This window comes from Artibeus jamaicensis, unplaced genomic scaffold, assembly GCF_021234435.1.
Source record: "Artibeus jamaicensis isolate MK-2021 breed Jamaican fruit bat unplaced genomic scaffold, CSHL_Jam_final contig_511, whole genome shotgun sequence".
Lineage (NCBI taxonomy): Eukaryota > Metazoa > Chordata > Mammalia > Chiroptera > Phyllostomidae > Artibeus > Artibeus jamaicensis.
Window position 1 is genome coordinate 3,264,859 of NW_026521866.1, and position 122,834 is coordinate 3,387,692.

At 40.6% G+C, this 122,834-nt stretch overlaps 1 protein-coding gene and 2 pseudogenes across 2 annotated transcripts; 2 read left to right on the forward strand and 1 right to left on the reverse strand.

Annotated features, from left to right (window-relative positions):
* The first annotated feature begins 16,147 nt into the window (after positions 1–16,147).
* On the forward strand, positions 16,148–94,278 carry IMPA2 (inositol monophosphatase 2). 2 transcript variants are annotated; one of them, XM_037134480.2, is made up of 8 exons: positions 16,148–16,470; positions 45,432–45,565; positions 53,042–53,146; positions 55,418–55,463; positions 57,425–57,533; positions 91,401–91,509; positions 92,254–92,405; positions 93,724–94,278. In XM_037134480.2, exons 1-8 carry the CDS (start codon positions 16,375–16,377, stop codon positions 93,837–93,839), a joined length of 867 nt encoding a protein of 288 aa, XP_036990375.1. In that variant the 5' UTR covers positions 16,148–16,374; the 3' UTR covers positions 93,840–94,278. The 2 variants fall into 2 exon arrangements, with proteins under 2 accessions (XP_036990375.1, XP_036990376.1); XM_037134481.2 differs by lacking the exon at positions 16,148–16,470 and adding an exon at positions 25,490–25,511.
* On the forward strand, positions 21,885–25,391 carry LOC128627982 (GTP-binding protein 10-like; annotated as a pseudogene).
* Positions 43,450–43,872, reverse strand: LOC119041266 (ubiquitin-conjugating enzyme E2 D3-like; annotated as a pseudogene).
* Positions 94,279–122,834: the final 28,556 nt, after the last annotated feature.

A 122,834-nucleotide genomic window follows, 5' to 3' on the forward strand; every position in this document is an offset into this window, starting at 1 on the left:
CCACAGGCCTCTACCATAGAAGTTCACACCACAAAGTCAGGGAGCCAAAACAGAACAATTTAAGAAGCAGAAGCAAACAAGAAGAGTCTCACAAGTAATGAGAAAACAAAGAAACAACCACCAATCAAAAAGAAAGGAGGAATCCTCAGAAAGAGTGCTAAGTGAAATAGAGGCAAATCAACTATCATATAGTGAGGTTAAAGAAATGGTTATAAGGAAGCTCATTGAGCTCAGTGAGAATTACAAAAAAATTCTGGAGGGAAACTACTCCATAGGAATATACTCCAACTATATCAGCATTAAAAAGGACATAGAAACAATCAACAAGGGCCAAGAGAAAATAAATAATATGATTTTTGAATTGAAGAACACAGTAGAAGGAATCAAAAGCAGGCTAGATGAAGAATCCATCAAGAAGACATAAATATTGTAAACATATATACACCCAACATAGGAACACCCAAATATATAAGAAAATTCTCAGAGGACTTCAAGAAAGATATAGACACCAAAACAGTTATAGTAGGAGATTTTAACATTCACTGTCAAAAATAGACAGATATTCCAAATAAATATCAACAGGATATTGCAGTATTGAACAGTGCGCTAGATCAAATGTACTTAACTGATATATATAGAACCTTTCATCGAAAAGAAGCAAAATACACATTTTTTTTCAAATGCATGTGGAACACTTTCAAAGATAGACCACATGATGGGACACAAAAAAGCCTCAACAAATTCAAGAAAGTTAAAATCATATCAAGCATTTTCTCAGAACACAAGGGCTTGAAACTAGAAACCATCCTCAAGAAAAAAAAATCAAAAATAATCAAACTCATGGAGACTGAATAGCATGCTATTAAACAACAAATAGGTTAATGACAACATGAAAAAGAAAATAGAAACTATCAACAAGGGCCAAGAGGAAATGAAGAATACAATTTCTGAACTGAAGAACACAGTAGAAGGAATCACAAGCAAGATCAATGAAGCAGAAGATCATGACCAGTGAGCTGGAGGACCAAGTACAAAAAAACACCCAGAAAGAGCAAGAAAAGAAAAAGAGGCTCAGAAATAATGAGAAGGAATTAATAGAAATGCAAGTCAATATAAGACACAATAATATTCATATAATAGAGATACCAGAAGGAGAAGGAGAGCAAGGGATAGAAAACTTCTTTGAAAAAGTAATGATGGAAAACTTCCCTAATTTGATGAGAGAAAAAGTCACACAAATCCAGGAAACACAAGAGAGTCCCAAAAGAGGCTCCCAAAAGAGAGTCCCAATCAAGAGAAACCCAAAGAGGCCGACTTCAAGACTGATCATAATAAAAATGGCAAAATTCCAAGACAAACAGAGAATCTTAATGGCAGCAAAGGAGAAACAGGAAGTAACATACAAGGGAGCCCTGATAAGATTAGCAGCTGACTTCTCAATGGAAACACTCCAAACCAGAAGAGAATGGCAAGAAATATTCCAAGTAATGAGAACCAAGGATACTGCAACCAAAGATACTTTACTCAGCAAGACTCTCAATCAAGATAGAAGGCCAAATAAGGAGCTTTCAAAAAAAAAAAGAAGTCTAAAAGAATACACCTCCACCAAACCAGCTCTGCAAGACATGCTAAAGAGACTGCTTGAAGAAAAAGAAGGAAAAGAGAGAGAGAGAGGAACACAGGTACAGAAATGGCAATGAATAAGTACCTATCAATAATAACCTTAAACATAAATGGATTAAATGCTCCAATTAAAAGACATAGAATAGCTGAATGGATAAGAAAGCATGACCCACACATATGCTGTCTACAAGAGACCCACCTCAGGACAAAAGACCTGAAAGTGAAGGGCTGGAAACTAATTTTCCAAGCAAATGGGGTAGAAAAAAGCCAGATAGCAATACTCATATCAGACAAAATAGACTTAAAAAAAAAGAGTCATAAAGAGACACTCAGAAGGTCACTTCATAATACTCAAGGGAAGAATCCACCAAGAAAACATAAACATCATAAATATAGATGCACCCAACATAGCAGCACCCAAATACATAAAGAAAATCTGAGAGAATTTCAGGAAAGATATTGACAGCAAATAAATTATAGTAGGGGATTTTAACATCCCACTTTCAAAAATGGACAGATCTTCCAAACAAAATATCAATGAAGATATTGTGGCATTGAACAAAGCCCTAGATGAAATGGACTTAACTGATATACATAGAGCCCTTCATCCCAAAGAAGCTAAATACACATTCTTTTCAAATGCACATGGAACATTTTCAAAGATAGACTACATGATAGGACACAAACACAAAAAAAATCCTCAACAAATTCAAGACAATTGAAATTATACTAAGCATTTTCTCTGACCACAAGGGACTAAACCTAGCAACCAACCCCATGGGAAAAAGAAACCCAAACACTCAAAATCGTGGAGATTGAATAGCATGCTATTAAATAATGAATGGGTCAAGAATGAAATTAGACAAGAAATCAAAAAGTTTCTGGAAACAAATGAAAATGAACTCACGACAACCCAAAACTTATGGGGCACAGCAAAGGCAGTCCTGAGAGGGAAGTTCATAGTGATATAAGCCTACCTAAAAAAAGATAGAAACATTTCAAACAGGCAAACTAACCCTATGACTACAAGAACTTGAGGAACAACAACAAAGACAGCACAGAGCTAGTAGAAGGAAGGAAATAACCAAGATCAGAGCAGTATTAAATGAAATAGAGATGAAAAGCACAATTCTAAGGATCAATGAATCCAGGAGCTGGTTCTTTGAAAAAGATAACCAAAATTGACAAGCCTTTAAGCAGTCTCATAAAGAAAAAAAGAAAGATCACCCAAATAAACACAATCAGACATGAAAGAGGAGAAATTACAACTGATACCACAGAAATACAAAGGATTGTAAGAAATTACTATGAAGAACTGTATGCCAAGAAATTTGAAAACCTAGGTGAAATGGACAAATTTCTAGAAAAATATAATCTTTCAAAACTCAATGAAGAAGAAGCAGAAAGCCTGAACAAACCAATAACAGCAGGTGAAATTGAAGCAGTAATCAAAAAACTCCTGACACACAAAAGCCCTGGATCACTTGGTTTCACAGGAGAATTCTACAAAGCATTTAAGGAAGAGCTAACCCCTATCATTCACAGACTATTCCAAAAAATCCAAAATGATGAAAGACTCCCAAACTCTTTTTATGACTCTTTTTAACAGTCATAAAACTCTTTTTAAACTCTTTTTAAGACTCCCAACATCATCCTGATCCCAAAACCAGATAAAGACACAACAAAGAAAGAAAACTTCAGGCCAATGTTGCTAATGACCATAAAATTCTCAACAAAATATTGACAAACCACATTCAATAATACATTAAAAAGATCATACACCTTTACCAAGTGAGAGTCATCCCAGAAATGCAAGGATGGTTCGATATTCTCAAATCAGGAAATGTAATACATCACATAAACAAAAGCAAAGACAAATATCACATGATAATATCAATATCTGCAGAAAATGCACAGCACCCATTTAGGATAAAAGCACTCAGCAAAGTGGGAATAGAAGGAGCATTCCTCAACATGATAAAGGCCATATATGAGAGACCTACAGCCAACATCATACTCAATGGGCAAAAACTAAAATCTTTTCTACTAAGATCAGGAGCAAGACAAGGTTGTCCACTTTCACCACTTCTATTCAATATAATATTGGAAGTCCTAGCCACAGCAATCAGACAAGAAAAGGAAATAAAAGGCATCCAAATTGGGAAGGAGGAAACAAGACTTTCATTGTTTGCAGATGAGATAATAGTGTACGTAGAAAATCCTATAGACTCCACCCTAAAACTGCTCAACCTAACAAATGAGTTTGGCAAAACAGTAGGATACGCAGTCAATATCCAGAAATCAAAGACATTTTTGTATACCAACAATGAAACTGCAGAAGCAGAAATCAAGTAAAAAAAATCCCATTCTATATAGCAAAAAGAAAAAATAAAATATCTAGGAACAAACCTAACCAAAGATGTAAACGACCTATGTGCAGAAAACTACACAGCACTGAAGAAATCAAGGAAGACACAAACAAATAGAAACATACACCATGTTCATGGATTGAAAGAATTAACATCATCAAAATATCCATATGACCCAAAGCAGTTTACAGATTCAATGTAATACCTATTAAAGTAACAAGGGCATATTTCAAAGATATAGAACAAACACTTCAAAAATTTATATGGAACCATTAATGACCCCGAATAGCTGCTGCAATTTTGAGAAAGAAGGACAAAGTAGGAGGGATCACAACATCTGATACCAAACTGTATCACAAGGCCACTGTAATCAAAACAGCCTGGTACTGGCATAAAAACAGGCACATGGACCAGTGGAACAAAACAGAGAGCCCAGAAATAAACCCAAGTCTCTATGGTCAATTAATATTCAACAAAAGGGGCAGCAACGTAAAATGGAATAAAAATAGTCTCTTCAACAAATGGTGTTAGGAGAACTGGACAGCTACGTGCAAAAAAAAAAAATGAAACTTGAGCACCAACTTACGCCATACACCAAAATAAATTCAAGGTGGATAAAAGACTTAAATATAAGCCATGACACCATTAAAGTCCTAGAGGAGAACATTGGCAGGAAAATCTCAGATATTTCATGCAGCAACATTTTTACTGATATGTCCCCTAGAGCAAGGGACATAAAGAAAAAAAAATAAACAAATGGGATCTCATCAAAATAAAAAGCTTCTGCACAGCTAAAGAAAACAGTATTAAAATAAAAAGAGAACCAACCATATATGAAAACATATTTACCAATGATACCTCAGACAAGGGTTTAATCTCCAAAATATATAAAGAATTCAAGCCCTGGCTGGTGTGGCTCAGTGGATTGAGTGCTGGCCTATGAACCAAAGAATTCACATGACTCCACTCTAAGAAGAAAAGCAACCCAATTAAAAAATGGGCAAAGGACTTGAACAGATACTTCTTCAAGGAGGACATACAGAGGATCCAGAGACACATGAAAAGATGCTCAATATCGCTAGCTATCAGAGAGATGCAAATTAAAACCACAGTGAGATACCACTTCATGCCAGTCAGAATGGCCATCATTAACAAAGCAACAAACAACAATTGTTGGAGAGGTTGTGGAGAAAAGGGGACCTTCGTGCACTATTGGTGGGATTGCAGACTGGAGCAACCACTATGGAAAACAGTATGGAGTTTTCTCGGAAAACTAAAAATGAATCTGCCTTTTGACCCAGCAATTCCACTGCTAGGATTATATTCTAAGAACCTTGAAACACCAATCCAAAAGAACCTATGTACCCCAATGTTCATAGCACAATTTACAATAGCCAAGTGCTGGAAGCAACCTAGGTGCCCATCAGTAAATGAGTGGATCGAAAAACATTTACACAATGGAATTCTGTGCAGCAGAAAGAAGAAGAAAGTTCTTACTTTCAGAAAGAAAGAAGGAGTTCTTACCCTGTGCGACAGCATGGATGGAACTGGAAAGCATTATGATGAGTGAAATAAGCCAAGCAGTGAAAGACAAATATCATATGATCTCACCTTTAACAGGAACCTCAACAACAAAACAAACAAGCAAAATATAACCAAAGACACTGAAATAAAGAACAGGTTGACAGTGTCCAGAGGGGAGGGGGGAGGGAATTTCAGGGGAAAAGGGGAAGGGTTTACAGGAACAAGTATAAAAGACACATGGAGAAAAACTAGGGGGGGGTGGAAATGGGGGGTGGGAGCACTGGGGGGGGCTGGGATGAAAATGAAAGATAGAAACTGTACTTGAACAACAATTAAAATAAAATTGAAAAAAAAGAACCCCCCCCCCAGCAAAAAAAGACATTAGATTTTTAGTGTTAGAAGGCAGGGAAGGTATGGACCATTTCCACTGTTGCCGTGTTTTAAGTACTGAGCAAATCTCCCTCTGCCTGCCTCAGCCTTTTTGATAGAGAACACCAAACAACTGACAAGGAAGAAAAGTTCTCTAGAGTGTGGGTTATTAGTAATGTGAGAGGGCTATGGGAGCCTCACCATAAGCAGGCAAAGTCATGTCAATGAGATCACAATTAAAGGACCTGGAAGGATTAGTGAGTTCCAACCAACACTATTGTTCCTTCATCCATTTCCCCTTCGTCCTGACATAAGCACACCCACCAAGAGTCCCATTAGCCATAGGACAAGAGATAGATGACACTTTTTAAAAATCTGATACTGTTCTATATTCTTGTCTTATATGCCTCCTTCATCTACATTTTGTGTAGCAGACCATTTAACCAAAATAATTTGATAAATAACTAGGTGATCCAAAAAAATAATAATTTCCTGTAAACATTAAGTTCTTGCTGAACAAGTGCATCATCTACTATTATTACTTTCAGCTATATTTAAGTATAATTGACAAATAAAATTATAAGGCATTTAAAGTGTACAATGCGATAATTTGACACAATTGTACATTGTGAAATGATCCCCCTCTGAGTTAATTAATATCCATCACCTCACATACCCACTTTTATTTTTGGTAAGACCATTTTAGTTTTATAGAGGAGAACATTGGTGGGAAAATCTCAGCTATTCCATGCAACAATATTTTCACCAATATGTCCTCCAGAGCAAGGAGCATACAGGAAAGAATAAACAAATGGGACTTTATCAAAAAAGCTTCTGCGTGGCTAAAGAAAACATCAGCAAAATGAAATGGGAACTAACTGTATGGGAAAACATATTTGCCAATGGTACCTCAGACAAGGGTTTGAGCTCCAAAATGTATAAAGAACTTACATGACTCCACTTCAGGAAGACAAATAACCCAATTAAAAAAAATGGGCTAAGGACCTGAACAGACATTTCTCCAAGGAAGACACACAAAGGACCCAGAGATATATGAAGGGATGCTCAGCATTACTAGCCATCAGACAGATGCAACCACAATGAGATACCATTTCACACCAGTCAGAATGACCATCATTAACAGATCAATAAACAACGAGTGCTGGCAAGGTTGTGGAGAAAAGGGAACCCTAGTGCACTGTTGGTGGAAATGCACACTGCTGCAGCCACTGTCGAAAACAGTATGGAATGTCCTCAGAAAACTAAAAATGAATCTGCCTTTTGACCTGGCAATTTCACTGCAGAGATTATACCCTAAGAACCCTAAAACACTAATTCAAAAGAACCTATGCACCCCAATGTTGATAGCAGCACAGTTTACAATAGCCAAGTGCTTGGAAGCAAGGTAGGTGCCCATCAGTAAGTGAGTGGATCAAAAAACTGTGGTATAGCCCTGGCGGGTATGGCTCAGTGGGTGGAGTGCTAGCCTGTGAACCAAAGAGTGGCTGGTTCGATTCCCAGTCAGGGCACATGCCTGGGTTGCTGGCCAGTTCCAAGTGGGGGGAGCACAAGAGGCAGCCACACATGGATGTTCAAAAAAAAAGAAAAAAGTAAATACTGTGGTACATTTATACAATGGAATACAATGCAGCAGAAAGAAAAAAGGAGCTCCTACCCTTTGCGACAGCATGAATGGCTCTGGAGAACAGATGGATCTGGAGAATAGATGCTAAGTGAAATAAGCTAGGTGGTAAAAGACAAATACCATATCATCTCACCTATAAGTGGAACCTGATCAACAAAACAAACAAGCAAACAAAATATAACCAGAGATGTTGAAATAAAGAACAAACTGACAGTGACCAGAGGGGAGGGGCAAGGGGATAACAGGCACGGAAAGAGAAAGGGTCATAAAGGAACATGTATAAAGGACCCATGGAAAGAACCAAAGGGGGATAGGATCAAGGGTAGGCGGTGGAGATGGGTAGGGAGGCAGGGTGGGGAAAATGGAGGCAACTGTTCTTGAACAATAAAAAAAAAAGACTTCATACCATCTTAATACATGAATGTTCCACATTTAGCATTTATTTTGTGGATGGAGTGACTTTAGTTATTTTGAAAGTATCCTTTGTTGCGTTTTGTTCTTTTCCTTTGAAAGCTTGCATGACTCTATTTCCTAGAAGTTTAAAATCTTTACCAAAATACATCAGACATTGATATCTCTTCATCAGTTTTTCCAGGAAAATGGCTGCTTGCTAAAATACAATACCTTCCAGCCTGCTACCTTCATGTACATTATATGTATCTTTTTGTTAAGTTCTTCTGAATTCTATAAATGCGTCTCTATCCTCCATTTTGCTGATTCAGTTTTGTGTTCTATCACATCTTTTTTGTTGTTGTTTCTTCAAAAAAATAGTTGTGGCTAGTGTTTTAATTTTAAACAGGGTGTTTTTATTTAATAAAGAAACAATTTTCTAATTTAGGAATAAAGAACATTTAAGTTTACTACTTTCTTGGCAAATTTCACTTTATACAAAACAATGTTACCAACTAGAGGCACCATGTTACACATTAAATCCTCAGAAATTATTCATCTTATATCTGAAAGTTTGTACCCTTTAATCAACCTCTCCTTATTTTTCCCACCCCTCAGTCCCCGGCAACCACTTTTCTATTCTCTGTTTGTATGAGTTTAACAGGGTTATTAATTCTACATAGAAGTGATACCATGCAGTATTTGTCTTTGTCTGGCTTATTTCACTTTAGCATTGTGCCTTCCAGGTTCATCTCTGTCGTCAGAAACAAAGGATTTCCTTCTGTTTCAAGGCTGAATTTTATATGTGTGTGTGGATGTGTCACATAGCTGATATGTTCTTTATCCATTCATCTGTCCACAGAAACTTCGGTTGTTTCCATACCTTTTTTATTGAATAACGCTGCGTTATTTTAAAATGTTCTCACTTGAATTCTTTTTTATTCATTTTAAGGAAATTAGTCTAATTTACATTCTTGTCAGTGTCTTTCACAAATCTTTTAATTTTACAAATTAGTTGAAAATGCATGTTTTTCAATTACCTGTTCATGTTTGCATAATTTCTTTACACAATGGGGTGAGAGCGGTGTTACTTTTAGGTATGTTTAAGCAATCGTGGCACAAATACAAGTAGTCCACCAAAGCCAAGCATAAGGAGATATAGACTCTTTGACTCAGCTAGACTTTATGCCTAAAATTTCTGATCATCCTGCTGGCAGAATTTTAGAATCCTTCCGCGTGCTCACATTGTAAAATAAGGAATGTATTCTCTGTGGCCCAGCCTAAATCTGGAACCTACCACAAACACTTAGATCTATCCCTTAGGGGAGTTGGAGAGCGACTGTACTGACAGCCTGTGGAATAAACAGGTGCCGCAGGCACTGCAGTCCCCCTGAGGCCAGGTGCCCCAGGTTTGCTCTAACATTGCCCTTTCTCTGTGTGGGAGCACACAGTGCCTAGTCATACTCTGAACCCTAATGATACTGACTCAAAATGCAGCTTCTGGTTTTTTTCTTCTAAGATTTAAGGAGCAACAGATGGTACTCTTTTTCTGTTTTTGCACTGTTTTTAGAAATCTTCACCTTAATATAAAACTCTTCAGAATCCTGGGAAATATGCTGTCATCTTAAGTAAAAAGTCTTATGAACACGAAGTCAGTAAAACTGTGAAATTGAACACAGAACTTGAGTACTTTGAAGGTTCAGGTATGTCATTTGTTAGGAATGTTAGAAAGCAGTGCAAGTAGCCAAACAAAGGTAAATTATTAAATTCTGGAATGCAGATGACATGAGAACAGTGCAGATGCTATAAACATGAAGTCAGATTGACCTTGTAGAATATAACTTTATTAACAACTTTGAAAGAACTGGCCTATACGAGAATAAAAGAGGCATCTCTATATACTTCGTTTTCTGACTCAAGTCTCAGCGATAGCCCCCACCACCACCATCGCCCCCAAGAAAAATACTCTTTGAAGGGAAAGTTGCATGGCGCAATTAATGGTTCAGTATCCTTAAGGATGTTTTTGTGCACTGGAAAGATTATTCAAAGCCGACTTTTGTCCTAAAAATTAATATTTTATTATTAAAATTTTAGTTCATATTCTATTTAGCAAATTTTAACAATCACTATTAAAGTGATTTTTTATTATGATTATTTGCAAATTTTGTCAAGAGAATTTAATCCTACTACATTGCATTTATATATTTAATACATAAATATTCACAGGTAATTTCTTAACAGAGAGATATTGACAATATAAGAGGGTTTTTTTTTAGTATTACTTTACCTAATTTTATAACCTACTATGGCTAAAAGATGCTCATCCACCCAGAAAACAATGCTCAACCCAGTTCAACAAAGGCGACGTTTCTGCTGCACGCCTTTGCACATAATAGAATTCTGGATCCTTTTCTTATTCTTCTTGTTGCTGGGACTGCAGAACTCACCAATGAACAGGGCCACCAACTGAAATAATTGATAATATCTAACTCTGCATCTCTCTCCTCTTGTTTTGCTAATCACCAAGAAACAATAGACAATGAAGAAATAAACACCTCATATGTGAGTGAATGAATGAATGAATGAATGAATGAATAACAAACAAATGATATGTATAAGGATAAATCTACACCAAAATATGAAATTTATGTTCACTTCGTTTTCCCCTTAAATTAGATTCTTCTCTTGGCAGAAGAGACTCAAATGTTAGTGCTGATTATTTCCTGTTGGTGACACAGATAAGTAGAAAATTTGTTAATTCAACATATGAATTTTCTGTAGTTGCCAGCTTTCTTCTTCGGCTACATATTCCTAAAAGGTATATGATGCCTGTGCTCACTTACTCTCTTTTTTTCTGTATGTGCACACCTATACTGAACAGTTGTTTTTTTCCATTTCTAAGTTCAAATCAGATTTTTTAAAATTTAATATTAAATGTTGCCTTAATGAAAATATGACTGAATTTGATAATTGTCAGGAATTCCATTTTAATAAATTTAATCTACCTTCAAAAAGCATATGAACTTTTTAAAGTGCTCCATACAACATTGCTGGTTTAGAAAGCCCGCATGTTTGTTTATTTCTTTAACTCTAAGCATTGGAACTAGATGCAGGCTTCTGTAAAAGAGGGAGTATAAACGTATGAAAGCAGGAGAAGGATATATGAAAAATGAAGATACGTCGGGAGAAGAAAGAGGCCTGGCAGGACTGAGCACATTCATGCATTTCCCCACTTCTGCTGCAGTTACCAAAACAACCTGATAAAGAGAATACATGTGTCAACACCTCAAAAAAACAGTTTTTATGATGAAGACATAAAGCTTTGAAATGAATTTCCTTGGCTCATTGTTGATCATTGTTCCATATACCTCAAAATGTCAAGTGTTTTGAAAATTGAAACAAGTGTAGCAGACTCTCATTGTGTCCTCCTCTCAAATATTAGTATAACTTTGTAGCATTTTTTATGTACCAACATACAGTGCCTCTTTAGGTTAAAAAAGAAAACTTTGCAAATGGATCATAAGCTTTGAATAGAAAAGGCAGAGAAGCATTTCCTTGAGAACCATCCAGTTTCAAAATATAGGCAGATAGAAGAATCTGCTAGTATGTTCCCACTTCCATTTATTTTCAACCTCCTAAACCTTCCCCATTCTGAGATCTGAGGGTAAATTACCTAAGGGCGTGGAGCCATGTATTACAGGCAGAACTTGAAATAAAGCATTGCCCCTTTGGTTAGTGCTGACACAATACACATTTTGAAAAATATATGAAGCAAAGCCCATGTCCCTCTAATTCCCAGTGGCGGAGGCAGGGGAGGGTTGGCCGAGAAAGAGCACCTCAAATGAAGAGTTAAAGCTTAAGGCCAGGCACCCTGCTCTCTCCTGAAGAAGGGTGGAGCTGAAAACAGTGGGAGAAGATGATGTTTCCTGGGAAACTTTTAGGGAGGCTAGGCCCCTTCCCCTGAAACCTAGGAATCATGCATGGTCCTGATATACTTCTGCATGACACCAGCTTGGGGGAGGGAGCACCAGCTAGTGGAAAATGTCCATGATGAGAGGACCAGGCTGGAAGTCCTCCATGGGGAGCCTCCCAAAACCACAATGCTGCTCAAAGGGCTCATTCAGGAACGAAATGACCTTGGGGTTTGAGGAAGAAACTAGCATGGGGCTCAGTCAAAACCCAACCAGGATAACCGGGGCTACTTAGGTGTGGGATAGCCAAAGGGAGGAATGATTGCAGCAGCCTGGACCTGGCAGGTCTTATCTCCTACACCTGCCAGTGTAGGACAGAGCAAGGTCCAAGGGGCAATGTCCTCTCTCAAGGCCAGTCCCTTTTGCATGGACCCACCTGGGAAAAAGGGGACAGCTCAAAGCTGAATTGATTGAATTTTAATCTTGAAATGTCTGAAAAGTCATTGCTATGTCTGAGTTGTATTGGAAATAAATAGACTCAGTTTTCTGCTGTCATGTGGGAGGGGAGGCTAGAAGAGAATTTGGTTACGGGGAAATAAAGAGTTACATGTACCTCATGTAACACCATCTTTGTATCATTAATTTCATAAACATCATCAGAAAGAATTTCAGATGTATGAAATTGGAAATATTGAAAAATATTAAGTATTTTAGGAAGTCTGGGCACCTTCCTGGTGGGACTTATTTATTATAAATAATTTGTTTAATTATTTTACAGGACTGAGGCCTTGCAGGTTAGAGTTTAATAGAATGAAGGTGGTGCCAATTATTGAAGTGTAACTTCATTGTCTCCAGGACCTATCAGTGACTGTAGGTCAAGGTAGAAGTGAGTGGAAGGTATAGCAAAGAAGAAACAGGAGTCTTGTAAATGCTTTGCAAAGTTCTAAAAGCCAGCACACTGTGTGAATTCTAGGGGTGAATCACATTCAGCAGGCAGGGTAATGACCACACATTAACCTTTTCCTCAATGAGAAATAATGACTTGGGAGGTTTTTCCAGAGTAGGAAAAAACGTCTTCCGTTTTACAGTGGAAATAAGTGAGGAGAAATGACCCTGCAGAGAATTTCACAGATAATTCTACTAGCGCAGAACTTTTTCCCAAGGACTCATAGAATTGTTCTTTTTTGTGCACAGAGTGTTGGGTGACACTGAAACACAGAGCACTTGCTGCTAATTACCTGTCTGACATAATTTAGTGAGAAGTTGTGGTGCTGACTGACTTTATTGCATAAGTAACCCTGAGTACCTGTCAGGTTGTGGGCAGAAGGGTTCCCTCTACTATTCTGTTCTGGAGAGCCATGAGCTATATACTCCCTACTGCCTTTTACAAGATCTCTTGACTGAGAAGAGCTCCTGATAACCCTAAATACAGTGATGCATGAAGCAAACCTCTTTGGTTCCCAGCTATATCAGTTTGTTAGAGTTGTCATGAATAAGTACTACAGACTGGGTGCTTAAACAACAGAATTTTATTTTCTTGCAGTTCTGGAGGCTAGAAGTCCAAGATCAAGGTGTCCTCAGGTTTGGTGTCTCCTGAGGCCTTTCTTTAGGTCTTGCAGATGACCTCCTCCCTCTTTCTGTGTCTGTGTCCAATTCTGTCTTTTTATAAGGACATCAGTCATGTAGGATTAGGGCTCACCCATATGACCTCATTTTAATTTAAGTATCTCCTTGAAGCCCCTATCTTCAAATATGGTCACATAAGGGGGTTGGATTCAACGTATGAATTTTGGGAAAGACAATTTAGCCCCTGACACCAACTTTCGATATATGAGGTTAAGAAGGGTCAGATATTATCCTAGGCCTGTTTCTAGCCATTTAGATGGAGTGGGAGTGAAAATCTGCTCAGGAAATGTCCAAATCAGCACATCTTGGCCCTAGAGGATAATATCAGATTTCAAAGTAACTGGGAAGCCAGAAAAGTAGGTAGAAGGAAAGAAAAACTTCATTTGACATTTTGTTTATTTAGACTTTGCTTTGTTCCAGAAAGGACACGGCAGGGGGGAGGGGCTTTCAGATTAATAAAAACGTAAAGGGCCAGACAAGGAGACAAAAGCCCCTGTGCAGGCACCTTGCATACCTCTTCCTGTGACCACAGTGCCCACTAAGGTTGCACTCTTGGAGTAGGAATGTGAAAGAGGCAGTTAGGCAAGTCTTTCAAGACAGGGAAAGGTACTCTGGGGGCATACCGAAGTTAATGTGATTTCCCACATTGTAGAAGCAACGTACAGACTGGTGGTGAAGAATATTTTATGTTGCCAGGGAGAATCATCACTAAAGCATGAGAAACCTGAATAATCCACTAGAAAAAAAAGCTCATTTTAGTATTCAATGATTAACAAATATTTATTAGGCCCCTATTATGTACCAAACCATTTGCCGATCACTGGAGGCTACATTAGTGAGCAAACTTTTAGTATTGGCAAACACACAAGCGCCAACCACATGTATATTAACCCATAGAACACTTACCCCTCAAAATTCTCATAGTTGAGGAAACTGAGGCAAAGGGATTATCTGTAACTTGCTCAAGTCCACATAGCAAGGAAGAACTGGAGCCAGTGTTTTAATTTAGGAAAATCTGGCCAGCTGCAAACTGGTAAAAACCACATAATTCTGCCTTAAGATATTTGGAAGTTAGGCAAGGAAGCTATGAAGGCTTTCTCTCTAGAAATTTAGGTAGGCTGAGATCTGTAATAAGAGTTTACCTAAAGCTATAACTAAACTTTTGGATTGGTCCAGATAGAAAGTAGGAGGAGGAGGGGCAGGGTGTTCAGAAAGGGAATCTGAAAAGAGGCCAAAGAGAAATTTCATCACTTCTAAGTTTGCTTAGAAGGCCAGCTTTCTATCATGAAAAAGATGAACAAAAAAGATAGTGTAGAGTGTGGCCTGTAGTGGGAGCTGAGCCAATTCTAGTTCTAGTTTTCTGACTTGTGGGACTAGGAGACTCGGCAAGTCAAATAGAGACTAAAGCTCTCAACCCAGCTCTCGCTTCCTAATTCCTTCTTATTGTTGTTTTTTAAAATTTTTATTTGTCTCATACCATACACCTAGAGTTTACAATCAGTGTTGTGAAAACTAATCTAACATAAAGTGCTCACAGACAAAAGTTAAAAACACTTAATCCTGTCATTAGGTTAATTGGATAAAATATGTCCCGTAAAGGTTCTTGTACAAAGTTCTATTGTTCTCCAAGGCTCTGAGCAATCCAGAATAATTTTATGTGGGTCAGCATCTTTCATAAAGGACTAGCAGGCAAAACAGCTTATGAAATTAAACTCCTGGAAACCGCGGAGTCTCTCTCTTGGAAAATGCCTTTTGTTTATTTATGTTTAGGTGGTGCCAGGATTCAGCAGCATTAAAGGCTCGAAAGGTCATTCCTCGCTATAGAGAGGAGCTAGTCACAAGCTAGGGCTCCACATCGGAGTTGTGAGGTCAGACAGTTATAAAATCCAGGGACTGTCATCGTAGTGTTTGGTTTTTAGCTGGGGTGAAAGCTTCTTGTTTACATTCAAGCATTACGGAACACAGGAGCTTTGTGTTCTCTGCCCCGAGGACTAGCGCCCGCGGCTGACCGAGCAGGCTGAAAACAGCACTGGACTTCCAGTGGCCTTCCGCTCGGACACCGATTCGTTAGGAGTTGAAGAAAGTTCCTGTAAGATCTGACTGCCCCTCGGGCCACCTGTGCGCCCGCCGTCAGAGTGGGTCTTGAGGGTAGGAAGGGTCCCCAGCACATCTGTGCTGGGCTGAGTCTTGGCCTCGGCCACACATGCCCACCCAAACTGCTGCCTGTCCCGGGACCCGGCCCCCGCCAGGCCTGAAGGTTCTGCCCCAGGCCCACGGTCTCCCTTCTTCCGTTTGGCAAGAGCAGACCAGAGCGCGACTGTAAGCTCTGCGGACAGCGCAGAGAAGAGACTGGCTGGAGAGAGCTGGGCAGAGCGGGGAGGCGCCGAAGGCTAGACGCACTGCGAGGAGGGGCAGGACTCCGGGGAAACGCGAAGCTGCTCCGCGCTCCGGCGAGGGCCGGGCTCCGTGAAGAGGGGCGGGTTTCGGCGGAGAGGGGCGGGGCTCGGGGGGCTTCGGTGAGGCATTGAGCTGAGAACGGTGAGAGGCAGGGCTGAGACGGGGAGGAAGACGCGCCGCGGGATGGGGCGTGGCTGGGCGCCGAGTCGCCGAACTCTCCGAGAAAGGCGGGGCTTGGCGATGGGAGGGGCGGGGAGACGTGCGGAGTCGGGCCGAGCGTCGGACCGGAGGAGGGAGGGGCTCAGCGGCTGGGACTGAGTTAGGGGTGGGCTTGGGGCGCGCGGCTCAGCTTCCTCCGCCCCCGCGCGTTGCTCGCCCTTCCCGCAGCACAGCTGTGGGACAGGCGGAGGCAAGAGTGGCGGGAGTAAGACTGAGGGCGGAACCTGGTTTCGGAGCGGCGGGGGCCGGTGAGGCACCGGAGTGGCTCCGGCTGGAGGTCGCGGGGCCTGGCGAGGCAGTGATGAAGCCAAGCCGCGAGGACCAGGCGACGCCCGCTGAGGGCCCCTGGGAAGAGTGCTTCGAATTGGCAGTGCAACTGGCGCTGCGGGCTGGACAGGTGAGCGGTGCGGCCCTCCTCCTCCTGCCTGACAGAGTCCGGATGAGCGTGGCTCCTCTGGCCGGGCTGGCACTCTTTACGCATAACACCAACTCCTCACTTAAGAAAGTCTGAGAAGTAGTAAAGTCGGGCCAGAGGGGCTACTCGGGAGCTCTGGAGAGCAGGGCCCTGGACCACGTGCGGCCTCGAGCTGGCGGGCTTGGGGAGGGGGGCGGTCCTAGAGTGGGAAGCCGGACCCGCGCGACTGGGCGGTGTGCGGTGGGTGTTCTGTGACTGCGGACCGAAGCATAATACAGTGAAAGAAGTCTTTGTGTTCTTTTCCTACATAGACCTTCCCTTTACCTTCTCTACCCCAGGAGCCGGAGGTGAGCACCTCTTTCTTCCGTGGTGGTGGCAGTCACCCAATAAAGCATACTGGACGCGGCCCGCCTCTCTCCTTTGGCAGTTGAATGGCTAACTGTAGGTGACTTGACCTTTTGCTTAAAATAGAGCAGGTTAGAATATATTGACTATGCAAATCAGTCCAGGGCTTTAAACTTTTCTTCCTGGTTTGAATGCCACAGATGTTGATTTTTGAAGACCTTTGAATTGATCCAGGGGCCAGGACATGGGTGTGGTTTGCTCCAGGTTTAAACCCCAGCTTCATGGAGACCTGAGAGGCTTGCTGTTTGTCTTTCCTCAAGCATCCTAAATGCAAACTTACTCGGACCCACAAACTCAAAGTGGTTCCACTCAGTGATTGGAGGAACTTCTTCAAAACTGACCTACAGGATTAATATCAAGTAGCAGAGCTTAAACCTACGACTAGAGTTTGGAAAATGCAGCCCCTCTTCTCACTTACATTTTTGCGTGTTTTGTTCTACATATTTTCCCCAGTAGCTTCAGTAGCCTGGCACATTAGGGACACATTCCATATTGTGGGATTCATTGCTGTGTGTTGGTTCTCCCAGGACTGTCAGGGAATTAGACTGAGTGGGAAGATGGCTTACTCCTGCTTTGCTTATTAAGGTACATGATTGTGTTGTGGTGATCTGGAGGATGAAGATGAACAGGAGAAGGAGCTGTGAGAGGAGATTGACATTATATCCAAACACCATTTTCTTTATCAGGTCTACCAGTATGAAAATGCTCTGTAAGTTTGCCCACAGTGTAAAAAGCAGTCTGTTTTGAATCCTAAATTTGAAGTAGTCATAGTCATGTGCACAGTGGATAATGCTTTATCTTAGTATGAATCCTCTCTTCCTCTTTAATAGTTAATTTTCAACAATGAGCAAACTTGGATTTTAAATACCCAAGACTCTGTAAGGACAACAGGACTTAAAAGAGTATTGTGAAGCTGTCCTTTGGCTTCACCTTTTCCTCCTGTGCAGAAAGGAAACCCCCCAAACCGTAGAATAATGAAGCTCCTGGGAACATTCTTCCTGGAAAGCAGACCCACTGTGTGTGTGGGGGGGGGGGGCTGGTGAGGAGGGGTGTGTATTCACTCTCTTCTACCTCCCTTCAAGCCCCCTTCCTTCCTTTCCAGAGTGACCATAACCAGGATATTGAGTAACTTTAAGTTCCATCATAAAACTTTTCTTTCCATAATCAATAAAAAAATAAATTAAAAAAAACACAAATTTTTCTTCCTTGAGATTTTGAGAAGCCAGCTTAGGAGTCAGGCACTGTTATGTAAATCCTGGTGAGTTGTTAGGGGTTTCTATGGTTTTTCAAATTTAGATCTTTGAAGATGCGGGGTGGGGCAGGGGACGGATTTAAACATTTTAGCAAATGATTATGTAGAGCTTGCAATATGACAAGCACCATTCTAAAATTCTTATAAATTTTAACTTACTTAGAAGGCAACTTGTGTTTGTAACTTGCCAACAACAAAAAAGTTTTTTTTTTTTTTAAGAGTAGGGAAAGGGTGAAATAAAGATTCTGCCATTAGGCATCTGATCAGGGAGCCTAGGACTCCGGACTCCCTCTTGAGCATTATGCTGATGTTTCCTGCCTGCCCAGCAGTAAGGAGGATGGCCAGAATGGTCTGTTTTTGCTGGAACAAATAAGCCACTCACGGTCATTACAACCTGTGTAAAGAGGGACAAATTATCTCCATAATGTTCTTAAATTAATGGGGTGCTGGTTGGAGAAAATCTGGCCTATAACCAGATAGGCCAGCGAGGATGAAATGGTAGCCAGTGGTGATCTTTTTCAAGTCCTTCTTAACTAAGGCACTGTTTGGCACATTTTTCATGGCCTTGTGCTCCAGCATGTCCACCCCTTCACCAGTACCCAATGTTCTGCTATTTTATTGAGTTTGCTACCCTCAGCTGCTCCTGAGAGGGTTCTAAATTCTGAATTCCCAAATCTGGGTTCTCTTTGCTGAAAGGTGGGAGCAGAGGGAGGGAACCAAGTGATAAATGTCACTGCCCTTGATCTTTCAGACATTGGTTCGGTTGGGGCAGCCCTAGACAATTAGCTCCCCATTGTTCTGTCCTGAGAGGTCTTAACAAAAACAACCCAAGTGGCCTCCTTCGCCCAGAGTGCTGCACTTGCATGGTGGCCTTCCCCTTTTCCTCCCTTCCTCCTTGCCTCTCCACCAGGCATTCCTGTAGTGCTTTTAAAACTCATCCCTTGCCCTCTAGGCCTAACCACCCACACCAGTGCAGGAGACCTCCCTGGCTACTGGGCTTTGGTGTGTGTGTTGGGAGGGGGGGCAGTCAGCCCCACCTATGACCACCACCAAATACAAATAGCATGGTTCACTGAGATAGGTGTCTGGGGGGGGGGGGTTGGGACAGGTGAATAAACATATCATGGAAAACTGCTTTTTTAGTTGTCCTGTTCATTCACCTTTTGTTGGGCATGAAGCTTAAACCAGTTAGTGACCTCTTCACAACAAAAAAAATACAAAATTTAAAATTAGATATAAAATTTAGAATAAGAAAAATCAACAGTAAAATTTTTAAGCTGCTAACAATATAACAGAATACATACAAATGATTCTTTAACTGCTTCTAAATCTTCTGTAATACTATTTCACATATTTTGGCTTTATACTCTGCATCTTCAGATGACAATGATTTTGTAATATTATCTCTGGAGACAACAGAAAGATAAATTTAGGCTTTCCTATAACATGGATAATCACAATTGATCAGTGATGTTTAGAAAAGTTTAGACTTCAAACTTGTTACTGGTGAAGTCTTATAAATTGTTAGAATTGCCATCAAATTTGAGAGTCCTGTCAATTTTCTTTTATATATTAGTTGCAAAATGTGGGGAAATTTTCCACAGACTAGCATCTGGCTCCATACAGTTGAAGCCTTGTTTCTTTCCATGATCCTTTGTGCTGACTGCCCCTGCCCATGCTCACACAATCCTCTGGTCCTGTTCTTTATGTCACCGTGCCAGGTGAGTTGATGTGATGGATGATAGAAACACTTCTGAAAGCCATTCCTACACAGGATGACTAATAATAACTTAATACAGACAGATATGACTACAAACTCCACAGATATATCCCATCAAACCCAAAATAAATGCATGTCCACTCAACTTCCCTTTAGCCAAAAAGGCCAATATCTCACTCCAATGCCACCTGACATGAAATGTGATAGAGGGGAGGTCATAGTGGAAAGAGCAGTTAGATCTGCAATTAGAGGAGCTGATTTCTACAAACTTAAAAAAGATATTTATGTGTGACCATGTCAACACATGTTGCTGTGGTCCCTAGCAGAACCTTGTGAGTAAAAGACCTCAAAGCCTCAGTGTTGTTAGCTTTACAGTAAATTGATCTCTGTTTACTGGTAACAAAATCTCAGAACGAAGCAGAAAACAAAAATCCAGTCCTTTATCCTTAGGGCTCCATACATCGCCTGTCTAGTTGGCCTTACATATGCTTGCAGGTTATGCTTCCCAAGGCATAGTCTTGAGAAGTAGGGTCTGTTGTCCCAACAGCCCGTGAGTAAACCAGCCTTTTGTTCAACAGTGTCAGACTATTTTCTGTTTTCAAAACACACATGATATTTTCCTGCCCTTTTTGTTACCTTTGTTTATTGAAAACCACACTCTTCCTCCAGGGCCAGACCCCTGTGCCCCTTCCTTCATGGACCTTCCCATATGACCTTACTTATCTGTCCAGCACCTTTCCCCATCCTGCTGACACTGTCCTCTCTGGTCTGGTTGTTGTGCTTTTCTCACCGTGGGCTGTGAACATGCAGCAGTTTTATCTGGCTCCCCAAGAGCAAAGTGCACATTGGTGGGTTCTGACAAAGTATTGTTTTGACTTGCGATTTTAATTTTTGTCAGTTATTGACACAGGGAATTTAATAGGTAAAATACTGCTAAAAGGACTGTCATGAAAAATAGCAATGCCCTGGCCCATGTCATTCTTCTATATTTTCCCAGAGATCATTGTTTTCAATTTTCTGTGTGACCAGCCATTTTCTAAATAATAGAATTCTACTGCTTGTTTTAGACACTATATTATGTTGTGTGGCTGTGTTACTGGTTTGGTTCCATTGGTATCTATATCACATTCTGATGACCATACAGTTGTAATGCAAGATTGAATCAGGCAGTACAGCGAATATTACATATTCTTTTCTTTCTTATACAACCTGTGTTTTTCTTACAGTAAAAAAAAAAAAAAAAGCTTTTTTTTTTTCTAATTTGCTTAGTTTTTTGACAGTCATCTTCCAACTTCCCAACAGAATTTTTCATGCTCTCATCATGGTCAAACTCATCAGTTAGTTGCTGTAGAGAAGTGGTCCTCACACTTTAAGTCTGGAATTAATTAGCATTTCCACCAAATTCCCCGCTGATACTAATACTGCTGGTCTAAAGAACAACCCTTTGTCCATCCAGATCAAACTACTCTATGTTTTCAAAGCACTTTGATAACCACTGCTATATAGCACAGTATTTTGTTATGTGAATACATGACAGTTTATTCATTCAGCTCTCAAGGAAACATTGGATAATGTCCAGTTTGGAGTTATTATGAATAATGTTGCTATGGACATTCTTGCATGTTTTGGTTATGTATGTATGTTGTGTTTTGGTTATTTACGTATGCGTTTCTGCTGGGGATATACTAATAATAGGAGTGAAATTGTGTCATCAGATATGAAACTCTGCCAGGTTTTTTAAACTGGATGTATCAAGTGTGTACACCTTTCGTTGAAGTGGCCCATCACAGTCATGGTGCATAGCAGTTGCCTGTGGTTCAGAAAGGTCAGTGACCCTCACCTGATGCCCAAGGGCCAGGTGTCCCTAGACCCACCTGTGAACTCTGGTACTGCTTCTCTTCCTCTACTTTTTCTTTCTGGGGGCCTGATTTTTTTTCTACCATAGTCTGATCTCTTTTCCTCCAGGAGTTGGTCTCTGAGAGGTGAGAAGGTTGTGTCTGTCTTCCTGGTATGGTTAGGATGGTTCTTGGGGACAGGGTTTGAGATACTTCTGGGGACTTAGGTGCACATGGAATGAAGAGCTAGGGGCCTGCTGTTTAGACATGCAATACAGAATATGTGGAGTTAGAAAAACTTAACTGATAATGTAAGACTCCACCAGGGCAGGATGTGGTGGAATGGGTTATCATCATTTAGGGGGAGAAAATAAAAAAGATAGTGATATCTGGGTTGTAGCCCATAACAAAATGACTTTAAAACAACTCACAGACAAATATCCTCAAAAACAGTTTGTGGCTGGAGAAGGAGCAAATAGGAAAAGACTGGAATTCCTATAGCTGTGTGTATGTCAGTAACTGATGAAAATGGTAAACTTATTGGAGAAGTCAATGAGGAGAAAGACAGTTTTGGTAGCTGAAGGAGGTTTTGGTGGTACTTAAAGATTTCTTAGCATTTAAAGGCCAGAAATAAGTAATTCACCTTAATCTAAAACTTATAGCTGATCCAAGCCTATTGGGATTCCCAAGTGGTGGAAAATCTTCTTTGCTAAATCAGACTTCTCATGCAAAACCTGTGGTTGTAGATTATGCATTTTAAAAGCCTAAACTTGAAAGTTTATGTATAAAGGTTTCAAACAGGTTGATATTTCTGGATTTTAGCTTTCTACCCAAACTGAATGCAGAAGTGCCTTTGAAACTACAATACTTCTTACAAAAGAGTTGGAGTTGTATAAAGAGGAACTTCAAACAAAACCTGCACTCCTGGCAGTTAAAAAAGTGGACCTGACAGTTTCCCAAGATAAATTACATGTACTGATGAACCAACTTAGGAATCGTAAAGATTTTCTGCATTTATTTGAAAAAAACAAAACAACAATGATTCCAGAGTGGACTGTGGAGTTTCAACATATCACCTCCACCTCTGCAATTACCAGAGAAGGAATTGACAAAGAACTGTATAAGGATATCTCTGGGTGAACACACCAACTGGGAAAATGATGCTCATTATAAGAAATACTTGCTTAATTTACAGATTTCCAGTATGGTATCTTATAGTGAGCCACCATGAAAGAATGCTGTTATTAGTTCCAGAATGGATATAATTTAAACCTACTAAAAATGATATGGAAATTGTGTTAATTTGAAAGCTTTTCCACAGACACATATTTTTTTTTAATGTTAATAACTTTATGATATATAAGGTCTGTCTAGAAAAAGTCCAGCCATTGTTAATATGACGAGAATGGTCTGCACAACATTGATGTAACCTGACAGCCAAGGAGAGTGGACTGGAATGTGCATGTGTGAACAATAACTTCACTATACTATGCCATTGAATATGCATGTGTACTGTGTGGCTGTCACATTCAAAATGACTGAGCTAGTAGAGCAATGAATCCGCATCAAATTTTGCAGTAAGCTTGAACATTCCTTTGTGGAAACCGTTTAAATGATTCAGAAATCCACAGCTACAGGCAACTGGTGATTGGCAGCTTCATGACAACATGCCCACTCATGCATCACATCTTGTGCAGAGTTTTTTTACGAAACATCAAATCATTCAGGTGACTCAGCTCCCCCAGAGCCCAGATTTGGCAGCCTGCAACTTCTGGCTTTTCCAAAACTAAAAAGGTTGCCCTATCACCTTTGAAAAAGGAAGAGATATCAGACCATCAGTGAGATTCAGGAAAATGTGATGGGGCAACTAATGGCACTTGGGAGAACTGTGTAAGGTTCCAAGGTGCTTATTTTAAAGGGGACTGAGGTGTCATCATCCTATGTACAATGTTTCTTGTACTTGTATCTTCTTCAGTCAATGTCTCTTTTTCATAGTACCTGGCTAGATACTTTCTGGACAGACATTTACTATTCCCATTTGAAAACCATCTTTTTTAATATTTAAAAAACATTTTATTAATCATGCTATTACAGTTCCATTTTTTTCTCCCCTTTATCCCCCTCCACCCTGCACCCTACCTCCCAACATCCCCCCTCCACTCAGTTCATATCAATGGGTTGCACATATAAGTTCTTTGGCTTCTCCATCTCCTATACTATTCTTAACCTCCTCCTGTTTATTTTCTACCTACTGTGTGTGTTACTTATTCTCTGTATCTTTTTCCCCTCATTCTGCCACTCGCCCTCCCCACTGATAACCCTCCATGTGATCTCCATTTCTGTGATTCTGTTCCTGTTCTAGTTGTTTGCTTTGTTTTTGTATTTTAGGTTTAGTTGTTGATAGTTGTGAGTTTATTGTCATTTTACTGTTCATATTTTTGATCATCTTCTTTTTCTTAGATAAGTCCATTTAACATTTCATATAATAAGTATTTGGTAATGAACTCCTTTAACTTGACCTTATCTGGGAAGCATTTTATCTGCCTTTCCATTCTCAATGATAGCTTTGTTGAATAGAGTAATCTTGGATATAGGTCCTTGCCTTTCATGACTTGGAATACTCCTTTCCAGCCCTTTCTTGCCTGCAGGGTTTCTTTTGAGAAATCAACTGATAGTCTTATGGGAATTCCTTTGTAGGTAACTGTCTCCTTTTCTCTTGGTGCTTTTAAGATTTTCTCCTTATCTTTGATCTTGGATAATGTAATTATGATGTGCCTTGGTGTGTGCTTCCTTGGGTCCAACTTTTTTGGAACTCTTTGAGCTTCCTGGACTTCCTGGAAGTCTATTTCCTTTGCCAGATTGGGGGAGTTCTTCATTATTTTATCAAATAAGTTTTCAATTTCTTGCTGTTCTTCTTCTGGCACCCCTATGATTCAGATGTTGGAATGTTTAAAGTCATCCTAGAGGTTCCTAAGCCTCTCCTCATTTTTCTGAATTCTTTTTTCTTCATTTTGTTCTAGTTGAATGTTTATTTCTTCCTTCTGGTCCAAACCGTTGATTTGAGTCCTGATTTCCTTCCCATCACTGTTGGTTCCCTTTGTTTCACTTTTCATAGCTTTTACTTTTTCTTCTGTTTTGTGACTATACTCAGCCATTTCTGTGAGCATCCTGATTACCAGTATTTTGAACTGTGCATCTGGTAGGTTGGCTATCTCTTCATTGCTTAGTTCTTGCTTGGAGCTTTGATCTTGAGAACCATATCTTTTCAAGTTGTTTTGTAGTTAAGTGTATTGACAGTAAAAAAGCAACTGTGAGCTAAAAATGACAGTTTATAATTTTATGGCCAGTCCACCTATAATCAAATCCTCTGCTATTCCTGTAAAAAATAAAATAAAATGGAGATACCAAGTTACACTTCCCCTAGCAGTGAGGGTTCCTGTTGCTCCACACCTTAGACAACACTTGGTATTGTCTGTCTTTTCATTTCAACAATTCTGATGGATTTGAGGTAGTATGTTATTATGGTTTTAATTTGTATGTCCCATATGATGAACTTTAAATGTCTTTCTTGTGTGTTTATTGGCCTCCTGGATATCCTATTTTTAAAAATGGTGGTACTAGAATGCTGACTAGAAATTTATGTATTTACTCAACAAATATTTACAGAGTAACTGTAGAAAGAACTTTAGCCTTTAGTTTGAGTGTGATGTGAGGTTTTGGGCAGAGTCCTGTGTGGGGCCCTACAGCATGGTAGGACCAGAATCGGATATCTGAAAGGAAACTGTTAAAATAGTCCAGGTGAGAAATGAGGGTAAGTTTGATTGGGTAGTAAAGAAGGTGACAAAAACATGTACTGTATTTTTCAGACCATAAAATGCAACTAGGTTTTAGAGGAGGAAAATAGGGGGGAAAATTCTGAAGCAAAAAATGTGGTAAAATATTTAATAACATAAATAACATAATATTTCACCAGTGTAAATGTAAACAGAACTCAACAGCAGCATCGACAGCCATTATTCCTCCCAAATTTGAGGAAAAACAAGTGTGTCTTATAGTCTGAAAAATACAGTATTTTAAAGGCTGAATTCAAGTTTTGCTGTTGGAATTAGAGTGTGAGAAAAAGAAGAGGCAAGGATGCCTTCCAAGGGTTCTGGCTTGAAAAACTGGTTGAATTAATTTTCTCATTCCTGAGATGGTGAAACTGCAGGAGGAACAGATTTGGAGGTGGAAGTCTGGTGTTGTGTTTTGATCAAGTTAAATTTGAATTGCCCATGGATTATTCTAAGTGGTGTTGCGTTTGGAACCAGAGTTCTAAGGAGAGATTAAGGGTGGAGACTCCAGTTTGAGAGCCATTGACCTGTGATGATTTTAAGGCCAGATCCACGACAGGGAAAAAGCAGGATTGTTTACCCCTGGTCTCTGCTGCAGGATAATCCCAGGTAAAGCCTCTGGTTTTTCCTCTAGGAGAGTCCCAAATGTCAGTATGTACAGGTCTTGGGTTGGCCATTTTTTCACAAAAGACTTATCTACTCTCCTAGCTGGGCTGAATACACCTCCCACTGGGGGTGTGTGATTTCACTATTTCCTCACCTTCAGGCCACTGCCTCATCATGGCCCCCCACACTGTGCTCCATGACTCAAGTCCAGGCCTCCAGTTTTCACCTAGCTCCACAGGGTAGGGGTCAGCCTGCACTGATAGTTGTAAAACTTCCACCAACATTTAAACCTCAGCCAAGGACTTCCGCCAAGATGGAGGCATGGGTGGAAACGCTGTGCCTTCTCTCACAACCAAGTTTAGAGACAACTAAATATTAGCAACAGAAAACACATCCAGAACACAGAAAATTGAACTTTTTGGAAGTCTGATAACAACAAATTCTTCAGCCTGATCGGTAAGGGGTGAAACCAGCAGCTGGCGGAGCAGGGTTGCACAGAAAAACTCGGTCAGACGGACACAGGCGTGCGGAACCTAGGAGCAGGGTTGGACCTAGTAAGCTACTCAGCGAGCGACCGCAGGGAAACAGTGAGGGAGCAGGGCTGCGGGTTGACTGTGGTCACGCTTTCCTGCACAGATAGACAAGCAAGGGAGTGGGCGGTGAGACTACGGGACTGAGCAGGCCCCACGGTGAGCGGCAGCACAGGACGCCGCCATTTCCCCTCTCTGACCCCGCCTCCACATAACAGAGTCATAACCCAGCAACCCGAGTGGCCCCACCCTGGTGAACCACCTAAGGCTCTGCTCCTCACGCAGCTGCGAGAAACAGCAGAGGAGGTCGCCATTTCCGCTCTGACCACGCCCCCACATATAGTGTCACAACCCAGCGCCCTGAGTCCAAGGCTCCGCTACTCATACTTAACGGGCGAGAACAGACCAAAAAATGGCTCAAGAAGATCTCAAAGCCCCAGAGCCTATAAATCTAAGCGATAAAGAAATAGCAAAACTCTCAGACGCACAGTTTAAAACACTGGTGATCAGGATCCTCACAGAACTGGTTGATTTTAGTCACAAATTAGAGGAACATATGAAGGCTAAACTAATTGAAATGAAGGGAAATGCACAGGAAACCAATAGTGATGAAAAGGAAACTGGAACTCAAATCAAGGGAGCAGAACAGAAGGAAGGAAAAAATGACCAAACAAAAAAATATGAAGAAACAAGAATTCAAAAAAACGAGGAGAGTCTTAGGAACCTCCAGGACATCTTTAAACGCTCCAACATCTGAATTATAGGGGTACCAGAAGGGAGAAAGGAACAGCCACCAGTGGAAAACTTATTTGAACAAATAATAAAGAAGAATTTCCCCATTCTGGCAAAGGAAATAGACTTCCAGGAAATCCAGGAAGCTCAGAGAGTCCCAAAGAAGTTGGACACAAGAAGAAACACACCAAGGCACATCATCATTACATTAGCCAAGATTAAAATGAAGGAGAGAATCCTAGAAGCAGCAAGAGCTAAGGGGACAGTCACCTACAAAGGAGTTCCCATCAGACTGTCAGCTGATTTCTCAAAAGAGACCTTACAGGCAAGAAGGGGCTGGAAAGAAGTATTCCAAGTCATGAAATCTAAAGACCTACAACCAAGATTACTCTATCCAGCAAAACTTTCATTTAGAATGGAAGGACAGATAAAGTGCTTCTCAGATAAGATCAAATTCAAGGAGTTCATCATCACCAAGCCCTTATTATATGAAATGTTAAAGGGACTTATCTAAGAAAAAGAAGTTAAAAAAACATGAACAGTGAAAGGACAGCAAACTCACAGTTATTAACAACCACACCTAAAAGAAAAGCAAAGTAAAAGGACAGCTAGATCAGGAGCAGAAACATAGAAATGAAGATCTCAAGGAGGGTTAGCAATAGGGGAGTGGGAGGAGGAGAAGGGGAGAGAAGGTACAGAAAATAAGTAGCATAGACAGTAGATAGAAAATTGATGGGGGGGCAAGAATAGTATGGGAAATATAGAATCTAAAGAACTTGAGACACATGGTCATAAACTAAAGGGGGGTAATGGTGGGGAAAGGGGGGTAGGATGAAGGGGGGAATAGAACAACTATAATGGCATAATCAATAAAAAAAATTAAAAAAAAACCCTCAGCCAAGACAATTGCTGTGGTAAAACAACTGACAGGTGCAGAGTAGCAGCTGTCCCTTTTTGGGTCCAAGTGCCCAGGGACCACTACTCCCTGACCCAGTGTGCAAGGCTAGCCATCATTTTCCTTATCCATAGTTGTGAGAAAAGTGGCATGTTTCTTATGCCCATTTTGCTAGCAAAAGGTTTAGAAAAATGAGAAGGAGCACTTTTTTCCAGAGATGTTTGGATCTGCAGCCCTTGCATTCACTGATTCACCCGAGTCAGTGAATTCCACCCCTGCATCTCACTAAAGGGATAGAAGGAAAGGCTGGTGTCACCCCATGTGGAAGTAAATTGGCCTCTGTGGATATTTACTGAGACATTTACTTGCTAGCCCCAATGAAGCAGTTAGTGGTAGAGAGTTCTATCTTTGGGGTTGGGGTGAGAGGAGCCAGTGGATTCCAGAGAGGGAGTAAAGGAGGGTGCTTATCATACTGGGGCTTATCATCTGTCCCCAGCACGAGAAGTGGGGGTTTGGATGGTGGAGCTCAGATCTAAAGAACCTGAGGTTTAGGGGAGGAAAAAGGGAGTTTTGAGTCCAGGCTCCTTCCTGTCTCTCGGCTCCATGGGACATAACCTAAGGGTGGCCTGGCTCACATCTTTCTCCCAGGGGATGAGGGAAGAATTCAGTTCATAGGTAGTGTGTATCCATGTAGCTAAGCCAGTCTCAGAATCATGTGTCCACTGTCCCAGCTCCAAACCCCAGGGGCCATGCAGTGCCTTGGCCACCTGCATGTTGTATTTAGCATAGAGCAGAGTGGACATTGCAGCTTGTCTCACAGGCTGCCCCAGGACAGAGGCCTAAGTCTGGATGACTGTGGTGGGGGTGACCCCAGGGGGAGACTGGAGACAGCTTTCCGGAAGAAATATACCTGAATTGTACCTTTAAAAGAAAAGGCAGGAGTCATCTCTAGCAGTTGGGTGAGGGGCTTGGGGAGGTTGGAGGGGAAAAAGAGAAGGGGGTGGAGGCAAAGAAAAAAAATCAGCACTGCAAGGGGTGAAAGTGAAGGCAGAACCCAGGAAATGCACCATGGCTGAACCATAAGGTGGAAGAGGAGAGTCATCCACTGGGTGGGAGAAGTTTGGGGGATATGAGAAAGCCCTCAGTGAAGAGCAGAGTTGCGGTTAGGTGTTACACTCAAGACTGACCAAGGTGAATCTTGATAATTAATTAATTGCATGCTGGGTGGACTTGGTGATGAATTATAAGTTGGTGGTGTAGCACTAAAAATTTCTGGGTCCCTTGCTTGGAAAACTGGGTGGATTTCATTGCTTTAGAGGAAACTGCACCTGAGAGGGATTTGGCAACTATCAGTCATGATAAGCACACCCCGGGAGAGTAGATTCCATTTAGTCATGGAAAATTTAAAGTATCTGTATTAGAATTCCTTTTCCTGCATTTACTTGGCAACTTTCCTAATTTATTAGTGCCTCACTTTCCTCATCTTTAACAGAAAAAGAATAGTTACAATTACCTCAGTGTTATTGTGAGGCTTAAATAACTGGGTATGCATGAACTGCTTAGAACTGGGGTAGAGTTAGCCCTCAGCAAGTGTGAGCACAAAAATTGTGGTGATGGAGCAGGTGGAATCTAGATAACACAGCTCCTGAGGATGGGGCCCAGCTTCAGTTCTTATGAAAAATGTTCTGAGAAAGAAGCACCAAATGACAGTGGTGTCAGAGGCCCTGGCCAAGAGGGTTAGATGACAGTGAGAACACAGCTAAGATGTAGTTGAAGAGCATCCCCTGGATTTGGCATGGGAGGTGGCTGGGTGCCCATCAGGGCTGGTTCCGAGGAGTGCTAGGGTGCAAGAGAAGACAATGGGCTAGAGCATGATGGGAGTTTAGAAAGTAGAGAAGGCAAGTTTAAGGCCGTGAAACTGAAGAGGAAGGCAATTATATTGAAGAGCCTTGAGACTCACTGGCATGTGAACCCAGGAGAATCTAGTGTCCTTGACCCATCTCTGCTTTAACCAGCCTTCCTACTTTCCTGTGGTTAAGGTTCTGCAGTCATTTTTGATGTATTAACAAATGTGAACTGCTGACCACTGTGCCATGTGTTAGCCCCATTATTACCTGGGTATCTGATTTACTTTAAAGGTTTTATTGATTGTTACATGTGTTAGTAAGGATTCTCCAGAGAAACAACCATTTGGAGATTAGCACGTCCAATCTGCTATGTCAGTTAGCAGCCTGGAGATCCAGGGAGAGCCATTGTCCCAGTTGCAGGGCTGTAGGCAGCAACATTTGATGTTGCATATGAAGTCCTAATTCAGTCTGCTGGACAATCCTCTTACTCAGAGAGTCTGTCTTGTTCTTCTCTTCAGACCTTCAGCTGATTGGGTGAAGCCCACCCACATCATGAACAGTCTGTTTTACTACAGATTAAAATGTTATTTTCATCTAAAACACCCAAAATGTTTGATGAAATATCTGAGTACCCCATGGCACAGTCTCGTTGACTCTTAAAATTAGCCATCAGGTCACATTCATTTGTGTTCAAGTAAGTCTAGAGCCTGAATATGACAATATCATCAGGACCATATCTGTGGTCCTTTTCCTGTGATACTTTCCTGATATGTAAAAGAAACTTTTCACCCTTTCTCTTTTTGCCTGTTGGAAACCCCACTTCTGGCAGATCTTTAGGCATATTTCCCATGGGTTTTGGGGCACACACAGATTGCTCTGTAGTAATGGGTGACAATTGTATGGCAGACTTGGGCACAGTAATACAGAACAAACCTGGTGTACAAACAAGAAACAGTCATTTGGACATGTCTGTGGACGATGCCTCTGATGCTGGATGGAGCTGATTTAGTCCTTATTTTTAGATATGAAATTCAGACTTTAGTGACTAAAGGCCATACTTGATATATTAAACATTAACAGAATGTTATTTGGAGGGAGAGAACCAGGTCAGGAGGTCTGTGAAATGCATGCATAGTTAGTGAGTAGCTGAAAAAACATTAATTAAGATACACCATACACTAACTTGTTGCTGGCAGAGTGAGAATGTTTAAAATCTAAGACTGAGAGAAAATAGCCTTGGGAAAGGGCTTTCCACAGGTAACTCACATGGTAGCACCACAGGCCATTCCCCTGTGGATGCAACTGTGGCTAAAGGGCAGGGCTGTTTGAGTCTAATACCAGTTGTTTGAAAAACGCAGCATTCTATCACTGCCTTTCCTTTCAATGTAGGAAAATTTATAAATTAATTTTTTCTTAACCTACTATTTTAGCATCTCATTTGAGATTTGTACATTGTGCATATGGTAAGGTTTGTTGGGTTTTTTTGTCACAAATCGTTAAAGTTTGTCAAATAGATGTTCTTACAAATAACTATTTAGAATTGTGAAGGTCTGTGTATTAATATATATAAAAATTATTTTGTGCACCAAGTCCATTATATACAATTCCTCATTTAATTCTTATGACAACTCAATGTCTTAGATACTACTGTTATTACAGATGTGGAAACTAAGGCTCTGAGAAGCTCAGTGATTCCCCCAAGGTCTCCCAAGTGGAGCTTGAATCGGGTGTGTTTGACGCTACACTGTAGATTTATCTTCTGTACTCACTATTGATGTTATGAAATTGGTGGAAACAAGAATTACATGCTAGACAGTGAAGTTTTTCACATGCACTTTCTTTATGAAGAACTGTTTCCAAGTTTTAAAACGTTTATTATTATTATTTTTATTATTATTTTTAAACTCAACAGTACAGCTCTAGAGCCTTAGCCACTCTACCTTTTAAAAAATTTTTATTCAAGCCCTGGCTGGTGTAGCTCAGTGGATTGAGCACGGGCCTACGAACCACAGGATCATGGTTCAATTCCCAGTCAGGGCACATGCCTGGGTTGCAGGCCGGTTCCCTGTAGGCCAGTTCTCAGCAGGGGACGCATGAAAGGCAACCATACACTGATGTTTCTCTCCTTCTCTCCTTCCCCCCTTCCCTTCTAAACATAAATAAAAATAAATAAAATCTTTTAAAAATTTTATTCAATTTACTTTATTTTATTTTTTCTTGGATAGTTTCTTTTTAAAATTTATTTATTTTAATATATTTTTATTTTATTGATTATGCCATTATATTTGTTCTATTTCCCCCTTCATTTTCCTCCACCCTGCACACCCCTCCCCCACCATTCCCCCCCTTTAGTTCATGAACACGTGTCTCAAGTTCTTTAGATTCTATATTTCCCATACTATTCTTGCCCTCCCCCTATCTATTTTCTACCTACTGTCTATGCTACTTATTTTCTGTACCTTCTCCCCCCTTCTCCTTCTCCCACTCCCCTGTTGCTACCCCTCCACGTGATCTTCATTTCTATGGTTCACTCCTGATCTAGCTGTACTCTTAATTTGCTTTTGTTTTAGGTGTGGTTCTTAATAACTGTGAGTTTGCTGTCCTTTCACTGTTCATCTTTTTTATCTCCTTTTTCTTAGGTAAGTCCCTTTAACATTTCATATAATAAGGGCTTGGTGATGATGAACTCCTTGAATTTGATCTTATCTGAGAAGCACTTTATCTGTCCTTTCATACTAAATGAAAGCTTTGCTGGATAGATCGATCTTGGATGTAGGTCTTTGGATTTCATGACTTGGAATACTTCTTCCCAGCCCCTTCTTGCCTGGAAGGTCTCTTTTGAGAAATCTGCGGACAGTCTGATAGGAACTCCTTTGTAGGTGACTGTCCCCTTATCTCTTGCTGCTTCTAGGAGTCTCTCCTTCATTTTAATCTTGGCTAATGTAATGATGATGTGCCTTGGTGTGTTTCTTCTTGGGTCCAACTTCTTTGGGACTCTCTGAGCTTCCTGGATTTCCTGGAAGTCTATTTCCTTTGCCAGAATGGGGAAATTCTCCCTTATTATTTGTTCAAAGAAGTTTTCCATTTGTGGCTGTTTGTCTTCCCCTTCTGGTACCCCTATAATTCGGATGTTGGACCGTTTAAAGATGTCCTGGAGGTTCCTAAGACTCTCCTCATTTTTTTGAATTCTTGTTTCTTCATATTTTTTTGTTTGGTCATTTTTTCCTTCCTTCTGTTCTGCTCCCTTGATTTGAGTTCCAGTTTCCTTTTCATCACTATTGGTTTCCTGTGCATTTCCCTTCATTTCAATTAGTTTAGCCTTCATATGTTCCTCTAATTTGTGACTAAAATCAACCAGTTCTGTGAGCATCCTGATCACCAGTGTTTTGAACTGTGCATCTGAAAGTTTGGCTATTTCTTTGTTGCTTAGATTTATCAGCTCTGGGGCTCTGAGTTGTTTTTGAGCCACGTTTTGATCTATTTGTGCCTGTTACATATGAGGAGAGGCACCTCAGGTGTTCACCAGGGCGGGGCCACCCAGGTGGCTGGTTTGTGATGCTGTATGTGGGGGCGGGGTCAGAGAGGGAGCAATGGTGGTCCTCTCTGCTCCCCCAGTCCGCCTCACTGCTTGCCCCGCCTGTTTATCTGAGTGCAAATGTGGGAGCCCGCCACCCTGCTCCGGGGCCTGTGCAGTCTGTCTCAATGCACATCTCCTCACTGGTTTATGTACGTGCAAATGCATGGCTGGCTGTCGCTGTGCCTTCCCTGTGTCTGCCCATAGCTAGCCCGCACCTGGGATCCGCGCCCTTGGCTGCCTGTGTACCACCCAGGTTGGGGGATCTTTTTTTTTTTGCCAGACCTGCTCCACTGCTGGCTTCGCCCCTCTCACCAGTTTAGCTGAGCGGTTTGTTGTTTTTGGACTCCGTATTGTCCAATTTTCTGTGGTTTGGTTGCATTTATTGTTGTTAAAACTGTTATTGTTAGATTTGGTTGTTCGCGGAAGTAGTGTTTCCACCTACGCCTCCATCTTGGCAGAAGTCCTATTCAGTTTACTTTAAAAAAAATCAGTTCACCAATTTCTCCCACCCTTCTTTTACTCCCTGCCTTTTACAACCACCAATCTGTTCTCTATCTATGAGTTTGAAAATGTATATGTGTATATATGCTGTGCAAAATAATTTCCTTTGCTGTGTAGTAAAAAACTGTAAGGTATATATATGACATGTAATATACCTTAGTTTATATATTATATGTTATATATTTATATATTACATAATATATATAACATGCATATAACATTATATATGTATATAATGTATATTATATTGTATGTTATATATTATCTTACAGTTTTTTACTCATTCATTCATCGAGGGACACTTAGGTTGCTTCCATATCTTGGTTATTGTATATAATGCTACAATAAAAATAGGGTACAGATATCTTTTTGAATTAGAATTTTTGTTTTCTTAAGTGGAATTGCTGGATCATTTAAATTTTTAAAGAACCTCCATACTATTTTTCATGGTGGTTTTAGCAGTTTACATTTTCACCAATGGTGCACAAGTTTTCTTTTCTCCACATCTTCACTAACACTTCTTGTGGTTTTGATGATTAGCCATTCTAACAGGTTTAAGGTAAAATACCTCACTGTGATTTTTGATTTGCATTTCTCTGATGATTAGTGATGTTAAACACCTTTTCATATACCTTTTGGCAATCCACGTGTCTTTGGAAAATGTCTATTCAGATCTGCCCATTTATTAATTGGATTGTTTCTTTGCTATTGAGTTGTGTGAGTTCTTTATATATTTTGGATATTAGTCTCTTAAGTAGATATAGGATTTGCAATTATTTTCTTCCATTTAATAGACTGGCTTTTCATTTTGTTGATGGTTTCCTTTGCTGTGCAGAAGCTTTTTAGTTTGATGTAGTCCCACTTGTTGATTTTTTTGTTCTTGTTAAAGCTTTTACCTTTAGTGTCATAGTGAAAAAATCATCACCAAGACCTATGTCAAGGAGAGCTTACCACCTATGTTTTCTTCTAGGAGTTTTGTGGTTTCAGGTCTTAAGTTCAAGTATTTCATCTATTTTGAGTTAATTTTTGTGTATGGTGTAAGATAGTGATCTAGTTTAATTCTTTTGCATGTTATCCAGTTTTCCGAACACCATTTATTGCAGAGATTATCCTTCCCCATTGTATATTCTTAGCTCCTTCATTGTAAATTAATTGACCATGATGTATAGGTTTATTTCTGGGCTCTTCTGTTCCATTGATCTATGCATCTGTTTTGCAGCCAATAGCATATATTTTAATTCCAATAGCTTTGTAATATAGTTTTAAATCGGGGTATGTTACGTCCAGCTTTGCTCTTCTTTCTCAAGATTGCTTTGGCTATTCAGGGTTTCTCATGGTTCCATACAATTTCAGGATTGTTTTTTTCTATTTCTGTGAACAATGGCATTGGAATTTTGATAGGATTTGGATTGGACCTGTAGGTTGTTTGGGGTAGTTTTTCTTTTAGATTAGCTTACTGCCATTGAATGATTGTGACTGAAAGGAAGCTAATTTTTATAATGATCTCATATTTGGAAATCCACTAGATAAGTTTGGTAAAGTCTCATTACAATGCATATTGCCCTAGTGGGCCTGGGGCCAAGATGGGGAGAGTAGAATCTATTTGGTGTTGCAGGGAAAGGTGGTCTAGTGCTACTATGAAGAAAAGCAGATCTCCTATTCACAGGAAGCTTAGTCTAGTGGAAGAGACAGGCCCATGCCTGACAGTGATGAAACACCAATGTCTGTGTAGTGACTGAGATGTGTATTTAGTGTTGTGGAACCACTGACCCAAAAGAAGGGGCATACCCATGGTTGATGAGTGGAGGGCTACACAGACAGCTTCCTGAGGAGATGGGCTTGAATGGAATCCTCAAAGACAAATGAGTAGCAGGTTTCTAGGCACAAAGAATATTATGTCCAAAGACATAAATGTACAAGAACACCAGAGAGTGCTTGAGTAAGGCAAGGGGGACAAGGCCAGGGTGCCATGGGGCCAAGTGTTGCCAGGGCTGGTTGTGGAAGACCTTACACCGGACACAGGCTCGCCATCCTCTTGATAAGCCCAACAAGCTACAGAGAATGTCAGGAGAAAGATCTGCTTTCCAGAGAAGCCACTGTGCACAGGGTGGACAGCACTTCTGAGGAGCGCCAAAGGGTGTTTGGAGGCAGTTTTTGCAATACAGGCAAGTGATGGTAGGCAATGTGAGAAGAGCATTACTTGAGGGAAATAATTCAGAAATGCGATCTAAATATATGGGAGTGTAACTGGATGAGTTGGTGGTGAACCAGGGCCTGAAGGAACACAGCAGATGAAAGAGAGCTGGCCACAGCACTGTGCTACAAGTTGCCAGTGCAGTGTGGCCTGCCTTGTGCCTACAGGATGCAGGAATATTTAAGCCTTGTGACCTTCCTTGTGATACATACCACAATGCAATGATCATAGCACAACAATAATACTAATAAAAGCAGAAAAGAAATATATAGAAAGAGAACATGATACAACATGCTCCTTCTGAATCCATAAATCTGCCCTTCTTTGTATGATTTGTAACTAGGGGCTTGGTTCTTCTGGAAAGTTTGCCCAGATGTTATCAGACATTCCCCAAACTGTTCACATATGCCCCTGAGCATGCATCTCCTCAACATAGTAGACTTGTATGCATTTTGGATATAGAAGACCAAGTGCATAAATACCAGTGAGGTTAAATTTGATTTCACAAGAGCACTTGCTGAAAAGTCTTCCAGGCTTTAATGACCATATGTGCTCAGTGTGCAGCAGCCAAGAAATCTTTCTTCATTCATCAAACAGATGTTCACAGGGACCCCCCCGTGTGGCAGCCTCTGTATAGCAAAACAGCCTGTGGGAGGTGGATAGAGATAGACAGACTAGGGGTTTTAAGCTGGCATGGATTGACAAGGAATCCCAAGGGGCCAGTTATATGGTTTGCATAAATGTCCTAGGAGCAACCTTGAAGTGTGAATGTCCTGCTTTGCCCAAAGAAATTGGAGACTTCTCAGAGAGGAGGTAACACTTGAACTGAGTCACAAAGGAAGAGAACAACACATGGGCCAGAGAAAGACTGGTAGTTCCATCAGAAGGAGGCTTTAGGTTAAATAATGCAATTTAGCTTAAGCGTAACAGAAATGCAATGAGAAGGAGGGACAGAGGAATATGAGAAGGCAAAGCTTAGGTGAGACCTGTATTTATGAGGTTGATGATTTGGCTTTCCTCACAGAAACCAATGACAGAAGCAAGGCAGATTTCCTTCTCTTTTCCATGGCAGTACAGTTAGAGGTCTGGGGAACAAGGCTTCTGCTTCACAAAATCACTCAGGACCCAGGCTTCTTCTTGCTCATTGCTCTAAGGGGATATTTTTTTTTCCCATGTGACCAAAGCTGACTTATCAACACCACACTCACCTCACACCTGGTGCCAAAGGGTAAAACAACAAGAGGAAGTGGAGTGCAACTGATGCCCTTTTAAGAATGTGACTCAGAATTATACATACATCCATTCACATCCTCTTGCACAGAACGTAGTCACACCTATCAGCACAAGAGGCAGAGAGGTACAGACTGTTGAGGTGGTTCTGCGCCTTCCTAAACTTGGGGCTTATGTTGCTAAAAGGAAGAAGGGGAGACTGGCTATTTGAGGTCAAATTGCCTGCTATAAGGCCAACTTTGAAAAGCCATTGCATGCCACTTTCACTGAGTTTTTGACTTGATTCTTGGAGTAACAGGGAGCCTTGAAGTGCTTTATGCTGGGAAGAGCCATAATTGAGATCAGAGTTTTAGCAAACTCTTCTGGCTATGGTGTGGAGAATGGACTTGAGTGCTATAAAGCAGATTTGGACTGGCTCCAAGAGGTAGGACTAGCAGGTGGAGGCTAGAGGATGGCAGACTTCAAGCACAGTAGGACTTTTTAACAGGACAACCAAAAAAATCACAATGAAAGGAAACAAAAAGACCAAGCTGGTTAGTATTCACACAAACACAAGAGGTCCAGTTGGATAACAGGGTACAAATCTATTCAAGCAGTCTGATGTGTATTTTATTCTTGATTCAAAGAATTGTGTACACCTGTTCTGTGCCAGGTATAATTCTAGATGCTAGGGGTATGGCAGGGAACAAAAGAGAATGAACTCTGCTCTCCCTGAGCTCATGTGCCAGTGGGGAGAATCATTTCATCAACCATGAAACAAGATGATTTCAGATAGCAAAGAATTCCAGACAGAAAAACCAGAAAACACAGAGTCACTGGGACAGAAACAAATTTGGTTGTGATGGGTCAGAAAACCAGAGTGGCAAAAGGAGAACAAGCATGCAGGTGGCCTTTAGGAGGTGAGATTGGCAGGTGGTGAGGACCTCGTGTGGGATCTGGGGCTTTGTTCTAAGATCGATAGGAAGCCATTGGATAGTTCTAGCATTAAAATGATATAAGCTGATATATGTTTAAAAATCTTCAATCCAGGGACCTCTAGCCAAGATGGAGGGATCGGTAGATACACTGTGCCTCCTCGCACAACAAAAAGAAGTACAACAACAAATTTAAAAACAAAAACCAACCAGAACTGACAGAAAATCAAACTGTATGGAAGTTCAACAACCAAGAAGTTGAAGAAACATTCATTCATCCAGACCAGTAGGAGGGGCTGAGACAGGCAGCTGGGCAGAGAGGATTCACAGTAAGGCAGCTGCTGGTGGACCAGGGCGGGCAAGGCTGCAGCTGGTGAATGTGGCAAGGCAGCAGATTGTGGTCTGGGCAGTCCCACATTTTCATGCAGATAAACTGGGAGGAACAACTAGGGAGCAAGACAGACCATGCAACCCAGGGTTCCAGTGCAGGGAAATAAAGCCTCAAACCTCTGATTGAAAACACCTGTGGGGGTTGAGGTGGCAGTGGGAGAAACTCCCAGCCTCACAGGAGAGTTCATTGGAGAGAGCAACAGGGTCCTAGAATGTACACAAACCACCCACATGGGAATCAGCACCAGAAGGGCCCGATTTGATTGTGGGTAGCTGGGGAGATGACTGAAAACTGGCAGAGAGCAGAGCAAGCGGCATTTTTCCCTCTTGGACCCTCCCCCATTTATAGCATCACAATGCAGCAATGTGGGTTGCCACGCCCTGGTGAACACCTAAGGCTCCCCCCCCTTACTGTGTAACAGGTGTGTGGAGACAAAAAAAAATGGCCCAAATGAAAGAACATATCAATGCTCCTGAGAAAATACAACTAAGCGACGAAGAGATAGCCAACCTATCAGATGCACAGTTCAAAACACTAGTAATCAGGATGCTCACAGAATTGGTTGCATAAGGTCACAAATTAGATGAAATAATGAAGGCTGTGCTACGTGAAATAAAGGAAAATGTACAGGGAACCAACAGTGAAGGGAAGGAAACCAGGTCTCAGATCAATAGTGTGAACCAGAAGGAAGAAAGAAACATTCAACCAGAACAGAATGAAGAAATAAGAATTCAAAAAATGAGGAGAGGCTTAGGAACCTCCAGGACATCTTTAAACATTTAAACATGCAAATCATAGGGTTACCAGAGGGAGAGAGGATGAGCAAGACATTGAAAACTTATTTGAACAAATAATAAAGGAGAACTTCCCCAATCTAACAAAGGAAATAGACTTCTAGGAAGTCCAGGAAGCTCAGAGAGTCCGAAAGAAGTTGTACCCAAGAAGGAACATACCAAGGCACATCATAATTATACTACCCAAGATTAAAGATAAGGAGAGAATCTTAAAAGCAGCAAAAGATAAGGAGACAGTTATCTACAAAGGAGTGCCCATAAGACTGTCAGCTGATTTCTCAAAAGAGACCTTACAGGCAAGAAGGGGCTGGAAAGAAGTATTCCAAGTCATGAAAGGCAAGGACCTACATCCAAGATTACTCTATCCAGCCAAGCTTTCATTTATAATAGAAGGGCAGATAAAGTCCTTCTCAGATGAGGTCAAGTTAAAAGAGTTCATCATCACTCAGCCCTTATTCTATGAAATGTCAAAGGGACTTAACTAAGAAAAAGAAGATAAAAAATAAGAACAGTAAAATGACAACAAACTCACAGCTATTAGCAACTGAACCTAAAACAAAAGCAAACTAAGCAAACAACTAGAACAGGAACAGAATCACAGAAATGGAGATCACATGAAGGGTTATCAGTGGGGGAGTAGAAGAAGGAGCAGGGGAAAGGTATAGAGAATAAGTAGCATAAATGATAGGTACAAAATAGACAGGGGGAGGTTAAGAATAGTATAGGAAATGTAGAAGCCAAAGAACTTATATGCGTGACCCATGGACATGAACTAAAGGGAGCGAATGTGGGTGGGAGGTGGTGGGCAAGGCAGAGGGGAATAACGGGGGGGAAATGGGACAACTGTAATAGCATAATCAATAAAATATATTTAAAAAATAAAAATATTCTCAATCCAGCTTCTACATAGAAATCACCAGATGGAGGCTTGGAATCATGATCTTGATTGTATAAATCAGGGTATAGGGATACACGTGGGATAGGCTAAGTGAAAATGAAGCTTTTGTCCTCTCAGGGTGGAGGCCCCAGGACTCATGTGCAGTCCCACAACATCCCAGCCTTCTTAGTACCCTCCTCATTCAGAGCCTGCTTCAGTCCCTGCTACTCAAGTGTGGCCCCAGCATCAGTGTTGCTACAGAACTTTTCAGAAATGCAAATCTCAGACCTCAAAACCCATACCTAGTTTCAGCCACAAACTTCATTTCAAAAAGGTCCCAGGTGATTCATGTGCATTAATATTCGATAAGCTCTGATGGCATGTCCTCTGTCTAGAGGGTATCTCTCTCTATTTCTAACTATATATATATATACATATCTATACACACAAATCATACAACCTCACAAGCACATATAAATCACACATGTACCACATATATGCATTCCACATATCACATATTCCCCAACATACTACATAAACCCCCACATATACACCATACATCCCCACACATACACACATATAAACCACATAGCACATACACTCCCTGCCTCACCTGCCCCATGTCACTGAACTGCCATACAAGATACAGGCTTACTGCCAAGTGATCTATGGATGGGAATTCTGGACTAGCCAAAAATTTAGAGATTCCTAGAAGACAGGGCAGGTTCTATATGAACTAGATTTGAAGAGTTTGGTATTTATAAACAAGGAACCAATGGAGCTTTAATTGGTGGTATATAAATCTATGTGCAAATTGGTGTTTTAAGAAGATGAACCTGACAGCAGTGAACAGGATGTTGCAAATAGAAGAAATGGGAAGGCCTGGCACAGAAATATGAATGGGACTGTCTTTGGTTAATACGTGACTGCTGTGTGCTTTGTCTTTTTTTCCCCCACACCAAAACAGTACTTTATTTTATAAATTTAAACCCATGTTATTACTCCCATGTTATGGTTTTTTAGCTATCAAGTGTACAAGATAAAGAAAAAATTTAGTTAGATGGGTTTCGCATCTGGAAAATAAATTTCCTAAACTCCATATACCTGTTCCAAATTGCTGGGCCCCAAGTCTATCTGTGAACTCCAGGGTTGCCGGTCTCATGTGCAACACACTAAAGCTACACTAACCGCATAGTTTCTTAATGTTGTACACATCAAGTCAATCAATGTGTCAACCTGTAACAGTGTGGGCACTTTTAACTGAACATGGCAAAATATTCAGTCTTTTGAGCTTCACAACATCATTTGATATTAAACAATGAAGCAAATCTCAATAATATATACAAAAAGAGTTTTGTATTTACAAAAGATTATTTCCCATACTGGTTAATCCAGATAGCTAACTCATCAGTTTATGCAACTTTATTGAAGAAAAATAAATCAATATTTAGCAGAGCTATTAGTTGATTACTCATTGACAACCTGAGTCTTTTATTCAGTGCTCTACTAAATACTATATTGGAAGATAGATTAACTAATACCTCCAAGTCTCCTAATAAATGAAAGTCACAAAATGTTTGAGGCCCTATTTTGGAATACAAAGGGTGTTTGACTTCCAATTTCCATTCTCTGTGGAACAAGAACAGGTTATTTTTCATTGACATTCACAAAATACATCACATTTTATGTTCTGTTGATGCTATGAATTCAATACCAGTCTTCAGGCACATCAGTTACAAGCATAAAGTACATCACGTAACCTCAGATCTCAACAGTGGCAGGCTTAAACAAGAACGAATGCTGCTACTATCAGCTGATTTCTCAGAAGAAACTGCAGACAAAGTAGGGACTGGAAAGAAGTATGCAAAGTCATGAAAGGCAAGGACCTACATCCAAGATTACTCTTTTCAGCAAAGTGATCATTTAGAATGGAAGGGCACAGGAAGTGCTTCCCAGATAAAGTCAAATTAAAGGAGTTAATCATCACCAAGCCCTTATTATATGAAATGTTAAAGGGACTTACCTAAGAAAAAGAAAATCAAAAATATGAACAGTAATATGACAACAAACTCACAACTATCAACAACTGAACCTAAAAAAACAAGAACAAACTAAGCAAACAACTAGAACAGGAACAGATTCACAGAAATATAGATCACATGGAAGGTTATCAGCAGGGAGGAGAGGAGAGAATGGGGGGAAAGGTACAGGGAATAAGAAGCATAAATGGTAGGTACAAAATGGACAGGAGGTTATGAATAGTATGGGAAATGGAGAAGCCAAAGAACTTAAATGTATGACCCATAGACAAGCTAAGGTGGGGCAATGAAGGTGGGGAGGGTGGAGGGGAGTAAAGGGGAGAAAAAAATGGTACAACTGTAATAGCGTAATCAATAAAATATATATTTTTTAAAAAGAGTGAATGCTGCTAGAACAATGCTGCTTCCTTTGATGTGACAACTGAGCATCTATCTCCCTCCCACTTGGGTGAAATCTTCAGTGTGTTAGGGCAGCGAGGAATGGTTTTGGCCTCATAACCAAGTTACAGTGAAGACACTGGCCACATTATATACATGCTCCATTTTTTAAAAATTCTGAATCTTGAGCAACTGTCTTTTTATAACTACAGTTTCTAAAAGCAGTTATTGTCCAAAGCTGGAAGAACCTAAATCTTCTCAGATGAACATGTGAATTAATGGAGGGAGGTAAACAAATAATAAAATTTAAAAAGATGAGGTCTGATAGGGGAGCGGCCAGATAAGAAAATCAAAAAAGGAACAGCAGTTTAAAGTTTATTCCAGCTATAATGCAGGTTATTCTGACTGAAAGGTTCATTCCCGAGTTGTTCTGTTGTACTTATCTGTTTTATAGATCTGTGTGGTCTCTGGCACTAGGGGGTCATCTAGGTTTGGATCACATGGCAGTGAACAAGAGGATAAAAAAAACTTTAGAAATAGTTAAACCAGGAGACCTTAGACTATTGAGACAAACACTGCCATTACTGGTAATACTTGGATGATAAATTCTTGTAAATGCATCCTTAGGGGGTTTCAAGGGGTAGTCTTTAGGAAAATGAATTGTCAAAAAGAATATACTGCTTTGATGTGGATTGTCATTAGGTCCCATAATTGTGGCTTGCCAATGATACACTAAAAAAAAGAAAACTTACTGTCCCCAACTGGACCTGCAGAACATTGTGCTGGAGGGTCATGGGCCAAATCACTAAGTTCCTTATTAATCTGTTTCAGCATCATAGTCAGAGCTTTGTGTCTGGCTCCTTTCTATCTCAGCATGTACTCAAACATCTGGCCAAAATTCTTGATTATCCTGGCAGCAGGGAAGGTAGTCTCTTCGTTGCACACTGGTTGTGCCAACACAGCCACACACATGACATAGCCACAAGATGTCTGCCTGTGCAAAATACATTATACTCCAAATTTTTTATGATTCATATCTGTTACCTTTGCAACTAAGATAGAAAAAAACACACAAAACCTGTCTAGGCTCAGTATTTGGGCTAGTAGTAAGTAGGACAGGAGACTACTGTGAGAAATAAAAGAGGAGGAAGTACTCAATGTCTAGAAGGTTCTCTTACTTAACCTTTAAAATTCCATATGAGCATCTCCTGCTATCTGCAAACTTCTGGCTGAATCTCTGCCTGCCCTCCGCTTCAGCTTCATTAGTACATGACGCAGGCTGGACAAGAAAAAGTTACTCAGGAAATGCTTATCTAAAGTAGGAGAATAAGTGTTATAATGGGCAAAAGATGTCAAGTCTGGGAAGCTGAGTGAGGTGCTTTGGAAAGAAATGGAAGATACTGGGGTAGTGTCCAATTTTGGAGGAGAGATCTAATGTCATCTTTAGGTGTTCTAACTTTGTCATCATGGTAAGAAGTGACAGAAATTACAAGAAGGGCCTGAGCTGGAATAGGTAGTTGAGATTTTACAAACTAAAATGGACCTCTTTGAAGCATCCTATGACTGATTAACCACTCTACCTGCCCTCCTGTTCTGTCCTGTTTGGTTTTCAGGCATTCCTGGAACCAGATTAGGCTAGGCAGGAGGTAGTAGAGGTCAAATGCCCTCCATTCCTGGGCCCTATATTTAGCCACAGTAGGTTTAAACATGATGTGCTGGTAGCCAGCACATCTGCAGAACTTGCCTGTGATCTTAGCCCTGAGGGCTCAGGGAGGCCACTGGCACCAAAGCTAGTTTCTGTGCGAGTACTCTTGGATGGTCAATAATGCCCTTACCCAGAGTAGCAGGGAGATCGTGTCTTCATGTTCTTCAAGTACATTTTAACTTTCCCAGGCTTCTCAATCTGGACATTTTTAATCTGGATGCAAGAGCATATTCCATTTCACATGATTCACAAAGTGAATTAGGGAAAATAAGTTTTTACACTGAAATCTCATAAATTCAAATTAAGGGGACCCTATGCCTCAAAGGTATGTTACAGCATCTTACCTTGGATGAAGTTTCATGCTCTTCACAAATATTGTTTTTCTTTTTCTTTAAAGAAAAATTGTTTCACAGGTAGATCAAATAATTTCAACAAATGGGTCTGTCATTCTTATAAAAAGAATATCAGGTAATTAAGGCTCACTAGAGACCCAAACAGGAAGGCTTAAGTGTAAGATTAAGCCCTGAGGGCCTGTCAGTGATGGTAGAAGTGAGTGGTCTACAGGCCCACACCCACTACCTCTCCCTAGTGTGCTCCAGTCAGAGCTGGCCCCACAGGAGGGGAGATTTCCTTTGTCTGGGACAGGAGGATGCTTGTCAGTTTAACCTACCCTCCTGGACTTTTATTCCAGATCATCAGAAAAGCCCTTTCTGAGGAAAAACATGTCTCAACAAAAACATCAGCTGCAGATCTTGTGACAGAAACAGATCACCTTGTGGAAGATTTAATTATTTCTGAGCTGCAGAAGAAGTTTCCTTCACACAGGTAGGTCTATTCCTTGGGGAAAACAATGCAGGCACATGGTGCCACATTCATAAAGAAAACCAGGGTCTAACTTGGGGAGGCTATGCTGTTCTTCGGTGGGGACAGACCTCAACATGGAAGCCTCACTGTATGCCCCCTGATATTTTAATTGCATGGTAAACAAACTGGCCCTCACTTTCATTCTTTTTACTACTATCTTGATAACCCTCATGTCACTGCATTACCTTACAAATACTGGAAAGGCTTCACTTTCCACAACACATGCTCAGGGAAGAGCTCTGCTCCTCTCTGCCACTTAGCATATTTCTGGAGGAAGCTGGAGCAGTAATGTTCCCTGGCAGCTCATGTCTGCTGGGTGGTGCCACACAGATATTCTGAGGATGTGACCCTGAATGGTACTGTCAGCTGTGTGGGCCTGGGCCCACCTCCTGATGGTATGCCCCTGTTGGTGTGCAGTGATGCAGTCTCCTCACCAGGCCACAGCAAGCTACAGGGAAAGCTGCCCTTCACCTCTAGGTCTTTATGAGGACCCCACCCTCTTCTCTAGATAAGTTCTTAACTTTTTTTAAGTCACTGTGTGGAGAATCCAGTGCAAATTATAAATATTTTCCTCAGAAAAACTCAAATATTTACACAGCATTTGGCATCTAGTTCCAGGGAAGCCATAGGCCCCAGAAGACTCTCCTTGACCTCTGAGGGGCTTCTCGGGTCTCTCCATCACCCCTGGAGTGCCACAGACCGACTTTGGAAACCACTGCCTTGGGTGCAAGGGGTCTCTTTCCTTTCTTGTGGAGAATTGCTAAAACTAGAATACCAAGTATTAGATTTCTGGATATAGATCACTACAGTGGTCAGATTCCACATTTTGATGTATATATGCAGCAGAAATATCTAAGGCCCTCTCCCTCAGCAGCCATCTAGCAGAGGGTAGGCACAATAGACTTTTTTCCCCCTCTGAATGATTAATTGAAGGAAAGGACAAGGTCATGTTCAACTTAGTTCCTTTTTCTCCTACTGTTTCCTTTTAACTGGTTATCTCTCCCTTCACAATTCTCTCTGCCAATGGATTGTATTTTTTTGTTGTTGTTGATAGCCTTTGTGTTTGAGTGTCTGTTATTTCATATTTCCTTATGCTGTGCGAAGTCAGAATCTCTGACATCCATTATAATTTTTTTCTTGATCTTACAGATATAGAGAAAGGGAGAGAGAGAAATAGGGAGGAACATCGATTTGATGTTCCATTTATTTATGTATTCATTGGTTGCTTTTTGTATATGCCCTGATCAGAGATCAAATTCACAACCTGATGTATTGGGACGACACTCTAACCAATTGAACTACCCAGCCAGGGCTGTTACAGTTTTTATAAGCTCTAAAATGTTTACAATCTCTTGACTTTTTAAAGTTTAAATTAAATGGCAGTGTCAAAAGAATCATGTAGTTTGCTTTAATTCTTTGAGAGAAAAAAGCTATGGCAACCAGCCCACTGTTTCTGGTTAAGGAACTATTTTGGTTCTTGAGATTTCAGTGGGATTGGCCCAGTTGCCTATGACAGAAATGAGGCCTGGGTCACCACTGGGTTACCGGTGGGTCCTGGTAAAGAGCTTGAGGTTGCTGCAGACTAAATATAAAGGCATTATCGGGGCTCTAGAAGTTTTCGATTAGATTATAGTACTTGACAAACCAAATTCTGAAATTACATGCCCTATTGTATGTGTTGGCAGCAGTTGCTAGTGGTTTGGATTCACCATTGTGTCAAGATGGGGCATGGATTTCATTTTTACAAGGTAAATTTAAATATTGCTGTGTGTTACAGAATAAAGGTCAGTGTATTATATGGGTGAATGCAACTTCTCCTACCTCTACTTGGCAGCCTCACAGTCACCAGGGGACCACTGGGCTTCAAAGCCCCTTTGGAAAACCATCTACCCAGAGCAGAATACCTCACCTAGGGTGTTCAGCAGGCTCATTAGGAGCATCTCCAACTAGCTCATGCCAAGCCTCCATTTCTGAAAAGCCCTGGGGGTTGCAAATACACACACCTGACCAGAAATCAGTGATTTAGGGAAATGGTTCCCAAACTGCAGTCCACAAAGTCATACCACCCAGGCATGAGAGCAGAGATGTGCTAGCCTGTGGTCAAGCCCCTGTTCTTCTCTGCTCTGAGGGCAGTGCTGGGACAAGGCTGAAGGCTGGATGTTGCTGTTCCTAATCTCTGCTTAGTTTGCCTAGAAAATTCAAATTAGATGGAGTAATTTTTCAACATATGTATGGTTGAGTTTGGTTTTTTCCAATTACTAAGATTTAAAAGGAAAGTACCAGAAATGTTGGCATTTAATTATGTTTTAGATCATAGACAAATTTATGATAAGAAAAATTGTGTTCATGTCATAAAATAATATAGTACATTGTCATTTTTCTGCATTCACATTATTTCAATATATCTTTTAAACAATATGTTAGCAGAAGTTCGCCTATCAACTTTTCTTAGGAAGGACTTTCATTTTGAGTTTATGTCCTTCCTCATTTTTAGTCTTTTATGAAAGAATGTTAAAGATAGATTCCAACTGTTTTGTTTTAACTATCTGATGTAGGCTCCCTGGTTTATTATTTTATTTTACTCATTCATGCAATCCAAACTCTGGGTTTCTGATCTGACCAACAGGCATAGACTAAATCAAACATTATTAAGGTTTAAACTTGCTTCTGCCCCAATTTGGCAATCACCCTGCTTCCCAGGGTCTTAAACTCCTCACCTGGAAATGAGGGACCCAATAAGGTTAGTCCTGCACCAGTGCTGACATATGGTGGTAATGCCAGCAAGCAAACCCAGTAGGTAGGTCAAAGTTGAGAGTTCCACAATCTCCATCCAGACCTGCCCATGTTGGATGATCAAACTTATTTTCAGTTGATTTTAATTTAAATCTAAGTTTTGCAACTTTGAAAATATGCAATAGCATCACTGAACTATATGTATATATGCCGTTCTTTGTCCCTTTTGCCTGGATTGACACAGGCAAAGGACAGCAGCTTGAGCTGCTTGGTATCTACAACTGCCTGCTCTGTCCTGGTCTGAGCCCCCCCTTGGTGGGATGGGGCCTGTCCATCATGGTGACACCTGTACCCTGCAGTATGCTCAGCACAGTTCTGGACTTGGAGAAATGTGTTCGCAGCCATTGCCAGCTAGACACTTGCTTTTCTTCATGTCCCCACTGTGTTTTGCACTGGGTACAGATGTCCAGGGAAGCATAGCTGCTGAGGTGCTGGGAGTGGGAAGGGCTACAGCCTGAGAAGATGGGGCTGAAGAACATTGACTCTCTAGCGGCCTGACCTTGTCACAGAGGAAATAACCAGGAAGAAAAGCCCCAGATGCACTTGGTCATCAGTCACAAGTATTTAAATTATACAGCAAAATGTGTCATTCTAATTTGTTACCAAACTTCAAATCATATCCCATTTGTTATTCTTAAACATTAGCTAGACTAATGAAGTGGCCCTTGAGCTCCTCAAATTTAGTCACATGCATTGTTCCTTTCTATTTGTGTTGCTGATTTTATATAGATGTCCCAGTGCTCTTCTTAAGGTCTCACTTTTTCTTTTCTCACTTCCATTTGTCCAAGGTGATGTCCCCACCCCCTCTGTGGGGAGCTGAAGAGTGTTCTCTTCTATTCCGTGGTATTAACTTCCCACACAAGGACTGTTTGGTTTAAGTGAATAAAACCCCTACATCCCTCCCCACATACCAATGAGGTATTTTTAGTGCCTCAAGAGTGGACACAGTCTACACCCTTGTTAGCTTCCAGGAGGCCCAGCCCCAGAATGCCACCCATAGGCACAGAGCAGGTAGGGAGGTGACTGGCACACCTTCCATCTCCTTTCACTCAGCCATCTAGGTAAAGAGGAGAACTCTTGGGCATGAATAAACAACTGCTAAAAAAGTTCAGGGCTCAGTAAGGGCACTTTGAGTTACTGCTGCCAGAAATGCTGTGCTAGGGCAAAAGCTGTGTTAACAGGAGCATTATGGATGCTGCTGCAAAGAAGCTGCCTGGTGAACCCCAGAGATGGCATTCCACACATTGTCCTAATAAACTACCAGATCCTTTGGCCTGTGTGTCTGAGGAGCCTTGTTGGTGTGCTGGGTGCATGGCCTTTGTGTGCTGCCAACCGTGATCAGTCTCACAAGAGGTTCTTCCTTCCTCCTCCCAGGAGACCCCAGCAGTTTCTCCTCTACCTTTTATAAGTACCAGCTTCCCACTAAAATCACATTTAATTTCAAAAAAGAAAAAAACTCCACATTCCTCCTTACTTTTCTGGGAACTGATCTTTGCATGTAAATCATTTCCATTCCCATCTTGACCTTAGTAATGTCTTCTTACTGCTTTATTGAACTTATGACCAATTTCAGCTTTGGTACTTGGTCCAAGTATTTTTAGGGTGTGGACCCTTTTCTTTAAGAATGTATTCATAAGCCATTTCAGGAAAAACATTTTGCTACAAAAAGAAGACATTCAAAATAGATTCAATTCCTTAAGACTTTGGACAAGGAAACTGGCAGAGCTAATACCATGTTTAATCATCAGCTAAGTGGAGTGATTCTTTGTACACATCACCTATGTATGCTTCTGCTGTGGCCAGGAATTCTGGCATCACTGCCTGGCCACACCCTGCCCAGCATGCCTCCTCTGACTTCTTCATGTCTTTCACCATGATATTTCTTTCATTTGTACTTGCCTGCTTAGATATGAGCCAAAGGATCCAACAGCCCATGGAGGGAGGTAATGGTAAGGAAGCACTTCCCAGCTAGAGGAGGGGACACTGAGCAGACAGAAGCAGGGAACCAGCACCCACTGTCTCCAATCACACTCTGGATTGTAAGCTTCTGGGGGCAGATGGTGCTTGCCCAAGCTTTCCTGCACAGCTGCCATTTTTCAGGGCATGAATTTCTCAGGTGTCTCAGTCAGTCAAAGACACCTTTTCTTTAAGAATGTATTCATAAGCCATTTCAGGAAAAACATTTTGCTACAAAAAGAAGACATTCAAAATAGATTCAATTCCTTAAGACTCACAACTGAGTTGGGGTTGCTCCCCAACCTCAGTGCTTTGGTTGTTTCTACATGGGTTTCTCTTTGAGACCACGGGGAAGAGAAGGTGGAAGCACCAATCTGAGGATGATATGTATACACTCATCATATACCCTGATGCATTTCCACATAATTTATCTATTAGGCGAGAGGGCTAGATGATTGTGTGTGCGTATAGAGCATGAATTTCACAAATCTTTGAAATGGAAGTGGTAGTTCCAGAGTTGTTGGGGAGCAGCAAATGAACAGTGCATACAACAGCACTGTAATTGACTGAGAAGTGATATTAGAATGCAAGGTACTTGTTCTCATTATAGAGCACGACAGACAGGACAACCCTCAGGACCCACAGAACTTCTGTGAAGACAGAAATGTTCTATCTTCCTTGTCCATTGTAATAGCCTCAAGCACATGTAACTAGTGAACATTTGAAATGTAACTAGAGAGACTAAGGAGCAGACTTTTTAATTCTATTTATTTTAAATTTTTTTAATTTAAACTTTGCCACAGGTAGCTAGTAGCTATTGGATTGGCTAGGGCAGTTGCAGAGGTTTCCATTTTAGTCTTTTTATTAACAATATGATGTCAGTCTCATCTGCAAGTCCATTGATGACAAATCTTAGGACTCATGGTTCCTCTGGGAAAAGTGATTTCCAGGCTAGGAGGGAAGTGTCCTGCCCAGCCCTCTGACCTCTTAGCCTCCAACATCAGGGGCTAAGCAGCTGCCTGATGACCATGACCGACAGTAACACCAAATGCCAGCAGTAGGACATGAAGCATTTTTCTCACTCAGTGTTCCCATCTTAGTAAAAACATGGACATTTCACAAGATGCTAATGAAAGACCTCTCAGCAGGGCCTCATATTCACACATAAAACAAAGGTTTGCTTGACACCTGCCACAGACCAGGCCCTGGTGACATGACAGTGCAGGGCAGGTGCCCCACCCTTGGTGAACCTGGCTCTGTGACAATTAGGAACACTGAACATTGTTGCATGCCAAGCACTGTCTTATTTGATTTAGATGGAATATGCTCTTTCCTCCTGAGAACAGTTCCGGGGGCATAAGCAGTAGCCAGCTTTGTGGGACCCCAGCTTGTGGATGGCAGCTGTGATGCAGTTACCAGTGCCTGAATAACCCTCGCCACACTGAGCCGAACCCGTGCGGATGGTTGGAGGAGGGAGAAGGACAGGAGGAGACCTGGAGAAATTATAAGGAAATGTCTTTACTGTGTCAGCTTTGTCTTTGATGGGACCAGAAGCAATTTGAAGCCCTTTGTCTTGAGTTCTTGGTGCATTTTCTCAGGCTGAGCTCCTGCCCACCACAGGTTCATTGCAAGACCTCTGGGTCTTTAGTGGTACCTTTGCTGCTGCAGATATGACTAAGGACAGCCAGGAGCGCTCTTCTGTGCAGGCTGATTTGAGATGTTGGTTGTTTTATCCAGGTTCCTAATAGGAAGTAGATGACCCACTCCAGTGAGTTGTGGTTTCAGGAAGCTTGAACCACAGAGGACTAATTACAAAGGAGGGGCAAGGGATGGGGCCTGCTGTACCTGGTTCGGGATGGTGCATGGGCCCGAGGCTGGGATGCACCTGTGGGGACTGCCAGGAATGGTCAGTAAGGGACCTAAAAATGGAGGGATAGGGCAATAATCATAACCTCATCCTCCCGCTTCTCCTCTCCCTTGAGTTCCTAAGGGGCAGGAGTACCCTGTGGGGCAGCCTACCCCAAGCCCCTGGGCTAGAGGCCAGAGTGGAGAGGGCCTCTGTGGAGAATTGTCAGCTTCCATTGAGCCCATATGGTGAAGGCTGGTGGGCACGGATAACGTTGTCACCTTTTCTGCAGTTCAGGAGAGGCTGGCTGGGTAAAGGCCTGGGAAGTATCAGCTCTAGGTTGCAATTAACACCTCAGAACCAGCAAGACTGTCTTGCCCAGGCACTACTACTATAGTACTGCTGGTGGGAGAACTGGAGCTTGGGCCCTGCTCTGCGGCTGGTGTTCCTCATGCTCTTCCTTGCCGTGTGTCTTTTGGCCTTCTCTTCTCCAGACTAAAGTTAAAACAGAGTTAGCATTGCTTTATAAGATCTGCTTCCCAGGGTTTTTCATTCTTGTATTTCTTTATTACCTAGCCCACTCACACCTCCCTGATGCTTCTCCAAAACTCCTACATCAAGGTGTCACTTTGTGTTTTCTAAATCTTGCTGAGTCAGAAGACCAGCAGACAGATGAAAACACAGATAAGTCTATTATAGACTGCCTCTGCTTGACCTGGAGAAATTATAAGGAAATGTCTTTACTGTGTCAGCTTTGTCTTTGATGGGACCAGAAGCAATTTGAAGCCCTTTGTCTTGAGTTCTTGGTGCATTTTCTCAGGCTGAGCTCCTGCCCACCACAGGTTCATTGCAGAAGAGGCTGCAGCTGCAGGGGCCAAGTGCATCCTCACCCCCAGCCCCACCTGGATTGTTGACCCCATTGATGGCACTTGCAACTTTGTGCACAGGTGAGCATGAGCATGGGTCACCCCATTCTAGTGCCTGAGCTGTCCTCTTCTCTAAGTCTTTGTCTTTTCTAAAGTAGTATTTTTGGAGACAGGAGTATATAAGCAAACCTCTAATAGGCTTATAGTTTCATTACAAAGGTGATCAAGTCTTGATATTTTTAAAATATATGAAACTCTCAGAACATGTAGGAAATCTTCATTTGTTTAAAAGCCATTATCTTTGTGTTGGGTTGAGTTAAGAAGGATCTGTGGAGAAGCAAGCAAGTTTAGAAAGAAACATGTAGAGCCCAGCAGCTGCCAGAGTATGAGGTGTAGACAGGGCCATGTGGGGGTGACATTCCAGAGCCACCTTCAGAATGGGAGCAAAACTCATGTCACCATGAGATAGGACAAGGAACCCATCAGAAGCTGGTTAGGGCTAATCTGACTGGATTGATGCACCCAAAAAGCAGACGGTTTTAGAGAAGTCAGCGGGGCCACTGGAGGTAGGGGAAAGAAAGTGAGCTGTAGAGCTGGGGAGGTGATGGGGACGTGGTTCTGGAAGCTCTGACCAATGGGGCAGGTGTTGGAACTATACCTACTTGTCCAGGACTAAGGGCATTGAAAGCAATATCATCTCCACTCCACAGAGGCCGGTTCTCCTGTGGGAACATGCATAAAACCCCAGGACTGCTAGCACAGGTTCCTGACCCATCCACAGGTCCCTATTCACTAGGTTGGGACAGCCCATGGATTTGTATTACTGGACCATACTTTGAGAGCCTCTGCCATAGATGACAAGGAAATGCTCCATTTTTCTCACTTAAAGTGATGACAGCCAGATGATGGGGTCCTCACTCTTATTATCCTCTTACATGTTGCTGCAAACAGTATGTTTGTATATATAAGTATGTAAACTAATTCTGATATAGCATGTTAATCATCACCCTTTTTCTAAATGTGGTTTATCTTAAGAATTCAGTCAGTCATGCCCACACAGGTGACCCTTTTGAGGCAATTGAACAGTGCCATCTGGTGACAGCAATAATGTCACCAGGCTGTAATTTAACTAAAGCTTGACACTACTTGGGGAGTTTATGTGGAGTCACAGGTCTCCCCTCTTAGCTGTGTTTGCCCAGTGGAGCAGCTGTTATTTCTGCCTCACCTGCTATTCTAGTATGCTGGTAATGAAGACAGAGCCAGCCAAGCCCTTTGGTGTGGTGTAGGCCACACGTCCACATACCCTAGGGCCAAGGGGAACATGGAGCCAGAGAGACAACTTAGAGAAGAGCATCAGTTGGAGAACAAGCTGTGTTGCTGACCCTTACAGTTACAGAATACCATCAAGGTGATTCTCATGGCCTGAAGACATCTGGAAGCCTTTGGCCACTACAGCTCAGATAGGACCTGTGTGTTCTTATGTCCAGCAGAGGCAGTGTTAGGACTAAAGCCAGTGGGAGAGAGCTCCTCTGAGTGCTCTATATGCACTCAGTGAGCCAGCCACCAATGTTGACAGTGTCACACAGCTGCCACCTCAGCAGTCAGGGCTCAGATCTGTGTGTGACTAGTTTCATAGTTTTTCTGTAGGTTAGAAATACCCAGCCTTTCCTTGCTCCTACTTGTTGTTAAGCTCTGATGATCTTCACATAAAGGAAAGATTATTTCAAAAACACAGAATAGCAACAACAAAATCAGAAAATAAACCACAGGCAAAACTGTGACATCACAGCCAGCCTTCAACCACTGTGGCTCATGCCTGCTGTTGGTTACTTGGGCACTCACATGAGTGACGGGGTGATAAGGGTTGTTGTCTCCCAGACCCATCCTCTGGGAGGGTGGAGGCTGTGGCCTGGGGCCTGTGATGTCACCTCCTGCAGGGGTAGGAGGCACTTCACTCCACTTGGGACATGAGTCTGGCCTTTTTGGAGGTTTCAGCTGTCCCTTTAGTTCTCTGAGAACCAGAAAGCTGATTATTATTGTATGGTCCCTCTCAATTTGGTACTTGGTCATTGTTGAATTCCATCAATTTTGCATGACTTTCAGAATATCACTTTCTTTCAAGGTCACCTGTCTTACAACATGGTCAGCTAAGCCTGTTTGTTTTGGAGACAGTCAGTGAAAATTGTGGGAAGTAGTTTTTAAAAAAACAAACCCATCCATACCATAGAAAGTTCCTTTTGTGCCATGAGTGATGGTACTACACAGCCACACAGAGGCTCCTAAGTGTGTGCAAGAGGTTTGCAAGAGGCCATTTATGTTTTAGAGTGCAAACCATTCTGTTTTCCTTTGCAGATTTCCAACCGTGGCAGTAAGCATTGGATTTGCTGTGAACCAAGAGGTACATGGTGGGTGGGGCCCTTGATCCCTGGGGCCCCAGTTCAGGTTTCATTTAGTCATCTTCCTTTTTGGTTCTGACCTCTACACTCCTGTTTTGCTCTCTTTGTCATGTGCCTGAATCATGACTAGTAAGTCCAAGCATGTGTTTTTCAAATCTGAGAAAGTAAACAAATGCAAACCGGTTTGGGGGTGTGCAGGCTTGGGTCTCTGTAGCTGGCCTTTGTTTCTACCCTGCTTTTTTTTCTGAAATGGCCGTGGAAGGGGAAGTTCTGAGCAAATTGTCCAAGTCAGTCTCCAACTGACCCCTGGGGCGTGTGATTTAGTTACACACAAAAAGAACTCCTATTTTTGGAGGGCATTTTTAATCCCAATATTCTATTAATTCTTCTTTATCTTCCTCTAGCTATTAGTGTGAGAACGTGGCTGTTTCAGGGTTCCCATAGGCCCTCGGAACTAAGCAAGATCAGAGGGCCTGCAACAAAGGCGTGGGATCGAGGCTTAAACTTTATTAGTTGGTTTAAGCAATAACACTTAGAAAAGCCCTAATTTCTTTGTAGTTACTACACTTATATTTAAATGAGACTGGGGGCTCAGTGTTTTTCAGAAGAATCCTTCCTTTACAGCACCATTTTTTCATCTTAATCCTCACTGTTACCGTAGATTCCCTAGCATGGAAACTTAGAGAAGTTTATACCCGTGTAGAAGTACTTAAGATTTTTAATATTGAAATTTAGGTAAGGAATTACTTACTCACTTGTTTCTCTATTAAATGTCATTGGACCAAGTGGCCGATTGAGCATTCGCCTCAGAGGCTGATGCTCATCACCACAGTGTCAATAACTGAGGGAGAGGACCCAGTGCTGTGGCCTGGCAAGGTCACCCACTGGCAGAGCCACACCCTCTGATGGGTCTGATGTGTGTGACTGCACTGGTGGTCTGGGCCTGTAGCGAATGGCCCTGGTCAAAGGGAGCATCCCACCGTTCCCTTAAGGCCTCAGGGCCACCTGTTGGCCCCAGGGGCACAGGGCCCCCACGGTAGGCTCCCTGAATCCAGCCCAATTCTAGGACTGACCGGCATTTGGGAAGCCCTTTAAAGCCAGGGTAGTGGAAGGGGGAGGATGGTTAAGTATTGCTGGAAGGCTATAGGCCCTTGGTAAGTGCTGGCTGAAACATCCTTCCCAGCAGTAAACCCAGTTCCTTCCCACAGTCGTCAAACTCAGCTAGGGCCAGCAGAGACTTTCCTGAGGCTTTTGGTCTGGGTCGCTCTTTATTTTCCAAAGAGATGAATACTTAGCACACTTGCTCTTATTAACTCTGAATAGTGAGAAGTCAGTGGAGGAAAGGAACAACAGTACATAGGGTCGGGTAGCATTTTTTTCATACCTCTTTTTTTTTTTTTTTTTTTTTTACCATCACTAACTGTGGCCCATGGCCTCATCGCTGACTTATGGCAGTGCTGCTGCTGGTTAGCACGTGCTTGCTCAGGGCAGAGCCCCCTTGGTGAGTCACAGCTCTCTTCCTGGGACTGCCCTTGGGTTCTGTGATTCTGCTGGCATTCTTTGTTCTTCACACATCAGCAATTTTGAGAGGTTCTTGTGGAGTTTGTTTAGAGGCACAAGTAACCTCACTCTACCCACCCCCCCAGAAAAAAGAAGCCTTTCTAAAGAGTCAAGCTTTTTCAGTAACTTTTAGTTACTAATGTTTGTTTATGATATGATGTTTTAATGTTTTTTTTTAGTTTTAGTATATTTTTAAATATAGTAATTTTTAAGAAATCTTGTTTTTATGCCATTTTGAATCTAGATGCTGATTTTTTTAAATTCCCTTTTGTATTTTCTATCATATTATCATTGCATTAGTTAGAACACTTAGAAAGAACACCTTCACCTTTGAATTACTGTGTTATTTTCTGTGTTCATTAAATGAATGGCACTTGTTTTCTGTACTGCTCCTGCCCCGCAGCTCGAATTTGGAGTGATTTACCACTGCACAGAGGAACGACTGTACACGGGTCGGAGAGGCCGGGGTGCCTTCTGCAATGGCCAGAGACTGCAGGTCTCCGGGGAGACAGGTGGGGCTTCACGCATCTTGTCACAGTTCACTTCAGATTAAGAAATGTCAGTGGAAAATGCCAAAAATCACCATTCTGTGTGACGGTGAAATCTCCTGCTGAGAGTTAAGTCTCTTTTTAGGGACACCATGTCCCTGAATTAACTGGAAATTGAGCCAGTTCTGTATCTTAATGTTTTTGTGAATGTGGCCAGAAGCTTTAAATAGTCTCATTCTATTTTGTACTCACATCTTTCTTCTTCAATACTAAAATAAATTCAGTCATTAGTTATGATTTGGTCTCTAGCAATCCAGTAAATGCCACAGGCAGAGTCAGAAGCATTCTGTGGCCTCAACGTGTTCAGATGAATCTCAGTAATCATGTCACCTGGATGATGTCACCCAGGTACAGTCTGTGGTTCCCTGGATGTGGACTAAGTATAGCTGGCTTCAGTTTCTGTGAGAATCCATATACACAAGTAATGTTTTCACTCACCACCAATGTTCCATTGTCATTGTTATTCCTAAAGCAGAACCTCAGGGGCATCCAGTAGTTCTTATAAAGGGACTGTGTTATACTTAATCTGCATATAACTGTATCAATAACAATATGCTGGTTTAGGTGGTTTACTCTTTTTGTTCCCTCTCACTGATTAAACTGGTGATATTTTAGCATTTTGTAGGATACTGTCAGGGACAGAAAATTACAAGACAAATAAAGAGAAGAGCCCAAGACTAGGAGCAGGTGGATTAGAAGACTTTTTTAAAAAATATTTTTTAATTTTATTGATTATGCCTTTACATTTGTTCTATTCCCCCCCTCCGTTCCCCTCCACCCTGCACACCCCTTCCCCACCATTCCCCCCTTTAGTTTATGACCACCTGTTTCAAGTTCTTTAGATTCTATATTTCCCATACTATTCTTACCCTCCCCCTATCTATTTTCTATCTACCGTCTACGCTACGTATTTTCTGTAGCTTCTCCCCGCTTCTCCTTCTCCCACTCCCCTGTTGCTAACCCTCCATGTGATCTTCATTTCTATGGTTCTGCTCCTGATCTAGCTGTCCTCTTAGTTTGCTTTTGTTTTAGGTGTGGTTGTTGATAACTGTGAGTTTACTGTCCTTTCACTGTTCATCTTTTTTATCTTCTTTTTCTTAGGTGAGTCCCTTTAACATTTCATATAATAAGGGCTTGGTGATGATGAACTCCTTGAATTTGATCTTATCTGAGAAGCACTTTATCTGTCCTTCCATTCTAAATGAAAACTTTGCTGGATAGAGCAATCTTGGATGTAGGTCCTTGGCTTTCATGACTTGGAATACTTCTTTCCAGCCCCTTCTTGCCTGGAAGGTCTCTTTTGAGAAATCTGCTGACATTCTGATGGGAACTCCTTTGTGGGTGACTGTCCCCTTATCTCTTGCTGCTTCTAGGACTCTCTCCTTCATTTTAATCTTGGCTAATGTAATGCTGATGTGCCTTGGTGTGTTCCTCCTTGGGTCAACTTCTTTGGGACTCTCTGAGCTTCCTGGATTTCCTGGAAGTCTATTTCCTTTGCCAGAATGGGGAAGTTCTCTTTTATTATTTGTTCAAATAAGGTTTCCACTTGTAACTGTTCCTCTTCCCCTTCTGGTACCCCTATAATTCAGATGTTGGAACGTTTAAAGATGTCCTGGAGGTTCCTAAGCCTCTCCTCACTTTTTTGAATTCTTGTTTCTTCATCCTATTCTGTTTGGTCATTTTTTTTCCTCTTTCTGATCCACTCCTTTGATTTGAGTCCCAGTTTCCTTTTCATCACTATTGGTTTCCTGTGCATTACCATTCATTTCAATTAGTTTAGCCTTCATATGTTCCTCTAATTTGTGACTAAAATCAACCAGTTCTGTGAGGATCCTGATCAGTGTTTTGAACTGTGCATCTGAAAGTTTGGCTATTTCTTCATCGTGTAGATTTATCGGCTCTGGGGCTCTAAGTTGTTCTTGAGCCATGTTTTGATCTGTTATGTATGAGGAGAGGCACCTTGGGCATTCACCAGGGTGGGGCTACCCAGGTCGCTGGTTTGTGATGCTGTATGTGGGGGCAGAGTCAGAGAGGGAGCAATGGCGGTCCTCTCCGCTTGTCCAGTCTGCCTCACCGTTCGCCCCTGCCTGCTTATCCGAGCACAAATGTGCAAGCCGCTGCCCTGCGCTGGCCGCTGGGGCCTTTGCTATCTGTCTCAATGCTCGTCTCTTCACTGGTTTATCTGCGTGCAAATGCTCGACGGACTGCAGACAGCCAGCCACGCCTCTTCCCTGGGTTCCGCCTGTAGCTAGCCCGCACCTGGAATCTGTGCCCTCGGCTGCCTGTGGACCACCTGGGTAGAGGGATCTTTTTTGCTAGACCCGCTCCGCTGCTGGCTTCGCCCCTCTCACCGGTTTAGCTGAGCAGTTCGTTGTTTCCGGACTCCGTATTCGATTTTCTGTGTGGTTTGGTTGCATTTATTGTTGTTAAAACTTTGTCGTTTTTAGATTTGGTTGTGCGAGGACGCAAAGTGTTCCCACCTACGCCTCCATCTTGGCAGAAGTCCTGGATTAGAAGACTTTAAAAGATCTACAATATTTATGTTTGGACATTCCTACTAACTTCTCACTTGTGTGTTTCTTCAGTGGGACATCATAGGTCTCCTCTCCCCTCAGTTGTCTCATTTACCCATCATGGAGTCAGTTTGTGGTGTCAACACTTCTCTGAGCTCCTCTGCCTTTCTTACTGCCTCACTCTACCCATTTTCAGCTTCTCTTTTAAACATTTCTTTCCTTCCCTGGCTAGTGTGGCTCAGTGGATGGAGTGCCAGCTTGCACACCAAAGGATCACCGGTTCAGTTCCCAGTCAGGGCACGTGCCTGGGTTGCATGCCAAGTCCCCAGTAGGGGGCACTCAAGAGGCAGGTACATATCAATGTTTCCCTCTTCTTTCCCCCTCTCTTCCCCTTTCTCTAAAAAAAAAAATAAATAAGATATAAAAAAAATTATTTCATAGTGCCCCTTTTCCATTGTCTATTCGTTCTTCCTTTACTTCCTCCTTGAATGATACCTATGTGCCTAGATGGCCTCAGAGGCAATGAGAGGTGTGCTCTGCCCTTCAGCTGCTCCTCATGTGTTAAGGAAGTAAGGCTCTCCAGCTGTGATCCACAATAATCTGGTGAAAGCAGCAGCATCCATGAGTCCTGCACTGTTACTTTCTTATATTTGGGTTTCTATAATACCAAAGGCATTGATCTAGGTGCAACAGGAAGTATTTGCTTATTTGCAATGGCACAAACTCCTCCTTGCAGTGTTATTACCCCATGATCTATTAGGGAGGTGACCTGTCACTGTATGAGGGTCAGGGCAGAGCTGTCTTGGGGAGTCTGAGGAGGCTCCCAAGGAGGCCCATGAGGGTCATGGGCTACCCAGGGTGAGAAGGGGAGACAGTCACGATAGGCTTCAGACAGAGGTGGGAGAAGCAGGACGTACTTACTAACCAGTTACCACTTGAGTCCCAGCCCTGCCCCATTCCTCCCTCTCCCAAAAATGTTTTGTTTGGCTGTGTAGAAAGTGGGATTAGTTACAGCCACACATGCCAAGAGGCAACCACTCAAGCTGAATTGTGTAACTCGGTAGTGAGAAAGCATATTATTAAATATGCTTATGTGAATTTTGCTCTATCTTTAGTCCGACAGTAACACTGAACTCTGTTCACACACACTCGGCTCTCTAGTCAGCTGCCTGCATTGCTCAGTAGTGCATGAGAACTTCATGTCCTTGCTGGGGCTCTCAGACCTCTCGTCCTGCCCTGCTGCACCCCACCCATGTGGGCACTGTATTTGGCCCATCATTGGCCCTTTTGTCCCAGAGTGTTAATTGCTCACTGTTATAAACCCTCCTCAGCTACACACATGTTTCAAAACTCTTTTGTGATTTAAAAAAAAATTTTATCCTTACCAAAGACATTTTTTTATTGCTTTTTAAATAGGGAGAAACATTGATGTGAGAGGAAAAACAGCAATTGGTGACCTTTTCATACATGCCGCAATCGGGGATCAAACCTGGTATGTGCCCTGACTGAGAATTAAGCCCACAAGCTCTTGGTCTGTGGAACAACACTCCAACCAACTGAGCCACAATGGCCAGGGCTGTGATTTTTTTTTTTTTAATTCTGACTTACAAAGTCCAGTGAGTGTTTCAACCTGGTCATTTTCTATTTTAATAGGTGACTAGGTTTCTATGGGAAGTGATGGAGTATACTGTTTATCAGCACAGTCTTTAGGCATTGTGCAGACCTCATTTCAGATCCTGATTCTACCACTTGCTAATGCTGTGTCAGTTAACCTATCCAAACCTCAGTCCTCATATATAAAGTGATATGATGGTAATTATCATCATAATGAAAACTTTGAGGGTTAGATAAAATTATATATAGAAAGCACTTGGGAAACTCCCTGGCACATGGTCCCCCCAAAATCAGAGTCATTATCTTCTTTTAATCATTTTTTATTTTTCAATCACAGTAGGCACATAATATTATAGTAGTTTCAGTTGTACATACCAATGATTGGACATTATATAACTTACCCAATAAAGCTTGTACCCATCTGACACCATACATAGTTACTCAAATAGTAACAACTATATTCACTATGCTGTATTCTACAGCTCCATGACTATTCTGTAACTACCTATTTGTACTTCTTTTTTTAAATTTTATTTTATTTTAATTGTTATTCAAGTACAGTTTTCTGTCTTACATCCCAGCCCACCCCCTCAGCCCTTCCCACCTCCCTCCCATTTTCTTGCCCCCTAGTTTTTGACCATGTATCCTTTATACTTGTTCCTGTAAACCCTTGCCCTTTTCCCCTGAAATTCCCTCCCCTCTCCCTTCTGGTCATCGTCAGCCTGTTCTCTGTTTCAGTGTCTTTGGTTATATTCTGCATGTTTGTTTTGTTGTTGTGGTTCCTGTTAAAGGTGAGATCATATGGTATTTGTCTTTCCCTGCCTGGCTTATTTCACTCAGCATAATGCTTTCCAGTTCCATCCATGCTGTTGCACAGGGTAAGAGCTCCTTCTTTCTTTCTGCTGCACAGAATTCCATTGTGTAAATGTACCATAGTTTTTGGATCCCTTCATTTACTGATGGGCACCTAGGTTGCTTCCAGCACTTGGCTATTGTAAATTGTGCTGCTATGAACATTGTGGTGCATAGGTTCTTTTGGATTGGTGTTTTAGGATTCTTAGGATATAATCCTAGCAGTGGAATTGCTGGGTCAAAAGACAGGTCAATTTTTATTTTTCCAAGAAAATTCCATACTGTTTTCCATAGTGGTTGTACCTTATTTGTAATTCTTAATCCCTTTGCCTATTTCACCCATTTACCCAACCCCCCCCCCATCTGGCAACCATCAAAATATTCTCTATTAGTCTGTTTCTGTTCTGCTTGTTCACTTCTTTTGTTTTTTTTTTAGACTCAGTGGTTGATAGATGTGTGTTTATTGCCATTTTATTGTTCATATTTTTTATCTTTTCCCCCTTTTTCTTAAAGAAGACCCTTTAACATTTCTTGTAATACAGGTTCAGAGGTGAAGAACTCCTCTAACATTTTCTTGTCTGGAAAGCTCTTTATCTGTCCTTCTTTTCTAAATGACAGCTTTACTGTATAATCTTGGTTGCAGGTCCTTGCTTTTTATCACTTTGAATATTTCTTGCCAAACTGTTGTGGCCTGCAAAGTTTCTGTTGAGAAATCAACTGGTCTTTTGTAAGCTTCCTTGTAGGTAACTGACTGCTTTTCTCTTGCTTCCTTTAAAATTTTCTTTTTGTCTTTTAACCTTTGGCATTTAATTATGATGTGTCTTGGTATGGGCTTCTTTTGGTTCATCTTATTTGAAACTCTCTGCACTTCCTGGGCTTGTATGTCTATTTCATTTACCAGATTACAGAAGTTTTCTGTCATAATTTTTTTACGTAAGTTTTCATTTCTTTCTCTCTTCTACTTCTAGCAGAAGACTGGAATTATGCTAATGCTAATTAGCATTATGCTAATGTTGGTAGACATGAAGTTGTCCCAGTGCCTCCGTACACTATCTTCATTTTGGGGGGGGGGTTCTTTGTTCTGTTATGATTGGGTGTTTTTTGCTTCTTTGTATTCTAAATTGCTGATTTGATTTTTGGCTTCATCTACTGTACTATTGATTCCCTGTAAATTATTCTTCATTTCAATTATTGTATCCTTTATTTCTGGCTGGTACTTTTTGATGATAATGTGGTTCTCACTAAATTCATGAAAAATCATTATAACCAGAGTTTTGAACTCTGCATCTAATAAATTGTCTTTATTTAGTTTAGTTTTTTTTCTGGAGTTTTGTTCTGTTCTTTCGTTTGGGATATGTTTTTTTATCTCCTCATTTTGGCAGCCTCCCTATGTTTTTTTCTATGTATTAGTTAAGCTTCTATGTCTCCCAGGCTTGGTAGAGTGGCCTTATGTAGTAGGTGTCCTGTAGGGTCCAGTGGCACAGGCTCCCCAATCACTCATGCTGGGTACTACAGGTATGCCCCACCCTTGCCCCATGTCCTGCCCCTTGTACACCCTTCTGTTATATTTGAGCCTTGGTTGCTTTTGACATGTCAATTAAAGGGGTGTACCCCCAGGCCTATCAACGATTGGACTGGCTGCAACCACCAACCACCATGGAGGATCAGTTGTTCTAGGGCCTGCCCCACAGAGCAGGACTTAACTTCTGGTGCCCGCTGAATCCGGCACCAGAGTGTGTCACTTATAGAGGTGGCTGGATAGTGGTGCTTCCACATGGTCTGAAGCTGTCCACTAGGTGTGCTGACTCTGGGGCCTCATGGGAGGTTCAGGCCAAAGTCAGCCACCACTTGTGTTCTGCACAGGGTTACCTGGCATGAGCTACAAAGCAATCTGCAGATGACTGCAACTTGCGTGAGCTTGGAGGTGCCCAGGATAGGTCAAGCTGAAAAACCAAGGCTGTCTGCCACTAGAGCTGGGTTTGGGACCACCTAGCGAGAGGTACTGGGCATACTGATACCAGAAGCTATTTTTTTTAGAGATTTTTAGTAAAGTCTGAAACATTAGCCAAGACAGGCCATTCATATGGATAAGCCACTGGAATCAGCTTGGGTGGGCCCCAAAATTGACTGGGGCAGTGTCTCAGGGAATCACCAAAGCAGAGGGAACAGTGTGAGGTGGGTTGATGGAGACTCAGATTTGGTGCCCATCTGCCAGCTCTGCCAGGACTTTTATCTGAGAGAAAGCTGCCCCTTCAGCTCTTGCCCTTATGCCAGACAATGCATTTCCTTCCCATGTGTTTCTGGTGCCTTTTGAGCTACTTTCCCTGTGCTGGAGCTCAGAGGGAGTAAATCAGAGTAAGTTCATGCATGGGCCCTTTAAGAGGAACTGCATGGGACTCCAGAAGCCTTCTGTCTCCTTTAGCCACAATCTCTGACAGTCTTTACAGGCAGAAATAATAGGGGCTTCTCTTCCTGGCACTAGAACCCTGGGTTGGGGGTCCTGGTGTGGGGCTGGGATTCCTCACTCCTCAGTGGGGACCTCCAAATCTGAAATCCCTCCCAATTTTTATCCACTACACATTGGTGTGGGACAAGCCCATTTCACGTCTCTACCCCTCTTACTAGATTCAATGTGGCTTCTTTAAATCTCTAGCTAGGTTTCAGGTGGTTCTGAATTCTGGTTGTTCTGCAGTGTAGTTGTCATTTTGATGTGGATGTGGGAGTTGCCAGCATCTTGACTGAAAGTCAAAAGATTAGCAATAGTCATTATCAAAGAAGAAACTTGAGTCTTTGCACAAGATCAGTTATAGCCCATTGTTAAAATTAAAATGCATTTCTGGAGGAAACAGCCCTTAAAATGAAAACCGCTGATTTTTTTCCTGTGCTTTCTTTGCTTTCTCTTTTCCATTTCCTATTACACCTTTCTGTAATGTCTTCAAAAACAAAAACAAAATCTCAAAAAAAAAAAAAACAAAACAAAAAAGCTACCCTGGATTAGGGTAAAGGATTAGATGAGGCCAGGTTTTATTCGTAGACTTTTCTTCAAATTTTACTCGGCAAAATTTCAAACATCTACAAAGCAGACAGGGAAATTACATCGAACCCACACAACCCATCAGATCACAGCTCCCATATTGCCAACTCATGGCCAATTCTGCTTTATCCATATCCCCAGCCAACTCCCAGCTCCCCCATACAGTTCCCTGATACAAATCCCAAACATGATTCCACTTTCTAGCTAGTGTTTTAGTATGAATCTCTAAAACAGGCAGACAATTCTCTGGAAAACCTAATTACAATACCAATTATCACAACCCTCCAAAAATTAATAATCATTCCTAAAATTATTAAGTGTCCAGTCAGTGTTCAAATTGCCACTTATCTCATTTATGGAAAATGGCCTTTCAGAGCCACAGTCTGGGTTTTAGCAGTCGTCATAGCTCCTAGGAAATTTAGTTGTTTTATAATATGAAATTCATCGTGAGTTAATACTGGTTTTTTCTAGTCTTAACACTTCTATGTATGTCTCCTCTGCCCCATGCTGAAAATCCCTATGCACAGTGATGCCAGGAATTTAATAGTGTTTCATTTATCCTACAACACACACCTATCATTTTCAGAATATAATACTAGCCCTACTATTAACAAATGATTACTAAAAGTAGTTTGAAGGAGGTTTTTGGTGTTGTTTTCTTTTGTCTTTTTGAAATTTTTTTTGTCCTTCACAAATATTCCACTAGGGTCTGGAGACAGATTGCTGTGAGAGTCTCGGAAGTGGTTCTTTGTTCCCTTAGGTTATGCCACCAACTGAGGATTATCACTTAGATACCTTTGTTTTACTTTATTTTTTATTTAGAAGGATTACTTTTATAAAATAGATTTTATTTTGTAATATTTTTTTAAAGTGCATGGTTCCAGGGTTAAATCTATAATACAAAATATATTCAGAGAAATTTAGCTTCTGTCCCTTGCCCTTTTTACCCTATAGGTAACTATTCAAATTTTTAATCATTTATTGCTCTATTTTTATTTTGTTCTTTTAAAAAAAAAAGCAGCTATTTTGTTTGCGTTTATTTTCATATAATTTTTGGTGTCTAGAAAAATTTATATTTTTATTTTAATAATTATCTTTGATTTAAAACACTTATATAATATCCTTAGTTCTCTCTTTTTGGAGTTCTTGTCTTTTGATTCCCTATTATTATTAATACTAAACTTAGCTTGTAACCTCTTCTCCCTGCTCTTTGTATACTCCAGTATATCATTTAAAAACAATATTCTTTTACTCTCCAAAACTACAACATAATCGGTGAGCATATTCTAGTTGTCACATCCACACCCATTATCTTTTTTTAAAATGTTTTATTTATTTATTTTTCAGAGAGAGGGGAAGAGAGGGAGAGGAAACATCAATGTGTGGTTGCCTCTTATGCACCCCCTACTGGGACACCTGGCCCACAACCCAGGCATGTGTCCTGACTGGCAATTGAACCTGCGACTCTTTAGGTTCAGTTGGATTGGATTGGATTGGATTGGATTGGATTGGATTGGATTGGATTGGATTGGATTGCCTGCACTCAGTCCACTGAGCCACACCAGCCAGGGCACATACTTACCTGTTATCTTTTCAGTTTTGGATGGTTGTGTTATAGATGCATTGGCAGAGCAAATAGCCATTACATGCTATGCTTTTACCCTAAAACTGTCATTTAGTATTTAGCCTCAATTCCACAGATAAATGTAGATTTAATATCCACCACATTATGTTGATGTTTCTGCAACCATTTTGGTTGTATGAAGCTCATTCACTAGTATAGCTTTCTCAGACTTTCTGAAATTAGGACCAACCTATCTACATTCCTGAAAAAATTGTTGAAGACCTCCAAAGAGTTTCTGTTTGTATAAGTCATATCTATATTTATATATTTGAAATTTGAGTAGAAATGTAAAAATACTTATTAATTTAGCTTTTTAAAAGTTTATCATTTAAAATGAAGAACTTTAATTGAATATTAATATGAATAGTATATTTTTATAGAAAATAACCACATTTTCCACAGCAAAAAATTTTTTTGCCATGAGAAGAGTGGCAATGTTTTACTTTTTTTCCCCCAAATCTCTTTGCTGTTTGGCTTAATGGAAGACAATTAGATTCTCATATCTGCTTCTATATTCTATCTTTTATCATATATTCTGGGGGTATTTCGTTCTTTTTTAAAATTTAATCTTTACTGTGTTGTTTTTTGCCATTACCATTTAGTCCCCTTATACCCCCTTACCTCTAGCAATCACCACACTGATGTACATGAGTCCTTTTTGTTGAATCCCTCCAACCCCCTACAATACCTCCACCACTAGTTGTCATCAGCTCTTCATATATGAGGCTGTATCTGTTTTGCTTGTTACATCAGTTTGTTCATTATGTTCCACATATGAGTAAGATCATATGGTATTTGTGTTTTTCTGACTGGCTTATTTCACTTAGCATAACATTCTCCAGGTCCGCGGCCAAGATGGTGGTGTAGGTGGAAACACTGTGCCTCCTCGCACAACCAAGTTTAAAGACAACAAAGTTTTAGTAAAAAAAAAAAAAAAACAGGCACACAACCAAAACACAGAAAATTGAACTATACGGAAAAGTCTGACAACAACAAACCCTTCAGCCAGACTGGTAAGAGGGGTGGAGCCAGTGACTGGCAGAGTGGGGTCAGGCAGAAAAACTCAGCCAGACCAACCCAGGCATGCGGGCAGCGGTTGGCAGATCCCAGGTGTGGGGTGGTGAGGGGCAGACCCAGTGAGGGCACAAGGCAGCAGGCTGACCCCACAGACCCCAGCGGATTGCGGGAAGCAGCAGAGGAGACTGCCCCTACATACAGTGTCACAACCCAGTGACTAACTTGCCCCACCTGGGGAACACTTACAGCTCTGCCCCTCATATGTAACAGGTGCGAACAGATCAAAACATTATGCTCAAGAAGAACTCAAAGCCCCAGAGCCCATAACGAAATGACCAAGAAATAGCCAACTTATCAGATGGCACAGTTCAAAACACTGGTGATCAAGATGCTCACAGAACTGGTTGATTTTAGTCACAGATTAGAGGAACAAATGAAGGCTAAACTAAATGAAATGAAGGGAAATGGACAGGAAACCAATAATGATGGAAAGGAAACTGGGACTCAAATCAATGGAGTGGACCAGAAAGAGGAAAAAAAAATGACCAAACAGAAAAATATGAAGAAACAAGAATTCAAAAAAGTGAGGAGAGGCTTAGGAACCTCCAGGACATCTTTAAACGTTCCAACATCTGAATTATAGGGGTACCAGAAGGGGAAGAGGAACAGCCACATGTGGAAAACTTACTGGAACAAATAATAAAGGAGAATTTTCCCAATCTGGCAAAGGAAATAGACTTCCAGGAAATCCAGGAAGCTCAGAGAGTCCCAAAGAAGTTGGACCCAAGGAGGAACACACCAAGGCACATCATCATTACAGTAGCCAAGATTAAAATGAAGGAGAGAATCCTAGAAGCAGCAAGAGATAAGGGGACAGTCACCTACAAAGGAGTTCCCATCAGACTGTCAGCAGATTTCTCAAAAGAGACCTTACAGGCAAGAAGGGGCTGGAAAGAGGTATTCCAAGTCTTGAAATGCAAAGACCTACATCCAAGATTGCTCTATCCAGCAAAGCTTTCATTTAGAATGGGAGGGCAGATAAAGTGCTCCTCAGATAACATCAAATTCAAGGAGTTCATCATCACCAAGCCCTTATTATATGAAATGTTAAAGGGACTTATCTAAGAAAATGAAGATTAAAAAATATGAACAATGAAAGGACAGCAAACACAGTTATTAACAACCACACCTAAAACAAAAGCAAACTAAAAGGACAGCTAGATCAGGAGTGGAACCATAGAAATGAAGATCACATGGAGGGTTAGCAACAGGGGAGTGGGAGGAGGAGAAAGAGGGAGAAGGTACAGAAAATAAGTAGCATAGACGGTAGGTAGAAAATAGATGTGGGGAGGGCAAGAATAGTAGGGGAAACATAGAATCTAAATAACTTGAGACGTGTTCATGAACTAAAGGGGGGAATGGTGGGGGAGGGGTGTGCATGGTAGAGGGGAGTGAAGGGGTGAATAGGACAACTCTAATGGCATAATCAATAAAATATATTTTAAAAAATAAAAATAAATTGGAACGGGGTGGGGGGAAACATTCTCAAGGTCCATCCATTCTGTTGCAAAAAGTAAAATTTTCTTCATTTTTACGGCCAACCAGAATTTCACTGTGTTAATGTCCTAGAGTTGTTTTATTCACTCAGCTATTGATGGGCACTTGGGCTGCTTCCATATCTTGGCAATTGTAAATAATGCTGCAGTGAGCATAGGGGTGCTTATGTTCTTTTGAATTAGTGTTTTGGGTTCATTCAGATATATTCCAGAAGTGGGATAGCTGGGTCAAAAGGCAGATCCATTTTTAATTTATTTGTTGATGATACCTATTCTGACAGGTGTGAGCTGATATCTCACTGTGGTTTTAATCTGAATTTCTTCGATGATTAGTGACGTTAAGCATCTTTCCATATGTCTTTTAGCCATGTGTATGTCCTCTTTGCACAAGAGTCTATTGAGGTCCATTGCCCATATTTTAAAAGTATATTTTATTGATTATACTATTACAGTTGTCCCATTTTTTTCTCCACTTTATACCCTTCTGCCCTGCATCCCATCAGCCTTCACTGAACTTAGTTCATGTCCATGGGTCATACATCTAAGTTCTTTGGCTTCTCTGTTTCTTATACTATTCTTAACCTTATTGTATATTTTGTACCTACCATTTATGCTTCTTATTCCCTATACCTTTTCCCCCATTTTCCCCCTCCCTGCTGATAACCCTCCATGTGATCTCCATTTCTGTGATTCTGTTCCTGTTCTAGTTGTTTTTTTAGTTGGTTTTTGTTTTGTTTTTTTAGGTTCAGTTATTGATAGTTGTAAATTTGATGTGATTTTACTGTTCACAGTTTTGATCATCTTCTTTTCTTAAGTAAATCCCTTTAACATTTCATGTAATAAGGGTTTGGTGATGATGAACTCCTCTAACTTGACATCATTAGGAAAACACTTTATGTGCCCTTCAATTCTTAAATGATATCTTTACTGAACAGAGAAATCTTGGATGTAGGTCCTTACCTTTCATGACTTGGAATACTTCTTTCAAGACCCTTCTTGCCTGTAAACTTTCTGTTGAGAAATGAGCAGATAGTTTTATGGGAACTCCTTTGTAGGTAACTGTCTCCTTTTCTCTTGCTGCTTTTAAGATTCTCTACTTATCTTTAATCTTGGCTAATGTAATTATTATGATGTGCCTTGGTGTGTGCTTCCTTGGATCCAACTTCTTTGGAACTCTCTGAGCTTCCTGAACTTCCTGGAAGTCTGGAAGACTTGAGGAAGTCTTTGCCAGGTTGAGGAAGTTTCAATTTTTTGCTTTTCCTCTTCTTCTTCTGGTACCCCTATGATTTGAATATTGGAACGTTTAAAGTTGCTCTGGAAACTCCTAAGCCTCTCTTCATTTTTTTTTGAATTCTTGTTTCTTCATTCTGTTCTGGTTGAATGTTTATTTTTTCTTTCTGCTCCAAATTGTTGATTTGAGTCCCAGTTTCCTTCCCTTAAATGTTTGATCCCTATATATTTTTCATTTCACTTTTCATAGCCTTTACTTTTTCCTCTATTTTGCAACCATACTAACCATTTCCATGAGCATCATGATTAGCAGTGTTCTGAACTCTGCATCTGATAGGTTATCTATCTGTTTATTGCTTATTTCTGTTTTTGGAGTTTTGATCTGTTCTTTCATTTGGGCCATATTTCTTTTGTCTCAGCCACAGCTATTAAGTTTCAAGGGGTGGCACCCAAGGTACTTGCCAGGGCAGGGAAATTCACTGTGTTGTCATGCTATGAGAGTGGGGTCAGAGAGGGAATACTGCTGCTTGCTCAGCTCTGGACCAGTTTTCAGTCACTTCCCCCACTGCCCACAAGCAAATTGGGCCCTTCTGGTGCTGAATCCCAGGTGGGTGGGTTTGTGTACATTCTAGGACTCTCCAACAAACTCTCCTGTGAGGCTGGGAGTTTCTCCCACCACCACAACCCGCATAGGTTTTTGCAGCCAGAAGTTTTGAGGCTTTCTTTTCTCTCACTGGAACCCTGGGTTGCATGGTCTTTCTTGCTCCCCAGTTATTCCTCCTAGTTTATCTGCAGGCAAATGTGGGATTGCCTGGTCCACCAGCTACTGCCTCACCCACTCAGTCCTCCAGCTGCTGCCTTGCCTGATGCATCCTCTCCATCCCAGCTGCCCTTCTCCATCCTTCCTACCAGTCTGAATTAAAGTTTCATCTTTAACTCCTTGGTTGCCTAACTTCCATACAGTCCAGTTTTCTGGCAGTTCCAGCTATTTTTCATTTTTAAGTTTGTTGTTCTTTTTGTTGTGCAAGGTGGCAGTGTTTCTACCTACGCCTCAATCTTGGCTGGAAGTCCATTGCCCATTTTTTAACTGGGTTGTGTGTTGTTATGGTGTTGAGTTTTGTAAGTACTTTATAAATTTTGGATATTTTATAAATTATGGATATTTTGGATATTGACAAATATGTTCTCTCGTCCTGTTTTGATTATTATGGCCTTATAATATAGTTTAATATTAGGTAGTGTGATTCCTCCAACTTTGTTCTTCTTTCTCAGGATCACTGTAATGTTATGTGAGGCTTTTTGTGGTTCCATATTCTTTTATTTTCTATTCCAATTCTTTTTATTTTGTTGACAATTTCCTTTGCTGTGCAAAAAACTTTAGTTTGATGCAGTCCCATTTATTTATTTTTTTCTTTTGTTTCCCTTGTCTGGGGAGATATATTTAATAAAAAACCACTACGAGCAATGTCCAAAATTTTGCCTCTGTTTTCTTCAAGGATTTTTATAGTTTGGGGTCTAATAGTTAAGTCTTTGATCCATTTTGAATTTATTCTTGTGTATAGTATAAGAGGGCAGTCTAGTTTCATTTTTCTGCATTTTATCTGTCCAGTTTTCCCAACACCATTTATTGAATAAGCTATCATTAGCCCATTATATATACTTGCTTCCTCTGTTGACTATTAATAGACTATAAATATCTGGGTTTATTCCTGGGCTCTTTGTTCTATTCCATTGATCTCTGTGTCTGTTTTTATACCAGTACCATGCTGTTTTGATTATTATGGCCTTATAATATAGTTTAATATTAGGTAGTGTGATTCCTCCAACTTTGTTCTTCTTTCTCAGGATCACTGTAATGTTATGTGAGGCTTTTTGTGGTTCCATATAAATTTTTGAAATATTCTAGTTCTGTGAAATAAGTCATTGGAATCTGGATGGAAATTGCTTTGAATCTATAGATTACTTTGGGAAGTTTGGACATTTTAATGATCTTAATTCTTCCCATCCATGAACACAGTTTGTGCTTCCAATTATTTGTATCTTCTTCAATTTCTTTCTTCAGTGCCTTATAATTTTCCTTGTGTAGATCTTTTACATCCTGATTAGGTTTATTCCTAGGTATTTTATTCTTTTTGTAGCTGTTGTGAATATGCAGATGTTGGTTTTCTTAATTTCCCTTTCCTTTAGTTTGTTATTGCCATATAAAAATGCAACTGATTTCTGCATATTAATTTTGTGTCCTGCCACTTTGCTGAATTCATGTATCAGTTCTAGTAGTTTCTTGGTGGAATCTTTAGGGTTCTCTTTGTACAGTATCATGTCATCTGCAAATAAAGACAGTTTTACTTCTTCCTTTCCAATTTGAATGAATTTTATTTCTTCTTCTTATCTGATCACTGTCGCTAGGACTTCCAGTAATATGTTGAGTAAGAGAGGTGAAGGTGAACATCCCTGTCTTGTTCCCAATCTTAAGGGAAACACTTAGAGTTTTTGCCCATTGAGTATGATGCTGGCAGTGGATTTTTCACATATGGCTTTTATTTTGTTTAGGTATGTTCCCTCTATTCCCATTTTGCTGAGAGATTTGGTCAAAAGTGGGAGTTAGGTTTTATAAAAAGCTTTTTCTGCATCTATTGATAGATCATGTGGTTTTTATCCTTCATTTTATTTATGTGCTGAATTACATTTGTTGATTTGTGAATGTTTTACCAGCCTTGCATTCCTGGAATAAATCCTACTTCATCATGGTGTATGATTTTTTGATACATTGCTGTATTTGGTTTGCTAATATTTTGTTGAGGATTTTAGCATCTATGTTCATCAGGGATATTGGCCTACAGTTGTCTTCTTTGTAGTATCTTTACCTGGCTTTGGTATTAGGATAATGCTGGCTTTGAAAAATGAGTTTGGGAGGCTTCTCTTTTCTTGAATTTTATGAAGCAGTTTGAGAAGGAGAAGTGTTCATTCTCAGAATGTTTGGTAAATTTACCTGTGAAGAAGCCATCTTGTCTAGGGATTTTTTTTTATTATAATTACTTAAATTTCATTAGGTATAATCTGTCTGTTCAGATTCTCTGATTCTATCTGGTTTACTTTTGGAAGATTATAGGTTCCTAGGAATTTATCTGTTTTGACCAGGTTGTCCAGTTTATTGGCATATAGTTGTTCATAATATTTTCTTACAGTCTTTTGTATTTCTTTAGTGTTGGTTGTGATTTCTCCTCTTTCATTTTTTATTTTATTTATTTTGGTACTTTCTCTTTTTTTCTCGATGAGTGTCATTGAAGGCTCTCAACCTTGTTTATCTTTTCAAAGACTCGGATCTTCAATTCATTGATGTTTTGTATCATTTTTATAGACTGTTTCATTTACTTGTGCTCTGATGTTTCTTATTTCCTTCCTTCAGTTACTCTGGGGTTTTTTGTTTGTTTTTGTTTTTTTTTTCAAGTTCCTTTAAGTGTGAAGTTAAATTGTTTATTTGAGCTTTTTTTTATTTTTTGAGATAGGCCTGTGATGCTATTAATTTAAGATTGCTTTCCCTGTGTCCCACAGATTTTGGATTCTTGTGTCCTTATTTTTATTTGTGTCAAGGTATGTTTTGATTTCTTCCTTGATCTCATTGTTGACTCATTCATTGTTTAATAACATGTTACTTAGCTTCCATGTCTTTGTGTGCTTTTCAGTGTTCTTGTGATTGATTTCTAGTTTAATGCTTGATATGATTTCAGTTTTCTTAAGTTTTTTGAGATTTGGTTTGTGTCCTAACATGTGGTCTATCTTACAAAATGTTGTATGTGCACTTGAAAAAATGTATATTCTGCTACTTTGGGTTGAAATGTTCTGACAATAGCAATTAAATACATTTGATCTAGTGTGCTGTTTAAGGCTGCTGTCTGCCTGTTGATTTTCTGCCGGGAAGACCTATCCATTGAAGTTAATGGGGTGTTAAAATTCCCAACTGTGACTGTATTTTTCCTTGGTCTCTCCCTTTATGTCCCTCAAGATTTGCTTTACATATTTAGGTGTTCCTATGTTGGATGCGTAAATGTTCTCTTGTTGGATTGTTCCCTTTATCATTATGTAGTGTCCTTCTTTGTCTCTTATGATAGCCTTGGTTATAAAGCCTATTTTGTCTGATATAAGTACTGCTACCCCAGCTTTTTTTTTCTTTCCCATTTGCATGAAATATCTTTTTCCATCCCCTTACTTTTAGTCTGTATGTATCTTTTGATCTGAGATGGGCTTCTTGGAGGCAGCATATGTATGGGTCTTGTTTTCTTATCCTTTCAGCTATCCATGTCTTTTGTTTGGAGCATTTAAACCATTTATATTTAAGGTGATTATTGATAGATACATATGTAGGACCATTTTATTTTATTTTTTTTGTAGTACCATTTTATTGTAGATTGTTCTCTGTTTTTTTTTTCTTATTTTTCTTTAACTTTTTCTTTAACTTTTTCTTCTGCTGCTGCATAAAGCAAGTCCTTTAACATTTGTTGCAGTACTGATTTGATGTTAACAAAGTCCTTTAACTTTTTCTTGTTTGGAAAGCTCCTTATTTCTCCCTCAATTTTACTTGATAGCCTTGCTGGGTAAAGCAGCCTTAATCGTTGGTCCCTGGTTTTTATCACCTTGAATATTTCATGCCACTCCCTTCTGGCCTGAAATGTTTCTGTTGAGAAATCAGATGCCAGTCTAATTGGTGCTCACATGTAGGTAACTACCTGCTTTTCTCTTGCAGCTTTTAGGATTCTTTTCTTGTCTTTGAGCCTTGTCATTTTAATTATGATGTGTCTCTGTAGAGGGCTCATTGGGTTCAACTTCTCAGGGATTCTCTGAACTTCCTGGGCTTCTGTGTCTTCTTCCTTCACCAGATTCGGGAAATTTTCACTCCTTATTTCTTCAAATAGGTTCTCGATCCCTTGCTCACCTTCTTCTCATTCTGGTATTCCCATGATGTGGATGTTGAAATGCTTCATGTTGTCCAAAATGTTTCTTAAGCTTTTCTCATTTTAAATTTTTTTCTTTTTGCTGCTCTATTTGGATATTTTTTTCTACCTTGTCTTCCAAATCAGTAATTCAGTGCTCTGCTTCATCTAAGCTACTATTTATTCCTCCAGTGTATTATTTATTTCAGATATTGTATTCTTTACTTCTGACTTGTCCTTTTTTATGGTTTCTGTGTCCTTTTTTCATGCTGTTGAATTTGTCCTTATAATCATTCCTCTAAACTCTCTATCTTATAAATCACTTGCCCCCATTTCATCTAGGTCTTCTCCTGAAGAATTTTCTCATTCTTTCATTGGGGTATGTTTGTCTTTCTATTTTGGCTGCTTCTTTGTATTTTCTGCCTCAGTTGTTAAACTAATTAGTCATTAAACTGATCAGATGTTATTCTCACCTAGTTGTAATCAGCAGCCTCACTTAAGCACCACAGGGTGGACCTATTGCTTCCCCTCAGGCTGATGCCACTTGGAGAGGAGTGCTCTGCCTGAGAAAGATGGCTCCTGCAGTGTGCGGAATGACTCAACACAGGGATCCTGGTGTCTGTCCCTTCAGCTCTCTCCCTAGAGCCACCAGGTCCAGACTCTCCTCAGACATCTCTAGTCCACTCTGCCCTCCCTCTACTAGAGCCCAGGGTGTATAGCTGTAAAGGAAATTTTGTATATTGGCCCTTTAAGAGACTCTCTGCAACTCCAGTCGTCTCTCCCTGGCAAACAGAAACCCCATTGATTTTCACAGAAACCTAGACATTGTCTGGGTTCCTCCCTGGCTCTGGTACTGTAGGCTGAGGAGCCCAGCTTGGGGTCTAGACCCACACTTATTAAGGAGAACCTCTGGCTGCTGAAATATCCCTCTGTAACTTCAGCTGTGGCCTGTGGAAACCCAGCCAACCCTCTCACACCTCCTCTGTACTGCCTACGAGTTTTGTTGTGGTAAAGTGGTTTCTTCTGTCCTTGATTACAAGGCTTCTTTCCAGCTGGTGGTCATTTTGGATGATTTCTCTACAATTTAGTTGTAATTCCAGATTGGTCCTGTGAGGAGGTTAGTGTAGCTTCCACTTACTCCTCCACCATCTTTCCATCTTTGATGGTTAATGTAATGTAGTGTTATGAGGTATGAAGAAAATCTGACCTTACACACACACACACACACACACACACACACACACACACACGTTAGTTGCATGTGAAATATAATGGCATACCAATGAATTTTCTTTGTACTCTAGTTCATTGAAATCTGTTGGGATGTTTTCTACTTTGGATCTTTTGCTCATGTATGATTTCGTAATATCATACACCGGTCATGTGGAAAATACAGGTTCACTGATATTTTCAGCTTTTTCAAATGTTAATGTTTATAAATACTTTAAAAGTCATACACATTAATATCAGCACTCTTCCTTTTTTTTTTTTAGAAAAACATTTTTTTAATTTATTTTTTAGAGAGAGGAAGGGAAGGAGAGAAATATCAATGTATGGTTGCCTCTCGTGAGTCCCCTGCTGAGAACTGGCCTGCAACCCAGGCATGTGCCCTGACTAGGAATTGAACCGAGATTGTGTGGTTCATGAGCCTGCACTCAATCCTCTGAGCTACACCAGCTAGGGCAGCACTCTTCCTTTCATGAGAAATGTTTAGGTATTGGTTAGGTATCAAGCTACAAAGGTGGATAGAAGACTTCCCAAATTCTAATTTCTACTTGAAAGCTTGAGTTCTATCAGTGGTAACCTTGTTAGTTGAAGTGATGGGCAGATTTTTTTCACTTAAAAAAATATCTTCTAAATATCCATCTCTGAATAACTATAGTTTATGAAATTCCCTAATAACACAGGATCAATTCAAAAGACATGTATTGAATCTTAGAGTTAAAGATTTAGTACAATTAATCATTTTTTTAAAGATTTTATTTATTTATTTTTAGAGGGGAAGGAAAGGAGAGAGGGAGAGAAACATCAATGTATGGTTGCCTTTCGTGCATCCCCTGCTGGGAACTGGCCTGCAGGGAACCGGTCTGCAACCCAGGCATGTGCCCTGACTGGGAATCGAACCGTGATTGTCTGCTTTGAAGGCCCGTGCTCAATCCACTGAGCTACACCAGCCAGGGCCAATTAATCATTTTTATAGCTTTATCATTACTAAGTAAAACTGACATTTTTCCCCAGTATGTAAGTGTAGCAGAGAAGACTGCAATGATTACTAGAACAGGTGAGGCCTTTCCTTGCTTTCTCTACCCATCATGCAAATATTAACACAATGGAAAAGACAAATGTCTTAGCATTATTAGGAAATTTGCTTTTAACTTCGCTGATTTCTAAAAGAAGCTCAGGGACCACACTTTGAGAACTACTCCAGTTGATTTCTCAGGAAGCTTCATAGGAACAATATTCCTGGAGTTCTTATATGTTCATAAATTTATCAGTGGCCATTATGCTTGAAAATTTGTTTTTCTGCTAATAAAATACATGGCTCACATTTTCTTGTGTTAAATGCCTTAAATTGTTTCTGTCATCTTTTGGTATAACCACATTATTGAAAAGTCTGCAGTTTTTTTTCCCCCTCATATGGGACTTTCAGTTTTTACCTGAATACCCAAATAGTTTTTTTTCTTTAGAGTACAGTAATTTTAATAGTGTTGTTTCTTACAAGTCCATTTTCCTAGGTACATGCCCTTCCAATATGTAATTTTAAGTCTTTTTAAAAAATAATTAGGCCCTGGCTGCTGTGGCTCAGTGGTTGAGCACTGTCCCACAAATCAAAGGGTTGTCTGTTGGATTCCCATTTGATTCACCTGGGGCACGTGCCTGCATTGTGGGCCAGGTCCCTGGTGGGGGCAGGGGAGGGGGCAGGAGCAAGAGAGGCAACCATACAATGATGTTTCTTTCCCTCTCTTCTTCCTTTCCCCTCTCTAAGAAATAAATAAGTAAAATATCTTTAAAAATAATTTAGGAGTTTTCTTGAATTATAGTTCTCAGTACTTATTTATTTTCAAATTTGGTTGCTTAGATTTTTGCCTTCTGGGTCTTTTATTATATGTATGAGTGGGAACCCTCCACACACCAAAATGGAATCATTCTTCTGGAGGGTGGGCCTCTTGTAATACAGGCTTCCCCCACTAGGTGAACATTCTAGGAACCCATCTGTGTCAGTGTACCAGCTAGCGTTGTGAGAGGCTGCGTTTGGCTTCAGTGATTATTTTTTAAGGCTTTCAATGTGTTTGCCCATTTCATGATGAGTGATTTACGAACATACCTGCCCACACCACTCTAAATAAATGCTCAGCAGTTTTTCACCAAAAATAGCATGACCCCAGTGCCCCACCCTCCTTCTTCAACCAATTGCACCCGAGGGACTTTTTTAGTTTCCCTGGATGAAAAAAGTCCTCAAAGGGAAATGTTTTGCTGGTGTGGAAGAGGTGGAACAAAAAACAGCAGAAGCATTAAAAGGCATCGATATTGAAGAGTTCAAAAACTATTTTGAGCAGTGAAAAAAGTCTCTATAGGTGTATTGCACTAAATGGAGAGTACTTTGAAGGTAACTGGAGTTTAAGTATGTAAGAATAAATACATAGGGAGAGGATGGTGGCTAGGTAAGAGGGAGCAGATTACACTCCCCCCTACAAATGGGAGACAAACCTGGCCGATATACAGAGGAACAGAACAGACAGCCAACAGTACCACAGCATATATGAAAATAGGAGATCAAAAATTATAGCGGACATTGAAAAACCAGACTGTAAGGAGAGTGCTTCAGGACAATAAGGGCCCAGGGATAAGCGCAGGGACCAGGGAGGCTGCAGCCCAGGGCCCGCTGCGCCAGCCACAGGGCTCTTGGAAGAGAGCTGGTTCAGCCCTTCCTCCCCAGCCAAGCAGGGTTTGAGCAGCACTGGGAGAGACCTAGTTGTTTGAAGTTGCAGAGAGGGGAGTAAGGATTGAGTGGCAATCACATGGGGGCTGTGAACACCCACTCATAGCCCTGGAAAGAGCATGTGCCCAAGCCCGGGTGACCAGTGGCAGCCTGGTCAGGTGCGTGCTCCTACAACCCCAGGAGAGAGAGCTTTGTGGAACACCTGGGGACCACACCCACGGACCCAGAGAGAGCCTGTGTGCCTTGGGAGACCCCGAGACCACATCTGTAAATGCGCCCCTCAGCCTGCTGCAGCCAGCAACAACAGAAAAACTGGTTTGGCCAGTTTGAAACCAGCAAGAGGTTTTTTGCGTTTTTGTTTTTTGTTTGTTCGTTTGATTTTTTAAAGTAATTTTTTATTTTTACATTTATATTATTTTTTATCTCTCAATTCCTTTTGCTTCTCTTTCCTTCTCATTTTATTCTTTCTTCTTTCTTTCCAATTTTATCTCTTCTACTCTTCTTAGTCTGTTTCTTTTTTTAAATACCCACAAATGAGACCAAAAAACCTGGAACTGTGAAAAGACCAGAATTGGACCCAAAGAGGGGTTATCCCAACAGCTGAGACAGAGAGACAAATTTCACTTTTCTATTAGGAGAACCTGCAAGATGTTGCATATTTGTATTATTATTTTTTCATTCTTCTTACATCTTTTATTTGAATAGTATTTTTGTATTCCTCTTCTTTCTATTTAGTCTTCTTTGCTTGGCTGGTTACGTTGTATCATTTGACAGGTTTCCCCTGTTCTCTAATTCATAGTGTATTACTAATTTATTGTCCTTCACTTCACCTGTGTTCCCTTAGCACACTATTGAAGGTGCAATACTCCCTGTTCTTGGAATCTAGATCTCATAGATTCTGTCATGATTGTTGCTCTAATATTACTGTAAATAATAGCTGTTCTGTACTATTATAAATACTACACAACACCCCTCCCAGATCTTAGTCCACTTCACGGTTTCCTAAACTCTATTACTGTAGTGGTTAACTCTATTCTCTCACACACTACACCTATTTACTATCTTTTATTCTCACCTTACCTCAGAATTTGACCTCCCATAACCTCACTGCTTTTCTGTGATCCAAGTCACAATCCATCCCTCCCCAACAAGAGTCTTATCTTCTTTCCATCTTTCTAAAAAGTTGCTACTGGGGTGGAATATCACAGTTAATACACAAAGGATCTTCTATCCTTTACCAGCTACTACTGTAAATAGCATAGAATACTCTCTTGCTGTCTTAAATCATTTTGCCTTACCCCTTGAACTGATCACAAAAAAGAGTAGGTGGAAGCAGTGAACACCAGGATACCTGAAGGACACTGCACCACTGAATCTCACAGGTATTCTATCACAGAAGTTCACACCATAAACCCAGGGAGTCAGAACAGATCAATTTAAGATACTGAGGCTAACAAGAAGAGTCTCACAAACAGTGGGAAGACAAAGAAACAATCCCCAAGTGAAAGGAAAGGAGGAAACTTCAGAAAGAATGCTAGATGAAATAGAGGCAACTCAACTATCAGATACTGAATTCAAGGCAATGGTTATCAGGAAGCTCCATGAGCTCAAAATGAATTACCAGATACTACACGGAAACTACAATGAACTCACTGCAAACTATATCAACATGAAAAGGAAATAGAAACTATCAACAAGAACCAAGAGGAAATGAAGAATACAATATATGAACTGAAGAACACAGTAGAAGGAATCAAAAGCAGGATCAATGAGGCAGAAGATCATATCAGTGAGCTGGAGGACACAGTAGAAAAAAACACCAAGAAAGAGCAAGAAAAGGAAAAGAGGCTCAGAAAGAATGAAGAGGGATTAATACAAATACAAGACAATATAAAATGTAATAATATCCATATAATAGAGATACCAGAAGGAAAAGAAGAAGAGAAAGGGATAGAAAACCTATTTGAAAAAGTAATGATGGAAAACTCTCCTAATTTGATGAGAGAAAAAGTCACACAAATCCAGGAAACACAAGAGAGTCCCAAAAGAGGCTCCCAAAAGAGAGTCCCAATCAAGAGGAACCCAAAGAGACCCACTTCAAGACTCATCATAATAAAAATGGCAAAATTCCAAGACAAACAGAGAATCTTAAAGGCAGCAAGGGAGAAAAAGGAAATAACATACAAGGGAGCCTAGATGAGGTTAGCAACTGACTTCTCAATGGAAACACTCCAAGCCAAAAGAGAATGGCAAGAAATATTCCAAGTAATGAGAACCAGAGGCCTGCAACCAAGGATACTTTACTCAGCAAGGCTCTCAATCAAGATAGAAGGCCAAATAAGGAGCTTTCAAAAAAAAAAGTCTAAAAAAATACACCTCCACCAAACCAGTTCTGCAAGACATGCTAAAGGGACTGCTTTAAGGAAAGGAAGGAAAAGAGAGAGAGACAGGAACACAGGTACAGAAATGGCAATGAATAAGTACCTATCAATAATTACCTTAAATGTAAATGGATTAAATGCTCCAATTAAAAGACATAGAATGGCTGAATGGATAAGAAAGCATGACCCACACATATGCTGTCAACAGGAGACCCACCTCATGACAAAAGACCTACACAGACTGAAAGTAAAGGGCTGGAGACAAATTCTCTAAGCAAACAGGGAAAAAAAAGCCAGAGTAGCAATACCCATTTAAGACAAAACAGACTTCGAAAAAAGGGCCATAAAGAGAGGCCCAGAATGTCACTTCATAATACTCAAGGGAAGAATCCACCAAGAAGACATTAACATCATAAATATATATGCACCCAACATAGCAGCACCCAAATACATAAAGAAAATCTTGGAGGACTTCAAGAAAGATATTGATAGTAACACAATTATAGAAGGGGATTTTAACATCCCACTTTAAAAAATGGACAGATCTTCCAAACAAAATATCAATGAAGATATTGTGGCATTGAACAAAGCCCTAGGTGAAATGGACTTAACTGATATACATAGAGCCCTTCATCTGAAAGAAACTAAATACACATTCTTTTCAAATACATATGAAACATTTTCAAAAATAGCCCACATGATAGGACACAAAATAAGCCTCAACCAGTTCAAAAAAATTGAAATCATCCCAAGCATTTTCTCCAACCACAAGGGACTGAAACTGGAAACCAACCCCAAGGGAAAAAAAGCCCAAACACTCAAACTCATGGAGATTGAATAGCATGTTATTAAACAATGAATGAGTCAAGAATGAAATTAGACAAGAAATCAAAAGGTGTCTGGAAACAAATGAAAATGAATTCACAACAACTCAAAATTTATGGGACACAGCAGAAGCAGTCCTGAGAGGGAAGTTCATAGTGATATAGGCCTACCTAAAAGAGATAGAAACATTTCAAATAAACAACCTAACCCTACATCTACAAGAACTCGAGGAACAACAAACACAGCCCAGAGCTACTAGACAAAAGGAAACAACCAAGATCAGAGCAGAATTAAATGACATAGAGACAAAAAGCACAATTCTAAGGATCAATGAATCCAGGAGGTGGTTCTTTGAAAAGATAACCAAAATTGACAAGCCTTTAAACAGGCTCATCAAGAAAAAAAGAAAGATCACCTAAATAAACACAATCAGAAATGAAAGAGGAGAGATTACAGCTGATACTACAGAAATACAAAGAGTTGTAAGAAATTACTATGAAGAACTGTATGCCAAGAAATTTGAAAACCTAGGTGAAATGGACAAATTTCTAGAGAAATACAGTCTTCCAAAACTCAATGAAAAAGAAGCAGAAAGCCCGAACAGACCAGTAACAGCAGATGAAATTGAAGCAGTAATCAAAAAACTCCTGACACACAAAAGCCCTGGACCACATGGTTTTACAGGAGAACTCTACAAAGCAGTAAAGAAGAGCTAAACCTTATTCTTCATAGACTATTCCAAAAAATCCAAAATAATGGAAGACTCCCAAACTCTTCTTATGAAGCCAACATCATCTTAATCCCAAAACCAGATAAAGACACAACAAAGAAAGAAAACTTCAGGCCAATGTCGCTAATGACCATAGATGCTAAAATCCTCAACAAAATATTGGCAAACCACATCCAATAATACATTAAGAAGATCATACACCATTACCAAGTGGATTCATCCCAGGGATGCAAGGGTGGTTCAACATTTGCAAATCAGTAAATGTAATACATCACATAAACAAAAGCTAAGACAAAAATCACATGATAATATCAATATCTGCAGAAAAAGCACAGCACCCATTTAGGGTAAAAACACTCAGCAAAGTGGGAATAGAAGGAGCATTCCTCAACATGATAAAGGTTATATATGAGAGACCTACAGCCAACATCATACTCAATGGGCAAAAACTAAAATCTTTTCTACTAAGATCAGGAGCAAGACAAGGTTGTCCACTTTCACCACTTCTATTCAATATAATATTGGAAGTCCTAGCCACAGCAATCAGACAAGAAAAGGAAATAAAAGGCATCCAAATTGGGAAGGAGGAAACAAGACTTTCATTGTTTGCAGATGAGATAATAGTGTACGTAGAAAATCCTATAGACTCCACCCTAAAACTGCTCAACCTAACAAATGAGTTTGGCAAAACAGTAGGATACGCAGTCAATATCCAGAAATCAAAGACATTTTTGTATACCAACAATGAAACTGCAGAAGCAGAAACCAAGAAAAAAAATCCCATTTTATATAACAAAAAGAAAAAATAAAATATCTAGGAACAAGCCTAACCAAAGATGTAAAAGACCTATGTGCAGAAAACTACACAGCACTGAAGAAAGAAATCAAGGAAGACACAAATAGAAACATATTCCATGTTCATGGACTGGAAGAATTAACATCAATAAAAGATCTATACTGCCCAAAGCAATTTACAGATTTAATGCAATATCTATTAAAGTACCAATGGCATATTTCACAGACATAGAACAAACACTTCAAGAATTTATGTGGAACCATTAACAACCCCAAATATCTGCTGCAATTTTAAGAAAGAAGAGGGATCACAACACCTGATACCAAACTGTATCACGAGGCCACTGTAATCAAAACAGCCTGGTATTGCATAAAAACAGGCACGTGGACCAGTAGAACAGAACAGAGAGCCCAGAAATAAATCCAAGTCTCTATGGTCAATTTATATTCGACAAAGGGGGCAGCAACATAAAGTAGAGTAAAGATAGCCTCTTCAACCAATGGTGTTGGGAGAACTGGACAGCTACGTGCAAAACAGTGAAACGTGAGCACCAACTTACACCATACACAAAAATAAATTCAAGGTGGATAAAAGACTCAAATATAAGCCATAACACCATTAGAATCCTAAAGGAGAACGTAGGCAGGAAATTCTTAGATATTTCACACAGCAACATTTTTACTGTTACGTCCCCTAGAGCAAGAGACATAAAGGAAAGAATAAATAAATGGGATCTCATCAAAATAAAAAGCTTCTGTACAGCTAAAGAAAAGAGTATTAAAGGAGAACCAACTGTATGGGAAAACATTTGCCAGTGATACCTCAGACAAGGGTTTAATCTCCAAAATATATAAATAACTCACATGACTCCACTCTAAGAAGACAACCAATCCAATTAAAAAATGGGCAAAGGACTTGAATAGACACTTCTCCAAGGAGGATATACAGAGGATCCAGAGACACGTGAAAAGATTTTCAGTATAGCTAGCTATCAGAGACATGCAAATTAAAACTACAGTGAGTTGTGACCACTTCACACCAGTCAGAATGGCCATCATAAACAAAGCAACAAGTGTTGGAGTGGCTGTGGAGAAAACGGAACCCTAGTACACTGTTGGTAGGATTGCAGACTTGTACAACCACTATGGAAAACAGTATGGAATTTTCTTGGAAAACTAAAAATGGATCTGCCTTTTGACCCAGCAATTCCACGGCTAGGATTATATCTTAAGAACCCTGAAACACCAATCCAAAAGAAACTATGTACCCCAATGTTCATAGCAGCACAATTTACAATAGCTAAGTGCTGGAAGCAAGGTAGGTGCCCCTGAGTAAGTTAATGGATGCAAAAACTATGGTACATTTACACAATGAAATTCTGTGCAGCGGAAAGAAAGAAGGAGCTCCTACCCTGTGTGACAGCATGGATGGAACTGGAGAAAGCATTATGCTAAGTGAAATAAGCAGGCAGTGAATGAAAGACAAATACCACATGATTTCATCTTTAACAGGAACCTCAACAACAAAACAAATAAGCAAGCAAAATATAAGCAAAGACACTGAACTAGAGAACAGGCTGGCAGTGTACAGAGAAGAGAGGGGAAGGAATTTCAGGGAAAAGGGGAAGGGTTTACAGGAACAAGTATAAAAGACACATGGAGAAAAACTAGGGGGGGTGGAAATGGGAAGGAGGGTGGAATGCTGGGTGGGTTGGCTGGGATGGGAGTAAAAGACAGAAAACTGTACTTGAACAATAATTAAATTTAAAAAACACAATTTTTTATAAATAAATTCTGGGTTTGGGGCGGGGCCCACTGCCCTGTATGTTGGGTCTCCTTTGCTTAACCGTGTCTTTATTACTTTCTTTTGAATTCTTTTCATCTATTTCATCATATTTTTAATCTTCTCTTATTCATTCTTTATTTTTTGTAAAGGATGATACATTGGGTTATTTATTCTGTATTTTTTTAGTTTAATGTTCTCATCTGAAATGTTTTCTGATTCTTTACTAAGTTCTATCCCCTCTACCTTTTAGTTATGCTGCTGTCTTTTAATATATTATTATTTTTTTAATTTTATTTTTCAATTACCATTGATGTTCAATATTATAATCTTCATTTTTTACATAAAGCTATTTCTGTTTTGTGGACAAATCTTTCTGGCATTCTTTGATAGGCTGGAAAGATGTTTTTTCTGCCCCTAATTTTTTTTCTAATGATAATTGTATATGGGATTTAACCATCATTGTTTCCTTTTACTTTTCTTTTTTTCTATTAGAAATCTGTATTCCTGAACTTGTGGTCAGGGTAGGGCTCGAGACAGTTTCTGTACTTTCACAGCTCTAGAACTCCCTTTTCTGTTTTTGTGAGGTGTTCAAAAAAACCACATCCCACATTAGTTCAGGGCCCCATGAACTGGTGTGTACACAGCTTCTCTGACATTGGCCCAAGCTGGTTTCCAGTGAGTGACTATTGGTGATTTTGAGGTTCTCCTGTTCTTGGGTCCAATATATGCTAGATGCTTCTCTCCTCCTGATGTCACAATACCATGTGGTCTTGAACCTGCTAGAGGTTTGCCACACCCATTTTGGGGGCGGTGTTGGCTATACCTTGTCAATAAAGGTTTGTTTGTTTGCTTTTTTAAAAATAATGTCTATAGTTTTGTCTTTTGCTCTCCTAGTCATTCTGTCTGTTTTTATCAGAGGATATTTAAGGAAGTTAAAATCTACATGGGTTGTTGCATAGATTTCCAATCCTGTCTTCCCCAGGATTCTAAGCAATACTCTTTTTTTTCCCAAGTTGTTTGCTTTTTAAAATTAACTTCTTAAGGTGAAAATCAAATAACATAAAATTAATCACTTCAAAGTGAACAATTCAGTGTCAGTGTGTTCAAAGGACTGCACAATTGTATTCTCCAAAGTAAAACTCTACACCCATTAGGTGTACTCTCTCTCCTTCACATCCCCTCTTCCTACTCCACCTCCAGTCACCAGGCTTCATTCTTAGTACTTATGTATCTAAGTTAAATAAAGTTAAATTTTATTTTTATATGAATAGCTTGTAGTGTTTATAAGAAGTCTGAAAGAATTAGGACATACATAAAAATACATGCTGGTATGAGTGTTGTTTCAGGAGCTTTACATTCAGCAAAACCTGTTAGTGCCCAAAAGGGATATTTCCCACACTTAAAGCATAATCGTCTCTTTCTCCATGAGTTCATATCTCAGTGTATACACACAACTTGCTTCCCTTGCCTTTAAGTTGTAAAATTTCTCTTTGATACTCTGGGTATTTTTAACTGCTCAACTATAAAAAGGGTTTTCACAACTATTGGAAATCAAACTATTGGGCTACATTTTTTCACTCTAAATAAAATCTGTTTACTGAAGTATACAGAGATGTTCTACTTCAAAATTTATTAGTATTTTTTGTGGTAAAATATACAATATATAATATAAAATTTGCCATTTTAGTCATTTTTGTGTATAATTTAGTGGTATTTATTATATTCACAATGTTGTGCAGCCATTACCTCTGTACCCATTAAACAATAACTCTCCATTCCCAAGAAATGTACCCGCGAAGACACAGAATATTTTAAATTAAAAATATAATTAGCATTTCATTAAAAACTAAAATGTTATGATAAATATTGAATTAATGTTAATAAAATGCAGCAATCAAACTAGTTGTATATAGTTAATCAGGAATAATCATAATATAAGAAGATGTTAAGTAGAAGAGATTTATAATTTTTCCTTATCTAGAGCAAAATAAAACACTAAAGCATTTTGCCTGAAGGTGGCAGCACCGAGACTTCTTTTTTTTTCTCTGTTCTTGATTTCATTTGGGAAAAAAATGTTTTAGCAAGAGTGAGAAAGAATAGATACATTGCAGCTAGAAAAAGAGGAAGGTAGTAGATACAGAGATACCTTTTCATGAATTTAAAACTATGGAAAGGAACCCCTTCTTTTACATATCAACTGACAAGCTTGAGTTTAAGTCTGGGTCTCACCACTTAAGGGCTACATGACTTCAAGCAGGTCACTTTTCTGAGCTTGGTCTCCTCAGTTGTGAAACAAGGACAGTGAGACAATGAACGTGATGTAGGACTAAAAGCATACATAGAAGTGTCTGGAAAAGAATAAGATATGAGCACTTGTTGTTTCCACACTTTGCTTAATTTCCCTTGTGAAATAGTCTGATGGCACTTAATTTGAAAATCCCTGCTCTTCTTGCACTAGCCCTGCATATAGGGGTATCTGCTTATCTAGGCTGACACTCTGGGGGACTTTCTCTCTATTCACACTACACCAGTCTCTCCCTCTGATAAGGACAGATTGGACTAGGCCTTGGCCTGAGCAGTAGTCACAGGTTATGAACCTGACTAACACTGGGTGCTTATCTCCCTATGGAAATTGATTGTCTGACTTTCTAGTTCTTGGGGGGAAATCTTCAGTGTCTTGTGTAATTATCAAAATCTGAAATATGCACACTCTTTCATTCAGAAATCCTACTTTTATTAATCTATCCTGGAAAATATATCAACGTGACTACACAAATCCACACAGAAAAAGAGATAACATTGTTTACAATAACAAGACTTACAACTGTTTATCTGGGGGAGGGATGGTTAAACCACTTCTTTCATTGGTTAGAATAACATTCAGTTGTTACAAGTATAGAAGGATGGTAAAAGGTGTACTCAGTACATTGTTGTATCAAAAGAACAAGTAATGAAGTAACCTGTCAAATTATGTTTTAAAATATGATGTTCACGCCCTAGCCAGGTAGCTCAGTTAGTTGGAGCATTGTCCTGTACACCAAAAGATTACAGATCCAATCCCCTGTCAAGGCACATACCTAGATTGCAGGTTCAATCCTTTTGATTCCTAGTCAGGGTGCATACAAGAGGCAATAAGTGGATGGTTCTCTCTCACAATATTGTTTCTCTCTCTCTCCCCCTTCCTCTTTATCTAAAATCAACAAACATATCATTGGGTGAGGATTTTTTTAATGGTAAATATATAATGTTCATGTACACCTGTGGGTATATGTAGGATTTGAAGTTCGGAAAAGAAATTAGAAGTACGATTAGGCAAGACGCCACTGCAGCTTCACTTTCATTTTCTTCCCTGGCCTCCTCTGAAACTACTTATCTTGCTTCCTTGTTTTCCCTGGCAAAAATAACATGCATACTATCTAATGTCTTTTTTACTTTTAATATAATGGGCACTCCCCAAATTGCAATATGTTACCATTCAAGGGAATATTTATAGCTAAATATTTATAATTCAGAATTTATTCCCTCCAAATTAGTGTTGTACATAGTGATTAGATTTTTGAGCTAGCCAACAAAATTCTACTTAACGCAAAAATTCTAACAAACTTTAAAATACTAGCAATTTAACAATCCAGCCCAAGCAAGAAGACACTTATCAATATTTGTTTAATGCTAGTATTTGAGAAAAAGCATTCATTGGTTCACTAACTATGTATCGAATGTATACTGTGCCTGGCCCTGTGGATATCTTTTTCTTCAAAAGAAGTCTATTTTTCCTGGGAACATACCATCTGAGTTTATAGCCTGGGTGCTGGGGTTAACTGGGTCCTGTCCATGGAGATCATGGAGCTGCCTGGCCCTCTCATCCCTTGTTGTGGTCATTGCCAGTGCACTCTCACTGCACGTGTGGGAGGTGCATTAGCTCAGCTTTAGTGCTGGGTGTACCTGGTGAGAAATGATTCAGACCTCCCAAAAAGTATAAAATGAGAGCATCTGACTTAAGAAAAGAGGGAAATTTGGTACAGATTCTAAGAGGAGATTGCCTTCTCACAGTCATCTGGTCCCTTAAAGATGACTTTGCAGATTTCAATGAGAGAGTAGGTCCATTGAGTGCAATAACTTCGGGAGTATGTGTTCCCTCCACTTCATAAAGTGGTTTTATTGTGTGATCTGAACATACCTGCTATGGCTGGCTGATTGTGCCTGAGCAACAGGCCTGAAGAGATATGACAGGCTAAATTTGGTCATGTTTGGGTATATGGCCAGGCAAGGACAAGCCTCTTGTGGTCCCCCACCAGTGAGTCAGGCCCAGGAAGGGAGCCCAGTCACATCCCTCCATGCCCATGGGCCGGCTTCCTGGCACAGGCAGCCCTCCAGTCCTATCACAGCAACTGTGGGCTTGGCGTGAGCACCTCACTGCTCTGTGCCAAGGAGGCCACACAACTACAGCAGTGGTCTTTATACTGGGGTGTTCACTCCTGAGGACTCTTTCCAAAGATGTTACTTAAAAGTTGTTTTCTCCACAGGGATAATGGTATTTCCATCTTTCTGATCCCAGCAGTTAAAGAATGGCTTTTAAAGACAGATTTAATTGATGAGGCATTTTTTTTCTTCAAACATTGGGTGGTCCTGGTTTGGAATCATTTTGTTTTAATTTGTGATCGAATGATGGGGGCTTTCCTAAGACACCAAACCTTTCCAGTTCTCACGCTAACTGTTCCTGAAAAGAGAGAACTGAAAAATCTGCTCCCTCTGAAATCTGAGTCAGAACGCAGCTTTAAAGGAATAATGATCAAATAGAGTGTAAATTTTGTTTCTCTGTTAATTGTGTCCTTACTTTTCAATATAGGTGTCAGAAAAACTTTATGGCATAAACCACTCTCAAAAGATACTTATTCTAGAAGGAATGAAACTCTGATATTTGACATTTGCTTCAGGGAAAACCCTGACTCTTCAGTTAGAACCAAGACTTGATTTTTCTGATTATGGGACATTTTTTTCTATTGCAGATCTTTCAAAGGCCTTGGTTCTAACAGAAATTGGTCCCAAACGTGACCCTGCTACTCTGAAATTGTTCCTGAGCAACATGGAGAGGTTACTCCACGCCAAAGCTCATGGGTATGACTTTTCAATTCCTGGAACACCCTGGGGCCAAGAAGAGTGTGCCAAACACAGGCTTGCTGCAGACTCCCTGAGGGCTGAAAGAGGAAAGATTCCTGGGACAGGAACACATACAGCCCGTGCTGAGGCCCAGGGAAGCCACACACTGTTTCATCATTCAGCATGGGAGCTCATGGAGCCAGCTGTTAGGAAACAGATAGGGGACATTTGTTCCTTTCTTAGCAACTTTGAGAAGCCATGGAACTGATCTCAAGCCACCCATCCAGCCCATCCTGTTTGCTTAGAGCCCTTCCTACATGATGTTTCTCCAGTAAACATTTAGGAAAATAAATCTGAGTCTGATTGAATACTCTTCATCTCCCATCCTGCATCTGGGTCTATGCTGTAGCTACTGGTTACATGAGGTGATTTAAATTTAAGTTAAAGTTTAATATAGTGAAAAATTGAGTTCTTTAGTTGTGCTAGCCATATTTCAAGTACCCTACAGCCACCAGTGGCTAGAGCTACCACAGAGCAGAATGTTTCCATCTTCACAGAAAATTCAGTTGGGCAGCACTGATCTAGACTCTAGATTTCAATCTATAGCTTTTTGGTAGAAGCCCCATGACTCATTTTTAATGACTGGGAGTGCTCAGCAGAGGAAGTGACTTTGGATGAAGTAAGCATGCACATTATTTAAGACCAGTGCAATTTATGCACAGTGCCACTCACACATATAATGCTCTCTTCCCTCTCTTCCAGGGTCCGAGTGATCGGGAGCTCCACCTTGGCACTCTGCCACCTGGCCTCAGGGGCCGCGGATGCCTATTACCAGTTTGGCCTGCACTGCTGGGACCTGGCTGCTGCTACCGTCATCATCAGAGAAGCAGGCGGCATCGTGATGGACACCTCAGGTGAACCCATCTGACCCTTGGCTTGCTCCCAATCCCCAGAGTCACAACAGCAGAGTAACACCTCCAGACTGAACGTCCCTCACTTCCTTCTCTACTGATGAGAGGGCATTGGAAAGGCAGTGGTCCAGTGCCTTCCCACCCTTCCTACCTTCCTATTTGTGCCTCTAGACATGAAAATATACCCTAGGATCAGAATATACCACCACTGTTTCCCATTTACATAACATTTGACAGTTTTCTAAGCACACAATCCATTGAGAATGGCAGAGGAGGCACTGTGCTCCCCATCTGACAAAGAGGAGACTAGTACCCCCATGGCCTGGTGTCTCGGCATTGGGTCAGCATGGTGTATAGTGTGGGGCACCCTCTGAGGATCTGAAAGATGACCTGTTACTTCTGCTTTGTAGTTATCTTGTCCCAGTGATTGACCCCCGGTTACATCCACTAAGCAAATCTGACCCCACTTAGCATCACTACCCCGGTTACATCCACTTAGCTTCAGACAGGTTGCTCACCTAATGTTTAGGAGTAACCCATCAGAGGCTGTGCGAATTCTTTTAGATTTCATTCTCTCCTAGCTTTGTAGACCCATGCTTACTAGCAGAAACACTGGGGCTCCCTTTTAACTATTGGGTATATAGGGGGCATATTTGGTCATTTGATTTCTACTTTTTTCCTCTTTCTCCTTTGAAAGACCTCAATTGAGCTACGAGAAAAGTATAAAAGTGAAGAGGTATCAGTCTTAGATGGCAAGGCCAGGCAGACCAGTTTCAGATTAAAAGCCACTCTGACACTGGATTTAACCACACAAGCACACATGTGCACAGAGGGCTCCAGCAAGGCCATTAGTCCTGTGCGTGCCCCCAGAAGGACACAAGACTTCTTTGTCCACCGTCAGCTGCCTGGTCTCCACAGCAACCAATTGGGTTGCCAGTCAGAAAGGCCAACTCATAGGGTCCTGAGTGCCACCGACACAGTGCAGAGGTTGAAAACTCCTCTCCCCTCTTCTGGTCTAACTAATCTTTAAAATCTCAGTCCTGAATATTGGGCCTCAAATTACATTCTCCCAACACAGCCTGCAGGACGGCATTGATTCATGGCACCTCCACTGCACTCATACTGGGGTAGAGCAGATGCTGAAAGTCATCACCACTTTCTCTGGCCAGGCTCAGGTCTAGACCACAATGTTTGTTTCCAGCCTTGAGCATGGCCTGAAAACTTTGTTTTCCTTGGAATGTGCACATGCTGAGTTGTTAACCCAGGACTGTTCTGCCCTCTCCAGTAACCCAGCTGCTCTCTTCTCCTCCTCTGTCCTCAGGCGGACCTTTCGACCTCATGTCTTGCAGAGTGGTTGCTGCAGGCACCCGAGAAATGGCTACGCTCATAGCTCAGGCCTTACAAACAATTAACTATGGGCGGGACGATGATAAGTGAAAGGGAGCAGAGGACTGAGAAGTGTGACCCAAGGACTGGTTCTTCCTGGAAGTACTAAAGCTGGCAGCCCATCCCGGGGGAGGAAGCTGCCTCAAGCAGCCTACACTTGAGTCAAGTTCCTGCATTTTTAACCACCCCAAAGGGAGGTGTTCTTCTAAAGTGTCTGGCTCTCTGGTTAAACCCACATCTTTCACCAGGATTTGGTGTACAGCTGGTTTCTTTCTTTGATCTTCTATAACCCTTTCCAGGTTAGTACAGTTCCTTCTTATCAGGGCCAAAACCCAAATCTCATGATGTACATATTGATAATTCAGTCTTGATTTTTTTTCCTCAGAATGCAAATCTCAGGTAATAAGGCTTTAGAACTGCTGATAAAGCAGATTTGTTCTCAGGCCCTCCCCCATGGTACTTCAGAATGCAATAAATCAAAATAATGGCACTCTGCTTACCTGCTTCCCTTCCTAAGTGTGTCACCTGTTTCCCTGAACAATACACAAAATCCACAGCTGTAGATGCCTCCACAACTCTCATGATGACTATTAGGAGGATCAAACCAAGAGTCAGAAGTATTCTCCTTAACCAGGGTCCACATGAACCAGACCAATTGGTATCAAGTCAAAGAATGAGTAGATGTACCAGGTTTTTTATCCACTCATCCACTGATGGGCACTTGGGCTATTTCCAGCACTTGGCTATTGTAAGTAGCACTGATATGAACATTGGGGTGCATAATTTCTTTTGAACTGGTGTTTCAAGATTCTTCAGGTAAAATCTCAGCAGTGGGATCTCTGGATCAAAAGGCAGTTCGATTTTTAGTTCTTTGAGGAAATTCCATACTGTTTTACACAGTGGCTACACCAATCTGCATTTCCACCAAAAGTACACTAGGGTTCCCTTTTCTCCACATCCTCACCAGTACTTGTTTGTTAATTTATTGATAATAGTCATTTTGGTAGGTGTGAGGTGATATCTCATTGTGGTTTTAATTTGCATCGCTCTGATAGCTAGTCATGTTGAGCATTTTTTATATATCTATGGGCCCTCTGTATGTCCTCCCTGAGAAGTGTCTATTCAGTTTCCTTGCCCAGTTTTTAGTTGGATTGTTTGTCTTCCTAGTGTTGTCATGTAATAAGCTCTTTACATATTTTGGAGCTCAAACCCTTGTCCATTGTATCACTAGGAAATATGTTCTCCCATGCAGTTGGTTCCTTTTTCATTTTGATGATAGCTTCTTTAGCTGTGCAGAAGCTTTTTAATTTGATGTCGTCCCATTTGTTTATTTTTTCTTTGATTTCCCTTTCCCTAGGGGATACATCAGCAAAAATATTGCTATGTAAGATATCTGAAATTTTACTGCTTATGTTTTCCTCTGGGATTTTTATAGCATCCCAACTAATATTTAAGTCTTTTCTTTATTTTGAGTTTATTCTGGTGTATGATGTAACATGGTGGCCTAGTGTCATTTTTTGTATGTACCTGTCTAGTTCTCTCAATACCAATTATTGAAGAGACTATTTTTATTCCATTGTGTGCTCTTGCCTCCTTTGTCAAATATTAGTTGGCCATAAAGACTAATATTTCTGGGCTCTTTATTCTGTTCCATTGATCTATGTGTCTGTTCTTATGCCAGTACCAGACTGTTTGTATTATAGTGACCTTGTAGTATAGTTTGATATTAAGTATTGTGATCTCTCCAACTTTGTTCTTCTTTCTCAAGATTGCTGAAGCTATACAGAGTCTTTTTTTGGTTCCATATAAATTTTTGGAATATTTATTATACTTCTGTGAAATATGCCATTGGTATCTGGATAGGAATTGTGTTGACTCCGTAGACTGCTTTGGGTAGTATGAACACTTTAATGATGTTAATTCTTCCAACCCATGAACACAGTATAGGTTTCCATTTATTTGTATCTTCATCAATTTCTTTCTTCAGTGTTCTATAGTTTTCCAAGTATAGGTCTTTTACCTCTTGGTTTAATTTATTATAGGTACTTTATTGTCTTTGTTGCAAAGTAAATGGGATTTTCTTAGTTTCTCTTTCTGATAGTTTATTACTGGTGTACAAAAATGCCATCGACTTCTGAATATTGACTTTGTATCCTGCTACTTTGCCCAATTCATTTCTTAGGTCAGGTAAGTTTTTGGTGGGGCCTATGGGTTTTCTATGTACAATAACATGTCTGTGAATAATGATAGTCTACTTCCTTCTTTCCAATTTGGATGCTTTTTAATTTCTTCTTGTGTGTTTACTGTGGCTAGGGCTTCCAGTACTACGTTGAATAAGAGTGGTGAAAGTGGACACCCCCGTCTTCCTGATCTTAAAGGAAATGCTTTTAGTTTTTGCCCATTGTATATGATGGTAGCTGTAAGTTTTTTTATATATGGCCTTCATTATGTTGAAGAATGCTCCCTCTATTCCCACTTTGCTAAGTGTTTTTAACATAAATGGGTGCTGAATTTTATCAAATGCTTTTATTGCATCTGTTGATATGATCATGTGATTTTTGTCTTTCACTTTGTTTATGTATCATGTTTATTGATTTGCAAATATTGTACCATCCTTGCATCCCTGGAATAAATCCAGCAAGGTTGTGGAGAAAAGGGAACCCTAGTTCACTGTCGGTGGGAATGCAGACTGGTATAGCCACTGTGGAAAACAACATGGAATTTCCTCAGAAAACTGAAAAAGGGAACTGTCTTTTGGGACTGTTCTACTGTGGAAGTAGGAAGCAGGCTGGGTGGAGGAGAGTAAAGGGGGAAATATTGGGACAACTGTAATAGCATAAACAATAAAATATTTTTTAAATAAAAATAAAACCACCTTAGCAAGAGCGCCTAGGGACTTTTGTTGTTGGCTGTTGCCTTAGCAGTAGACTCAGCAGTGGTTACCAGAGTTAAGGATAAGTTTCTGATCACATATTTGTTTGTACTAACTCCAAGCCAAGGAAGAAGGGACCATCCAAATGCCCATCTGTGGGGACAACTTTCCTTGCAAGTCCCCCTGTGTGCCACGATGAAAGTAAACATGACCGAGACATGATGTGATCTGCTTGGGGAGGAGAGGTGGCCATTTTCCCAGAGGAAAAAGGCTGTGAGCAGTGGCCAGTTTCTCAGGGGAAAAAGGCATGGAGCCCCTTCCTGCAAGGGCTTTTATTGGGTTGTAATACACAGGAATACAGGGCGGCAAGGATCAAATAGTAGATAACATTTCAAAGAAATCTGAGGGCTTAGTGTGAGTCAGAGTCTGTCAGAAACAGAGTTTTAGGGTTTCTTGTTCGAACCCTTAACATATGAATGAAAGCACTCTTAGCAGAGCAGATTTCACAGGTTTATCAGGAAGTCTTTGTGCTGCCAGATTTTCCCCCAGGACAGGCTCTAGCAAGGCAAGGAGCTGCACCTCTCCCCATCAGGTATTCAGACTTAAGGGGATTAGAGTCAGGAAGCACTTCTCCCAGAGGTCATGGGGACTCAGGCTTTGTCAAAGCCAGGGGTAGTAGGGGGCAAGAGTACATTGGTCCTTGTTGCAGCCCCCTGAGTCCTTCCATGAAGGTCTCCCAAGTGATCGAGTCTGCCTTAGGTTGCCCCCCACTGTGAGGGGTCTTACCTGTCATTGACTTCTGACCAAGCTTTGGGGGCAGGGAGAGGAAACTGAGGCAGTGTTTGCTACCAGAGACAAGCTTTGTCTCCTGCGGCTCGCATTCCAAAGGTCATCACTCGCTCTTAGCCACAGGGGGTCGAGTTACAATTCCTAGAACCAGGCAGAGCGGTCCACAACACCCATCGAAGGGGTTAGCATCTGGTAGTAAGCTTTTTTTGGTTGGTAGTGTAAATTAAAGAGTGTGGACCATTGTTGAGTTTCTGAGGTATTGTGAAGGCATACTGGAATAGTAAATACAGCAAGAGTACAGTGTTCTTTCATCCTCCAGCTCTCAAGACAATAAATTGCCCAAGTATAGAGGCCATTAACAAAACCTCCATATATAAAGAATAGCCAGGAGACTTCCGCCAAGATGGAGGCATAAGTGGAGATGCCGTGCCTTCTCACACAACTAAGTTTAGAGACAACTAAATATTAGCAACAGAAAACACAGCCAGAACACAGAAAATTGAACTTTTCAGAAGTCTGTTAACAAATTCTTCAGCCTGACCAGTAAGGGGCGAAACCAGCAGCTGGCGGAGCAGGGTAGCACAGGAAAACTTGGTCAGACGGACTCAGGCGCGCGCAATTCAGGTGCAAGGTTGGACCTAGTGAGAGACCCAGCCACTGCGGGGAAACATAGAGGGAGCAGGGCTATGGGTTGACTGTGGTCTCGCATTCGTGCGGATAGACAAGTGAGGGAGTGGGCGATTGGACCGGGACCCAATGGGTCCCCGTGGCAAGCTGCAGCGGTGGGCGCCGCCATTTCCCTGCTCTGACCCCACCTCCACATACAGCGTCATAACCCAGCGACTCTGAGTGGCCTGGCCCTGGTGAACAACCTAAGGCTCCGCTCCTCACCTAGAGGCGCAAAACAGCAGAGGGGGCCACCATTTCCCCGCTCTGACCACGCCCCCACATACAGCATCACAACCCACCGACCTGGGAGTCCAAGGCTCTGCTCCTCATACTTAACGGGCTCAAACAGAACAAAAATGGCTCAAGAAGAACTCAAAGCCCCAGAGCCTATAAATCTAAGCGATGAAGAAATAGCCAAACTCTCAGACGCACAGTTTAAAACACTGGTCATCAGGATCCTCACAGAACTGGTTGATTATAGCCACAAATTAGAGAAACATATGAAGGCCAAACTAGTTGAAATGAATGGAATTGCACAGGAAACCAATAGCAATGAAAAGGAAACTGGGAATCAAATCAATGGAGTGGACCAGAAGAAAGCAAATAATGGCCAAACAGAAATGAGTGAAGCAAGAATTCAAAAAAATGAGGAGAGTCTTAGGAACCTCCAGGACATCTTTAAACGCTCCAACATCTGAATTATAGGGGTACCAGAAGGGGGAAAGGAACAGCCACCAGTGGAAAACTTATTTGAACAAATAATAAAGGAGAATTTCCCCAGTCTGGCAAAGGAAATAGACTTTTAGGAAATCCAGGAAGCTCAGAGAGTCCCAAAGTCGGACACAAGAAGAAACACACCAAGGCACATCGTAATTACATTAGCCAAGATTAAAATGAAGGAGAGAATCCTAGAAGCAGCAAGAGCTAAGGGGACAGTCACCTACAAAGGAGTCCCCATCAGACTGTCAGCGGATTTCTCAAAAGACACCTTCCAGGCAAGAAGGGGCTGGAAAGAAGTATTCCAAGTCATGAAATCTAAAGAGCTACAACCAAGATTGCTCTATCCAGCAAAACTTTCATTCAGAATGGAAGGAGAGATAAAGTGCTTCTCAGATAAGATCAAATTCAAGGAGTTCATCATCACCAAGCCCTTATTATATGAAATGTTAAAGGGACTTACCTAAGAAAAAGAAGTTAAAAAAACATGAACAGTGAAAGGACAGCAAACTCACAGTTATTAACAGCCACACCTAAAATAAAAGCAAACTAAAAGGACAGCTAGATCAGGAGTGGAAACATAGAAATGAAGATCTCAAGGAGGGTTAGCAACAGGGGAGTGGGAGGAGGAGAAGGGGGGAGAAGGTACAGAAAATAAGTAGCATAGACAGTAGATAGAAAATAGATGGGGGGGGGGCAAGAATAGTATGGGAAATATAGAATCTAAAGAACTTGAGACACATGGTCATAAACTAAAGGGGGTAATGGTGGGGATGGGGGGTAGGGTGGAGGGGATGAAGGGGGGAATAGAACAACTGTAATGGCATAATCAATAAAAAAAAATTAAAAAAAAAGAATAGCCAGAACGTATACATAGGGCTCCTTCACAAATATTAGTGTTCATGGACCCATTGGTTGGTACAGAGGTGTTAGCAACAAAGACTCAAATACTGTATTATTCCATGTTAAAAGACCATCTAAATATGTGGGACTGACGCCAAGCCTATAAATGGTCTGATTTATACTAGCTGCTCTATGATGTCCTTTATACATGTATTCAGTGGATCTCTATTTCCCATCCCAGGGTTGGGTTAAATTGAATGGGGAGTATGGGGCTTTAGTGTTTTAACTTTGTGAAAGTGACCTATGGAACAATTTAAGGATACAGTGGCATTTAGGATTCAAAAAAATCTCTTATAGGGTAGATGAGATGTCTCTTCCTTCATATACTTTTTGGTTTAATATGACAAATCCTTCAGTTAATTAAGTTTCCTACAGTAGCTATTGTTTGTAAAATCCTAATTATAGTGTTGTCTTCCCTTGCATTAGTAGAGGAAGAGAGCAGAATGCAAATATTTCCATTTCAGAATGTTTTATTAGATAGCATTGCCTAGAACAATACCCTAATCATCTCTTCTAATCTAGATTTATTTTATATAGAGCACTCCCACCTCTATTTGGTGGAATCCACATTCTTCCCTGATTTTTGGAAATCAGTACTTGTCAGTCTTAGTCTTCAAGATTCCAAGTAGCAGTCTTGCCTGCAGGGTGGCTCCCATGTCACCTCTGTATAATATGCTTGGGGCTTGTGGAACAAGAGGCTAATCAGAGGCCAGAGTAGGGCCAGAGCAAGCTAAATTACAAGTCCTATTATCACAAAGGTGGAACCAGATTAGAATCTAGAATTATAGGTAATTCTGTGTTAAAGTCAACCTTAAAGGGGAAACCTCACAAAAAGTGAAAGAGGTGGGAAGATGGTTCCTTGGTTCTGTGGGGGCAGGGAAGGAGAGCAGTTGTGAGTTGGATGTTTGTATGGTAGTCCCAAATCTTTTTTAGAACTGGATGGAAGACCTGTTTCTTCTCCCATGGGCAGCCTCTGCCCATGCCCCTCACCACCACCTGAAGGCCTGCAGATCGCTGATCACTGCAGAAGAAAGAGCACTGGCTTTGGGGTCAAAAAACCCAATTGTAATGGAAGCTTCCTCCTCTCTGGCCTCAAATGGCACCCTGAAAACTGCAGATACTGTCTCCTTCCCACAGTTGTTGGGACTGCTGAGGCGCATGCAAAGAGCCGGACTGCCAGCAGCACTCACTGGATACTAGCTCATCTCCAGCATCCACAGCTGTTGGTCTCAGACCTTCCTTTGCATAACAGCCAGAATCACTTATGTGCCCAGCAGTAAGTCCTGGCTTCAAGTGCAAAGCACATTCAAGACACTTTGTTAAATGGGTGCTCAACAACTGCTTAATGAAGAGAACCAGTTTGACCTGCCAGAGATTAGCAAATACAATGGTATGCCAATACTTGTCGTTAATTCATTCCAAAACTCATGACAAGTACCGAATGATGAAGCATTTTCCCTTGCGGGGTGGCATTGTGACTCATACAAGTTCTAGCAAGTGTGATAAGTTCCAAGCAAGCACCAAGTGCTAAAACATTTCCTTCTTGTCAAAATGGAACGAGTACAGTGTTTGATGAGTTTTGAAGCCAGTGAATACAAGGTACAACTGTACATTTTTCCTGAATTCTGCTTTCATGAAAATAATGTGATAACATTGAAAGAATGTTTTGTTTCCCCATGAATCCCAGTGGACTAGCACCTCCCCAGTCTTTATCCTGCTTTTCTGTCATGTAGGATGTGCACCAGCTTTAGCAGTCCTATAACTGAGAGCTTTAAATTGGGCTGCATTCTGCCTGGTGAGGAGTGACTTGCTAGTCAGGAGGGAGTGGGATTGGTACCATTGGAACCTTAGACTTTTCAAGTAGACAAAGGAGATTCTTTCAAGTACCCCCCTCATTCTATAGGGGCAGTTTCATGTGTTACTATTTTGGGAGCCCCTAGAATCACAAGCAGGGGAGACATCATCTATACCCTTAGGAGTCTTGGAGTTCTAAGTGTGAAAACCACCTGATATTTTATTCATGTGTGCGTGTGTGCATGTGTGTCTGTAACGCTGTTATATGTTATATATTACAAGCCATGTTCAGATTAATTTGGAACAACTGAAATATATAAGCACTTAGCTAAGGCTTTCTGCATGAGGTTAGTTTTAACAAATTTTGAAGATAAGTAATATAAATGAAAAAAAGCTATTCCCACTGAAGGGAGTGAGCCTTGCAGATTCCTGGTTGGGGACCGAGCAAGAGGGAGATTTCAGGGCTCAGGCTGATAGAATAACTGATGGAGAAGAAACCTATATTAAAAATAGTTATGTAAGCTAATGAGATACTTTGTCAATTTAATTTTCTAAATTGTGTAGTTTTTTTAAAGATTTTATTTATTTATCTTTAGAGGGGAAGGGAAGGAGAGAGGGAGAGAAATATCAATGTATGGTTGCCTCTCGTGCATCCCCTGCTGAGAACTGGCCTGCAACCCAGGCATGTGCCCTGACTGGGAATCGAACCACAATCCTTTGGTTCGCAAGCCTATGCTCAATCCACTGAGCTACACCAGCCAGGGCTAAATTGTGTAGTTTTATAACTTAATGAACTAAGTTTTTCATAGAAGATTACAATCACTTCTTAAAATTGCTTTAGTGAGTCCCCTTTCTAAAATTTCCTTCACCCTATTGAACTTCATCTGCAGTCTTCACAATAACAGGCTTCTGTCTTCAGGTGCTGGACATAGTGAAGTAAACTCTTAACTTGGATGTGAAACCCCAAAGATGTGTGAGCTTCGAAGGCTGTAAAAGAGTGGGGATGTTTTTCCATTGCCTTAATAAAGAAACTGGCGAAAGGCTTATACCTTAATAGATTTTAGATATGTGTACGTGGTCATTGTTTTATACAAAAATACCAGGGTTCAAAATAAATGATATTAATGTGTTAGCAGTCATATTGAAAATATAGTTGTCCCACTGTCCTTGAAATGATCATGTCCATACTAAATATATGTAAAGGCAGTGCTTAATAAAAGCGAGCAGAACACATTTGCCCTCTGGGTTTTCCAAGCTTTTTGAAATGCTCCTGTGCAGTTAGAACAGCCACTGGTGTTCATACTGCTATTTTATCATCTGGGTTCAGTGTGGATGGTGCTGGGAGATTGTCTGATACCCTGACAATGCTAATTTTTTTAAAAAACTCCCCTAAATATCACTCTCATAATCTGTAGGCTGTATTTACATGCACACATTGAGACAGACTTTAGGTATTTTATAAAGAGCCTTGAGAGAACCTACTTCTGATATGGAGATACCATTAAAATGAAGTGAAAGAGAGCCTTCTCTGAAACCTACATGTATCAAAAGGGAAAAATAGAAATATAAAGAAAAACAATACCAAAATATAAGATTTAGGTTATTTTGAACATAAATTAATACCTCTAAGGCATACATTTGCAACTTTGAAAACATTCATGGGATTACTGGGCATAAAATGTTAATGCTTAAAGGTCTGAGGGAAAAATGTACAGAAATGTGGGTAGTACACTTGACAAGGATCAGAATCTGGTTCTGTGTTCAAGTCCTGACTCTCCACTAATTAGCCATGTGATCTTGGGCAAATCACTTAAGCAGCTGGTGCTGTCTAGGGCTCTTTCCAGATTCTTTTCCCTCAGTCTATAAACCTAGCAAGAACCATGCCTCCACTAAGTTCTTAGCAGGAAGAGAAAGGAAGCATGGGTTTTCCAGCTGTGATAGTGAATACATTTTGTTTTCAACTAACTGGGTTTTTTGCATACTCCATAAGTTCACTCTAGAGTGAGCTCTGCATCTTATCACGTTATCACAGTTTCATCTTTTTAGAAATAAAGCTTGCCCAGTGTCTGATTGACAACCCTGAAGAAAACCCCAAACTTCTCCAGTACTCTGTCCTCGTGGTCTTCTCAAGCTACTGACTAGTTCCAAAAGTAAGTTCCAGTCATCTTTGCAGAGACTGGGTTTTCTTTCATCTCTGGGCATAGCTTGATTTGTCATTTTATTGCTTTGTATAAAATTTTTATGGGACTTTTTGATAAATGGCATGGATTTTTTAATGAGAGCTTAAAAATTTATGCTCAGGCTTCACCAAATTTGCTGATGTTCTTTTAAGCTTAGATTTGCAAATTTTTATTTTCTTAGATATACTCTAATTCTCCTGAGTGTATATGCAATTGCATAAGAAATTTCTTACATTCTTCAGTGTGCATTTTGAAGTGCGGTGTTCTTTAATCATGTAATGTCTTTTAGTTCTGAAGTGTTTTTGTCTTCAAAGACATGCTCCCCACAAGAAAAGCCTCTCCATGGACTCTAAGAGCAACAGAGACCCTGGAGGACACAGCCAAAATAACTGGTTGCTGCATCAAGGGCCCTCTCATCCACTGATAGTCTGACGCTGACTTTGGTAAACTTGGCCTGAGCATTACTGCTGCCCCTTCGGGAGCAGCAGAGAGACCTTCTGCAGAACGGGTATGTCTGAGACCCAAAGGTTGGTGGCAGGGCGAAGGGCACAGGTGGCCGTGGCACCTCGAGGTCTGGGTGCCCTCCCAGAAACCAAATGGGCTGCTCGGCTTTGTGATCTCCAAAGTCAACAAACTGCTCACCGTATTTTGACTCTGCAAAATAACATAATACTTACTCTTTAATGATTACATTCTTCCAAATATTTGGTTTTTGCCCTAGTTGTTTCCCCTTTATTTCAACAACTTTACTGAAAGCATCTTCTGGACCAGAGTTGTCAAATATTCAGGTGCCTTTATCATCTAACCTCAAATAAAAGGTACAACATTTCTTTAATACATCACTAAATATCACTATCCAAAACAGACTAAGAGTCAGAAAACAAGGATTCTGGTCCCACATATCTATATGACCTTGAGGAAGTCTCTTAACCTGTCAGTCTTTGGTGAAACATGGAACGTGAACCCGTCCAGCCTCCCTCCCAGTGGTATTATGAAGATGTCACAGGACAATATGTGGAAATATCAAGAGCCATGAAATGTTGGGTGATTTTTTGTGTTTACAATTAATATTGTTTAAGAGTAAAAAGGGGGACTTCCGCCAAGATGGAGGCATAGGTGGATGTGCCGTGCCTTCTCACACAACCAAGTTTAGAGACAACTAAATATTAGCAACAGAAAACACAGCCAGAACACGGAAAATTGAACTTTTCAGAAGTCCGTTAACAACAAATTCTTCAGCCTGACCGGTAAGGGGCGAAACCAGCGACTGGTGAAGCGGGGTTGCACAGGAAAACTCGGTCGGACGGACTCAGGCGCGCAGAATCCATACGCGTGGAATTCAAGCGCAGGGTTGGACCTAGTGAGCGACCAAGCGAGCGACCAGGCGAGCGACCGCGGGGGAGACAGCAGGGGAGCGGTGCTGCGTGTTGACTGTGGTCGCGCATTTGTGCGCGGGTGGACAGGCGAGGGAGTGGGCGGTTGGACCGGGGCCGGGCGGTCCCCGCGGCAAGTGGCAGTGGAGGGCGCCGCCATTTCCCTGCTCTGACCCCACCTCCACATACAGCGTCATAACCCAGCGACTCTGAGTGTCCCGGCCCAGGTGAACCACCTAATGTGCTGATCCTCACCCAGCTGTGAGAAACAGCAGAGGGGGTCGCCATTTCCCCGCTCTGACCACGCCCCCACATACAGCATCACAACCCACCGACCTGGGAGTCCAAGGCACCGCTTCTCACACTTAAAGGGCCAGAACAGACTAAAAATGTCACAAGAAGATCTCAAAGCCCCAGAGCCCATAGATCTAAGCGATGAAGAAATAGCAAAACTCTCAGACGCACAGTTTAAAACACTGGTCATCAGGATCCTCACAGAACTGGTTGATTATAGCCACAAATTAGACAAATATATGAAGGTGAAACTAATTGAAATGAATGGAATTGCACAGGACACCAATAGCAATGAAAAGGAAACTGGGACTCAAATCAATGGAGTGGACCAGAAGAAAGCAAATAATGGCCAAACAGAAAAGAGTCAGGAAGCAAGAATTCAAAGAAATGAGGAGAGTCTTAGGAACCTCCAGGACATCTTTAAACGCTCCAACATCTGAATTATAGGGGTACCAGAAGGGGGAAAGGCACAGCCACCAGTGGAAAACTTATTTGAACAAATAATAAAAGAAAATTTCCCCAATCTGGCAAAGGAAATAGACTTCCAGGAAATCCAGGGAGCTCGGAGAGTCCCAAAGAAGTTGGACCCAAGAAGGAACACACCAAGGCACATCATAATTACATTAGCCAAAATTAAAATGAAGGAGAGAATCCTAGAAGCAGCAAGAGAGAAGGGGACAGTTACCTACAAAGGAGTCCCCATCAGACTGTCAGCGGATTTCTCAAAAGACACCTTCCAGGCAAGAAGGGGCTGGAGAGAAGTATTCCAAGTCATGAAATCCAAAGACCTACAACCAAGATTGCTCTATCCAGCAAAACTTTCATTTAGAATGGAAGGACAGATAAAGTGCTTCTCAGATAAGACCAAATTCAAGGAGTTCATCATCACCAAGCCCTTATTATATGAAATGTTAAAGGGACTTACCTAAGAAAAAGAAGTTAAAAAAACATGAACAGTGAAAGGACAGCAAACTCACAGTTATTAACAGCCACATCTAAAACAAAAGCAAACTTAAAGGACAGCTAGATCAGGAGTGGAAACATAGAAATGAAGATCTCAAGGAGGGTTAGCAACAGGGGAGTGGGAGGAGGAGAAGGGGGAGAAGGTACAGAAAATAAGTAGCATAGACAGTAGATAGAAAATAGATGGGGGGGGCAAGAATAGTATGGGAAATATAGAATCTAAAGAACTTGAGACACATGGTCATAAACTAAAGGGGGTAATGGTGGGGACGGGGGGGGTAGGGTGAAGGGGAATGAAGGGGGGAATAGAACAACTGTAACAGCATAATCAATAAAAAATGAATTTAAAAAAAATAATGTTCATACCATAAAATCCGTCCTTTGTTAAGTGTGCAATTCCATGATTTTTAAGCAAATTTATTTTTTACTAAATATTTTATTGTTATTCTATTACTGTTGGCCCATTCCCCCCACTTTGCCCTTTTCTGCCCAGCCCACCCCACCCCCACTCCTACAGTCATTCCCCACCCTGTTGTCCATGTCCATGGGTCATTCATACATGTTCCTTGACTAGTCCCTTCCCTTTCTTCCCACCCTTATCCCCTCCCCCCTCCTTTCTGGCCACTGTCAGTCTGTTCTATGCCTCTAGTTCTATTTTGTTCATTTGTTTGTTGTGTTCATTAGGCTCCTATTATAGTTGAGAACACATGGTATTTGTCTTTCACCACCTGGCTTATTTCACTTGCATCTCCAATTCCATCCATGCTGTCAAAAAGGGTAAGAGCTCCTTCTTTATTTCTGTTGTGTAGTATTCCATTGTGTAATGTAAATGCACCAGTTTTTTGATCCACTCATTTACTGATGGGCACTTAGGTTGTTCCAACAATTGGCTATTATAAATTGTGCTGCTATGAACATAGGGGTGTATAAGTTCTTTTTAATCCTTTTCTTCTGAAAAATCCTGGTGTTCCAGGATTTTTTGAGGAAATTCTGTACTGTTTCCCATGGTGGCTGCACCAGTCTGCATTCCCACCAATAGTGTACTAGGGTTCCTGTTACTCCACATCCTCACCAGTACTTGTTTATTGATTTATTAATGTTATAACAATTTTTAAGTGAGAGGAAAGGGAGCTGTGAAGTAGGTGGTTGGTACAGTGTTCATCAGTCATGCAGTAGGGTTATCCTCTGTTCAGGAGAATGATATGATACATCTATGCATAAAGTAACTGGGGACTTTAACAATGCCTTTTGGAGATTTATCTAACTGAACAGTGGAATCTTGGAGGGTGGAGGCTTAAAAGTCACCTTGTTCAACCTACACAGGTAAATGATCTGACCTCTGTGCTCCAGGTCTCACCAGTCACTAACTTTATTGTAGATTGCCTGACATGTTCAACATAGAAAACAATGGTATTGGTCAGTTAATACCCTATCAACCTTGAGGGAGAAGGAGGAAGTACAAGGCCATGAATTACTCCAGTCAAATAGTGTGCAGTGTCATATCCATTCACTAGGCCAGCAGGTTAGGGACATGACCTGGCTCAACAAAGGGCACGTCCTCCATCTGCTCCCATTCCCTGGGGTGCCTCAGTTCTCATCCCCACACTAATCAAGCACCATACGCATCTGGCACCTGGACCAGATTATCAAAAACCATCTCAAGAAGGGTTAGGATGATGAAAAACTCTTTGTTTTGAGCTTCAGCCAACAACTGCTACTCACTGGAAATATGTCTGGGTCCTGACGTCTTTGGTTCCCCACACCTCAGTTGGAATGTCAGGTGCAAGGACAGGTACAAATGGATATGAAGTAGACATCCTAGCAGTGGCATCCTAGCAGTGTCCAAATGTAGTTGACACCTGGAAGGAATGAGTAAGCAGAATATTTAAGAGACGGCTTGTTTTAGAATCATTGAAAACTATGAGGACAAGTAGGGAAGCAGTTTCTTTTGCACTCCAGGATCTCCATCCCACAAATCTTGAACATAACAAATATAAAGCTTCTTGGTGAAGGATCTTATGCCCAAGTCAATGGGGAGGAGAAGATCAACCCCTGGGCTAGGACAGAAAAGTCATCCTGGGCTGGAAGGATATGCATTCCACATTACTATCTTCCTGGCTTCCTAGCCTGACCCTTTGTGAGTGCACCTGGAGCTGGGTTTTGCCCTCTCCCACGGATTTAGGTGGTTTTGTTCAGGGACATGTAAAGCTATACCTGTGCTAGGCAGGTGTGCAGGGCATGCAAAAATGATATCACTACTACAGGTTCTGAAAAGATCCAGGTGATTGGCCTACAATACACAATTGCACCTTTTCCAGAGCTTTATAGAATGTATAAGCTTGCAAAGCAACAGATGTGGATTTAAGCCTCAGTATTTCCCCAGTGGTGTCACCAATTTATCCGTTGACAGCTATAGCTAATGAATCTTCATGCAAAGCATAGAGTGTGAAAAGATAGACCAGTGGAGGAGAGAGAGAGTAGGCCAGAAAAAAAACAGCCAGTCACCTAGGTGTTTAATCTCTCCACCAGACACCTAAATCTGTCAGTGCCCAGGAGAGTGTCCTACTAATTGCCACCTAGTGGCCAGGGGTAGATACACATCTCCCTGCAGGCTTTCTGTGGCCCCTCCTGATGGGGGTGGAGGGCCTCGTGAGGAGCCAAATGGGGCCCACAGTCAGTGTTGTGTAAGCAAATTAGAGCTGCTGTTCCTGACAGGGGCTTGTCTCTGCACACATACAAAAGATGCCCTTTGCTGTCTTTTGGCTTGGAATAACCTCCAACTGTATTTCTACATTGCTTCCAAAGACACATTTTAGCCTTTAAGAAAAACATGAACTTTTGCTCACCCAGAGTCACTGTCATTATTCAGTGCTGCACTGGTCTCTGACATACTTCTGGTCATCAACAAGGTCAATACAGGAAAGGAAAGGAAAGGTGACAATAAAACTATGTGACCCTGGTTTTTTATTTAAAAAAAACGATGCCATATTTGTATATCCACATTCATAGCAGCATTTATTCACAATAACCAAAGAGTTGAAGCAACCTAAGTGTCTGTTGGTAGAAAAATGGATAAAAAAATATACGGTTAATCCATACAATAAAATATGATTTAGCCTTCAAGAGGAAGTTCTGCAATCTGCTAAAACATGGATAAACTTTGAAGACATCATGCTAAGCAAAATAAGCCAGTCACAAAAGGACAAATACTGTATGCTTCTATTTATATGGAGTACCCAGAGCAGTCAAAGTCACAGAGACAGAAAGTAGAGTGGTGGTTTCCAGGGGCTGAGAAATAGGGATAATTGATTAAAGGATATGGAGATTCAGTTTTATAAGATGAAAAATTTCTGAATATCCATTGCACAATAGTGTGAATATATTTAACACTACTGAACTGTACCCTTAAAATTGTTAAGATGGTAAATTTTATGTATTTTAACCACAAATAAATATTTTAAAATTATTTTTTTAAATATGACACCTATTGGTCTTACTGCTCTCCTTTTCAGCATTATTTATTTTATACTTTCACATTATTTTGTATTGGAGTATAGTTGACATATAATAAATTATATCACTCTATGTTTTCAGTTTGATGTGTTTTGACTACTCCAAACAAAATGAAAACATTTTCATCACCCTAGAAAGTTCTCTTGTGCCCCCTCCCTGTCAGCAACTCCCTCCAGGCAATCCCTTTCTGACTTCTATCATTAGATATATTTTTTCATCATGGTTATAATTACATATAGTAAAATACACAATTTGTAGGATATTGCTTGTTTGTTTTAACAAATGTCAATGCCATTTAATGAACACACTAATCAAGATCTAAATCTTCTCTCTACTCCAGAAAGTCCCCTATATCCCTTCCCAGTCTGTAACCTCCCCTGTCTGAGGCAGCCACTACTCTCATTTCTGTCCCCACAGATTATTTCATTTCTTCTTGAGCTTCACATAAATGGAGTCATGCAATATGTGCTTTATTACGTCTGGCTTCTTTCACTCGGCAGAATGTTTTTAAGATTTATCCATGGTGTGGATCAATACTTTGTTTCTTTTTATTGAACAGTAGTATGTCCTACTGCATAATTGCACTGAAAATTTGTTTACCCATTCTGTTAATGGAAATTAAGGCTGTTTCTAGTTTGGGGACTATTATGCATAAGGGTGCTATTAATATGACTTGATTTTTGTGGACAAAAATTTCATTTCTCTTGAATAAACTACCTAGGAATAGTGGCTAGCTGATAGGGTAAATGTATATTTAGCATTATTCATAAAACTGCCAAAAAGAATTCCAAAGCGATACCATTTTGCACTCCTACTAGTATTTTTTTATTAAAGTATGATTTATAGATATATATAGATATATCTATATATATAGCAAAGCTCACCCTTTTTTAAAGTACGTTTCTGTAATTTTTGACAAATGCATACAATTGTGTAACTAGCACCACAATTAAGAGTTTCAACAAGCCCTCCTTGGCTCATGTGGCTCAGTGGATTGAACACCAGCCTGTGAACCAAAAGGTTGCCAGTTTGATTCCCCATCAGGGCATATGTCTGGGTAGCAGGCCTAGTTGGGGACATGTGAGATGCAATCAGTTGATGTAACTATCTCTTGCACATCGATGATCCTCTATCTCTTTTTCCCTTGCTTTCCATCTCTCTAAAAAGAAATAAAATCTTTATAAATATTTCTTTTTTAAAATATAAGTTATTGATTATGCTATTACAGTTGTCCCATTTTTTCTCCTCTTTATTTCCCTCCAACCTGGACCCCTCTCCCACCAGCATTCTGCCACCTTAGTTCACATCCATGGGCCATATGTAGAAGTTCTTAGATTTCTCTATTTCCCATACAATTCTTAACATTCACCTGTCGATTTTGTACTTACCATTTATGCTTCTTAATCCCTGTACCTTTTCCTGCATCTCCCATACCCCTCCCTGCTAATTACCCTCCATGTGATGTCCATTTCTGTCATTCTGTTCCTGTTCTAGTGGTTTGCTTAGTTTCTTTTTGTTTCATTTTTTTAGGTTTGGCTGTCGATACTTGCGAGTTTGTTGTCATTTTACTGTTTTGATCTTTTTCTTAGATAAGTTCCTTTAACACTTCATATAATAAGTGTTTGGTGATGGTGAACTCCTTTAACTTGACCTTATCTGGGAAGCACTTTATCTGCCCTTCCATTCTAAATGATAGCTTTGTTGAATAGAGTTATCCTAAATGTAGTTCCTTGCCTTTCATGACTTTGAATACTTCTTTCCATCCCCTTTTTGCCTGCAAGGTTTCTTTTAAGAAATCAGCTGCTAGTCTTATAGGAACTCCTTTGTAGGTAACTGTCTCCTTTTCTCTTGTTGCTTTTAAGATTCTCTCCTCATCTTTAATCTTGGGTAACTTAATGATAACATGCCTTGGTGTACGCTTCCTTGGGATCAACTTCTTTGGGACTCTCTTAGCTTCCTGGACTTCCTGGAAGTCTATTTCCTTTGCCAGATTGGGGAAGTTCTCCATTATGTTCTCAATTAATTTTTCAATTTCTTGCTCTTCCTCTTCTCTTTCTGGCACCCCTATGATTTGGATGTTGGAACATTTAAAGTTATCCCAGAGGTTCCTCAGCTTCCTTATTCTTTTGAATTCTTGTTTCTTCATTCTGTTCTGGTTGAATGTTTATTTCTTCCTTCTGCTCCAATCATTGATTTAAATCCCGGTTTTTTTCTCTTCACTGTTGGTTCCCTGTATATTTTTTCTATTTTAGTTTAGATAGCCTTCACTTTTTCCTTTATTTTGTGACCATACTCAACCATTTTATGAGAATCCTGATTACCAATGTTTCAATCTCTGCATCTGATAGGTTGGCTCTCTTTGTCACTTAGTTCTTTCTGGAGTTTGGATCAGTTCTGTCATTTGGGCCATATTTCTTTGTCTCAGTGCACCTTTTATGTTGTAAGGGGCAAAGGCTTAGGTATTCACCAGGACGAGGCCCTGAGTTGGTCCCTGTATTGTAATAATGCTGTATATGAGGTAGGGATCAGAGAGGGAACAATACCACTTGCTCAACTCTCCACCAGCTTTCAATCACTTCCCCCACTACCCATAAGCAAATTGGGCCCTTCTGGTGCTGATTCCCGGGTGAGTGGGTTTGTGTACATTCTAGGACCATGTGGGCCTCTCCAACAAACTTTCCTGCATGGCTAGAAGTTTCTCTGGCCACTGCAACCTGCACAAGTTTTTACAGCCAGAGGTTTTGAGGCTTTCTTTTCCCATGCTGGAACCCTGGGTTGCATGGTCTGAATCATTCCCCAGTTGTTCCTCCTGGTTTATCCACATTCAAATGTGGGACCATGAGCTGCCATCTCGTCCAGCTGGTCCTCCAGCTGCTGCCTTGCTGCATGTCCTCTCCTCCCTCCTGTCTCCACCCCTCCTAACAGTCTGGATGAGTGTTTCTTCTTAAACTCCTTGTTTGTAAGACATTCATACAGTTTGATTTTCTGGCAGTTCTGGTTGTTTTTTATTTTTAAGTTTGTTGTTGTCCTTCTTTTGGTTGTGTGAGGTGCCTTTTTACTGTTGAGTAGTAGTTAATTGTTTATCCATTCCCAGTTGAGGCACATTTGAATTGTTTCCGGTTTTGGGCCATTATCAACTTTTGTAAACATAGGTTTCTGTTTTCTTGCGTAAATACCTAGAAGTGAGAATTCTGAGTTATTTGGTTGAACTGCCAAGCTGTTATCGAATTTAGCCTCTCCACCAGTAATGCATATGAGTTTCAGTTGATCTGCATCCCTGTCAACACTTTGTACTGTAAGATTTTTTTTTTATCTTTAGAGGGGAAGGGAAGGAGAGGGAGAGAAATATCAATGTATGGTTGCCTCTCATGTGTCCCCTGCTGGGAACTGGCCTGCAACCTAAGCATGTGCCCTGACTGGGAATCGAACCACAATCCTCTGGTTCACAGGCCTACACTCAATCCACTGAGCTACACCAGCCAGGGATGTAAGATATTTTTAAATTTTACATATCCTAATAGGTGGTATCTCATAGTTTTAATTAGTATTTCTCTAATGAATAACACTACTGCCCATCTTTTTTTTTTCTTTCCATTTATTTGTCTTCTTCAATTTTGTTCATCATGGTTATATTGTTTTAGTGTTTTCTTACCATCCATGGTGCTTATTTGCATATGAATTATCTTTTTAGTTAAATATCTGTTCAAATCTTTTGCCCAATTTTTAGATGAGATTGTTTGTTTTCTTATCATTGAATTTGAGTTCTTTATTCTGGATACAATTCCTTTATCATATATGTGATTTGCAAATATTTTCTCCAAATCTATAGCTTGTCTTTTCATTCTCCTAACAATGCCTTTTGAAAAGTGAATGTTCTTAATTTTTATGAAGTTTAATTTATCAAAATTCTTTATGAATCATAATGTCTGTGTTGTAGCCAAGAAATTTGTCTAACCCAAGATCAAAAATTTTTTTTCCTATTTATCATCCAGAAATATTTTTGTTTTAGGCCATATGTTTAGGTTTTTTATTCATTTTGAGTAAATTTTGTATATGCTGTAAGTATTAAACAAAGCTTATTTTTTTCATATGACTATCCAATGTTCCAGCACCATTTGTTGAAAGACTATAAATTTTTCATTGATTTGTCTTTACGCTTTGCTGGAAAACAGTTCACCATATATTTATGGATCTATTTCTGAACTTTCTGTTCTGTTCTATTTTGATCTGTGTCCATTCTTTCACCAAAACTACACTTTCTTGATTACTGTAGTTTTATAGTAAGTCTTCAAGACAGGTAGATAGAGTGAGTTCTTCATTTTCTTCATTTTCAAAATTCTTTTGGTTCCTTTGACTTTCCATATAAAATTTAGAATTATTTTGTTAATTTCTAAAAGAAAAAATTCTGCTAGGATTTTGATTGAGATTAAATTTATAGGTCAGTTTGGAGAGAAATTAGAAACAACAATATTGAACTGTATTGAATCCACAAACAAGGTTTCTGTCTCCATTTATGTATATTTTACTTGATTTTTTTTAATCCTCATCCAAGGATAAAAGAGAGGAAGAAACAGATCCCTGATGTGAGAGAGAAACATTGATTGGTTGCTTCCCATACGTGCCCAGACCAGGGATCAAATCCACAACCTTTAGGGATAACACTCCAACCAACCAAGTCATACAGCCAGGGCTGTACTTGATTTCTTTCATCAGTGTTATGTGGTATTCAGAATACAGATCTTGTATATATTTTGTTAGATTTCTGCCCAAGTGTTTTTTTTTGTTGTTGTTGCCTTCTTTTATTGTGGTAAAACATAACATAAACCTTTACCATTTTAACTGTTTGGGGTTTTTTTTTTCAAGATTTTTATTTATTTATCTTTAGAGTGGAAGGGAAGAAGAGAGGGAGAGAAATATCAATGTATGGTTGCCTCTCATGCGTCCCCTGCTGGGAACTACCCTGCAACCCAGGCACGTGCCCTGACTGGGAATTGAACCACGATCCTCTGGTTTACAGGCCCACACTCAGTCCACTGAGCTACACCAGCCAGGGCTATGTTAACTGTTTTTAAGTGTATACTTTAGAGACATTAATTACATTTGCAATATTGTGCAATCATCACCACTTCTCCATTCCCAGAACTTTTTCATCAATCGAAACAGAACCTCTATATCCATGAAACAACTCCTATTCCTCTCTCACCTCAGTCCCAGGTAACTTCCATCGTATTTTCTGTCTCTGTGGCTTTTCCTTCCTAGGTTTCTCATATAAGTGGAATTGTACAAAATTTGTTCTTTTGTAACTGGCTTATTTTACTTAGCACAATGTCTTCAAGGTTAATCTATGTTATAGTATACTTCATAATTTCCTTCCTTTCTAGGCTGAATAATATTCCATTATATGAATATTTATTTTATCTATCTCTTCATTAACTGATGGACATTGGTTTCTACCTTTAACTGTGAGTGTAAAAATATCTGTATCTGTATATGGTAATATCATATTACCATATGATCAATTGGTGGACCATATGGTAATTGTTTAACTTTTTGAAGAACCACAGAACTGTTTTTTTATAATAGTTGTGCCATTTCATATTTCCACCAACAGTGCACAAGGGTTCCAATTTCTCCACATCCTCACCAACACTTATTATTTTCTGTTTTTTAAAAATTTTCCATCCTAATGTATGTAGAATAGTACCTCAATACAGTTTTGATTTGCATTTCCCTGATGATTAGTGATGCTGAGCACTCTATGCATTCCAGTTGATGGATACTTGGGTTATTTCCACTTTTTCCTATAATGAATAATTATGCAGTGAATATTCATGTGCAGATTTCTGTGTGAACATATGTTTTTAATTCTTTGAATACATACTTGGAAGTGAAATTGCTGGAACTATGGTAACTCTATGATAACTTTTGAGGAACTGCCAAACTATTTTTCTATGGCAACTATACCATTTTACACTGCCACCAGCAATGGACAAAGGTTTCAATTTTTCCACATTCTCATCACCACCTGTTGTGTTCCATCGTTCTTTTCTGTTTTTCATATCATAGTCATCCGAGTTGGTGTAGGGCGGGTGCCTCATTGTGTTTTGATTTGCATTTCCCTAATGACTAATTATATTGAGCAGCTCTTCATGTACTTATTGGTCATGTTTACTGGTCATGTTTACTTGGTCAAAAGTTTACTTATTGGTAAACTTTTTTTTTGAGAAAATGTCTTTATATCCTTTGCCTTCTTTAATATAATCTTTATTGTACTTTTTTCCTTTGCCATTTTCAAATTTTTTTGTTATTAGAGAGGGGAAGGGAGAGAGAAAGAGAGAGAGAGAAACATCAACATGTGCTTGCCTCTCACATGCCCCCCACTGGGGACCTGGCCCAAAACCCAGTCACAGGCCCTGGACCAAGAATCGAACCTGCAACCCCTTGATTCACATCCTGGTACTCAACCACTGAGCCACACAAGCCAGGGCTCCTATGCCATTTTTTATTCTGGTTATTTTTTTTTGTTGAGTCATCAGAGTTCTTTGTATATATTCTGGGTACAAGACCCTTATCTGATATGTAATTTACAAATATTTTTTCTACTTTGTGACTTGTCTTTTCACTTTCCTTGTTAGTATCCTTTGACACATTATAATTTTAGATTTTGATGAAGCCCAGTGTAGTTTTTCTTTCTTCTTTTTAACTAGGTGCCCTTAATTAGGTTGAGTGTGGGGAAGCTTTGCCCACAGAGCCCCCCATCCACCACAGATGAGAATAAGTCTACCAAGACATGATTTGCTTAGGGAGCAAAAGTGGCTGATCTTTCAGAGAAGGGCCAAGAAGAACCTTTTCCTGAATGGGCTTCTATTGGGTTCATTTTGCACAGGAGTACAGGTAAAGCTCATCAATCATTGTCAAGCAGTAAGGATCAAACAACAGATAACATACAAAGAACTATGAGGGCTTATTCTAAGTCAGGGTCTATCAGTTAAAAGGCTACAAAACTTTGGGAAACAAACTCATTTCCTGCTCGGACCCTTATCATTTAATTGAGAACATTCTTAGCAAAGTAGATTTCATTGTATTTTATATATTCTTTTTTAGGCCTGATCACCTGGGGAACCTGCCCTTTCCAGCACAGGGCTGCAGTGCTCTCTGTCATGGTTTCAGGCTTAAGTCAGGCAGGGGGAGTAAGGCAGCCAAGAGATTAGGAGACTTCTCACAGACTGAGGACTCAGGTTATGTCAAAGCCAAGGGGCGAGGGTCCATCACTCCCTTTTGCTATAGCCTCCCAAGTCCTTCCCCAAGGGCCCCCCCATGATCATGTCTGTCTTAGGTCGTCCCTCCCTTGAGGAATCTTACCCATTATTGGCTAACCCATCATGCACCAGGGGACAGGCAAGGTGAAGTAAAAGAGGTAGAGGCAGTGCCCCCTGCCAGGGAGATAAGCTTTGTCTCCTTAAGTGGCTTACTGTCCGAATGTTGCTCACTCAGCCTTAGTCATGGGGGGATTACAGCTTCTGAAACCAGGCAGTGAGGTTCCCAACAGTTGAGGAAGTTCCCTTCTATTTCCAGTTTGCTGAGAGTTTTTATCTTGAGCAGGTGTTAAATTTCATCAAATGCTTTCTGAGCATCTACTGAGATGGTAACATGAATTGTCTTGATTGATTTTCAAATGTTGAACTTCCTTGACCAGTAACGACGGGTAATATTGAGTACCTTTCATGTATTTACTGGCCATTTGTATACCCTCTTTTGTGAAGCGACTGTTCAAGTCTCTTGTCCATTTTTTATTTAGGTGGTTCATCTTTTTATTATTAATTTGCAGGAGTTCTCTAAACATTCTGGCTAAGAGTTCTCTGTCAGATATATTTTCTCCAAATATTTCCCCCTGTTTGTAACTTGACTATCAATTTCTTGAGATTATTGCTTGATAACTGGGACATTTTTAAATTTAATGAAGTCCAATTTGTTAAATTTTGTTTTGTAATTAATGCTTTTGGTGCCATGTCCAGGATATCTTTGTCTATCCTGAGATTGCAAAGATTACTTTCTCTTGTTTTCTCCTAGAAGCTTTAAGGTTCTGACTCTTATGTTCAGATCTATGATCCATCTTGAATTAATTTTTGTAGATGAGGTGAGATAGGGGCCAAGTTCCTTTTTTCTTTTGAGTAGTTCCCACCTCATTTGTTAAAAAACACTTTCCTTTCTGCCACTGGATTGACTTGGCCCTTCAGTAAGTTTTATTTTTCTCTAAAGAATTCTTCATAATTATGCCTGTATATCACAGAGGCAACAGAGAGCTTAATGAGATAATTTTTTTAAAAGAACTCTTTTTCAATTAGTAATAGTATTTTCAATTAGTAATTCATGCATGCGGTTTAAGTTAAAAGACACAAACTTCAGAAAGTACAAAGGCTATGTAGAATAAGAATCAGATTTCCTTCCCACTCTCTCATCCCCAGTGTCGTGCACTCAGGCACACACTGTTAGTGGTTGTCTGAACAACTTAAAAAGACAGGCTTCATGTTACCCAACATGGAGATGCTGATGGAGGCTACAAAGTGTATGTGTGTTTGAGTATGTGCACGTGCGTGTCACTGGTACTAAACATGATCAATTCCTCACTCATTCTAAGAGAATCATTCACCAAAGACATTAGAAACAGAACAGAAAATTTTTTACAAGCCTTATGTAATTTTCTTTTTCCCACTTATATAGGTAAAGAGAAACATTGTATAACTAAAGTTTAGGTTTGTTCAGGAGGGAAAGTGTTAAGCTTTCCTGTTTTCATTCTTTTTCTATTTTTGGCAACATTTACTGACCAGCTCATTGAATACATATATCAAATGGCTGTCTGAAATTGCAAACATGATAGGAAAGAAGTGGAGGGACTCTGGAAGACAGTTATCAGGATACACTTTTTAAAAGGCAAGAAAAAAATGCATGTATGTCAATAGTGAATGCAATCTATAGGCAACTATCATTACTGGGTTCCTGACATTTTTCTCTCCTTTAAGCAGTTATCACCTATTTACATGATTCTTGGGATTCCACCATTATACATTGTTTTAATTATAAAGTGAAAAGGTAGGAACAACCTGTCTCTAGGGGCTAATCCTAGGCATTATAAAATAATGAAGTGGTGAAGATTCAAGCTGTGTAATACAATTTCTTTTTTATGAAAACTATCCTTATCCTGAATTCTTGACCATTGAATCCAGACACATTATTTAACAAATGTGCTTAGTAATTCATAAAGTGAGAGAGCTTGAGGCCCGATCCATTATTGCTCTACTACACAACCTCCTGAAATGTCAAACCTTCACCCTTTCCATGCAAGTCCCTTTTGTTCCCTCCAGTGCAGCAGGCAGAGTTTAGCTTGCCCCACCTAGAAAGGAAGAGTGGGTCCCAGGAACATTACCCATCCCACGAACATGCCAGAGACCTGAGCCACCACAGTGAGCATGACTCCATCTGCAGGGACACTGAACATGCAGAAGTTGAGTGACCCTGGCCCAGAAGTCACTGTATTCCATCCACCCCCTAAGGCACTGAACCATGCCACAGGCAAGGCGAGGGCTGGCTTCCCATCAGGGCCACCATGAGCTGACAGGCCTGAAGGAGATTTCCTGCAGAGTAGAAGTGGAGGTGCCAGGGTGAGCAGGAGTTCCAGGCTGGAGGCAACAGAGGGCAGGCCTAGGTGACAGGACTAAGGGCCCCTGGAGAGAAAGAAAAGGAAAATTGAGGAGTATGAGTAAACATTTAAATCTGGTATCCTGGACTGTGTCTTCCCAATGTCCCAGTTCCATGTGAGGAACATGGAGTTTATAGATTGATTGAGAAGATAAAATATGCAATAATGATATTGGTATTTGCTGGAGTAGATTCTTGGAAGTAGAACTAACAGATCAAAGCTAGTGACCATTCCAGCCCTGGCTGGTGTGGTTCAGTGGACTGAGCTCCAGCCTGTGATCCAAATAGTCACTGGTTCAATTCCCAGTCAGGGCACATGCCTGGGTTTCGTGCAGGCCAGGTTCCCAGTAGGAGGCATGTGAGAGGCAACCATACATTGATGTTTCCCTCTCTCTCTCTTTCTCCCTCCCTTCCCTTCTCTAAAATAAATAAAATCATTTTTTAAAAAGCTAATGACCATTTTTCCTGCACAAGATAAATATTCCTGGATTACGTTCCAAAGAGGTGGAGCGGTTCCTACTCTCACCAGCAGTAAGGGTATAAATTCCTGTTTTGTCACACCTGCACCAGTGTTGATGGTTTTTAAAACAATCTTCACTGAAGCCTAGGCAAAAGGTGGCATCCGGGTACTGTTTTGACTTCTGTTCCTTTGCTCATTAGGAAGCTTGGACATTTTCTCAAATACATTTCTCACAAGGCACTTATTCCATTTTTGGAAATGATTTTATATTTTTTGAAAAAGTTTTAAATAAGTTTTAAAGGAAACCACAAATGACAGCTATTAAATTATTATTGTGATGCTGACAATTTAATAGAAGAGAGGAAAAGGGCGTTCCAGAGAGATCTATCAGCCAGTTCACTTATTGAGGTTCTATTCTGTACCCCAGAGAAACACACATGTACACCGGATGCACTTACAGCACTTTTTATACTTGTGAACAATTGAAGGTAGCTCAATATTCAGCAAAATGGGAAAGTTAAATATATATACATGCTGTGAAATATTATGCAGCAGTTAAAAAAGTCTGAGTTAAATATGTACCAAAATAGGAAGAGCTACATATTATTGAGTGAAAAAGCAAGTTTTGGAGAATTATGTGTATGATACCATTTATGTAAGTAAACCACACAAAGAAATACTGATATGTGTATATAACACACATATGTGTAGAAAAAGGCATGTAAGATTTATATTGAGCAGAGGAACTGGGCAGGAAAGGGGCCAGAATTGGTGAGGGTGTTGTGAGAAGCTTTTGCCTTATTCTGTAATGTTTTAAGGAAAAACTCTCATGACAACAGGGTATTTGTGTATTATCTGTAGAGTTAAAATTTTATCAAAACTTTATTAAAAGATCACCGTACTTTGTGTTTAAGTCTGGTGCTGGTCTTTATAGTCATGGTGTTGACATTGGCACAGCTAATTGCATAAAGCAGAGTTCTGCTGTGCCCTTCTGCCCAGTTGGGAAAGGCCAAGGACTGTTCACCCTGGAATGAGCCCCAAAACACAGGCTCCTTTGGGCACTTTCTTTGATGAGAAAGATTCAAATTGAAGTCAGTGGAAAATAACATCACCTTTGTTCCTACATTTGGAAGGAAAAGAACTATCCACACCCAGTAACAACAACCAAAACGGGATTCAGGGATTCAGACGGGGACTGGAGGCCAATGGCCCAGGGCGTTCACAGCCCAGTGCAACCTGCTCACTGTGGGTTTGGTCAGCTTCCAGTCTGCAGCACATGGACTCTCAAAGTGGGGTGAGCATATGAGCCTTTCCAGAGAAAAGACCATAGCTTTCATCAGATATTTGAGGGAACTTGCACCCCAAAATGTTAAGAACCACTGCATTGAGGGCCTCACTGAATAGCACAGGCATGTAAGAGTTCAAAACTGAGTCTTTAATGTAGGCTACACAAGAAATTGTGAAAATCTTAACATCCATTCCAGCATTATTAAAGGCATTTTTGCTTTTAATCTAGTTGGAAAACAGTTGTCCAGATCAAGGGCTCCTTGTACAAGTTTCCTGCCTGATCTGGCCTCTCCCCGCAGCCTTGCTTACAATGCTCAACCCCATGGAGTGCCTTTAGATGGGGTCCTGCTAAGGAGGGTGAATTGTCACCCAACCTGTTCTGAGCATATTACAGCTAAGCCTCAGACAGACTGACTTGTCCAATGTCTTACTTGCCCCGGCAAGTGGTAGAGATGGCTCAAATGCAGCTCTACCACACACCACAGTGCAACCTACATTATTCCCCAATTCTGGATTCTGGTTATTCTGTGTGTGAATGTGAGACCACTGGGATACTAATGGAAGACTGTGCACTTTCTGAACGAACATCCCTTCCAAACCGCAGGGGCTTCTCAGCCCGTGGGACTATAAAATGTGGCTTGGCTAATGCCCCGTTCATGGTCCTGCCCCTCCTGACTATAAATACATCCCCCAGATCTGCTCTCCTCCCACCTACCCCATTTCTCTGTCCTAATTGTGGTCCCCATCTCATTAATTTACTCATGTGAAAAAAGATAGCTTAGTTGACCGCAAGCAATGCTACCCAATTTTATGAAACTCACTTCAAATTTTGTTACCCAGCTCATGATCAAGGCATAGTTCTGTGTGTTTGTGACTTGGTTTCAAAGGAACTAGAACCCAAACCTGCACTGGTGGGAATACAGATGCCCAGGCTAGCCTTTGTGTATAAGCCCTAAATCATACCTTCCACACCTGCCCCTGAGAAATGAAGTCTCTCCATCAGAACCACAGTCCTGAGATTTGCTAATTTTTCCTCTGTTCAAATATGTCCTGCTGATCACCCCATTTAAATGTGTCCCTCTCCTACCTGTCCCTCTGTCCTTTGACTTCTCTGCCTTCCATCCAAGTCACCAGCCTCACGTTATGTAAAGTTCTGCATGCACTCTTACCTTCATGTCTCTAGACGTTTTCTGTTTCTTGCCTAGCTCTTCACTTTTTCCTAAAAGAAAACTGTATACGGTCAAGACACAGCTCCCCTCTGAAATCTTCCCTGTTCTCCCAGAGGGGAAAAATGGTGACTTTCCTCCTTTCTCATATAGCACCCTGCACTGTAATTTCTGTGGACATGTCTATGCTCTCTCAAGTGAGCTCCAAAGGGGGATGCCTCCCTACTGGTGGTAACGCCTGAAACATGGCAGGTGTGAGAAAATTGGGTAGCATGGAGTGAAACTGGAAGGATTTACCTGGGAAGACCTTAAAGAAGGGGCTATTGACAGCAGTGGGTGGAGTGAAAGGTCACAGGGATGATGCAGTCCT

Excerpts from the sequence above, each read along its gene's own strand:
- IMPA2 (XM_037134480.2), top strand. The coding sequence starts at position 16,375 with ATGAAGCCAAGCCGCGAGGACCAGGCGACGCCCGCTGAGGGCCCCTGG. Across the intron at positions 55,464-57,424 it reads GATTTGCTGTGAACCAAGAG|CTCGAATTTGGAGTGATTTA; the intron begins GTACATGGTGGG and ends CCTGCCCCGCAG. Across the intron at positions 92,406-93,723 it reads CATCGTGATGGACACCTCAG|GCGGACCTTTCGACCTCATG; the intron begins GTGAACCCATCT and ends CTCTGTCCTCAG.